The sequence below is a fragment of the Engystomops pustulosus genome, chromosome 2, assembly GCF_040894005.1.
Source record: "Engystomops pustulosus chromosome 2, aEngPut4.maternal, whole genome shotgun sequence".
NCBI classification, from domain to species: Eukaryota; Metazoa; Chordata; class Amphibia; order Anura; family Leptodactylidae; genus Engystomops; species Engystomops pustulosus.
Window position 1 is genome coordinate 197,170,002 of NC_092412.1, and position 125,232 is coordinate 197,295,233.

At 41.9% G+C, this 125,232-nt stretch overlaps 1 protein-coding gene across 12 annotated transcripts; it reads right to left on the bottom strand.

The window, feature by feature from the left end:
• Positions 1-6,174: 6,174 nt before the first annotated feature.
• On the bottom strand, positions 6,175-93,266 carry KDM6A (lysine demethylase 6A). Of its 12 annotated transcripts, none has more exons than XM_072137762.1 (31): positions 93,197-93,266; positions 92,198-92,261; positions 55,227-55,335; positions 52,895-52,944; positions 48,772-48,830; positions 46,875-46,995; positions 38,573-38,627; positions 37,382-37,444; positions 36,554-36,588; positions 32,146-32,239; positions 31,657-31,783; positions 30,781-30,879; positions 30,261-30,480; positions 29,687-29,821; positions 29,123-29,278; positions 28,716-28,817; positions 27,773-27,877; positions 27,266-27,661; positions 25,082-25,857; positions 15,794-15,923; positions 15,610-15,715; positions 15,239-15,444; positions 14,033-14,097; positions 13,635-13,709; positions 13,250-13,398; positions 12,929-13,043; positions 12,294-12,481; positions 11,457-11,598; positions 8,755-8,881; positions 8,423-8,593; positions 6,175-7,189 (listed from the first exon to the last, which is right to left on the bottom strand). In XM_072137762.1, the coding sequence occupies exons 1-31, from the start codon at positions 93,199-93,201 to the stop codon at positions 7,160-7,162; spliced, it is 4,275 nt and encodes a 1,424-aa protein (XP_071993863.1). In that variant the 5' UTR covers positions 93,202-93,266; the 3' UTR covers positions 6,175-7,159. The 12 variants fall into 12 exon arrangements, with proteins under 12 accessions (XP_071993863.1, XP_071993857.1, XP_071993855.1 ...); XM_072137756.1 differs by lacking the exon at positions 93,197-93,266 and adding an exon at positions 92,489-93,115 and having other exon boundaries at positions 27,266-27,658; XM_072137754.1 differs by lacking the exon at positions 93,197-93,266 and adding an exon at positions 92,489-93,115.
• Between the last annotated feature and the right edge of the window lie 31,966 nt (positions 93,267-125,232).

Consider the following 125,232-nt stretch of genomic DNA (forward strand, 5'->3'; position numbering starts at 1 on the left):
ATTTCTTCAATTGGATATTATTAAAAAAAATGTTCCTGTAAGAAGATAATTTCTCAAATGTAGTCATGTTGCCTCTTAGAAACGAGATGGCTTCCCCGGATACGACCACCTCACGTTTTGGCAGCAGTGGCCAGACATGCGCTATTGAGTCCTGCCTGACCACCAGGATTCAGCAATCATTACCACAGGACGGCTGTGGGTCATGCAGTAACTCCTGGACATTTCATAAACAAACCCCCTTTGTGTCTTTGTGTAATTTCTCCAGCAGAGGTGGTCGTATTCAAGGACACAGTCTTGTTTCTAAGTGACTATATCACTAAATTTATGAGAAATTATCTTCACACAGGTAAAAAATTTTTAATGACATCTAATTGAAGAAATGTTTATATATGGGAGATTAATGAAAATTAATGTGACTGCACCGATGAGAATACCCCTTTAAAAATATTTTTGTATATTCATATATTCTTCTCCAGCATTGTTCATCTAATCCATCCACCAGAGTTTGCCATTTCCTTACACTTTTAAAATCCATAGCATGAGAGAATTGCAATTTACCTTTGGTGTACTTTGTTACCATATCCAAAAGACTAGAGGGCAAGTCCATCTCCAGAACTATAAACTTAAGTATAAGCCAACCTGAATACAAGCCGCGTGCCATACTTTTACCACAGAAAACTGGGAAAACCTATTGACTCGAGTATAAGCCTAGGATGGGAAATTCATTGGTCACAGCCTCAACCTAGTATATAGCTATTCATCCCCCTGCCCCAGTATATAGCCTGCCAGCCTTTCACCAGCCCCAGTTTGTCCAGGAGGTGTGAGGATGTGAGCATAGGGAGCTCCACCGTCTGAGATGTCATGCAGGTGTGGAGACTGGAACACGCCCAAGTTTAGCCTGACTGCAAGTGTACAAGTGGCCTGCTAGGATCCCCTCCCAAACCTCCCAAGAAAATCTGTGGGCTCCAAACAGATCCTATTTTCTTCATGAGCGTAGCTCAAATAAAGGAGTTTTAAACATTATATCAGTCTTTAAACTATATTCTTTTTAACAAAACCATGGCATAAAAGCATTGCATGTCCTCATTCCACTGTGAACCTGCACTCCTATTACTTATATCTTATTTCTTGCCTACTTTTTTCCCAAGTTATTTGTGTACCTGTAGTTCTCCTGTAGATCCCCTACTCACTCTTACTTGCATAAGAGGTCCTATTTGCTGCTCTCCGGCGGTCCCAAAATCATAAATAGCTCCCCAGATTCTAAACTAGAGGTAACCAATTTTTCATTGTTTTGAAGAAATGTTTAGGCCCCAAGGCTTGTCCGGTAGATCGAGAGAGCAAAACTTCATAACCTGTACCTTTTGTTGTCGAACATATTTTCTTTTCCGGAGTCCCCGTAGTTTTGTTATCCTGTGAAAGATATTGCCGATGAAGCACCGCTCCCCTCGATTTAATAGGTGGCAACATAGAGAAAGAAGAATGTAAACGCAGACTTCCTTTGTGTGAATAACAGACAGAGAATAATGTTGAAGGCTAGATCCATGAGCGCCCCCAACTGTTTATGAAATCCACTGCTGATGCATTGTCCAAACCTATTTTTAGACCTGCCCAGTGAGGGGATGGCAGGGCAGATATTAGGGCCTTTAGAATCACTAGTAGTTCTCTGCAATTTGTTCTGTCTTCTACCGGATCTTTCCAAGCACCCTAGCATATCTGACCTCCTAACTGAGCTCCACAGCCACTTGCTTCTATGACACACATTTTTGGATTCTTGTGTTTCCATGGTAATCCCTCCTGTAGGTTCTCTTCCAAAAACACCATTTTAGATACTACAGAATCACCTTGGAAATTAATATTTTTTTGTTACAGATTTATTTTTGTCCAACCCCAATGGTTATGTAAAGATGCAATTTCCTGGTCTTAATTGCTACTGCTAGAATTGCTGCCATAAAAAGCCCTAGAATGGTCATCACTCTCCTGATGGTGGGTTGATTGCTCACTTAAATTAGGACAGCCATCCATCTTTTCTTCTGGTATAAAAGAGGTGACAGCTTGAGTCTAGGTGAATTATCCCCCAAAAACTTTGAAGTTGTAGGGTTGAACAATGATTGTTTTAGACTTATTCACCAACCCGAGCAAGAACCTGCTGAGATGAACGCTGTTTTCACAGCCTTTTCTGACCTGCAACCCAAGCAAGTACCTGCTGAAGTGAACGCTCTTTTCACAGCCTCTTCTGACATGTCTAATAGAAAGTCATCAAGGTCACGGCCGGCGTCAGCGCCTGACATACCTGGGCAAATACTGGGGCCCCCTCGCGGCCACATCTCTGTCCCTAGCAGCCCAGCAAGAGGACCTATATGAAAGACCGGAGAGTGGAAGCATGAAGCATGCACATCGTCCATGGGGCTGAGGGCCACCCAGGCTGCATAATCCATGCGGGGAGGGGAGCTGCATATAATTAATTCATGGGGGAGGGGGTGCACAGGCTGTAAATAATTAATCTATGGGGGAATGGGGACTGAATATAATGAATCCATGCCACTACGTGAGTCTACTGCCAAGGGCCTACTGAAACCTGGAGGGGGCCATGATCCAGGTACAGTATGAACCATCCCTGTTTATTTGGAAACTTGGAGTCATTGCTGACTAGGCTTTTATGAGGCTTCTAAGGATCGATTGAACATGAAGACCCTAGACTTTTTATATTCTTCCCATCCTCCTCCTTTTCTACCTCATAGTTTCTGACTTAAGCAAATTTTGAGGGGAACAATAGGGTTTGTTCTAATAAGAGGTTTTGGTATTTTATCAAGAGTGGACCCTGTATCTCACTCTCAATGGATACATCTATTTTTTGAAGGGGCATCTTCCAACATTATTACACATCGCCCTACTAACTGTATTAGTAGTAGAATTAGATCTGAAGACCTGGCAGATCATCTCAGGGTAACTATAGAGGCCTTCCAAGCATAAGGTACGCCCATGAATAAAGCTCCTTTCAGGTCTTAGCCACATCCACAGAGATCTCGCCACATAAGCAGCTACTATGTTTTGTAGAACCGGATTTCCTCAACTTATGAAGAAAACGGTCAGCTTTGTTTATCCATCGGATCTTTCAAAAACTCAGAATCCTCGATGGGTAAAGAGGATTTCTTTGACACTTTAGGTATGGCCACACCAAACTTTGAAGTCTATCACAGGTTTCTACCTCCTTGTCTGATCAGGGATAGATTTCTGTTTTACAGCTCTGGGAATAAACACCTTTTTTCCTCAGGTTTCTTCCATTAACTAATTTATCAAAGACAAATATATTTTTCTGAAGGGGAAACACTCCTTTGGGCTTTTTGCCTAGCCCTTGGAACATTATATAATGAATGGTTCGCTGCTCTCTAGGTTCCACAATTTGCATCTCTGTTCTAACTAATTTAAAGGGGTATTCCCACGAAGATGAGATTCTTAAATATACTCAGGTGAACAAAACACATTCTCTAATTCACTGTTAACAAAAATGCAGCATTACACATATATAATTACAACCCATCTATCAGTCTTGGTGTATACAATTTCAGCTGCCACTAGTCACGACCATGTAACTTCTGACTTTGGGTCGGGGAAGCCATCTTGGATTTCTCTCTCTCCACTCCCTGCATTGTATCCCTGCCCCCTGCAGTGCAGGACAAAGCTCACAGACACTCACTCACTCCCTGCCAGCAAACAACACATCATGAGAAGCTGCAAACTACCGGCAGAAAAGTTATTCAGGGGAGACCGGCACAGAAGATCTCAGTGTGAAAGCACATATGCAGCAGAGCCGACATCGTGTAATAGACATCTAATGGATCACATCATCTCTGATCTGTCTCATCTCTCTTTCTATGTGTCAGATACTAGAAAAATGTTCAGAAGGTAAATGAAAGTGTATATAATCCTGTACCCTGATAAATCACACTGTCAGATTCCACAACAAGAGGGATTATGTGTCTGCTTAGAGAGGCCCTGATCACACCCTTGGATTTTACACTGACCATCAGTGAGTAATAGGAGCTAAAACAGTAATTAAAAATTGAGTAACATTTTAAAGTAAGGGGTTAAAATGATCTAGGGCATTGAGATTTGAGAATTTTCTTTTGTGGGAAAACCCCTTTAAGTAAATGCTCCATACCATCCAATGAGCTCTCTCCATTCTCCCATAACCCCTCAACAACCTGGTCCTTTTTTTTTCTTTTCCATTTTTCACTCCCTTCCTTCAAAAATGTAACTTTTTATTTTTACACGTAAAGAGCTGTGTGACGGATTGTTTTCAGCGTAAAAAAATTGCACTTCACAGTGATAGTATTCAATATTCCACGCAGTGTAGTCGGAAGCGGGAAAAAAATTCCAAATGCAGTGAAAATAGTGAAAAAACTAATTTGCTCTGTTTTCTTCTGGGCTTGGATTTTACGGCTTTCACTGTGCGCCCCAATGACATGTTTACTTTATTCTTTGGGTTGGTACGATTACGGGGATACCAAATGTGTAGGTTTTAAAATGTTTTCATACATTTACAAAAATTAAAACCTCCTGTAATTTTTTTTTTTTAATTTTGCCTTCTAGTGCCAATAACTTTTATACTTTGGTGTACCGAGCTGTGGGTGGTGTCATTTTGTGTGACTTTTGATGAAGTTTTCAATGCTACCATATTTAGGACTCTACGACCTTTTGATCACTTTTCATCGAATTTTTTTTATATTTTTCAAAATGGCAAAAAAAATATGCCATTTTCGACTTTAGCCGCTATTTTCCATTACAGGGTTAAACACAGTGAAAAGCAGCTATTATATTTTGATAGATCAGGCATTTTCGGATGCAGCGATACGTAATGTGTTTATGATTTTTACTGCTTATTTATATTAGTTCTAGGGAAAGAGGTGATTAGAATAGTTATTTTTCAGACGCCCTAGTGTACATTAACCCTAGGTTGTCTGATCAATCCTACAGTATATGGGGATTATCCGCCTCATTCATTACAAATGTGCAAATTGAGAGCTTAACATACCAAAAAAGGTTGATTTCTAAACCCTGGTTCCGTAAGTTGATCAAGTAGTTGGTTTAAGCTGCCAAGAACTTGTACTTGCATTACGCTGCCAAATCTTTTTTAACAGACTTCGGATGTCCTAATACATAAAAAGTTGTTATGGGTTTAATCGGTGGGGGCAGGAGGGTAGCACACAGACAAAATTTGTGTGCATTTAGCCCAAGACTGAAAAGTACTATAAACAAAGGAACAAGTAATTTAGCTAAAATGCTCTGTCTCTGAAAAAAGTTTCTAATGATATCGCACCCAGGTTGAATGAAAATCTAAACTTCTTGATTATCATTATGTTCTATAGTAAGTAAAAAAACATAAAACACTACACAAAATTGCAAAATCAAAGAAATGAAAATGCAGTCATTTTATTTGTGTTGTGTTTCAGGCTGAAAAAAATAAAACCATGTGCTTTTCATCTTGGTGACTGGAAATACAGGATTGTTAGGATATTACAAATGACAGGTGTGAGATGTAGATCAAGAGCGACACATGGAATCACAGAAATCCACTTTAAAACCAGTACTTTATAAAGTCTAGTACCGGGTGAGAAATTTATTACACAATTGTCTCTTTGGAATACACTGCAGCTTAGAAAAATAGGTATAGTTTGTACGAGCTGTGCTCCATCTATCCGCCCATTACTTGCTCTAGCATAAAATTTTGGAATGTCAGAACGTATCGCATTATGAAACGTGCACATAGAAATATCACAATCTTTCATACCAAATAAAACAAAGCTTGCCTGCAACTTAATAGACAAAAATCTCGCTTTAGTAGCAGAACTTAACAAATGTTTTCCGTTTTATTGCATCATTGACCATCGAACATAAAAAAAAAAAAAAACAAATCTGAAGGACACCGCAGATCATCACATACTATATATTTAAAAAAAAATTGAAAGCAATACTTACAGTGTACAACTGTAGACAACTTTCATCTACTAGTGATATAGACCTTATATAAAATGTTTCCCTCCCACACAATAATCAATATTTATTTACATATATACACACACAAGTGTATATATAAATATATATGTAAGTAGATCTGAACATGAATAAAAGACTAAGCACTGTACATTGATTCTGGTAAAATTCAAACAAAAACGCTTTAAACATTAAACAATTTTAATAAAAGTTTCTGTACAATGCTAAGCAGTTATATTTACACATAGAAAATGTAACAGGAGTAGTGTTTCAAATGACAGAACTCCTTAAATTTCAATGGCAGGTAAATCTGGAAAAAAATAACAGCATTCCATTCACAAATATTTTCAAGCAATAAATATGTATTTATAAATAGTGTAAATTTACATCAAGATTAGAAACAAAAATCACAAATCTGAAGTTTATTCCTTAGTCTATGTGCAACCCATTTATCTTTGTGACTTGGCTGTTAGTTGTTTTTTTTATGTTTTTTTTCTTAATATTTTTTTTTTTTTTACTTATTTTCTTTATATGAAACATAAATTGTAACCGTCATGGTTTTTTTTTTTCCTTTCTTCCAAAACAAGACTGAAAAGAGAAACTTAAAGAGGGTTAAGAAACTAAAATAAATTCACCTTTCACATTAAAAAAAAAGGAAAAAACTAGAAAAAAAAAAATCAAATGCTCAATAGACATAAAATATCTAACTACCTTACAAAGACAACCAGCTAAAGTTAGTAATTAATAAAAATTAAACTGAGAAAATGAGGGATGGAAATGAATGCAACGCCCAAAATAAGGTGAAGGAAAAAAAAAAGCAAGAGAACTAAAGTGATTTTCAAGTCAGTAGTCTGTATATTGTTGCCAGTCTTGTCAGATATATACAAAACATGAATTTCTTCTTTATTAACAGCTGGATCAGCATTATTTATAGTAAAGTCCTGGGGTAGGAGCACTTCTCCTGCCCAGTTGGTTGACACTCCGCACTTGGAAGGTTGCATAGACGCAGCTTTCAGCCAGCAGCCTTGTGGAACAGCTACCTAACAAAAAAAATGGAGGGGAGCATGGGGGTAACAAAAATAGATGTAAAGGGGGGGAAACAGTGGTACAGAACTGGGTCGCTTCCTGAATATCAGAAATGTTCTCATTTACTGTCCATTGAAAATTATCAAGAAGATGGTGAAGGCATTGGAGGAGCCTGAAAAGAAAAATTATTTTACAATTTTAGAAACTAAGAAATCACTGCTCAAACTTCCAAAGATTAAAAAAAAAAAGTTCAGAGGATGCTTTGTAAAAATATGATATTTATGACCGTTTCTCAGGTTAGGTTCTCAAACCTAATCCCACATATTTTTGGAGAGATTGTGGTGTTTGGACAAATGCTGTGAGTCCTCTTCACAGCATAAGATTGAGTATATGACATGTGTTCTTGACCCTGCAGCCCAATCCCATTTATTAGAATTGGACTGAGCACTAGCATGGTCATGTGACCAATGGACTCAACATCAGTATAGCTGAGGCAACTGGGACCAATCCTGAGGGCAAATCACCCACCAAGCATAAGAAGTGGTCAGTGTGTTCTGTATAGCCAGTGCTTGACTATCCGCCTCAGGCTGTGAAAAAAAGGCATTGCACAAAAGTCTGGCTTTTATTGTGAGACAAGCTTTTTAGGGGTTTTATTGTCTTGAATGATGCAAAAATAAAAAAAAAAATAAAAAAAAATTACAGGTCATTTTATGGATTACATTTTAAAACAAACCTGTCATCAGTAATGTCATTTTTAGCTGCTGTCAAGGTCTTATAGCCTATGCAATGCTGATTTTAAAAATGCCTATGTCAACTTGGTGGATCATTGAGCAGGCAGGGTGGAGAGGGATGGTGTGGAGGGGGAAAGAATACATGATGAGACACAGGCACCCACAGCCTGCAGCTACCCCTACTGCGGCTGGCAGGGAGCCAGGTAATGTGAAATAAACTTGTATAAACTGCTGAAATGATTCAGAATGTGGACAAATGTATTTTTAAAATCAGCATAGGCAATTGGAACAGCTAAAAAAGGAAACTTTAGGGGACACAAAAGCTCATCTGCATCATTGAAAATACTGTATTCAGTAGGGAAAATTTATAGGGGAACTTCATACGATAACACACATGCATTGTGTCATGATGATCAAGACACCGAGCCGTTATGTAATGCTGGGATATTTTAGCTCTGTCCTTTTGCGAACACATTCGGAATACAGCACAGGCCATAAATACATTTCAGAAAGTGATATATTCAGTAACTTTATAAAACTTTTAGACAAATGTTCACTACTGTAAGTTATTTTCCCTTTTATGTATGGTGCAAACATTTGTATGGTTGTATTCTATTAATATGTATTATAATGCCGGTTGTTCTTCAGTGTAGGCAGATAATAGGTATACTTACTAATGTAAACAAGTCATAGATCTGCATTAGCTCCTCCATTTTGTACTGTTCTAGCACCACAAAGTTTTCCAGGTCTGAACTAGATTTTCGTGCGCAGTCATGGCAATGAACTATGTATGTCTTCCGGGAATTGCTTTCAATCGTAACAAAAAGCAGATTGAAGACTTCCACCTAGAATGCAAAAAATTACATTAAGGTACATACGAATATAACAACTTCACAAGTCCCCTTAAGATGGAGTGACATTTGCCTTTTTTTATTCACACCAGACGTCACATTACAATCCAACTTTCCAATGAGAATAGTGTAACCGTGTATGAATATGGACTAACCTCACAGAGGCTGCAGTAATGTGCAGGTTCCTCCTTTGATCTTCCATGCCACGTAATCTCCTTTCCTGCAGCAACTAGAGCTTCTCTTAGTGCCTGGCATTGCTTCAGTGTCCTCAGTAAGCAATATCTGGAACAAAAAAAAAAAAAAAATGTAGTAGAAAAATAGAACGCTTTTCTTAGATGCAAGTAATTTGTCAAAATATATTAAAGGGAACAGGTCATTTTCACCTATTAATAGATTTCCATAGATGTTGGGAAAAGTAAAAAAACAAACAAAAAAAAAAACAGTATACTTGGCTCACTGCAGTCACAGTGTCATCATCATTATCCCCTCTCTGCTCTTACAAATCTACTTCCTGCTACCTCCTGTAGACATGAGCCGACAATGTGCTGCAAGCAACTCTCTGCATCAGGGAGGGACGAGAAGGAAGCGGGTTGTGAGAACAGTGTGCATATAATTATGATGACTCCTTGATGTAGTTTGAAAGCAGGGACAACGTTTAAAAGGGAGTTGAACAACTAATGGTTATTACCAAAGCAGATTGGGAATTAAAACCTTAAAGGGGTTGTCCACTTTTCAGCAAATAATTGATATGGTTTGTGTAAGGGAAAGCTATACAATTTTCCAGTATACTTTGTTTCAATTCCTCACAGTTTGAGATCTCTGCTTGCTGTAATTCTATAGGAAGCTTTTATGTTTACTTCCAGTGGATAGAAATCCTTCCATGGTCACACAGGTGCAAGGCTCGATTTTTAGCCACTGGAAGTAAACATAGAAAATTCCTATAGAATGACAGAAAGCAGAGATCTTGAAAACTGTAAGGAATTGAAACAAAGTATATTGGAAAATTGTATAACTTTTCTTTAAATAAACCATATCAATTATTTGCTAAAAGTGGACAACCCCTTTAACATGTAACTTAGAGGTCTGTTAGGACTCTTTCACAGAAACACTGCACTTGTTGAGAAAGTTGCGGTCATTCCAAATCTCCACCTTGAAGGGATTTTCCCACAAAAGAAAATTCACACATCTCAATCCCCTAGTGATGTTTACACATATCAAGATCATTTTAACCCCTTACTTTACAATTTTACTCAGTTTTATTGCTGTTTTAGCTCCTATAACTCACTAGGCTGGTAAGTGCAAAATTCCAGGCTGTGGGTGGGGCCTCTCTAAGCAGACACATTGATGTATTATCCATCTAGTTCCGTGGGGTGACAATGTGGTTAGATTATCAGGGTACAAGGTGTATATGTACTTTCATCGGTTTCCTCCCACACTCCAAAAACATACTGGTATGATGATTAGATTGCGAGCCCCATGGGGACAGGGACCAATTTGGCATGCTTTGTGCAGCGCTGCATAATCTGTGTGCGCTATATAAATAAAGAATTATTATTATTATGATTTAATCTGGCTTCTCTGACACATAGTAAGGGGAGACAGATCAGAGATACATGAAATGCCTATTAGTGAAATCTCAGAAGCACAGAAATCACACCAGGACTGATAGAGATAAGTTGGACTTATATTTGTCAAATGCTGTAATTTTGTTAATAACAGTGAATTAGAGGATGTGTTATTTTGTTATCTTGAGTAGATATAAGAAACTTGTCTTCGTGGGAATACCCCTTTAATATTACATTTTTTTTCTGAAACTGAGAGCAAACATACTTTTATATGCAGTTGTCGGGGGGAGGCTGCCTAAACGACAAAGAAAAGAACCAGCACAATAAAATGGACAGCGCAGTGGCTCAGTGGTTAGCACTACACTCGTGCAACGCTGGGGCCCAGGGTTCAAGTTCCATTTAGGTCAACATCTGCAAAGAGTTTGTATGTTCTCTGTGTTTGCGTGGGTTTCCTCCCACACTCCAAAACATACTAGTAGGTTGATTAGATTGTGAGCCCCACATGACCTATTTTGGCCCATAAAATCTATGGTAACGTTTAAAATACATGTTGCATACAATTGTGCACCATATGCTGCCATATACACGTGCAGCATCCAGGGAGACCAGAACCAGAGGAAGGTGCACTATACAGATATGGTACAGATACAGTAACATACATGCACATACAGATAAATAAATAGAAAGTATATATGGATTCATACAGCACAGAAGGCTATATGGAGCAGGCTCATGGGCTCATACATAGCGGGCGTTAGCTATATTATGCTGCTTACTCCCACAAGAGTTAACAACTTAAGTGACCTCAATGCATGGGCACCACCATCTTAAACCCAAAAGTCCCGTAGCAAAAAAATACCAAAAAAAAAAAACTATTATTCCCAGGGGTGAACCATGTAACGGGAAAAAATGTCCACGAGTGTCACAATATCCACTTTGTTAACCATTTTGCAACACATAAAAACATGAAAAGTGATCAAAATGTTGTACAAAAAATGGAAAGGGAAAGATTAGCTTGTCCCACCGAAGAGAAAAAAAAAAAGGGGGATACCCTTACCTCGGATTATGGCGAAACTAACATTTTTTTGTACTATAGGTACCCAAAGAATAAATGGGAAGTGTCATTGGGAATGCACAGCGAAAGCCTAAAAACAAAGTGTAAATGCATTTTTTTCATCAAGGTCAATATTCAGATTACGCCGCCACCTGAAACAACCCACATATGACCTAAAAGGACTAGAGGTGATACCATTAAAGAAATACTTTATTGTGGACAAAAAATGTCAACTTACTTTATCATCTCAAAAAGTTTTGGATCAGAGACTTTAATGTTCCTTGCCATGTTCCATGAGAGATGAACCATTGGTACTATTGATTTCACACATTGCAGTTTGTTCCATTCGTACCGTTCCACAGCAAGTTTATACTGGTGAGCTGGAAAAGGGCACAAAATAAATAAATGACCACTTAAACCTGACATCACATTTTTCACAAATACAGCAACTGGTAGGTTCCTATAGAGTAACTGACAACATTCTTTTAGCTAAAAATTGTTTCCCTAAGATCTTCACAAAATCAGAGTTATAAACTTGCCTGGTATGTTTAGAGCGAGTAAAGGCATAGCCCGATGTCATGTGACCATGGTGACATCATCAAATGTTCTTTAGCCTCTCAACATTAGCAAACTGTACCCCATGCACATATCTGACGACATAAAAAAAATCACAGCATGCCTGTATGGACTTCTACTTCTCTCCATGCAGGCTTCTGTGATTTCATGATATATGCTTAGTGCACAGTTTTCTAGAAGGCTAAAGGACCTGTGATTATGTCACCCTGGTCATATGATATTACTGCTGCATGAAGAGATGGCAAGGGGAAGAGCTGCTGGATTTAACCGGAGCAGGCCACGCTCACCTCGACTCGCTATAGACATGCTTGGACACCCGGTAAAATTATAAAAGTTGGGAATCTGAGGGGGACAATATCTACATAAAAGAAGGGTGTCAGTTACTAGGGCTCCATGGGAACCTGCCACTAGCTGTATTTGTGAAAATGTGGTGACTGGTCCCCTTTAATCACACTTAAAGACATATACATATCTCAAACTTCAGATTACATCTATGTACCTGTAAGAGGCCCAACGTTCCAGGCAATGTTGTTACACCATCCAATAGCTTGAACCCAATGGACTGTACCAGCATTTATCCAGACCAAGTCCCCAGGTCTTTGAATGAACCTGTACACTGGAACATTTGCTTCATATAAGTCTTCAAGGTTCGGCCACCATGATCCCAGCAGATAATTTATATTATTTCTGGAAAAGGAAAAAGAAATAAGAACATAATACTTTGGAATATAGTTTTGTCTAGAATCTGAGGCAGAGTTAACATTATCTAGCAACGTGTTGCAAAACGGATATCCCCGATGCCAATTCAACCCCAATAGCTTGAGTCTGACAGGCTTGTCTTTTAAAGTCGGTTGTGTCTTTTTAAAAATTCTGCAAAAACATCATATTCAGCAACATTCTTCCGACTGATAGTTCTGTATTGTAAAGTATTAACCTAAAACCACCACATACAAAGACTATATACAGAATATATAATTTACACTCAAATTTGTAAATTGCTACTGAAAAATTTACTGCAGACAGTACTAGAAAATACTGACCATAGACTTCCAAGTACAAATAGCTCTAAGGATGCAACAGGACATAATAATTTGAGTATAATAGGCTTTTTCTGGTGTATTTGCTTTCACTTACTTTTCACAAAATTCATTCATCACACACCAGTATGACTCGGGGACCACAAACCATTCACAGTCTCCAGGTCCAATATTTATATTCACTGAACAAAAGTTATTGTTTTCTTGATGACCTAAAAGTAGACAGCCAAAAGTTATAACAAAAACCGATGATGCAGCAAAAAAGCTAATAAAAATGAGAAACTATTCAGTAAATAAAAAAATCATTTATCTCTGTAAATATGGGAGATGCATTCCCTTTAAAAGCAGAAATGCTGTAAACATTCTGATAAACAGATCAGAACATTCCAACAGTGAACAGTGAAACCACAATCCCCACCTGGAGTTCTGCTTCCTGGGACCTTCATGTACAACTGAACAGTGTTCATTCCTAGAATGGTATGACCAACATGACTTAGGAGATTTCCAGCTGACACAACACGTGCAAATGCAGGAAGTTTGGTCAATTCATGAAGCTGTAACTTCCATCTTCAAAGTAAAGAGAAAGAAAGCAATTGCAGTTTTATTACTTCTGTATTACACCCTTCTGTACATTTTTACATTGAAAGGGAAAAAGAAAAGGTTTTTGTTGTATACAGTAATCATTGTGGGACAACAAAATAGTTCCCAATCATTGGCTGCTTACACTCAATACGTGACCATGTATGAAAGAGTGAGGATTTATTACACAGAAGAATCTAGTGCTGAAGCAATTAGGATCTTACTTTTTTTCATCAGATAAGTCAATGTTGGTCCCAAACTTAATTGTCTTAAATGGTCCTTTCCTTTTCCGGCCACAGCTATAGTGGGTAAAAAAAATAAATAAATAAATAAAAGAATAGAAACAGATTATATATATATATATATATATATATATATATATATATATATATATATATACACAGCAAATCCTGTAAATACGAACTTTGATAAAAAGGTGAAGTATGTCCAATTACATTCTGCTAGAAAACTAGTAACTAGTCTGTCTGTAAAATAGGCCAACCTAAAAAGGTTTTTACATCCAGGACTAATTAAATATTCAGGATTGTAAAAATGGCCGAAGATCTTAACAAATGTAAAACATCTTAAAAAATAAAGGATGAATGCACAGTATATTACTCACTTATCTGAAGATGTAGATTCACTATCTGAGTGGTCCTTGTGGTGGGTCTTCTTCTCATTTTCCTCCTAAGGGAATCAAAATGATAAACAATGGGGGAAAAGTGAAGGGTGAAACAAACATTGATTTTTGTGAAGTGAACCCTTTGAGCTCATCCTTTTCTAGTCTATTTTGCTCAATAAATATATCCAGACCCACATTGTTTTTCTTCCCATTCTCACTTCTGTGGTTCCCAGAGGCAACAGAAATAAGAAACTGGGCATCTGATACACAGGCTCATTAGTCATCGGCTATATTTCCCAATATATTTGCACAAAGAAATGGGACATAAATATTTCTGCTGCAAAAAGTTGCATCTGGGTTCATGCCATTCCCCCGCCTTGCTTGACAATGGTGTTGTCTATAGGTGGCTTGATCATAGTCTTAATGTATGTAGACCTGCAAATTATTAATGCTACTATTCTGTAGTAAATGCAGTAAAGATCAAGAGAGCGTTAAAAATGCACTATAAGTGTACACAAAAGATTAAAAAAAAATTTTTTTGACTACTAATTGGCACAATAGGGGACATAGAACCACTGGAATGGAGTAAGGTGATCAAAGTGAACCTGTAAGCAGGTATGTAATTTTTAGGCTCTCTGTAAATCTCGTGCATACAATGTTACTTGAGCACCCGCAGCGCTAATCAGCTACCTGTGCAAGGAACATGACATTGCACATGCGCAAGCTTTGCATAGAGCCGGGTGATGGCCCTCTGCACAGACTGTGGGCAGGATGAGGCAGGAGGCAAAACGAGAGAAATAAAAAAGGACTGCCGAGCTTGAAGCGCAGAGCCCATCCAACTCATCTACTTATTTTTTAAAGCAGGCATTGTAGGATATAAAAAAAAAGCAACACTGGACTCCACTTCACCAGACCGAAGAGTGTTAATGGTCGACCATCACTGATACGAATGGTAGACATTCTTTACATGCTCCTCCAGGCATATTCTAACATTAGCATTTCCAGATCTGCACACTAAAGAGAACCAGCTGAAGAGGAATGTGAACAATGCCCAGAAAGAAGCAAGCACGGAACCATAGGTTATATAACTAAATCTCTACATGATACTTTCTGGGATTTGCACTGATGTAAGATAGGAAAAAAAAAATATTGTAGTGCGAGGTTAATTATGTGTGCATGATAGACCTGCCCATATATGTTACCTACCCTTAGTGATTCCTGGAATGAAGCAGCCTGGTACTGTGCATATTTTGCAATGGTAGTATGTGAGTGACTACTCTCACAGCGCCATATTTTCTTTGTTCCAGTTGGATCCCAGTTCTCATCTGAAGGCTGTAATAACTGCGTCCGCACTTCAACCATATGTTCAGTATTTGCTTCTACCAGTGTCTTAGTAGAAAAGAGACCAAGGTCTAAAATAAAATCACAAAAATAGTGTTAAGACTTTAAACTTTAAAGATTTTTGTTTTACTCTATTTGTCTTATAAGTGTCTTTGTATTTTTACACATATGTCCTCAAAACATCAGATTTTTAAAAAGGTTCAACAATAAAACAATCTAGAAATCTAGTGCAGTACCTAACTTAAGTGCTCCAGCAAGGCCACGGATGACAGTAACAGGATTGTTTGGATTCGTGCAGAACTGATGAAGAGGTGGGAAAAATGCATCTCTCTTATTCTCCAGCTGTAAAATAAAAAATGATGTAAGACCACACCTTACACTAGTAGGCAATGTAGACATTCATGCCAGAGATATACTCACATAGATGCTTGGTGTTGGAGGATTTAATTTATCTGTTGGTAAAGGAGGATAAGGTGGTGGAGGCGGCCGTGGAGGTGGGCACTTGTCCAGTAAAATGCTACTGTTTGATAAACCATTTTTCCCCAAATTCCTAATGGAGAAGAAAGAAAAATCAGTCCAAGTTTAGGCAAAATATACTTAATAATATACTCCCCTCACCTCAGCAGCAGTTACCCCATTTACAAATACATGCTTGACCATGACCTAAGGCATCTCCATTATCTGCATAAGAAGAATTACCAAAGTCTGTGGCCTTTTTCCTAACCAAACAACCCATGTTTACACTGTAGGTGGCAAATATTGCTGCATTTAGCATACAAAAAAAAACAACAACTTTTTTTTGAGTCAATATGAATTCAGCAATGGCATTTTAGTATCTAGTATCTAATGACATTTAAAACCTAAAAAGTACTTTTATGCACAAATAAAACCTTTAGAGGAAAACTTTTGAATTGTCACCTTTCAAGAGCCAGAACTTTTAACAATTTTGGTACAGGCACACCTGGTGTCCTTATAAAAGGAACACCGCCTGCTGTGTGATGCCACTAGCAGCAGAAGCTGATGTCCTGAGCCCTCTACATAAAGGGTGGGGTCTTTGCTCTATCTTGCAGCAAACAACCACCAATAAAACCTGCGATCAGTATTGTCCCAAGACTCCTGCCATTCAGCTGAACTGTCTCCTGGAGCACTAACATTTGTCCAAATAGTGTAATACTACCATCACCATTTTTTAGTATTTTCAGCAAAGGAGAAGTATGATATTTGTATATAGTGCAAATAAAGGAATATTTACACAGGAAAATCATTACAACCAATATATACTATATCCCCCCAGACATCCCGAGAGCGGAAAGCATCCAATTCCATCCTCTACAGATAAAGTGACATCCGTGTTCTGGTTTGGCCAGAAATATTGGAAATATTGCCAGATTGGTGGCTGACCAATACAGTAAATTGATGGAGACAGAAGAATGGTGCAGGACGTTAAGTTCTGCTCTTTGCATATAAAAGGCTCCTACAATACAAGACTGCAGTTCCCAGCTCAGACAGAAAGAGGGGAGAAAAGTCCCACAGAATTCTCCACTTGGGACTTTCAGTAGTAAATATGCCCTGATAATGATAATTTTTAACCCCTTACTTCACAATTGCACTGAGTTTTTTGCTGCCTGCTGTTGCTCCTGTCCCAGCAATAGCTCAGTGTAAGATTGTGCTGTGTGGGCGTGGCCTAGCAGGGCAGTCACATGGTGCAGAGCAGACACTTCCTGCAGCGCTCTGAGCCTCCTGCTAAATATCAGTTTCAGGACAGTGGTGGCGAACCTATGGCACGGGTGTCAGAGGCGGCACTCTGAGCCCTTTCTGTGGGCACCCAGGCCATCACCCCAGAATGAAGTTCAACAGACAGAACTCAAAGAATCTGCCTGCAGAATCTTCTTACAATGATAGATGAATTTGCCCTCTTCCTTTCAACTGCTTTGTTGTCCTTGGGAGGCTGAAGGATTGAAAGTTGTCAATGAACAAGGAGAAATAAATTACTGCTTAAAGGAAACCTACCATTTCAAATGGTCGGTGTAAGCTGTAAACACAGAGCACCAGCTCAGGGTGCTTAGTTTCGTTAGTGTTATAAACCGTGGTATCGCGGTTTTAACACTTTTTAAACTTTATAGCAGAAGCTGCTTCGGCGCTGCGCGCGACCGATACCGCGGTTTATAACACTAACGAAACTAAGCACCGGCACCAGCTCACCCCGAGCTGGTGCTCTGTGTTTACAGCTTACACCGACCATTTGAAATGGTAGGTTTCCTTTAAATTGCTGCGCTGGCACTATGCAATAAATAAGTGGCTTTTGGTGGAAGTTTGGGCACTCGGGCTCTAAAAGGTTCTCCATCACTGTTTTAGGATGATAGTTATTATACATGTCTGCTGGCTTATTTTCATATTTTGTGAGTATAAAATGGTTTTAAAACTCTACCTAAGTGTTACTGTGTTGCACTAATCTAGATCTATCTTCCTCTGTATATCTTTTCAGGAGAAGAATGCATCCAATGTATTGTGATTGTGGATGTCGCAGCATTTCTATAGGAGAAGGTGTGAATGATCTATAGATATCGAAAAGATAAAGAGGAGACAGGGCAAATATTGCTCTTTTTATTATTTAGAGCACAAAAATACTGTAAATATACAGGTGGTCCCCTACTTAAGAACACCCGACTTACATACGATCCCTAGTTACAAACGGACCTCTGGATATTGGTAATAAAATAAAGGTGTCTGTAATGAAGCTTTATTGGAAATTATGGTTCTTATGATACCAAAATGTTGGATTAACATTTTTAAAATGTACAGGCAGTCCTCAGGTTACGTACAAGATAGGTTCTGTAAATTTGATCTTAAGTTGAGTTTGTATGTAAGTCGAAACTGCATATTTTATAATTTAAACTCCAGGCAAATTTTTTTTGGTCTCTGTGACGATTGCATTTTAAAAATGTTGGATTGTCATAAGAACCAGGATTAACAATAAAGCTTAACCCCTTAACGACTTTTCCACATTAATAGCTGTGTGACTGCTTATTTTCTGCATAACAAATTGCACTTCGTAGTGACTGTATTTAATATTCCATGCCGTGTACTGTGAACCGGGAAAAAATTCCAAATGCAGTGAAAATGGTGAAAACACACATTTGCAACGTTTTCTTGTGGGCTTTCTTGTTACAGCTTTCACTGTGCAACCCAAATGACATGTCTACTTTATTCTTTGGGTCACTAAGATTACGTGGATACCAAATTTGTATAGGTTTTATAATGTTCTCATACATTTACAAAAATTAAAACCTGTTCAAAAAATTTTGGGGGGATTTTGCAGTCTTCTGGCGCCAATAACTTTTTCATACTTAGGTTTACGGAGCTGCGGTTGGTGTCATTTCTTGCTACTTTTGATGGGGTTTTCATTACTATAATTTTTAGGATTGTGCGACCTTTTGATCACTTTTTTGGATGCTATTTACCGTTACGCGGTTAAACACAGTGAAAAACCGTTATTACATTTTGATAGATTGGGCAATTTTCGGACCCGGCGATACCTAATGTGTTAAGTTCTCAGCAACTCCTCCTCCCTCTTATGCTCTCAGTGATGATGTAACAGACTTTCTTGCTCTGTTACCATAGTAATGATGTGTAACTGCTATCACCAAAACACTGGCCATACTGGATGCATTGCAACCAACCCACTACAGCCAAACATAATGGTGATCACATGACCTGCCCAGGGGTAGGTGCAGGCCATGTGATGTGGACATGTGACCAGCGGTCATCTGTCCTGTGTCTGCTCTACAACAGACCGTGCGGAGGAAATTAAAGGGCCAGTAGCATTTTAATTCTTCATTACAGTCTATGTACAGTCTATGTCACCAGCATTTTCTGTTAAGGGGAACAAAATTTTAAATAACTAATTACATATTAGCTTATATTTTGCGTACCCATTTGTATATGAATTATGCTGATTCCTGGAATCCCCCTTTAATTGCAGACACCTTTGATAACTGTTAAAGCTGTTTATTGTAGCCCAAGGCTAAAGTACAGTAAATTATCAACTTCCAGAGGTCTGTTTGTAACTAGGGGTCATCTGTAAGTCGGGTGTTAAGTTGGGGGCTGCCTGTTCTCACTTTGCGAAAATCTGTAATCTCCAATTTTGAGGTAGAAGCTTGACTTTTTTTTTTTTTTTTTTTTTTGTGTCTTGTAAAGGTTGGACTTGCCTTAGGTGATGGCTCCCTTCTATACCACAACACCATATACTAAAAGTCAATTTTGTGAAATGCTCTCTGCAGAGCATCTCACCTACACATCACCTCTCCAACATACAAACTGCAGAGCATCTCATCACCCACATATTACCGCCACCACTCCAACATACTGCAGAGCATCTCACCCACACATCAAAGAAGCATTAAGTACTACTGGCACCATGTGGAGGTGGTACAATGTGCTTCACCGTTAGGAGAAGAGAGAGTGTCATTCACAGAAACCAGGAAGGGAGCAGCATCATAGAAGCAGAAGTCTATGCACGGTCCCTGCACACATCTCTCCGCCCCCCCCCCCCAAGACCTGCGCTCCAGGTAACAGGAGATGAGGGAAGGTGATAACTAGATTTAAATAAAGTAATTACACCTCCAGTACCAGTTGCGGGTGTGTTTCAGAGCTATGTCTCGCTCAGTGAACAGAGAAGCAGCTGTGAGCACTCACAGCAGAGGACGGGAGGAACATCCAGTGCTACTCCGAGGAGGCAGAAGATGGAGAAGAGTCTGCCCTATTGAACAGGAGGAACAGGGCAACATTTTGAATTCCATCTATGGAACCTCGTTTGTTGCCTTTATTGATTAAACTTTTCAAGTGGGATGAAATACACGTCCACCGTATATTGTACTAAATAGAGGATGTTTCATGTGCACCCTATTCTAGAGTCGTTCTCATATAGATGTGGAGTGATACACTCAACATGTGACCAATAAATGGATCATCATGAACACACCAAGTCATGTCCCTAATATCTGCAACTGCCCTTTTATGAAAAGCGTCTGTTCTGCAGTATTCTAGGGTCATTTTTTGTTTATCTCCCCTTGTTTTGTGTCTCCTGTATTGGCTTATGACTGACAAGGGACTATAAGTTCAGAAGTATAGCCCCACATAATTATGTATGGGATTAGTAGATCTCATGTGTGGTACAGAGGCACGAAGCATTCGATAACTATGTGTTGCTATCAGTTCGTGCATTTAATAATATGTACAGCTTTCGGTTTAGGAGCACAGTACCTGCAATGATGTCACTGAGTTCCCATCACTCAGATAGGGAGAGGTGTGTTCTCATTTGTCATTTGAAAAATTGGACAGACCAGGAGGGGATTCCCACGCAAGCTCCTCCCATCCTCCTTGATGATGCATTGCTCGGCCTGAACCAATAGACATCGGGAACGACGCGTGGAGGGGGATGAATTAGGGCAGAGCCTCGTCCACAATATATACTGGTGTTTGCTCGCCGCAACTTATAATAATAATTGTTTATTTATATAGAGAACACAGATTACGCAGCGCTGCGCAAAGCATGTCAAACTGGTCCCTGTCCCCATGGGGCTCACAATCTAAACAACCAACCAATATGTTTTGGAGTGTGGAAGGAAGCAGGGGAGCAGCGCTGCACGTCGGGGCCACCGGAGGGTGAGTATATAAGTTTATTATTTTTTTAAATATTTTTTAAGTATATATATTAAGTATTGACTCGTGTATAAGCCGAGGGGACGTTTTTCAGCACATTTTTTGTGCTGAAAAACTCAGCTTATACACGAGTATATACGGCATTTGCTTTGTTGTGCTTGAAATCCCCCTCAATTGTTTACTTTTCACCTACCCTGATGACACCAGGGTGGCTAAATCTCCACACCTCCACATGTTTATGTCCATTTTATCCTACAGAGGTAGAATTTGCCTTATTTCTTTGTTTTATACACATTTTATGGTTTGGTGTATGACACAAGATCTGCACATATGGTAAATGCAGGTACATTATTAATCAGGAAACTGCAAAACTTGTTCTTGAACCTCAATGTGGATATTTGGACTATTGCCAAAAGCAGCCAACAACGTATTATTGCATGTTATGTCAATAAATCCTATTAAGGGTACATGTGATACATTTATCAACCATTTAGCACAGAAATTTGTAAGTCTCTAAATGCCTCCTGTCTTGAAAAATCAAAGACCTTTTTTAGCAAGATCCTGAATGGAAATGAACACTATAGTCCAAATACATTTTACACCATTGACTAATTTGACATGCTTTGTGCAGTGCTGCATAATCTGTGTGCGCTATATAAATAAAGAATTACTATTTATTATTGCCATCTATACAGGTGTGTACGCTGTTTGAGATCAAGGCCACCAGATGGCGCTGTACAGTTCAAGTTCTATACATAAAATGAAAAACTTTTACATTATGGAAATGATTTGGAAATTAGATTTAGAGCCAAAAAAAATCTGTAGAAAAACAGAACTAGCCCCAATAGCTTCCTTCTCATGCAGCGCTCACATCAGTTGTGTATGCTTACTGTATACATTGGGTTTTACATCTTTGTGTAGCTACATAAATTACTAAAAGATATAAGATGTATAACAAAAGATGAACCAGATTTTGTAATCTCATGGGAAGTGTCAGGTATCAGATAGTAACCACCACTTACTCCGGAGAAACAATGATAAATACATTTTTTTTTTCGTTTTTAAAACACTTTTTTTTACTGTTTTTCATGCGTTTGGCTGTTTTGAACCAATTTATCTTAATAGAGAAATTGGTTAAAAGAGGCCAAACGCATGAAAAACTGTTTAAAAAAACATAGCCTAAAAACGCTACACGTGGCATCACCCTAGTGGTGATACAACATGTGGCGTTTTTGGTCAGTTTTTAAGCATGCGTTTCCAGTCAGTATAAAAACACATCCGTTTTTGACCATTTACCATGCGTTTAGCTGCTTACAATCTGTTTATCTGTTAAGATAATTGGGTAAAACAGTCAAAAACACATGCGTATTTAAAATGGACTGAAAACGCATGCTTAATAGCAGACCAAAAACGCCATGTGTGGCATCACCCTAAGGGTGGGGGCACACAAGGCGTTTTGAACCCATTTTTAGGCCGTTTTAAGCAGTCCGTTAAAAACCGCATGCATTTAAACACAAGTGAGTTTTTCAAAACGCATCCTTTATTGAAAACGTATCAGTTTTTGACAGTTTTCCAATTGTCTTCAGATAATTGAGAAAAATGGTCAAAAACGCATGCATTTAACGGTCGGCTTAAAAAAGGGTTCAAAACGCCACATGTGCCACCACCCTTACTGTGCAGTCACACGTTGCATTTAAAACTGCATCGCAATCAGCTTTTAGGCGCAGTTTTGTTAATTTAACAGGTCAAAGACATGTGGGACAGGTATCCCCTTCGAAATCAAATTCACCCGTTTAGTTAATGTCCTTCATGATTGCACCCTTACAATCAAATACTTCTCAACAGTGAGACTCTCCCAGATTTACTCCCCCAAGGACATATGTTGCCTGTGGATTATTAGCCCCCAGGTGCATAACCTTACATTTATCCACATTGAACCTCATTTACCAAGTAGATGACCAAGTCACCCTGCAGCCTATGAACATCCTCCATAGACTGTATTTCACTACACAGCTTGTACTACTACTCCCATCCTCCATAGACTGTATTACACTACACAGTTTGGTGTCATCTGCAAAAATAGACACAGTGCCATTAATTCCTACCTCTATGTAATTAACCCCTTAACGCTCTGCGCCGTAGCTCTACGGCGCAGAGGTATAAGGGATGTATGAAGAGGGCTCACGGGCTGAGTCCTCTTCATACAGAGGTGGGGGTTGTTGCATATTGCAGCAAACCCCCACCGCTAACAACCGCGGTCGGTGCTTGCACCGATCCAACTATTAACCCTTTCAACGACGCTGGCAAAGTCGCCGGCAGCGTGCGGTCCCCCTTTTTCAATTTTTCCACATTTGGAATTTTTTTTTCAGCTTCGCAGTACACGGCATGTTAAAATAAATAACATTACGGAAAAGTAAAATTTGTTACGCACAAAATAAGCCGTCACACAGGTCTGTACACGTAAAAATGAAAAAGTTATGGATTTTTGAAGTTGAAGAGCGAGAAATGAGCCGAAAAACCCTGCGTCCTTAAGGGGTTAATAAATACATTAAATAGTAGTGGGTCAGGCACAGAACCCTGGGGTACACCACTCATAACTGGTGACCATTCTGAGTAGGAATCATTAACCACAACTCTCTGGATACGATCCTTCAGCCAGTTTTCAATCCAATTGCTAATTATTTCTGCCAAACCAATAGCCCTAATTTTACCCATCAGGCGTCTATGAGGGACAGTGTCAAATGCTTTTGCAAAGTCCAAGAACACAATATCCACAGCTGCTCCTCCATCCAGGCACCTGCTCACCTCTTCATAGAAGCAGATAAGGTTAGTCTGACAACTTCTATTCTTAGTAAACCCATGCTGGCTGTCACTTATTATACTATTTGATGTCACATACTCCAGTATGTAATCTTTTACTAACCCTTTCCATATTTTCCCAAAAATCAACATTAAAGCTTATAGCCTGGTAAAGTTCTAGAGCCTTTTTTACGGATTAGCACCACATTCGCCTTTCGCCCTGTACACATAGATTTTATTGAGCTTAGATTGGATCATGTCTACATTCAGCCAGTCTAGTATATTACAGGGTCCATGACACGCACTGGCACCACCCACAAGTTCTTTCTTCTATTGTATAAATGGAGCTAAAAAAGCCATTTAGTATCTCCGCCTTTTCTTGGTCTCCAGTCACCAATGCCCCATTTTCAGAATAAAGGGGTCCAACCTGCTCTGACCCATTTTTCTTCGCATTGATATACTAAATTTCTTGGGATTTATTTTGCCATCTTTGGACACCTCTTTCATTTTGCATTTTGGCGAATTTAAATTCCTTCTTACAGATTTTGGTGAGAAGTAGAAAGACCCAGGATAGATATGAATGTATCCCATTCAACATTAGTATCATCATGTTATCATTTATGACGCTGTCACAACTTTTCATAACAACCACAAGTGAAGGAACCGATAACATCTGAAAACTCTGTTCCCACAGTTCAAACCAGATTTGTGCTCATAATGTAAGAGCCAAAGCTAAAGGTGCCAAAATCTACTAGCCACCTATCCACAATGCTACCAAATAAGCACTAGGCAGAGTTAGTCGTGGAAACACATCACATTTTCTGAAAGATTTTCTTTAACTTGCGGCATCTGCAGCATCACATGATCGATAATTTCAGTTTAGCCCATTCACTTGAGGGCTGGGAAGTTCATGATATTGGTAGCTTATTGAATGCTAGCCCATGAACCTTGTAAACATGGATATCAACTTTGTGACAGGTACCAATACCCACATAGTTATTGGTTCAGTTTCTAAACTATGACAACCATTATTCCATGGCATTTAAAAACTGCATCAAAATCCAGACAACCAGCATTATGTGAAGATGTATTCAATGCAGGATACATATGCAGGTACAAGGGGAGATTTAATAAAGGTAACTATACAAGTCACCCACAGGTTAGTAAGCAGATAAAAAAATTCATGTTAAAGTAGCAAATAACCCTAGACCATATAAGAGACAATAAAACAACAGAAGTATTACTTACCGACATGCCTTTAACACCTCTGTGGAGCTGGGGTATATGGAGACTGACATGGATGGTATGGTCTTAGGACTTGGTTTGTGAGTAACTAAAGGAGGGTCCTTTTTAGTGGGGCTCTGAGAGTCCTCCATTCCCTCTCCATTGACTGTATCCAGTCCACTGTGGGGGCTGTTAAGGCTGATAACACTGTTGGTCATAGTCTGTTCAGTAGATTTTGGAGAAGGTGTTGCTGTGGAAATGGCTGAAGAAGGGGAGGAGGCAACAGAATTCTCAGTTTTTGTATGAACAGCTGGATGTATATTGTTGACTTTGTCACAGGTTCCAGTACCCACATTGTTATTGGCTTTTCCCATCAACAAGGCAGAGAGCTGAGGATTGTCTGAACTAAGTAAACCTGGTGACTTAGAATCTCCATGGCTAGGGCTAGGAACAGTATCTGCCGTCACCTGATGGACATGATTAGGAAGTCCCTCTATACCGGCAGTGCTGTTAGGTGTCCCTTCAGAAAGCCTGCTTGTTTCAGGCACTGATCCATTTCCTGAAGGCTTGCTCTCTTTGGTTAAAATAATGCCTTGTTGTCCACCTGAGGTAGCAGTGTGAGAGGAGAGGTGATTGAGAGCAGCCCCCTGTGTTACTGAATTGCTAGGCATGGTAGGATGTCCAACCTGATTTTGAATACCAGTGCCAGCTGCTTGGAGTTGCTGGGAAGGCCCAGTGGAAGAAAGAGGTCGTTCACCATTAGGACCTGCCAAATGTGAATTCGGACCTTTATGAAGCCCCTAAAAATAAGATGATAAATAAGTTAATAAAATGCAAGACAGGAAGTTATGAAGGCTCTAAAATTAGGTCATGGGTCAGGGCTGCGGAAGCCATGTTGTTATGGAAGCAGTAGTTATCTAGAAGAAAATGCTTGTTTTTGGATTAAATCTTCTCATCAGCCCCACTTACACTACAAACTGCTGGAATAAATAATAATTCATTTCATAAATTTCTATTTTCAACAACAAAATTATTTGCCTTGCCTACCAAACAATCAAAATCTGGGGAGAAAAGCAATACACATAACACTTGCCCCAAAACACAGCAAATCTTCACAGTAATCCAAACACAAAGTTTTATAAAACTGTTCAATAGTACTCAAAATTCTGACAGACATTTTTAAAATCGGAATAGCATAGGCGATTGGAAGCTATCCCCAGCTAAAAATTATATTTGTGGTGACAGGTTCACTTTAAAGGAAACCTACCATCAGGAATCCATTGAGGTATTCCTGATGGTAGAGCAAATTAAAAAAGGCTTGTCGTAGCACATCCGGATTAAAAAAAAAAAACACAATCATTAATTTATCATTCATTAAAAAGTACAAACAGTGTACATGTGGGTGGAGAAAATCTATGCATTTTGGCTTGGAATTCCAGGCATCCCAACGGTATCAACTTAATAAATGATTTTTAAATTCATATTTTGTGATGTTCATCATGTTATTCTTCCCATTTCTACTACCTGTATGTACAAGTGCTTTTTCTTTGTTCCACATAACCAGATATGACGTGTTTGATTAGCAAGGTGTCTGTAGGTATACAAGTAAGTTTTACTTTTATTTTAGTATAGCATGAGGAAGGCTTAGAATATAGCCGAAATGCGTAGGTTTCTGCACCTACATGTACACTGCTGTACTTAAGGATTGTGATTTTTATCCGCATGTGCCAAGACCAACCTTCTTTTAACTGCTCTTCTATGACGCCAGCTACAGATGTGCTTCTGAGGCTTCTGGGGCCTGTGTGCAGAAGTTTTTCCCATGAGTGAGGAGATATTGCTTTTACAAACGCACCGCTAGCGCACAGGGGCAGGCTTAGGCCTTAAAGTATATCCGTTTCCAGTGAAACACATGGTTAACGATTACAGGAGTTTCACTGGAAACGCATGTGTGATCAGGCCAAGACCCACTTTGTGTGCTAGATTTGCGTTTGTAAAAGCAGCGCACCCTCGCTGTATGGTGGAGTATGTATAATAAATGCATTAAATGCCTTATGTACACAATACAGCTAATTCAGAAATAACCTAAAAGGGGAAAACGTTGCTCCTCATCATTTCAACACTTGCAGTGGAGGCTGAAGACGTGGAAGTAGCACATATATTCACAGAAATGTGATCTTTATGCATTGTTTTATTTGCAGATGCACTTACCTGAGTGGAGTTTGACAGTTGGTTTTTCCACGGCTCCTCTGCGCTGCTGGTCAGGTTTGTGCGGTTATGAGGTAGAGCGAGTGCGTTTCGCTGTGGGTAAGGCACATTTCCATTACTTCCACTTCCCGTTATGTGATTATTGCCTAACATAGTGTCTGTACTACCCATCGTCCCTGTGGTATTGCAGGAAACTGGTCCTGCAGGAAAGGGTCCATTAGCCACAGGCTGCACAGGGCAAGCCGGACGGATTCCAGGCTGAGTGACGTTAAGCGCTCTGGTTAGCGCAGCTTGATGTGTCTGACCAGAGACTGAGTTTGTAGGCAGTGATGAGTCCGTTGTTGGCCCATTAGCAATTCCAGTAGGTCGTACCTGTGCAACTCCTGTTTGTCTCATCTGCTGTAATAAAAAAAAAAAAAAAAAATGATGCACAGTCACGAATGTACTAAACTTATTAAGCTGCCTGTATTATTTTTACATTTGATAATAATAATAAGATAAGACACAAACCTGCTGGTGCTGCTGCATTAAGACAAACTGACCCTCCAACTGCTCCAACAAAACTTTTTGTGCAGGACTTAGGTTATTCCTGTTTGCTCGAAGTTGTTCCAATTGCTGGAATGATAAGCAGATAATCCACAGATAAAACTAAACTACAGCAACATACGCACAGAACAAGATACTGAGGGTTGTGTTGCTTAAGCTCAGACTTTCACGAACAACAACTGGATTGGTGCTAGGAGTCACTAATGGCCTATCCTAGTAATACTTTAGAAAGAAAACCCCTCTGAGCAAAGATCTGGAAAAATTGATGCAGCTTTATGAGGCTGATACGAGGAATATTATAATTCATGCCTTTTATTTCATTTAACCTTAGACTAGGTGATAAATATCAGATCAGTTGGGATCCCATATTAACTTAAAGAGTTTGTCCCATCTAAGCCACAGGATAGTGCCTAACTTTCTGATCAGAGGGTCTCATTGATAGGACCCCCACTAATCATGAGAACGGGGGTGATGGAATGGACGGAGACAGAGTATGCTGCAAAAAGATAAATGTGGCAAACCACTTGTTTTGCTTTTCAATCCCAATGAGGCTTAACTGTAACACCAGGCACTTGACTACATGCGACACTGCCCTTAGTAACTTCAATTTCCCCCCAGGATACTTAAGTGCCCCAAATAAACCTTTAAAAGGAAGTCTATTCTCTCCTAACCACTGTAGAATTGCATAGGGTACTACAGTACTGAGTGCTTGATAAAATTGATCTGGAAATACATACACACACATACATACATATATATATATATACACATGTATATATACATACATATACATAATTTTAATTTCAGTCCCATTTAAGTAAATAGGGCTGTGGTGCAATATCAAGCACAGCAAGCCTACAACATGGAGCATTGTTTCCTTCAGATTAAATAAAAATATATATATTACCTGTAACTTCTGTGGGGGCAAAGACCATGAATGTAGTTGTTGTTGTTGTTGAGCTGGGGTATGTGACACTACATGGCCACCACTCCAAGTTTCAGAAGAATTCTATGTAGGGAGTAAAATACACAAAAAAATATGAAAAACACATTCAATAAGAAAATGTGGAAAATGTGCACAAATGCATTTTTTATCAAAGAAAAAAATGAGTAACTGAAAAAAAAAACAAAAAAAAAACTGCACCTGCCAACCACTCCCTACTGAACCAGTGATCTAAAATGTAGGACTATGCAAAAGCATATTAAGTCTTTAAGGCAAACATCCTAATTGTTGTATGTGAAGGTGATGGTTAAAAAATAAAAAAAAAATAAACACAGCATGAGCCACATACATAGTTTTGCCATGTGAAATACCTTTGCAGGACTAGAAGTTCTTTTCCTCTTGGCAGGACTTGACAGTTCATCTACCTGGCTAGAAGGAATCATATGTAGTGGCAAGGACTGCTGTGAAATTGGTGTTTGACTGAGGCCTAGTACAGATTCAGCATTCTGATGATGAGGTTTACAGGCCTAAGAATTATAAGAGAAAATATAGTTCTGTACAGTACGTTTTGTGCCCCCACTGGGAAGTTTTTTACCTTGAAAAACACAAAAAAATGCTGCTCCACATACAAGATGCTGGTTCTGATTAGTGAATACCAGCACCAACCAAAAAAAAAAATAAAAAAAATGACAAGATGTGATTAAAAAAAAAAATCTAATGTAACAGGTGTAATGGGCTCAAAGATGATCCACAAAGGTTCTTAGTTGGTACCCAAAATTGCAGGGGCTTCTCACCTAATCTCTGTGTGTTTGCCTTTGCCTACGTGAACATGTACATAAACCAGTTTATATATATACTCAAGGAAAAGAAACTTGCTAAGTAGCAAAAGTAACTTTTTAAGCTGGGCGTTTGCAGCAAATAACCCAACTTCTCACCTGCTGTGCTGAGTTCATGGCACCCTGCCTGGAGGTAAGCTCTGCGGGGATTGGTAGGCTCCATGCCTCCTCAATACTAGGAAGCAATTTAGTTTTACTCTGTAGACTACCTTGTGGAAGGTTACACAACTGAGCCTAGGAAAAATTATGTAGAGAGGAAATTTAACACAGGCCTAGTTTTTATCACGAGCATGTCCACTACAACTTCCTAGCAAGTCCCGAGTGTCTCCCGACAGTCAACTTTATCACAGATTAGAAATAAAATCGGGTAACCAGAATATAACCTTTGTGACTTCAAATCAAAGTATATGGAAGTTCATTCACGTGAATTAAGAAAGCAACACAAGAGTCAGGAAAAACCTGCCTTGTGGTTTCCACATCTATGGCCATCTAATATACACTGGACAGAAACAATGCACAGTGATATACAAGAGAAGAATGGATGACATGACTGCGTGGATGACGGCATGACACATAACTCAGGAGATTACATTCTAATTTAGTCTTATGGTGTATGGACATGATTTGTCATCTCAAATTAAGCAACAGCTGCCGGGTAGGGTAGCAAGTATACCTGTAAATACTTAATCCGTGCTGCAAGGGCAGAGGTATTACTACAATTTTTGCTCCGTGTAGCATTTAGGTAGCATTTGATGGCATCCTGAGGCTGGTTGCATGATTCATACAATGTGCCTAGGTCCATCCAAGCTGCAGCATGGCCATGATCCAATTGGACAGCACATATATAGGCCTGCAGTGCATCCATAGGCTGGTTCTGCTGCTGATATAGAACTCTGAAAAATAGGGGGTCAACAACTTAAAAATACATACATACATTTCAGATTTATACAATACCATAATGTTATTGCACTGTTCTGATCTTTTTTGAGCTTTGCAACGATGAAGAGTCTATTATTAATTTGCATTATAACAGTCAGCAAAAACTCTGTTTCGACAGGGCTTATACGTCAATTGCATTCATTTTTTTTTGTTTATAGAACAAGAACAGTCAAGAACAAATTAAAGTTGCTATTAGAAACCAAAGGAACATTGTACAAACATTGAAATATGAATAAGAGACAAGTAAAACATACCCTATTGAACACCATGTATCTGCACTGGCCTCCGACTTATCGATGGATTGCCTGTAGGATATAAAGGCATCCTGAACCTTGCCAATACTGGAGTAGCACCTGTCAATGGAAGAAACATATCAAATAATGTCAGCGCAGTGTTAAATACTATATTACCTGAAGCAAGCAAATAAATGGTTTCTATATAAAAGGGTTACTAACTTTTGTTAAAAGTTTATACATAGAGATACAATGAGGGGTGTCTGACCTCTAAGCCTCCAATGAATGTCAAATAACAAGGAACTGAGGTTCACTTTAGGAATCTTTTGCAGCTAACCTGTTATGTGGGAGAACAGCTACACAACTTACTGTACTCCCTTAATGCAGGGAAATGGTAAAGGTGAGATGTGACTCCAAAATATAAAAAAATAACAGTGGGACGATTGCCAGTTTAAAAAGTGAAAAAAAAATTAAAATTGCACTAATAAGAGCTTAAAATAAAAATGATTAAAGGAAACCTATCAGGAATACACTTTAGTATACCTGATGGTAGCTTTCTTTAGGTCTACTAAGCCCTACACGGCCTTTGCCTAATCCAGGCAGCGCTCTTACGCTATGCAGCCCACACATGCGCAGTCATTTTTAAGAGCGCTGCGGTGAGGAGCTGGGAATGGGAGATTTCAGAGGCTACCGCTGCACAGTGCCGCCTTAGCCCCTCCATGCCGCAGTAGCTTCTGAAGTTCACTTGCATAAAAGACAAAGTTTTTAGTTACGGTAAAACTATTATGTAGAGGAAGCAAAGGGCTTAGAAGACAGAGAGGAAACTACCATGAGGAATACCTCCGTATATTCCTGATATTACATTTAATATTGATTGAAAAATATATATTTTATTACCTTCCAAGGAAATACCAGGACTGACCAGAGTTGGGATCTGCCTCTAGTGATCTCTGCAGATACTGAATAGCATAGCTGGCCTTTGTGGCTTTCTCTCCCAACTGATCAACAGTGTGATGCATCCATCCTAGTAATAATAATTTTTTTTTTTTTTTAAAAACAGAAACCATGGATAAAATACAGTGTTTAGAAAACAAGGTGCACTTTTAAGAAGAGTGGGTGCAGGGGCATAGCTACTAGGCAAAAAGCTGTGAACCAGTAACTGCAGGATTAACCCTGTGCGTTGACTTTTTGTCACTGGGCAGTACTATCTGCACATTCCTGAAACAAACCATAAAACCAGCGACCAAGATTGTCAGATCAAACTTTTATGTGAGCAATATCTTTATCAAGTAGAGCTAATGCTGGAGTAAATGGTCTCCCTTTAACTCGTGGTAAAATGCAATCTACAAGTCATCGCAATGTACCTGTACATAATGGTGCACATACCTAACTGCTGTAAAACAGTTGCTTTTACTTGAATAGGAAGGTTTTCTGTCTGCAGAAGTTGCTCATATGCTTCTTTTGCAGAGTGGTACTTTCTCTGTTAATGAAAACAAAAGTAGAAGTTAAATTCCATGATGAATAGCGAAAAAATCTCACTGCTAAGTCTCTATCAAAGTTTGCAACCATAGTTCCTCTTTTCTCCAAATATCTCTCCACTAGGTGTATCTTCTTGTTGGCTAAGATTGTTGCTTTTTTGTTTCTTTAGAAAGATGGATGAAAGCACATAGACTACACAAACAAGCAGGAAAACCACTTAAATGCAAGTACATGAGAATCTATCCTGTGCTTATAGCACATTGTTTTATCAGAAGCAGCAAGTACAAATCCTCATCATCGCCTGCTTGGACTACTGTGATATTGTTCTCTGTGGTCTCCCAGCTAACTCTCTAACGTCTCTTCAATATCCTAAGTCCCTATAGAGCCCTACTAACTAACTGACACCCTACTTTTAGCTAAAAATTGTGCCCCTCAGATTCCCTTATATTCAACTTCATAATTTGACATGGTATCCAAAGATGTCTATAGTGAGCCGAGGTGGGCGCGGTCTGTGACCACGGTGACATCATCACAGGTTCTTTAGCCTTTTAACATTACCAAACACCAAACATACCTCTCACGAAATCACAGCAAATCATTTCACATTTCATTATTTAAAATGTGGTCAGATATGTGCATGGGGACAGTTTGCCAATGTTAACCCCTAGGCGCACCACAACGTTATTCTACGTCCCCGGGGCTACATGCTAAGCGCACCGGGACGTAGTAGAACGACCAGCTTCTGGGACCGGCTCACGAACTAAGCCGGTACCAGAAGCAGCGGCTGTCAGCTGTCTATCACAGCTGACACCGCGCTGTAACACCCGTGATCGGAGCCGAGCAAGCATGACCGCGGCGTGTAAGGGTGTTCCTGCTGTGGATCAGATCCCCGTGCCGCTTAACGGGGGGATCTGATCCTCTTCTGGGCAGCCCTGTGCAGCTGCCATGTGCTCCGGGGCTGCCCGATGTCCCTGCCAGTCAGATCCCTTCCGGGTCTGACTGAAAAATGCCTGAGCATGGTCTGCATGCTCAGACAGTTTACACTGCTCTACAATGAAAAAGTATTGTAGAGAAATGTATTGGACTTGAACCAGCAATCAGAGCATCGCTGGTTCAAGTAAGGATAAGTAAAAACATGTAAAAACACTAAACACTACACATTAGAATAAATAAAAAATAAATACATAAAAATATGAGCCCCTAAAATGAAATTTTTCATAAAAACACTTAAACTATAAAAAAAACACAATCACACAAAGAAACGCCACATATTTGATATTGCCGTGCCCGTAACAATCTGTATAATAAAACAGAATCGTTATTGGACCTGCACGGTAAACGCGGGTGGAAAAACCGCAAAAAACGTTCCGAAAAAAGATAATTTTCAATTAATACCCTTTAAAAAAATGTTCTAAAAAGTGATTTAAAGAAGTTACGCACTGTAAAATAAGACCACTAAAAAGAACAATCCTTCTCGCAAAAAATAAACCCCTAACAAGATTTTTAAGCCAAAAAATAAAAAAGTTATGCATATGAAAGTCAGTGATGCTAAAATTTACATTTTTGCCTAATTACTTTTTATTCAGTAAAATGGGAATTTTTTAAAAAAAACTATATAAATAAAGGTCTTTCCTTAATAGTGGAGACCCATAGAATAAAAATTTATTTTTACAGTACGGTAAACGACCAAAAACAAATACAAAAAAAGTTCCTAAAAATTGATGATTTTCATTTCCTCCACCAACAAAGAGTTAATAAAATCTCACCAATCAGCTATAGATGCCTCAAAATTATGTACCAGAAAAGTGCATCTCATGTAAATATAAGCCTCTATAGGTCCATAATAAAAAAAAAAAAAAAAATTAGAGCCTGTACAATGTGACATCGCAAATCTCATCTGGATGGCGCCTCCTTCCCTTCTATACCCGGCCGTGCGCCCATACAGCAGGTTACCACCACATATGGGGTATCCGTGTACTCGGGAGAGTTTGGGTAACAAACTTTGTGGAGCCTTTTTTCATTTCATCCATTACAAATTTTTAATTTTCCACCCAAAATGAGTGTATTGTCAAAAAATATTACATTTTGTTTTAACCCCTATAAAACACCTAAAGGTATTGCTATCATTTAGGCCTCTCACAGTTAATAAAAAGTTGAGCAGGTCCATCTAAATATTAGTTTTGGGTGCTATGACTATCTGCATCAAAAGTAGAGAATTTAGAACTTTGAAAATAAAGAATTTTTCCAAATTTTTGCCAATTTTTTTTTTTTTTTTTTAAAACTAAACACAAAAGTTTCATCCAAATTTTTAAACTAATTTGAAGTACAATGTGTCACAAGAAAACAATCTCAAAATCCCCTGGATATCTCATAGCGTTCCAAAGCTATAACCACTTATAGTGACACAGGGCAGATTTGAAAAATGGGGCCGCGTCCTTAAGGCCAAAAGAGGCTGAGTCCCGTAGGGGTTAAGGGGCTAAAGACTGTTCCTATTCTTCCATATAATTGCTTGTGTGCTGTAATGTAATATTATATTTGTATATGTCCCCTATGATTAGTAAAGCGCTACGGAATTCAATGGCGCTATATAAATAAAGAATATTATTATAATAATAAAGGATGATGCCACCCTGGTCACATGACATTAGGCCATGCCCCTCAACTCACTCTAAAGTTCCCTAGATACCAGGAAAGTTTAAGTTTTTTTATGGGGATCTAACAAAAACCATTTTTAGCTAAAAGAAGAGGGGTCAGTTTCTAGGCCTCTATAGGAACCTGCCACTATCTGTATTTGTACAAAATGTGGTGACAGATTCCCTTTAACTCAGCTGCCTACTTCATCTTTCTACTCGCTTCTCATATGTCAGTCTCTCCATTGGTCACCCATTGCTCCGCAAATTTTATCCATGACTTACAAAACTGCCCATAACCTGTTCCCTCCATATATTGCTTAATTAATAAGCTACCTACATTAATCGGAGTTTCTCACAAGACCTTCTGCTTCACTCTACTACCATCAGCTCTTCTCACAACTTCTGCCGTGTGCCCCCCCCCCCATACTCAGACTCTCTACTAAAATATGTCAGATTGTCCCCCACCTTTTAAACCTTCAATTTGAAAATTCACCTGTTCAGGATTGCCTACAATACCTGCTCTGCTCCCTCACCTTGTCTCTCCATCTACCCACCCCTATAGATTTTGAGCCCCTGCGGACAGGGTCGTCCTTCCACCCGTTTTCTGATCAGTTTGTTCAGTTAGGCAAATCATGGTGACCAATTCCCTTTTAGTAGTTGTCATATAGGTATAGTCCAATAAACAATTGTCAGGGCTCTCTGTGTGCTAAACAAAGCTAATTTGTAGATTTGTTAAATATGCCCAGATAATGTTCTTATATGCCAAAAGCTTATAGGCATATGAAACCTATATGGTATCTGCTCCACTTCCTTTGCATTTAATAGACTGCTGCAAATTAATAAAGCCAATTACAGCATAGACAGAAAACACCAACCAACAGCCTGTGTCCATAAATGTCTGTTTAGTGTTGTGTGTAGCCTAATCTTTCCACATTTCGGCCATGCTCGGATGGCCCGATGTCATGGGCCACAAATTACAGCAGACTGTTTTGGGCCCTAATGAGGCATTAGCATGTATACCCAAATTTAGGCTTCCATGCAGTTTTTAAAGGCCGAGCCAAGAGAAGATCATAGATGGAAAGTAGTTATAAATGGCCAAACTGCATTTTATCCTACAAGCAGTCCCCGGGTTACATACAAGATAGGGTCCATAGGTTTGTTCTCAAGTTGAATTTGCATGTAAGTCGAAACTGTATATTTTATAATTGTAGTTCTAAACAAATTTTTTTTTGCCCCAGTGACAATTGGAGTTTCAACATTTTTTGCTGTAATGGGACCAAGGATTATCCATAAAGCTTCATTACAGACACCTTACAGCTGATTATTGCAGTCTGGGACTATAGTAAAGCATCCAGAGAGCTTCAGAGGTCACAGTGGGCAGAGGGGTCAGTCTTTAACAATGGGTCGTCTGTAAGTCGGGTGTCCTTAAGTAGGAGAACGCCTGTATTTATAGCCCAACACATCGAATTCCCATACCTCCAGTTTTACTATAGTAATCTTTATTAGTAAATTTGAATAAAAATATGTGGTATACTTGAATTTAAAAAATATTGCAAGGTGTCAATAACAAAATGTGTTCATTATGTCACAATAAAATAAAAACTACATTTAAATCAGAGTATATAATAAAACAAATCTTTATAGGGCAGAAACTGAAAAAATGAAAGATGACACATTCTTACCTGTGTTTCGTACAAGTGAGCAATGTGAAACTGAACTGTTAAAAACAGAAAAAAAAAATATTAAAAAAAGGGGACCAAGCCTTCTGGACAAAGAGGAGAAAGATTAAAAACCCAAAATAAATACATACATACATACATACATACATACAATATACACATGGCACACACATATACAGTACACACAAACCAAACACAAGATGATTAGAATATGGCCAGAAGAGAAGGCGAGGAGTGACATTGACCAGGGGCTCCTGAACAGGGACATGGATTAAAAGGCATTGTCTGGTTTATTACATAAAACGGTAATCTTCATTTGGGGGGGGGGGGAAGGGGTTACTGTGTGTGAAAATGTTCAGAAAATGTCCATGTCCATCAACGTGCTTGCTCCACCTTCCTGGACCTTTTGATTGTATTCAGGTCTCATTATTGTCACAACCCTGCAGACAGAAGGTATCCTTTGATCAAGTTTATCAATCTGCGTCTATCTTTTTCACAAGTTATCCGGTAAATGGGAGAGACCTGCCTCAGTCTCCTTACTGTCTCTCCCCTTTCCTGTACTAGGGCAGTGACAGGATAACTTATGAAGAGAGACGTAGATTGATAAACTCAGTCTCCTAAAGGTCCTGGAAGGTATATTGACCATGGACATTAAGGATCACATGAACCTCCATCTACAGCCATTTTATGGACAGGAATGGCACGAGGTGAAAAGCATTTCTGAATCGGGGGGCATGACTTTACATTTCAAGAATCTATAATGTATTTTAGTAAGCGACTTACAGGAAATCTACCAGTACCTTAAATCAATATTAAACAACACATACTCACCTGTCCTACTCTTTAACTTGATCCCGGCACTTGTCTTCTTTAAGCTTGACACGTCGGGATCACCTGAAAAAAAAGACTTATAAGAACTAGGTTGGAGCACTGGACGCGATGTCCAAGGCTCCGTGACTCTCCAATGCGAAGAGAGGGAGTTATCCATCATGCATGAGGCGCGAATTCATGCCTCTTGCGTGACATCACCACCCTAATATGGGAAAAGGAGCTGGCGAGAGGTGTGAATGTAGAATTCCAGCGCTGTGGCCTGCTTCCAGTCTTTTCAGACAATCCAGCACGCCAAGATTAAAGAATACATGCGACAGGATCAAGATGAAGAGGAGGATAGGGAAGTATGTGTTGTTAAAAGAGAACCTATAACCAGAAGGCACAATTTCACTGGTGATCTGTTATCAGTCAAACTGTGCCTTATGGTGACAGGTTCCCTTTAATTTTGATTTAAGGTACTGGTAGATTTCAAGGAACTTTAAAGGGATTTTCCAACAAAGCAAGTTGGGCCCTATCCATAGGATAAGGCCTAACTTGCTTTTCGTTGGGGTTCTCAGTGATGGCACTTGGCAATCTCCATCCGCTCCATAGAAATGAATGGAAGAGCCTGCTCATGCATGACCAGTCATGTCGGGTTGCAACAGGGGTATAACTGTCTCCGGTTTCTTGTGATCTGTGGGAGTATAAATTGAGGCGTTAACCCAGCTTAATGCATAAATCTTTGGGAGGAATCAGTTAGGCTACATTCATGTAATGGGGGTTGTGAACTGGCTGCACAATTTACAGCCATATCATGGCCCCTATGGAGGTCTATGGTACCCAGTCACAATACGGCGAGGGGTGATAAGCCCTCACTCCCCTTGGCCCTTTGCTGGTCAGGGATCTGGTCCAGGCGATCACAAGGCCGTGAGAATATAACCATAGAGTAAAGAAAGCAGGGTTTTATGAGGAGCGCTCAAGTTGTTGTTCAAATGGATGATTATCAGACTACACATTTAAACCCTGGTCTATCAGGCTAAACAAATCCACAAGATATATCAGGGATACAGTTACAACATAAAGAAGGCGAGAATCTGATCAGTGTACCCACAGCTCCTCAAGTTTTGGTAACGGATCGTTTCAACAACAAACCACATAAGCTCAGCAGAACCAGAAATGTGTCAGATTAAAACCAAAACACATGCTACTTACTTTCTGCTTTGGACAAAGTGCAGGGATTACAGTCAATCAAAGCCAACTGAAAATGCTGCAAAAAGAAACAAAAATTAGATGATTAATTTCTATCAGAAGACATTTCTATCAGTTCCTTCAGGAAAAGACATTTGTGGCAAAGGCGCAATGACTACCTGAAAGATTAATAATTTAGTTCAAGTAACAACGGCTCCATGTCCAAATGTATCTTTACATTGTGCGGCAGAGATAAAAGACAGTAAGGCTGGAAAATAAAAGTCTAAAAGATGCGGGTGTAATATTCTGTAATAATCTGGTGAATGCTCTTTGAAGAAGTGACAAGATTCAAGGAGACGCCTGTACCCTCCTGACAGCCAGGTAATACTCATTGGAGATGGAAATATTTGATAGAGATTTCTTCAATAGCTAACAAGAGGATTCTGATAATCTACAAACCAATCCCATGATCACACCTGTAAAAATTGATTCACCCTTTGTGTATTCATGCACATGACTAGACGGGGCTGCTATGAGGCCGTTACCATGGAAATGTTACTCGGGGAATTTGAAAATGACTAAATATGAAGTAAATAATAGTGGAGAGATAATGGAAGCGCATTATGCAAATGCAGAGTCTGCAGCAAGCAGCACACAATCTAGTCCCAATTACAAAGAGTGACAGAGAAGCATCTCGCTCACATAAAATCAGTCTATTCCAAAACAAGTGACCTAAATAGATCTCCAGAAGGGTGAAAAAAATAACCCATTCAACTCCAATACATTATTAATAAATCAATATTACCTGCTACAAGAAAGACAATGGTACATTTCTACCCCCAAGACTCCATAGGAATAGACTAGTGGTTACTGATAAAGCATAGTAATAGCAATAAAATGCAGAAGACAAAAAGGCAGTAATGCTATACACTATGTTCCCAGGCATATGCTCAATATCTTCATACTACAGAGAAAATAAAGCAATAGGTAGATGTAATGAGACAAACTGAAGACACAATGAGATGGAGAGATCGAGAAGACACTCACCAATGGCGAAGAAATAAGAAAAAAGCCTAGCTAATCTGTGAGCGGCGTCTGCAACAAGCAGCGGCAGCGAGAACATCTGCACCTCATACAAATATTGCGCTAGTGAAGCTGCCGACCGCTGTGTGAGATGGTTATTATGCAGGAGAGGCCACTGCAGTTCAGAGACGACACACAATACCTCAAGGCAGACAGCAGTCTATAGAAATTCTAATTCACAGTAAGAGGATTTACCTAGAAAGCACTGCCCTGAATCTTAAAGAGCAATGGTCTGAAAAATTCATATACAAAGAGACGTGGTTATCATCTGTCTCCACGCTTCCAGAACATTCATGCTCATCATTATTTTTATTTCTATCTTTAGCATTTCAACATTCATTACGTTGCCATAACCACCAAATGGCACCAGCAGCCAGTTATTTTAGAAAACGTTAATATAATTATTCTACCACAAAGTTTATTATAGGGTAAAAAAATATATACCGGTATAGTTTCACCTAAAATCCATGTCATAAGAATCCTTATTAAATAGGCTTATTTCTTGTACCCTGTGAAGGAGCATATTTTGCCCCATTCTTCCTTTAAGGCAGGGGTGCACCGCATGTAGCCCACAGACCCTCAGGTTAAGGCCCAAGCCCTGTTCCCAGTGCAGCAGCAGGGCTGCGATTGTATTGTGTTTTTACCGTGATTTGCGACAAAAATTCAATAGAACATGTGTGCAGTAAGAACACAGTACCACAGGACCTTCCCTGCACAGCCCCGCAGCTCAAGGACCTGTGATATCATCATGTGATCCTCCTGCTTCTTCTGTGCCGAAAGAAAGGACAGAGAACTAGACTTGGGGTGAGGGGCGAGGCTAGTTTAGGAAAGTGGGTGCTAGCTGAAGGCAGAGAGGACTAACTGAGGGCAGGGAGTATTAGACCTCCTGTAACATTTAGGTGGGCTACCTGAGTAAGAAGAAAGACTAGACCTGGTGGGGGCAGTATAATAGATAGTTATATACTTGTACATAGGGGGCAGTATTATAGTAGTTATATTCTTGTACATAGGAGCAGTATTATAGTAGTTATATTCTTGTTCATAGGGGGCGGTATTATAGTAGTTATATTCCTGTACATAGGGGTCGGTATTATAGTAGTTTTATTCTTGTACATAGTGGGCAGTATCATAGTAGTTATATTCTTGTACATAGGGGTCGGTATTATAGTAGTTTTATTCTTGTACATAGTGGGCAGTATCATAGTAGTTATATTCTTGTACATAGGGGTCGGTATTATAGTAGTTTTATTCTTGTACATAGTGGGCGGTATTATAGTAGTTTTATTCTTGTACATAGTGGGCAGTATTATAGTAGTTGTATTCTTGTACATAGTGGGCAGTATTATAGTAGTTATATTCTTGTACATAGGGGGCAGTATTATAGTAGTTATATTCTTGTACATTGGGGGCAGTATTATAGTAGTTATATTGTTGTACATAGGGGGCAGTATTATAGTAGTTATATTCTTGTACATAGGGGGTAGTATTATAGTAGTTATATTCCTGTACATAGGGGTCGGTATTATAGTAGTTTTATTCTTGTACATAGTGGGCAGTATTATAGTAGTTTTATTCTTGTACGTAGTGGGCAGTATTATAGTAGTTATATTCTTGTACATAGGGGGCAGTAGTATAGTAATTATATTCCTGTACATAGGGACAGTATTATAGTAGTTATATTCTTGTACATAGGGGGCAGTATTATAGTAGTTATATTCTTGTACATAGGGGGTAGTATTATAGTAGTTATATTCTTGTACATAGGGGGCAGTATGTACCTGCTACATGAGTTCAGACAATTTTTGTCTTTGTTATGGTCTTGTTTGTGCACTGTATTGTAGTCAGCTGTAGGGTCTGTGTTGCTTATTGTACAAATACAGTATTATGGACTAGTGGTTTCTGGGCAGAATAGTGTGGTTACCTAAAGGGAAGCGGTTTGACAATGTGGCCCTTGGACCGAAAAAAGTTGTGCACCCCTGCCTTAAGGACAATGCTGGCTCCTGGTCTACTTGCTATGAGAACCCAGACAGCCCAACAGGGAACCGAGATATGCAAACAGTAGTTGGTATGAGTGATAATATCAATGCTGACCTATACGGATGACCCTGAAAGGGTTAATAATCACATTTACCCACAAGCTTAGTGGGCTCTATAATTTCCACAATGCAGTGACATTTTTTTTCAATTAAATCTGTTGTACTGCCCCTTTACTAAAGGTACAAGAGGAACAGCAGAAAACAGGGTTCTATGAAAATCATATACATTAAGGAACATCATACATCATGGAGTAGGGAATTCAAGAAATATTCTCAACACATACATACACACATAAATATATAGATCTATACACACAAATTGTCAGTGATACGAGATGGGTAAAGGCATGAAACAATAATCTCATTATACATGGAGCCCTGATGTTTTGGGGCTGGAAAACTCATTTAACCCTTTATTGACAAGTGATGTACTACATTTTGTAGCAAACACCCACCGGTAACATCTGCAGTTGCACTGGAAACGATCAGGGGTGTTAACCCTTTAATTGGCTCTGACAAAGCTTATAATCAGAGAATTTAAATGCCCGCGGCACATGGGCAAGGCCATCTAGGATTAGAACGCCTCCCAGTCATCATTGTTGGCATTGGGGGGGGAGGGGGGGGGCTCTGCTCTTAGCCATCTGTTGCCATGACAGTCTCGGGTTTTCCGAAGACCCGAGGCTGTCTGGTTTTAACCTATTTGTAACAATGTGCGATTTGCACATTGTAATAAGTGAGGAGGAAAATCCCCAATCAGACAATGTAGGTTTAAAGTACCCGAGGGGGTGTGAAAAATAGTTCGGAAAATTATATTTAAAAAACCTAAAAATTCAAATCACTGCCTTTCCCCGGAAGTCATATAAACAAGTAAAAATCAAAACACATTAGGTGTTGTCGCGTCCAAAATAGAATGACAGGTTTTTCACAGCTTTTAATTCCATAACGGAAAATGGCGCCCAAAGTAGAAAATACCACTTTTTTGCCATTTTGAAAAACATTCAGAATTCAAGTGATCAAAAAGCTGTACAGTCCTAACAAGGGTAGCATTATAAACTTCATCGAAAGTCGCAAAGTATGACACCAACCACAGCTCCGTACACCGAAGTATGAAAGGGTTACTAGTGCCAGAAGATGGCAAAATAAAAAAAATTTTGTACACGGGATTTTAACCAGTTAAGGACCAGGACCGTTATCATTTCTGCATCAGATTTTTGAAGGTGGGGAGTAAAAAATAAACTTTATTTTTCCACGTAAAGAGCTGTGTATGGGTTTGTTTTCTGCGTAACAAATTGCACTTCATAGTGATGGTATTTTATATTCTGTGCCGTATACTTGGAAGCGGAAAAAAAATTCTGAATGCAGTGAAAATGGTGAAAAAACACATTTGCGACATTTCTTGTGGGCTTGGATTTTACGGCTTTCACTGAGCGCCCCAAATGACAGGTCTACTTCATTCATTGGGTCAGTACGATCAAGGGGATACCAAATTTGTATAGGTTTAATATTTTCAAACATTTACAAAAATTGAAACCTCCTGTACAAAAAAACCCAAAAAACACTTCAGTTTGCCATCTTCTTACGCTAATAACTTTTTCATACTTTGGTGTACGGAGCTGTGGGTGGTGTAATTTTTTGCAACTTTTGATGACGGTTTCAATGCTTCTATATTTAGGACTGTACAACCTTTCAATCACTTTTTATTGAATTTTTTTATATCTTTCAAAATGGAAAAAATAATGCCTTTTGCGACTTTGGCCTTATTTTCCATTACGGGGTTAAATGCAGTGAAATACAAGTATAATATTTTGGTAGATCGGGCATTTTCAGACGCCTGCAAATTGCACATTGTAATAGATATTCTAGATCATGATGGATCTTTGTGTGACCCGAGGCTGTTATGGCAACGGATCGCCACTCCCCGATGACGTCACGGGGAGCGACGATCAGTGCCAAGATGGCAGCGCCCACACAGAGCCAGCTAGTTAATGCCACCGGCAAAGGGTTAGCAACGGGCGTTTGCTTCATTGTGCAGCAAATGCTAGGTGAGTATGAAGAGGGCTCAGCCCATTAGCCCTCTTCATACTTCCCCATGCGCATAAAGACGTAAGGGTATGTCTTAATGCGCTATAAGGTTAAAATTTGTAAATGAATGAAATTATAAAACCTATACAAATTTGGTATACCCATACTCGTAGCAAACCAAAGAATAAAGTAGACATGTCATTAGGGGCCCACAGAGAAAGCGGTAAAATCTAAGCCCATAAGAATACTGTGCAAATGTGTTTTTTCACCATTTGCATATGGAATTTTTATGCCGCTTCCCAGTACACCGCATTGAATAATGAATACAATCACTATGAAGTGAAATTTGTTACGCAGAAAACTAGCACAGCTCTGTACCTGGAAAAAATAAAAAAAGGTGGGGAGCAAAAAATGAAAAAAAAAAATGAAAAAGGGCTTGTTAAGGGGTTAATAGTGGAAAGGGTGTAATGTGGTGTGGCAGTCTGGTTAAGCCACCTGGTGGTCAGTGACTGACAGATATAAAAGGGAGCAGACAAGTATGGCCGGCTGCCTGAGCACACAATGGAGATTCTTACATTACCCTGAATGACTCCACAGATCTGTTAATAACAATGTGCCGGGGAATAATGACGTCATCCTGTCCAGAGTCTGAGCTTAAGGCGGTGCCTCAGTAAAGAGCAGGGATTAACCAAGAAATATTCTACTTTGTCTTTACTTGTTGTTTATTTTTAAAAAGTTTATTTGTAGACTCCAGCGGAGCACAGAACATGTGATCAATGCGTTTTCTGTATATCTTTATTTGTACATGAGACGAGAATGGAAGCTTGGATCCCATCCCTTCTAGACACCTCTGATACAGGGTAACCTATGACTGCTCTCAGTCCCAGGCTTTCAAGTTTACCTTCTTATACAACATGCAAAGCTTTTTTATTATAGAGAAGTTGTTACCACTGCTGATGTGTGTGCACCGGAAAACATTTGTAGTCTGAGAAGTTGCAGTTCTGGATCATCTATTCTAATCACTGCGATAACCTGAGTTACCTCAGGTGTTTCACCATTTCCATTTCTCAAAGTGTAGTCTCCCATCACCAACTGGCAATAACTTGTCAAAGTATTCATTAAATGGGTTTACCCACAAAGCAAAGTACAGTGGATAGGGCCTAACTTCCTGATCAGTGGTGGTCTCAGTGCCCATAGACACTTTGTCGCTCCTCAGACTAATGGAGCTGACAACCATTCTTCTCCGTTAATCTCTTTGGAGCGGACAGAGATAAGTGAGCACAGCGCTCGGCAATTTCCATCAGCTCCATAGAGATTAATGGAACAGAACGGTCATGTGTGGCCATCTGCTCCTTTAGTCTGAGGAGCGGTGAGGGGCTCTTCATAGGGTTGCACCGATACCAAAATTTTGAGTGTGATACAGAAAAGTATTGCGATAATTGATACCGATACTTTCAAGAAAAGAAAAAAAGTATTATTTGAATGTTTAGGGTACGGTCACATGGGTGTTTACATAGCATTTAGAAATACAATGCAAAAGTGTGGGGAAGGGGCTCAGTCTGATTGCATTTACATTTCCTTTGAAATACATGCGATAAGTAACGGTCACCAGTGATTTACCGGGAGAAGCTTTATGTCAGTCTTTATGGCAGTGTAGAATATGTGCTATAAAGGTTGTCCTGGGAATGGTAATATAAATGGTATAATTTAGGGATCATTTAGTGATTTTTAGGCAGTGTTTTTGAAGTCCGTTTGTCATGCTTTTTTGTGGATATCAAACGGACCCACTGTTTCCTATGGGTCTGTTCAAATGTCCATTTTTTTTTTAACGGATGTGCAGACAGTGAGAAAAAAATTGCAGCATGCATTATTTTGTTTCATATGTGGACCATGTACATCCATAGAAGTCAATAGATCCGCAAAATAATGGACGGCACATGCATGACATCCGTATGCAAAGTAGTCTTTCTCAAATGTTGCTAGGCAACCAACTGGGCGGGGCTAGAAGTAGATTAGAAACCCATCAGCTTTTTTTGCATATTTAAAGAAAAAAATCGTCATCATCATCAATCACCACCAATAATCTCTGAGAAGACCCCTCTCTATATACCAGTGCATGCAAGTTCATAAAAAATACTAATGCCATGCAATACACAGGGAAGACCACCAATTTGACATTCATGACCTATTGCTAGGATAGATAGGAAGCCATTCCTTACTTTATAGTTTGTAGCAGAATTCTCCCAGCAATAAAGTAACAGACTCAAAGATCCAGAACAGATGAAGAGGCCTCTGTAACATCTGCATTCAGATGTTGAGATGGTGGAAGAAACGTCAAAAAAAAAACATGCAATGTTTTGTGATACGCTTTAGATTGTCTAACTACAGTCTAAGGAAATAGACCATGTAGTAAAACCACATATCACAGCAACAAAATTAGTACAGATGACAGAGATTACCTACATATATATATTTTCCCTACCACACATATAGGGCTGTAGAATAACAGAAATGGCACAGTATACAGCACTAAGAAAATAATCTACTAGATTGATTCATAAAATTTCAACACATTAATTCCAACAGATGTGACGGGAGAGAAGACAGGTCCTCTAAACCAATGTGGTTCTTGGATCACATTCTGGAACACCAGAGAATGGTTGTCATTCATCACCGCCTTCCATAATGAGCGGCTTTATTACAATAATGAACTGGAAGTGGAAGCAAAAAGGAAAATCCACTTAAACCACTACCAAGATGAACATATTTTTAATAAAGTATCTGGGAAGTTTTTATTAAAAAAAAGACTACTCCATATATTGCAGCAGCTGACCGACATTCTGAGGATTCTTAAATTATTTTCTGAAAATACTTATGAGCCATAACATGTAATGGCATACAAGCCGCAGCTACTTGGTGTAAGTAGTAATGTGCCACATCTTGGTTGTAGCCTTAATGTATGCAGTTCTGCTGCGTGTATGTGACAACATGCTGAATTCTTGGTGTAGAATAAATCCAGAAACACAATCCTAGTATACTGTATCTAGTATGGCTTGCACAGCATCAAGAGCTGCACATGCTGCCACAGATGTTTAGTGTGATAAAACGGTGTGTGCAAAGACAAATCCGATAAATGCGTACATCTACTCACAGTCCTACTCAATTGAGCAAAACAAAGTGTTTACCTTTAAACTTGACTCATAGTCCGTATTCACTTTGAACATAAGTCCAAGTCGTAAGTGGATTTCCTTGGCGCGACAAAAGCCGGGATCGACGTAAAGCACTTCCTGAAATGCTCTAATTGCCCTAAAATAGAATGAATGATAAAATAGAATGATATTAAAAATGTTATGTCATTTTTCAAGAGACTATTACTGATAGCAGAATCACACAAGGAATATCACACAAGGGTACAAATGTCAAGACACGCACATAGAGGCAGCCTTTAACGCAGGAGTAGGGAACCTATGGCCCCAGATATGGCTCTTTTGTTGGCTGCATATGGCTCTCAGACAGATCTTTAATAAATAGTGATGGCTGGTGTATATCTCTTAGACTGATCACTGTACAACCCAGGCGCCATCGCCTGAGTCTGGGCCAAAGAGAAGAAGAAATGGCTGTAAGGAGCGCTGATGAGGGAATATTATTATTATTTTTTTTTTGCTATGACCACCCATCGACTGGGAGTATGTGCCGGGGCTACCCATCGACTGGGAGTATGTGCCGGGGCTACCCATCGACTGGGAGTATGTGCCGGGGCTACCCATCGACTGGGAGTATGTGCCGGGGCTACCCATCGACTGGGAGTATGTGCCGGGGCTACCCATCGACTGGGAGTATGTGCCGGGGCTACCCATCGACTGGGAGTATGTGCCGGGGCTACCCATCGACTGGGAGTATGTGCCGGGGCTACCCATCGACTGGGAGTATGTGCCGGGGCTACCCATCGACTGGGAGTATGTGCCGGGGCTACCCATCGACTGGGAGTATGTGCCGGGGCTACCCATCGACTGGGAGTATGTGCCGGGGCTACCCATCGACTGGGAGTATGTGCCGGGGCTACCCATCGACTGGGAGTATGTGCCGGGGCTACCCATTTACTTGGAGTATGTGCCGGGGCTACCCATCTACTGGGAGTATGTGCCGGGGCTACCCATCTACTGGGAGTATGTGCCGGGGCTACCCATTTACTTGGGGGCATGTGCCGCGGCTACTTATTCACTTGGGGGCATGTGCCGCGGCTACTTATTCACTTGGGGGTATGTACTGGGGCTACCTATCTTCTGGGGGCATGTGGTGGGTGTCAGGATTTGGAGTAGTGAACCCCCTGGACCACTGTGGACAATGATGTAAGCAGACACCTTGCTGCAGCGGCAGGCGGCAATGATGCAAGGTCGGGGACGGAGCAAGAGATGAGGGCTGGCAGCGAAGGAGCACAATCAGGAAAAGGTCCGGGGTCACAATGGGAGGTCAACACTTGGGAAGGAAACACCGTGGAAAGCTTCCTCATAGGCACAAAGCACTAAGATCCGGCAGGGAATACTTGGAGCCGACTCGTGTGTTCTGGCCAGCCAGGATATGAACCGAAAAGTGGTAAATTGAGTGAAATCAGAAAGGGGTGCCGCCACAGAGAGGGGCACTGGTGTGCCTACGAGCCGAGACATAGATCACAGTGGCACCAGTGACACTGGGACTACCTATCTACTGGGGGGCATGTGCATATGGTACGGGTCTTACGGAATAACATTTTAAAATATGTGGCATTCATGGCTCTCTCAGCCATAAAGGTCCCTGCTTTAACGGCAGTCGCCTTAAAGGGGTTTTCCCACAGAGGCAAGTTAGGCCCTATCCAAGGGTTAGGGCCTAACTTGCTGATTAGTGGGGGTCTCAGTGCTGAGACCCCTGCAGAACGCGAAAACGAGGGGTCCAACCGACCCCTCGTCACTCCTATATGCTTAGTTTTGCAACAGCAAATTCACAAAACAGCAAACTCTGGGTATATTGATAAAGTATCCCATGTTTCCTCTATATACTGCACGCCAAAGCATTTTAGTTGCCATCACGCGACTAGATTATACCTACCAGTGAAATGCATTGTAATGGAAGTAGACCAATCCAAGTCCATAAAGAAAGGCAGCATTCTGAAAAACATGAGTATTATTTTAGGCGTTATGTATCGTCAGTAATAAATGCTTATAGAATAAGAAAACAACTCTGTTATATTTTTATTTTACTTTTATTATTACAACGGGAATAGGCTCCATTGGGGTTTTACACCAATCAATTAAAGGGGTTATGCCACGAAACAATTGACTGCAAAAAGCTGTCAAAGAGGTTAAAATATTTCAAAAATCTATTTGTAAAGGTTACCTGGAAGTAAAAGTACCTTTCTATTTGTTATTATGATGCTTGTTCAGCCTCTATTCTGCTCCACACAGAAGCAGATGTGGGAGGGGCCTAGCCAGGCACATGCACAGCACTGACTGCGGCAGTTATTGCACAGCACTGACTGCGGCAGTTATTGCACAACTTCAGAGTCTCCTTCCACCTGCGGTGCTCAAATAGTCCCTGCATTACTGAACCAATAGAAGTCCAATAGAAATGTGTCATACGCCCCATGTTAAAAGTGCACCAAAAAAAAAAAGTTGGTGCAGTCTGTCAAAGCAGTGCAGGGGGCACCAGATTCATTTAGAACGTGCACTAGAAATCCTGAATCTGGCGCCCCCTGCACATTACACAGGACACTGCACACAGTACACATGTACTATGTATTCTCACAGCAACATGGTCGGTCAGGCTGACATGCATGAATGCATAGATAAATAGGTGACAGCTTCTCACATGTTACTTTAGCTACTTCCCTGCTAGTCAGGAACAGGACAGCAGTGTAACATGGAGGGACAGTGAATGGTGGAGAGTACAGGAGATGCATCAGGAGAGGTCAGAGCTCAGCCTGTTACTTGTGTTATCTCTGCAGCCTCCTGTGTGACCTGACTAATGGTGGAGGGAGGAAAGGGCTGCTACATTGCTATGATCCATGTTAGGGGACTCTCCTCTGGGCAGCAGATAGTCATGTATGTCTGCAGTTACCTTGTATCTGCTGCTGGAAGCAACTGTGGAGCAGTGGAAATCACCTCATTCACTGGTGTAGGCGGCTGAGCTCTCTGCCCCCATGTCTCACTTCCTATTGGCTGCAGTGTGTCAGGTGATCTCTCAGTGTGGAGTGATCTGTAGTGCAGAGCAGCTGGTGGAATGTTTGTGCGCAGACTCGGCCAGATCAGCTGTTGCTCAGGACGGGACACAGCTACCACTAGAGGGCGCCAGCAACCAGGACAAAAGGAGTTCTCAGTAAGGTTGCATATTTTGTAATAAGTGTAAATGGTGAAAGTACTTGTCACAATGCACTGGGCTCAATTACAGCCATTTGCTATGGTGACACAACCCCTTTAAACAGTGCAGAAAAACACTCACCTTCTAAAACCTATGAATATGCATGTACAACTACTACTCAGTAAAGGACGTTTTACTACAGAGGTAAAACACTGCAACCAATACATGGACATTATGCAAACACAGGAGGAGGATAAAGCCATGAGAAACCAGCCAAAAGATATCTTATTTTCCTTGGTACGGATTACAATATGGAAGCGTTGGCGCGATTCACCTGCCTGCATCTTTGTGCTCCTGTACAACTTGTCCCTCCCCCACTGATGTCATCTCACCAGGCTGTGACCTCTGAGAAGAAGCAGGAGGAGCTAAAGGAGCACAAAGGTGGGGGCTAAGCTCTGATGAGTGAGTAACACAAGCAAGCCACATGTTTTCTGAAATGCATCTAAACCAAACCCCTGCCTCTGTGACTACCCCAGAATTTTGTCAGGGTGCAAGTTATAACACAATTATATTGTAATGCCAAGGCTTATAAAAGGCAGATTTGAACTGCAGCAGTAATGGGCTTCTGCAACCTGTCTTTAGTGAAAATGAGGGGCCCTGATGACAGATTCCCTTTAAGGTAATATATAAACTGAGGAGTAGGGTTTATTACAATATCCAATACAATGTGGGGTTTATTACAATATCCATTTACAACTGTGGCTAAGACAGTGGGGAGCAGTTTATCAATGTGTCGCATGGTCCATCAATGTAGAGAATACAACGCTAGTCTTCAGCGGAGACACATTTAGCACTGTGATAAATTCTGGGACAGTGCAAGGTTGGAGAGATAGACTTTCAGACCTTACTTTGGTTCGTCTAAACAGTGCACTGAATGTGGCACAACATCTAATGTTATTTTGGTGGCCAATTTTTTTTTCCCGCTCGCCTTAGGCTCTACTCATTCTATGCTATAGATTGGTAAACTGAAGAGAATCCAGCAAAAATATTATATAACACACACAAATAGAAACTCTAAAGCGGGACTTAAAATCCAGGTGCTAAACAGACTCAACATAAAAAATAAAAAGTGGGCCATGGAGTGAACCCTCCATACAGGGTGACACAGAAGAGGGGAGTGTGAGTGAAGTAATTGGTGTGATTCACACTGTAAATAATCAATACTCGTTATCAAGAGCGGTGATTGCCTTTTCATGTGACAGTCACTGTTCTGTGATTTTACAGACTCGGAAATCTGATTTTCCAGCATTATGTTCTCGAGTACGCGCACTTCACTTGACAATGGTAAATCAAAATGAATTCAACTCTAATCAGTAAATTCCTGGGATATTAGGTACATTTACAAACACTGCGCTGTTCAGCTCATTAAGGCCTATCATTAAAATGATTGCTTTAACCCATTACAGACAAATGCACCAACCCATAAAGACAGCAGAGAATTTCTACTGGACAAGACATTCAAGTTCTAAATGCATAAAGCACGAGAATTACTAAAAAGATCTAAAAAATCTTTTAAAAAATAATCCACCATTTACTCCTTGAATGAAGACACTTTTTTAGGCTTAGGATGAAAATGACTAAAATTTCCTTCTCTTGAAAATTGATTGCAGATGACTGTGCACAAATGGGCTGCAAACAGGGGAAAGTGTGCAGCCCGGAATAGGAGCTGGTCTGTATTTTTTGTCCTGGCCACTGGGCTAGGACATGGTGTGGAGCAGTGATTTTCAACCAGTGTGCCGCGACACATGGCCGGGTGTGCCGGGGGGAAAGTTCCCCAAACTATGGTGCCCTCTGTGTTTTGTTTCCCGGCAATGAGCAGCGATGCGCAGTCACGGCTTCTTACAATGTAGGAGACATGTACTATAACACATGCGCAAGCTTTGAACCTTGTGCGACAAAACAACGTCACCGAGGCCGGCGCATCATCCTGAGAGCGGAGAGACTCTCACATTTGCCCACCACCAAGGTAATCCTCACCAATAATGCCGACTATATGAGCTTTTGCCTGTTGGCAGAATACTCAGCATATGAGCTGGTACTTTTAGTACTCCAGGAGTATACTGCATATAACAATGAGAAATGTAAAATGAGAAATACTATAGTCATGAGGCTGGAGTACTACAAGTACCAGCTCATATGCTAAGTATATGAGCTGGCACTTGTACTCTGGCCTCATGGCCGTAGTACTTCTCATTGTACCCCTTTATTTTGCAGTATATGAGCCACATAATAATCAGCACCATATACTAAAAACAGGGAGAAACTGAGAACTGTTGGGGAAGAGCTTCGTGTGTGTCTTTCCACCATTCCTGCCAGGATATCCCTTTTGTGTTTATCACAGGTTTCACACTGAGTGAGTAAATAAATGTAGAATCTATATTATTAACTATATGTATAATATGACTGTTTTAGTGTCATTTTGTGCTATTTTGGTTGGTGGTGTGCCCCGGGATTTTCTAAGTATAAAAAGTGTGCCGCGGCTCAAAAAAGGTTGAAAATCACTGGTGTGGAGAGCCGATGGCCCTCATTTATGCTTGTGTGCATGAAGCCTAAATCGCGCTGCAGGGAAATACAGGCCCTAGCGGATCTGCAACCATGATACTGTACATACATAAGGAAAAAGCACACCTGATTCTTGCTGATGTCAAAGGCACAAGTAGTAAAACTCTGAAACAATCAGCATAAGTAATGTAATTATTAGTAATAATTCAACCAAGTTTTATGCAGAATAGGTATGCTAAATAAGAGCATATATGTATCTTACCAATAGCTGACTATGCAGTATGGAATACAATGGTTATAAAGCTCTACTCACCTTCCAGTAGTCTGATTGTAAACTGTAGTACCTCTGGTATGCAGATAATGCTGAAGGAATGAACAACAATTACAAACAGGTTTTACAACTATATAACTGCACTAAACAAAATTAAAGGGGTTGTCCGAGAGAAAAAAAAAATTAAAAATTAAAAAGGTGGTCGGAAGGGGCTGCTTAAAAAAAAAATAAAGATCTACCATATATACTCGAGTATAAGCCTAGATTTTCAGCACAAAAAAAATGTGCTGAAACCTCAAACTCTGCTTATACTCGAGTAAAAAAAAATATAGGTTTTACCAGGTTTTTCTGGTAAAATTAGGGGCCTCGGCTTATACTTGGGTCGGCTTATACCCGAGTATATACGGTACTTGCCTTCCGGCGCCAGCAGTGCTGGAATCAGCTTCCGGCCGGCCACACCTATCCGTCCCTATTCACAGCATTGTGTATGGAGGCTGGAAGGTTGTCGGTTCTGGATGGAAGCTGAATCCAGCACTGTTGCGGTGGCCATGTTTGTTTACATGGCGCCCGGACGGAGCAACAGCAGCGCGAGACACCGCAAGGTAAGTAGATCTTTATTTTTTTAAGCAGCCCCCTCCGGCCACGGTGACTGTGGTAATATACTTTTGTTATCTTTCGCCTCCTTCATTCTAAAATTTTTAGTTCGCATCACAAACTGTTACACTTTCTCGAACCCCTCCTCCCCACCCCATTGCCTCAGGGTTGTCAGGGTTAAGCTGAGGAAGCCGGGGGAGGGTAAGAGTGTAACAGCCAGTAAAGCCAAATCACAGACGGGGTAGTGTAGCCCCTAAGGCTCGTTAGCATATTTTCAATAGTTGATTTTAGAAGGAAGGAGACCAAAGATAACAAATAAAATACCACAGTCACAATGCCTGGACCTATGACCAAGTTTCCCTGGTTTAACCTGATGGATTTTGATGGTAGATTTAAACTTTTAAAATGCCAAAAGACCACATCACACGTAAGAAAAATTACATCACTGATCTACATAAGAGGTAGCAATAGTACTGCAGGTGTTTTGAGGCAGCACGGATGACAGACACTGGCGGAGTTGGGCTCTGCTGTTGCTAATTACAAATATTGGTCAGTTCTCAAGTATATTAGGGGGGGGGGGGGGGTCTGGAAATTCATGTACATTTTGTCTTTTTTCACCCTTTCAGAATACAACTTTTTTTTTTTTTTTTTACAGTTTCCACTATATGATGCAGATAACAAAGATATCTTTATTCTCAAGGTCAGTACAACTCTGGAGAAATCACATCTTTATAATTGTTTGTTAAGTTTATTTTTGACTTTTGCATGATAACACACATTTGGTTATCTTTTTCAGATTAAACTTTCTTTTACCGTTTTAATTGCAATCATTTCATTACTAGTAAAGTACCAATGTATTACAGTATTTTTCAGACTAAGGCGCACCTTCAATAAACGGATGCTAAAACGTCTAGGTTCATATAAGGCGCATCAGATTATAAGGCGCACCTGATTATAAGAATGAATGACCAGCAGGTGGCAGACCTGTGCACAGTTCAAGGCTGCTGTTGTCTATAAGTACAGTTCATATATAAGGCGCACTGGACTATAAGGCACACCTTTGATTTCTGAGAAAGCAAAGGATTCTGGTAGGGTCTATTAGCCAAATGATGAAAACAGACCTAAGGGCCTTCATTATGTCTCAGCTGTTCCCTAGTACAGGCAAAATCAAGTAATCGCACTGCAGGGTACAGAAAGAGGCAAGCAAATTACTATCACTGCAGGTTCTAAAGAGTTAACAGCCTGCTCCTTCTTCCGGTAGATGGGTAGGAGATTATTTTCTTTAACATTGTAATCCTGGGGTGAATCCAGCGCTGTCCATTTACATGCTTATAGAATTTAGAATTACGTGAATAAGCAGCGTGGGGGTATCAAGCGGTTGATGAAAAATTCTGCTAAAATGTGAGAGACTGCTTCTCTTATCTTTCTCTTTGCAGTGACAGCTAAATTTTGAATTCCTTCAATGGTATGGAAAACCAAATTTTTGGTTCCTCTGCATCAATTGTGCCTTTACATATTTTTACATTACATTTAGTTTTAACAATTCACAACATGGATCCAACAAACTAGTCAAAATGAAACCAGAAAATATGCAGAAAGATAACACAAAATGAAATCTTGAGAGCACATTTGGTATAGGCATGGTATAGCTCAGTATGAAAGTTAGAAAAGCTAAAAGATAATGTAGACTCAAAAATATAACAGCAGCAGTAGCTCAAACCACTAAGGAGACATCTAAATACAGAGCACAAACAAATCAAGAAATACTTTCTATTCTTACCTTTTGGATAGTCTTCCAACAATAGGTTGAAATGGCCTAACTGACAGAAGAAATCGGACTCTACTTTTCCCTCAGATTTTAGGATCAGGGCTTCATAGCATCGGATAGCCTAAACAAAAGGAAATAAAATATTTTTAAATAAAATCTCACACACAAGCAGTACTATTTACAGGTGACTTATTATCATAAACCAGGGATTTTAAATAATTGTATAGAATGGCTGCCAAATAACAGAGCAGAGTGGTCATACAGGACAGTCCAGCCATCTCTCCCATCTCTCCCATTAATACACACCTGGTTAGACTGTCTGAGCAGGCAGGATTACATGAATTATAGAACAGACAATGCTATGTCTAGCTCCGTTTTACAGCCAGTAGAAAGAAATAGAAACAAATGCTTTAATAATATTGAATCCCAGCAACAAAACGAAATCAGAATATCCAACAATGAGAACGATTTACTAGCCAACTAACTCATACATAAATATATGGCAATTTGCAAAACCACCATCCCCTTGTACCACAAAATGTACCTTTTAAATAGCAAGACTAGCAATTACAAACAGCCCCTTTAGCCTATTTGAAGAGAACCAAACCTTTGAAGATTCTTTTGAATATATAAGAATTAAATACAGCAGGTGATCATATAAGAATGGTCATTTAATTCATTAAAGGGATATTCCGGGAATATGAACGTATGACACAAAATCCCATGATGATATAAATGAATACAACAATACTCAATGTCATTAGTCACAAAACGGAGCTCAAATAGATTTTATGATTTACAAAATGTATGGCCTCTTTAAAGTAGGTGGAGTAATCACTAAGATGGCCGCCACTGGAAACTACAAGTCCCATGATCCTTTAGTTCTCAGTAACTCCTCCTCCCTCTTATGCTCTCAGTGATGATCTAACAGGTTTTCTTGCTCTTTTACCATAGTAATGATGTGCAACTGCCATCAATGCACATTACCACAACACTGGTTATACTGGATGCACTTCAACCAACCGATTACACGACAGGCAGGTGCAGGACATGTGATGTGGACATGTGACCAGCAGCCATCTTCTGTCCTGTGTCTGCTCTGCAATGGACCGTGCAGAGAAAATTCACGGACTGATTAAAGGGCCAGAAGCATTTTAATTCTTCATTACAGTCTGTCACCAACATTTTCAGCTAAGTGGAGCAAAATTTAAAAAAAAAACTAATTACACATTAGCTTATATTTTGAGTGCCCATTTGTATATGAATTATGCTTCTTCCTGGAATATCCCTTTAAGTAGATCAGCTTCTATGTGTCTTATTTCTGCTCTTTCTCCTGTAGTGAGCAGTGTATCTGAAATCCCTTTGAGATCTGTCCAGGAGATGAGAATATCCAGACTCTAAAATGTTAAATCAATAGGAATATTATAAGGTTCCTCATCTCTAAGCTGTCAGTGGATACAGGACAGAAAGTCCTACATAACTCTTTAATGAAGTACATTTAAAAGTTTACTACAGGTAGTCCCCAGGTTATGTACAAGATAGGTCGAATTTGTATGTAATTCGGAACTGTATATTTTATTATTGTAACTCCAGACAATTTTTTTTGGTCTCTGTGACAATTTGATTTTAAAAATGTTGGATTGTCATAAGAACCAGGATTAACAATAAAGCTTAATTGCAGACACCATTAATAACGGTTAGGGCTCATTCAGACGGTCGTCTGTGGGGATGTATATTTGGGCGCATATACGCCCCCATAGATAGCAATGTAGGCACGGCGGCGGTATAGTGCCAGACATGTGGCACCGTTCGGCGCCGTACACCGGGAAAAGATAGAGCATGCTCTATCCTTTGCCAAAGTGTGCGGTCGTGCATCACCGTTTCCTATGGAGGGGCCACCACCTCCTCTCCAGCGCACGTAAGTGAATGTACTCTTAGAGCTGTTTATTGTAGCCTAAGGCTAAAGTACAGTAATTACCAATTACCACAGGTCCGTTTGTAACTAGGGGTTGTCTGTAAGTCGGGTGTTCTTAAGTAGGGGACTGCCTGTATTATCTGCTCTATTTATCAAATTTTGTTGCAAGTTTGCTTTCACACCAAGGGCCTGCTAAGGCTCTAGACACCAGCTATCAAGTACAGTCATTTACAATACACACCTGCAATCACCCATGTGAAACTTCACAGCAGAAATAGGGTGCTGAACTGCAAAATTGAAATTTTGATGCATACAACCTGTAGCATACCAAGCAACTCTCGTTCAAGTCTTAAAAGCATACCACATTCTTGAAAGAATCCCTTTTCATGGCAAGAAAAGCTGCACTGAGGTGGATGGCTCCATGACTGTTGATGAAACAGGATAACTCATTCCTTTAACCCCTTATCACCGACACTAGTTTTCATCTCAATGACCAGACTCGATTTTTCAAATCTGACAAGTCTCACGATAATTGGTTATAACTTCGGAACGCTTTAACATATCCTGGTGATTTTGAGAATGTTTTCTCGTGATACATTGTACTTCATGTTAGTTATAAAATTTAAGTGATAAGTTTTGCATTTCGTTCTGAAAAAAAGTGAAAATTTGGCAAAAGTTTGTAAAAATTCTTCATTTTCCAAGTTTGAAATGTTCTGCTTTCCAGACAAGATGTAAAACTACCCAAAAAGTTTGATAATTAACATTTACAGAATGTCTGCTTTATGTTGGGATGATATTTTATGCTTCCGGTCATTTTTCTAGGATGTTATGAGGTGCAGAACTTTAGGTGCGATTTTTCTTATTTTCATGAAAATTGGCAAAACTCACATTTTGAGGGACCACTCAGCTTTTAAGTGACTTTGAGAGGCCTAAATAATAGTAAAACCCCATAAATGACCCCACTATAGAAAGTTCACCCCTCAACGTATGTAAAACAACTTCTATTAAGTCTATTAACCCTTTAAGTGTTTCACATGGGTTAAAAAATATGGACCTGCGATTTAGAAACTATAGAATTTTTTTGGAAAATACATTCATTTAGGCCAACACTGAAATTTTCAGAATAAATTAAATGATGAAACGCACTGCAACACTTGATGCCCAATTCCGCCCGAGTGTACTGATACCCCATATGTGGTGGTAAACTGCTGTACGGGCGCACGGCCAAGTATAGAATGAATGGAGGCGCCGTTCACTGCAGATTTGTATTGTCACATTGTACGACCTATAAATTTTTATTTTTTTTGGTAATACAAACATATGAGGGCTTATTTTTATGGGATGAGATACAATGTATAGATAATTTATTTTGGGAGTCTAAAGCTTATTCTTGAGATTTTATTAACTATTTCAAGGAGGACACAAACAAAATCATCAATTTTTATTTTGGATTGTTAGCATTTTTTTCCCCCGCTCACCGTAACGTAAAAATAATATTTTATCTTTATTCTCTGGTTCACTACGATTGCGGTGATACCTCATTTATATAGTTTTTCTTATTTTTGCTTAATTTTCCTGAGCAAAACCAATATTGGAGAAAATCGCATTGTTTTTACTATTGACAACTTTTCAGGGCCATAACTTCTGTATTTTTCTGTTGTCAGATCTGGTTGAGGGCTTATTTTTTGCGAAAACAGTTGTTCTTTTCAGTCGTATCATATTAGGGAACGTAACTTTTTTTGATCACTTTTTAGAACATTTTTTGTGATGGTGTTTGATGAAAAACTGTATATTATGGGAAGTTTTCAGAGTTTTTTTTTTTTGCATAGTTCACCGAGCGGGTTCAATATTGATTTAGATTTATTGTACAGATTAATACGGACGCGGTAATACCAAATATTTACGTGTTTTTGTGTTTTATTTACTGTATTTGCATTTTATGTGTTACTGGGGAGATTATGGGACTTTTATTTTATTTATTTATTTAATTATATTATAAAAAGATTTAAATTTTTTTTTTTTTTCCTTTTTTACATTTTCTACTTCTTGGCTTGAATAAGCGATCATCCAATCGCTTATTCAAGCCTTTACACTGCAATACACTTGTATTGCAGTGTATAGTGTAAGTAACTGAGCATGCTGCGCATGCTCAATTACTTACAGCCGGGTCCTGCCAGGAAGGCAGGACCCGGCGAGAAGAGGAGCCGACAGCCTCGGGTCACTCGTCGGGACCCGGGGCAGCGGCAGGAGGGATCGGATCCCCCGGTAAGCACACCGGGGGGGGGGGAGGGGGGGTGTCCGATCCACGGGGGACATGCTTGACCGCGGCGTATAAGGGGTTAAACACCCGGGATCAGAGGTTTTCCGATCCCGGGTGTTAGTGCCGGGTCTGGGCTGTGATATCACCGGCACTATAATAACCCGGTGTCCCGAAAACTTCTTCTGACGCGCCGCCGTAGAAAGGCGTACGCGTCAGAAGAAGTACCCTTAATGACCGCCGTAAAAACCCGATAGGGCGGTCATTAAGGGGTTAAACCTCCTTGTTTATAAGGGCAGGGATGCACTGAAACATTTTAAAAAGGTGTGGGGAAGGTGGTGCGAATCACAGTTGCCTTCTTTACCAATCAGGTGAATGCTATGGGACACTCTGGACCTGCTACTGAGGAATAACGGGAAGGGTATGGGATAGGGTGTTAAACCAAATATTTGCTGTTTTTTTCTTGTGATGTACGCACTTGTTAAATATCATTGGATTTTACCCATGTATTGCTGTACCTAAGGCTACATTCACACTGTTCACCCCCGCCCCTCTCCATAGGAATATATGGTGCACGGTGGCGTATTCCGCAGAAGGATAAAACATACATTTGTATGAATATTGCCTAATACTGGTTGTTGTTAACTTTGATTGCTAACAGTCTGCTTGTGCACAGACGCTGAACCATGATATCTTGTTTCATACTCAATATGAATAAAACTAGGTAAATTGCACACCCCTCCCTTGTATGGAGGAGTTTGCAGTTTAAAGCAAGCCATTCATCGGGAATGTGATTTTTAGCTGGTGACCGATTCCAATAGCCTATTCCATGCCGATTTTTAAAAAGGTCGGGTCCCGGTACATGGAGAGGGATCGCGGGTGATTTACTGCTGATCGACGCCGGCAAAGGTGCCGGCGGCTTCAAAAAGACGGCGGCGTGCGGGCGCCGCCATCTTTCCGTGGATTGTCGCTCCCCGTGACGTCATCCATGGTAGCTTCGGGTCTCAAGAGGACCCAAAGCTACTTCGGGTTAACCCATGCATTACAATGTGCTATTAGCACATTGTAATGTATGAGTAGTTAAAGTACCCTAGGGAGTCTGAAAAATAGTAAAAATAAAAAAGTTAAAATAAAAAAATTATAATAAAAAAACCTAAAAATTCAAATCACCCCCCTTTCCCTAGAACTGATATAAATATAAATAAACAGTAAAAATCACATTAGGTATCGCCGCGTCCGAAAATGCCTGATCAAAATATGATAAAGTTTTTTCACTACGTTTAACCCCGTAACGGAAAATTGGGCCCAAAGTCGAAAATGGCACTTTTTTGCCATTTAAAAAAAAAAATTTTAATTCTATAAAAAGGTCGTACAGTCCTAAAAATGATAACATTGTAAACGTCATCAAAATCCGCAAAACCCGGCACCACCCACAGCCCCATACACCAAAGTATATATATTATATATATTAGCGCCAGAAGATGGCAAAATCCCCCCAAAAAATTTTGTACAGGAGGTTTTAATTTTTTAAATGTATGAAAACATAAAACCTATACAAATTTGGTATCCCCGTAATCGTACCGACCCAAAGAATAAAGTAGACATGTAATTTGCAGCGCACAGTGAAATCCGTAAAATCCAAGCCCACAAGAATACGGCACAAATGCGTTTTTTTTTTTTACCAATTTCACTGCATTTGGATTTTTTTTCCCGCTTCCCAGTACACGGCATGGAACATTAAATACCACAATTTTGAAGTGTAATTTGTTACGCAGAAAATAAGCCATCACACAGCTCTGTACATGGAAAAATAAAAAAGTTACAGATTTTTGAATGTGGAGAGTGAAAAATTAAACCGCAAAAACGAAAAAGGGCTGCGGTGGGAAGGGGTTAATTCATATTACCTGGCTCCCTGCCACCTGCGTGCAGTGAGTCCCCTGGGAGAGGGTAGCTGCAGCCTTTTTGTTCCCATGTCAGTCTCCTCTACTCCACATTCGTGCATGCTGCTCCCTCACCCATCCCCTCTTCCTGTCATGTGCACTGAGCAGTCAGGGAATGGAGAAAGGTGGGGATTAGGAGAGTGAGAATGCAAGAGGAGACACTGGTACATGCAGGCTACAGATGCCCATGCCCTGGGACTCACCACACCCTGCTGGCTGGTAGGCAGGTATTGTGAATTAAACTTTAAAGTATTGAAAGGATTTAGAATGCTGACAAAGGCATTTCAATCAGCCTAGCATAGGTTATTAGAACCAGTTACCAGCTTAAAATGACATTGCTGTTGACAGGTTCCCTTTAAAGGCGTTTTCCCACGAAGGCAAGCTAGGCGATATCCGTCAGCTCCATAGAGTTTAATGGAGCAGAGCGGTCATGTGCGGCCAACTGCACAGTTAGTCTGAGGAGAGGCGAGTTGGGGGGGGAGGGGGGGGGCACTCTGAACTCTCGTTCTCGCCATCTGGGGAGGTCTCAGCACTGAGACCCCCCCAACGATCAGCAAGTTAGGTGCTATCCTGTCATTGCTTGCCCATCTGGCGTCCAACATAAAATACAAAAATAAATCAACATGTAGACTATGGTAGAAATAAGGGGTACCTGTTCTTACTAACTGATGGAGAACACGTCCTGTAGTTCCATTCAATACTACTGTAGTGTTGGAAATTGCCAGCTCAGTGCTCTGCTATCTTCTGCACTCTCTATGGTGTGGTCTTACACATGGTAGGACACTTACAGCTCCATCAATAAAAATGTGGTCCCCATGTGGGAATGGGAGATATTTATCAAAAGTGTTGCAAAGCAAGACCGTGCATAGTTAGTCTTTTCTGCGGCGCCAGATTTATCAGTAGTTTTCTGATAATCCAGAAAACTACTATATCCGTCCTTCGTTGGAAACCATGCCCCTTTTTGTACTAGTTGGAACAAATATTGCCTCTGGTTATCCCACAATTTATTTTTTCAGGAAAAGTACCCTACTACCTGAAGAGTTCTAAATATTTGCTATACTATGGACACATTTTATATCAATAAGCTAAAAATCCATTCCTAGGGTTGATTTTTTTATATTTTATTGTATACATCATTACATCATCAGATACATCAAACAGCAAGCAGAAATCGAGAAAAATGTGAGTAATTGATTTTGGATTGGAGACAGAGGTCGCACTAACATTTTTTTATACTACACTCACCATTTTTGAGGACTAGTAAAAAATTTTCAGTAATACAAAATAACTTCTAGGCATATATAGTGTTAAAAGACATTACAGGCGGTCCCCTACTTAAGGACACCCGACTTACAGACAACCCATAGTTACAGACAGACCCCTCTGACCTCTAGTAAAGCATTCAGAGAGCTTCACCATAGTCCCAGACTGCAGTGATCAGCTGTAGAGTGTCTGTAATGAAGATTTATTGATAATCCTTGGTCCCATTGGAGCAAAAAATGTTTAAACTCCAATTGTCCCTGGGCCCAAAAACTTTTTTGTCTGGATCTACAATTATAAAGTATACAGTTTCGACTTACATACAAATTCAACTTAAGAACAAACCTCCAGACCCTTTCTTGTACGTAACCCGGGGACTGCCTGTATTTATACAAGAAAATCATTACAGCCTGTGTGGTCCGAGCTAAAATAGCAAATTGATAGCGGACCAGACTATGGCTTCTGCCTCCAGCCACCCAGATCAGACTATGACCGAAGCCACTGAATTTGTATAGAATTTTTTTTTTCTATTTTTAAAATAATTATTCGTAATACATTTTTACTGTAATTTTTCCACATGGGCATATATAAGTGATCTGTATATTAGAAAATAAGGGTAAAAATATATAAAATTTGTTCATTGTTATAACTGATCTGTATACAGACATGTAGAGGATGCACATTGCATGCTCCTCACCCCCTGTGCTGTATTTGAGGAGGCTGTGACAGGGAACTGTCACAGCGGGAATAAGCTGTCAGTGTGTAATAGCCTGGTCCTGTACTGATGGGTCTGTGTGCAGGAGCGCACACTGCCACTGGGATATGAAAAGCTTCTCACTGTTCAAGCCCATAGCAACTGTGAAAGAGCATGTGACAATAAGTGACAAATCCACATGGGACTATTTTGAAGAGTAAACCTGCCTGTAGAAGAAGTAGAAGTTCTACAATTTTAAATCAAAGTCAATTTACTGAAAGTGGACAGCCACTTTAACCTCTTCAAAAAGGATTTTTTGTGCGCCTTATAATCCGAAAAATATGGTATCTAATTTCCAACTCTTCGGCTGCGTTGAGGTTTTTAAAGTCCTAACAATTAGTGGAGTTCCATCTCTCAATTATTATGTTTTCAGCTGTTACGGTTAACACCTGCTTTTGTTGTTAAAACACACATTTTAAAGTTGGCAAATCTTTACGCACAAGTCATTAACTGCTTCCGGACTGCCCACTGTAGATGGTGGGCAGTCCAAGTGCCTTAAAGGGGTTGTCCGAGTTTTTGAAAAAAAAGCTAAAAGTGGCCGGGACAGGGCTGCTTAAAAAAAAATAAAGATGTACTTACCTCCCGGTGCCCTCCCGTATCCAGCGCTGCTGTCACTCCGGTCCGGGCGCCATGTAAACAAACATGGCCGCCGGAGCAGCGCTGGACTCAGTTCCGTCCGGACCCGACAACCTTCCGGCCCCCATACACAATGCTGTGTATAGGGACGGATAGGGGTACCCGGCCACGGGCGGCCGGAAGCTGAATCCAGCGCTGCTCCGGCGGCCATGTTTGTTTACATGGCGCCCGGACCGGAGTGACAGCAGCGCTGGATACGGGAGGGCACCGGGAGGTAAGTACATATTTATTTTTTTTAAGCAGCCCTGTCCCGGCCACTTTTAGCTTTTTTTCAAAAACGCGGACAACCCCTTTAAGGCCGCACTATGGGAGGTTGCCTGAGCTATCAGGCAGCTGAGTGACAGGTCTCCTCACAGCAGGGGACCCTGGAGAGAAGCCATATTTACAATACCTAATTGAGTGATGTGCAGAGAAGAGAGGCAGCTGCTTGACCGCTGCCTTTGTGTATCCAAGCGATCACATGACTGAGCACATGACCTCCGTACTGCTGCTAGGTCTGTGTACTTTCCAGATTCCAGTGAAAATGCAAAACAAAGAAAACACATTGAATATACAAAGTTCCCAAATGTCTATCCTGACCTTTGAAGGACAGAACATTAAAAAAATCCCAAAATGAATAAATCCCTACAGTTGCTAAATTTGAGAAGATTTTTTTTTTCAAGTTGACTGCATTATAATTATTTTGTACAGTGTACGCTGTCTGAAATGCACAGTTTTACAGTTTTTCACCACTGTTCCCAACTAGTATGACAAAGGGCAGTGGCTTTTTTTAGAAAACTGTTCCGTTTGACTGGAGAGTCTATAAGCTACGCATCAGATACACATATCTGGTACAGAAGATAATCTTATTTTGCACATCTTTACACATATTAAATGATCAGGAGACAGTCAGACTGGTGGTGGGGGGGTGGATTAATTTTAAAAGTGCATCATAGCAGCCATCCGTTTTTCATGTATAGTATCTGTTTTTACCACCAATGATTTCTATACAAGACAAAGGACATCTTATACTTTTTAATAGAATAATAATAAAAAAAAAAAGTGGTGGTGTATTCAGCGATACATTGAAAGCATTGTGCCATTATCAAGTCCATGATTCCTTGCTCCACTCTAATGATTCTTATTCTAAAGTTTATGGGCAATACCAAGGCTACATGCACACTGAGGTATGCCTGCACGGCTTTGGCTAAGCGGGAATACGTCAACCGCGATGGAGAGGAGGAGTGACCGCTCACCTCTCCATAGCCATCCAAGGTGCACAGCTCCATGTCCTATCTTTTCCACATGTACGGTGCCGCACATGCCAAGGCTGTATGGCTGCAAGCTTGCAGTTGTACATACGCCTGTGGCCTAACATAAGCGTTATAAAACGCTCCCAGATGTACTATATTCTATCTAGTCCACCACCCTCTATTAGAGGATAGATAGCATTCATAAGTACCCATGTAACATTGGTTAATAGTGCATAAAAACAAAGATTTCCTTTAAATCACTCAAACATATCTTGAGAATGCTGGAGCTACACTGATGCAGAAGCATATCATGTTAAATCCCTGATTAGAGAAGTTTTGCTGAAAGATCTAATTATTAAATGATAATGAGGCTCTGTCGCTCCTGTGGTCGCTTCTCCTTTTTACCCAATAATGCACTGCTTTAGAGAACGCTGTATTCACTGTGTTGTCCCTGATAGGCAGAAGCAGTACTGTAAGTGTGTGGCTTCTGTGCTATTTCTACCAATTCTTTATGATCATTGCAGCATCCAACAACTCTTGAGTGTCAGGCAAGACTGCATCAGCCCTTTCTCTTAACCCCTTCCCGACATTTGACGTAATAGTACTGCATCGCGGGAGGTGCGTTCCCGCAAAATGCAGTACTATTACGTCAAGCTTCTGGCCCCGGCTCCTAAACGGAGCCGGGGCCAGAAGCTGCGGGTGTCGGCTATATGTTATAGCTGACACCCGCCTCTAACACCCGCGATCGGAGATTTCTCCGATCGCGGGTGTTAACCCCTAACACGCCACGCCAAAGTTACTTAAATGTGAATCGGACCCCCCCCCCCGCGGCGCTTACCGGGGGGGTCCGCTCCTCCGATCGCAGCCCCGGGACTGCCGGTGCCCGGGGCTGCGCGATCCTCCTCTCGGTGCCGGGTCCCTGCCTCCTGGCAGGACCCGGCTGTAAGACACTGGGCATGCGCAGCATGCTCAGTGTCTTACATTACACAGTGAAATACATCTGTATTGCACTGTGTAACCTGTAAAAAAGCTTGAACAAGTGATCAGAAGATCACTTGTTCAAGCTAAGATGTCAGTAAATGTAAAAACAGTAAAAATAAATAAAGGTTTTTTACAGTAAAAATAAATAATAAAAGAAAGTGAAAGTCCCCCAAACACCACATTTCCCTTTACACAAGTAATAAAGTATAAAAAACACTAAATCACGAAAAAACCCCACTTAATTGGTATCGCCGCGTCCGTAACAATCTGTACAATAAATCCTAATCATAATTGGACCCGCTCGGTGAACCTGGTAAAAAAAAAAAAAAAAAAAAAACTTGCCAAAAATTAAAACTTTTTATCAAATTGCTTTACAAAAAATGTTCTAAAAAGTGATCCGAAAAAGTTACAAGCACCAAAATGATACCAATAAAAAGAGCAACTTGTCACGCAAAAAATAAGCTTACAACCAGCTCCGTAAACCAAAAAATACTATAATTATGCTGCTATAAAAATGGCAATACTAAAACAAATGCAATTTTTTTCTATTCTAGTTTTCCTTCAATAAAATTGGACAAATAAAAATAAAACTATATAAATGAGGTATCACCATAATCGTAGTGATCCGTAGAATAAAGATAATATATTATTGTTATGCTACAGTGAACAACCCCCCAAAAAAATGCTAAAAATCCAAAACAAGAATTGATGATTTTATTTTCCTCCACACGTAAAAAGTTAATAAAATTTCTTCAATAAGCTAAAAACCCACTAAAATTAAGTTTTTTTTACAGTGGGCATCTCGTCTCACAAAAAATAAGCCCTTATTTGTCTAAATTGCTTAAAAAATAAATAAAGATTGTATAGCCTATTCCCAACGAGCGTTGTTATAGAACGGTGCGGCGGGTAGCGACTTTCCAACACCGATCAGGGTAAGACGGCGGCTGTTCCTGACAGCCGTCCATCCTGCCCCAGAAGGGTTACGTCCCCCCCACACACCCCCAGTTTATTATCGCTGCTACTGGCTCATCAATTCAGACGAGCCGATAGCAGCGAATTTACTTATGACGTCAGTAATACCGGTCACCATGTCTATAGACACGGTGATCGGGGCAGGGTGGCGGCTGTTCCTGACAGCCACCAATTTTGCCTTGCGGTCCAGAGGGGTTTTGTTGCCCCCCTCTGTCCATGTTTGCCACTATTTGCTGGTCGATTTGGTCCAGCCAAAAGCAGCAATATTCGTCACAATGGGCATCGCTAGGGTGAATAAAAGCAACACTTGGTGATAATTTCCCTACGAAAAACGAAGATATGGTACAAAAGCGCTGGCCGTGCACATTGTACAGATTATGGTGTACAATTCTTACGTGCTGTTCCAATGTGCATGTCCTGCCGTATCATTTCTCCGTTTTCAAGAGGAAGATATTAGGAAACTAATATTGGGACAAGAAGGACGGGGCCCCAGTACCTCTGGTTTAGATGTTCCTGTGTTTTGCCAGGACAGCATTTTCCCGGTGAATTCTGCTGCTTCTAATGGTAGGACTCAATAAAGAGTCTGTTCCAAAAGAGGAGTTAGGATGGACACTACATACTACTAAGAGACCTGCGACAACTCCAGAGTGACAAAAGTTTAGTTGGTCCCTTGGTATATTCTACCTCCTTATACACTAGACATTCACAATTCACGCCCAACCTATTGTGAATTAATTTCGGTAAAATGAATAATTGTAACAACTGTTATGTCCCGTTGCTCCCTATACCCCTCCATTATTTCATAAGGGGCGCCACATAACGGGCACTGAACTTTCCAGAAATAATTGCAATTTCCATCTTGGACTCCGTTGCACATCATATTTGGAAACCACCTATATGTTCAAAATGCTCATTTCACCACGTGTATTACACTACACCACATATTACACCTTGCTATATTCCCCAAGGGGTGTACATTCAACAATTAGGGTCACTTTTCGGGTTTTCCTCTGTTTTGGTACCACTACGGCTCTCCAAATGTATCCTGACACATGTGAAGGATTTCTTACAAATTTGGCCTCTAAAAGACAAACATCCCTCTTTTCCTCTACTGTGCGCCCATAAAGCATTTTATATGCACATGTGGGTACTTCTACACTCGGGAGAAATAGTTTTACACCTTTTTTGGGGTTATTTAATATATTATCCCTTGTGGCTTACATAAATTAGGGGTAAAGTGACATTTATAGGAAAATTTTCACCTTTTTAATGATTCGGGCCTAATTGGATCATTCACCTGTAGGGGCAAATACATATATTACACATTGCAAAATTCTCTAAGGGGTGTGCATTCAAAGATTAGGGTCACTTTTCGGATTCTTATCTGTTTTATACCACTAGGGTTCTCCAAATGCATGTCAAACATTTCTGTCAAATTTGGCTTCTAAAAGGCAAACATTCCCCTTTCCTTTTACTGTGCGCCCATACAACATTTTATATACACATGTGGGGTACTTCTACACTCGAGAGAAATAGGTTTACACATTTTGAGGGGTTATTACATTTTTTTATCCCTTGTGGCTATATAAAATTAGGAGTAAAATGACCTTTATAAGAAAATGTTCACCTTTTATCTATTTAAGTCCTAATTAAATCAAACACCTTTACGGACAAATACACATATTACACCTTGCTAAATTCTCTAAGGGGTGTGCTTTCCAAAATGGTGATACTTGTTGGGGTTCCGCTCTGTTTTGGTACCACTACGGCTCTCTAAATGCATCCTGACACATGTAAAGGATGTCTGTCAAATTTGGCTTCTAAAAGGCCAACGCCCCTCTTTCCCTTCTGAGCTTCACTGCGTACCCATACAACATTTTATTTGCATGTGTGGGGCAATTTTATACTCGGGAGAAATGCTAGTACACATTTTTTGGGGTTGTTTCATCTTTAATGCCTTATGGGATACAAAAATTAGCCATAAAAGTGACTTTTTTGGGAAAATGTTCACCTTTTTCCTTTTAGGGACCTAATTGAAGCAAACACCTGTAGGGGAAAATACACATATTACACCTTGCTAAATTCTCCAAAGGGTGCACTTTCCAAAGTGGTGACACTTGTTGGGGTTCCCCTCTGTTTTGGTACCACTAGGGCTCTCCAAATGCATCCTGACACATGTAAAGGATGATTGTCAAATCTGGCTTCTAAAAGGCCAAAGCCCCACTTTCCCTTCTGAGCCCTACTGTGCACCCATACAACACTTTATATGCAAAAGTGGTGCAGTTCTGTGCTTAGGAGAAATAGTTTTACACATTTATGGGGGTTGTTTCATCTTTTATCCCTTGTGGCTTACAAAAATTTGGGGTAAAAGTGACTTTTTTGAGAAAATTTTCACCTTTTTTTCCCTTTTGGGGCCTAATTGAATCAAACACCTATTGGGGAAAATACACAAATTACACGTTGCTAAACTCTCCAAGGGGTGTACTTTCCAAAATGGTGTCTCATGTTGGGGCTTTCCTCTGTTTTGGTACCACTATGGCTCTCCAAATGCATCCTGACACATGTAAACTTTTTCAGCCATATTTGCCCTGCAAAAACGAAACAACGCTTTTTCCCTTCCAGGTGCCCCCCTGTGCCCGTACAGCAGGGTACAGTGACAAAATGGGTATTGGCATACTCAAGAGGAATTGCCCTCAACATTGTAAAATGCATTTTCCTTTTTAACCCATTGTGAAGGTGCAAATTTTAGTGTTAAATGAATCTATAGTAAGATAAAATTACATTTCTCTAATTTCACTTTCATTTATCTTTCACGCTCATGAAACGCTCATAGGGTTAACAAAATTCCCAAAGGTTGTTTTGAATATTTTGAGGGGTGTAGTTTCTAAAATGGTGTCATTTGTGGGGGTTTTCTGTCATGTAGGCCTTATAAAATCACTTCTAACTAAATTGACCCTCCAAAAGTAGGTTTTGATGATTTTCGTAAAAATCTGAAAAATTGCACCTAAAGTTATAAGCCTCCTAACATCCAAAATAAAGGAAAATATGTTTGAAAAATGATGCCAAGTTAAAGCAGACATATGGAAAATGTTAGTTATCAAGTTATTTTAGTGCTATGACCAACTTTCCAAAAAGTAGAAAATTTTGAATTTGGAAAACATTGTTTTTTTCAAAATTTTTGCCAAATTTCCATTTATTTCATAAATAAATACTAAATATATTTATTAAATTTCTCAACCAGCATGAAGTACAATGTGTCACGAAAAAACAATCTCAAAATCAACTGGATATGTTAAAGCGTTCCAAAGTTATAACCACTTAAATAGACACATGTCAGATTTTAAAAAATGGTCCGTGTCAGGAAGGTGAAAAGTGGCTTCAGCGTTAAGGGGTTAAAGAGTGGAGCGCTGCAGCACAATCTGCTTATAAAAAACATCACATCAATGGCAGCATAGGGCATAGTAAGCTAGGAAACATCAACGGATTGGAAAGTATTAAAAACATCCTCAAAAGGTGCATGTAACCTGCCCATACAGCGTCTGCCAGCAATTTGTCATGGCGAAGAATGTCGAAAGACTCCAGTTAATGCAACTCAGCCTTAAGCATAACCTTACTCTTCCGCTAAAAGAATTGAGCAGACAATAAGTCTAATTATTTTTTATCAAACAATATTATGGAAGGTAAAAAAAAAAAAAAAAAAACACCACACCGTGACCATATATAATGTACATCTAGAAGAGAAATATGTGGTAGTCAAAAATTTACATAAGGCTACTAGCAGTTTTATAAATGTTTGTAACATGACAATTTATATTGTTCTACAATACAAAACGTGCTATCCATTGAAAACACACTCAAATACTGTATTACGATCAATACTTGTGATAAAAAAACATAAAACCATCTTTACTGCAAACAACAATACACCAAAGTTGACGGGTGTACACCTAAGGTGAGCAAAAGTTCTCGGTAGGAGGGTTAATGATGCAGATGGTGAAGAGTTAATAGAAACAAATTATTTGTCTTTAATTTCATCCACGGTTCAAACGAGGTCACAGCTAAGAGTCAACCATTATTGTTATGCACACGTTTTACATAAAATTATATAAATATTTTGTACAAAAAGGTAGATAGACACACACAGCAAGTAAAATAACTGATGCTCTCTACGTAACTATAGTCATTCTAAAGCAGGTGACAGTAACAACCCATCTGATGGGATGTGCCAAAAAATGGAATGAAAAAGTCAGCTTGTAAAAAAAAAAAAAAAAATTACACCAAAGTATGAAAAAGTTGTTAGCCCCAGAGTAGGGCAAAATGATGATGGCCAGAGCAGCCGGTTGTGCACGCACGGGTTACCACATTCATGTCTATGGAGCTGACGGAGATGGTCTAATTTTACTGTAATTTTTCTCTGCATGAGGATATTGAAATGTTTCAGTAGCTCTTCTGAGATCCACAAGTTGCAGAACAGTGGTGAGGATATATGTGCCAGTAAAATTACTTTAAATCAGATAAATAACTGTGGAAAATTAAATTGTATGTTCACAAATGCCGGAAGTATCACAGGCAAAATGGGCGAGCTTGAGGCTCTGATATTAGAGGAACAGTAAAATATTGTTGGTGTAACAGAGACATGGCTTGATGCATCGCATGCTTGGGGTGTTAATATTCAAGGTTTTACACTCTTTCGGAAAGACAGGACAAATAGGAGGGGAGGTGGTGTATGTCTGTATGTCAGAAGAGACTTAAAAGCGGTTGTGAATGAGTCAGTGGTCTCAGAGTGTGAGGAGGCTGAAACTTTGTGGGTTGAAATTCAAAGCCAAGAGAAAAAATTATTTTTGGTGTAATTCATAGACCCCCTTAACAATCTGAGGAAATAGAGGGTCACCTATATAAACAGATGGAGCGGGCTGCACAGGAGGGGACCGTAGTGATAATGGGGGACTTTAACTTTCCACATATAAATTGGGGTCAGGGCTCATCTTCATCTGTGAAGGGGAGACATTTTATCAACATTCTTCAGGATAATTTTATGGTGCAGCTTGTAGAAGATCCCACAAGAGGTGACGCATTGTTGGACCTTGTGATTTCTAACAATGAGGAGATTGTCCAAAATGTTAGTATCCGGGAACCCCTTGGGAACAGCGATCATAATATAATTATTTTCCTCTTAAACTTTAAAAAGCAGAAACAGGTGGGAAAATCGAAAACTCTGAATTTTAGGAGGGCTAATTTCCAAAAATTCAGGGCTGCAATACAGGATATAGACTGGGATCAGATTCTGTCAAATGATGATACTAATGTTAAATGGGAGAAATTCAAATCTATCCTGGGTTTTTATACTTCTAAATTTATTCCAATAGGTAACAAGTATAGACGGGCTAGATTACACCCCTCGTGGGCTTACAGCTACAGTTAGAAGGGCAATTAATGAGAAAAAGAGGGCATTTAAAAAATATAAATCTGACGGGTCACCAGAGGCTTTCAATACTTACAAAAAACTTACCAAAATCTGTAAAAAGGAAATCAAATCAGCCAAAATACAAAACAAATCCCAAGAAATTTTTTAGGTATATCAATGCAAAAAAAGAATGATTCAGAACAGGTTGGACCCCTTTATTCTGAAAATGGGGCATCGGTGACTGGAGACCAGGAGAAGGCGGAGTTACTTAATAGGTTTTTTAGCTCCGTTTATACAATAGAAGAGAGAACGTCTGACTTGGGTGGTGCTAGTGCGTGTCATGGACCCTGTAATATACTAGACTGGCTGAATGTAAACATTATCCAATCTAAGCTAAATAAAATCAATGTGTACAAAGCTCCTGGACCAGATGGGTTACACCCATCTCAGTTCTGTTATTGCTGTACCACTGTCTAAAATCTTCAGGGATTCCGTAATGTCTGGTGTGGTGCCAAGTGACTGGCGCAAGGCAAATGTGATGCCAATATATAAAAAGGGCTCTAGAACTTCGCCAGGCAATTACAGGCCTGTAAGCTTAACTTCCATTGTGGGGAAAGTATTGGAAGGGTTAGTAAAAGACTACATACTGGAGTATGTGACATCAAATAGTATAATAAGTGACAGCCAGCATGGGTTTACTAAGAATAGAAGTTGTCAGACTAACCTTATCTGCTTCTATGAAGAGGTGAGCAGACGCCTGGATGGAGGAGCAGCTGTGGATATTGTGTTCTTGGACTTTGCAAAGGCATTTGACACTGTCCCTCATAGACGCCTGATAGGTAAAATTAGGGCTATTGGTTTGGCAGAAATCATTTGCAATTGGATTTGCAACTGGCTGAAGGATCGTATCCAGAGAGTTGTGGTCAATGATTCCTACTCAGAATGGTCACCAGTTATGAGTGGTGTACCCCAGGGTTCTGTGCTTGGCCCACTACTATTTAATACATTTATTAATGATATAGAGGTAGGAATTAGTAGCACTGTGTCTATTTTTGCAGATGACACCAAACCGTGTAGTGTAATACAGTCTATGGAGGATGTTCATAGGCTGCAGGGTGACTTGGACAAACTGAATGTTTGGTCATCCACTTGGCAAATGAGGTTTAATATGGATAAACGTAAGGTTATGCACCTGGGGGCCAATAATCCAAAGGCAAAATATGTCCTTGGGGGAGTAAATCTGGGAGAGTCCCTTGTTGAGAAGGACCTGGGGGTACTAGTAGATCATAAATTGAATAACAGCATGCAATGTCAATCAGCTGCCTCTAAAGCTAGTAGGATCTTGTCATGTATCAAAAGTGGTATGGACTCTCGTGATAGGGATGTAATATTACCACTATACAAGGCACTGGTTCGGCCACACCTGGAATATGCTTTTTTCAACCGTATAAACTATGAATTTTAAAATAATTCTGCAGTTTAATCCCGTGAGTCAGAATGCAACACCCCTTTCTTTTTTGTCCACTGGTAAAGCTACACCACAGAAAAGGTTATGAATGGTACGTGGAGGAGGTGTATTTACAAAAAGACAAGAGCATGGGGGCGTTGCAGCCTGACCTTCAACTCAGGAATACCCAGCCGACTCAATTTACAGGATTACACTGCAGAGTGAGGGGGAGCAGTAATTCACAGGAGCCGCTGCCTCATTTCATCATGCAGAGCAACTCACTACAGTAAATGAGGAAGAGCTTTTGGTTTCGGGATTTACCTGCCCAACAATGATTTAAGAAAATATTCCTGCAGAGGTTTATACCGATTCCTGTAGAAAGGTCAGTAGGACAACAGTATCAAGCTTTCAAAACCAAAACTGGGTGCAAGCCCCAGCAATACCCTACTCGCAGATGGTTGAGTAGAAATTTCAAAAAATGTAAAAAAATAAAAAAAGTGTTTATTCACCCAGAGTAGGAGACACTTTTACCCAGGGTGAATAAATACTTTTATCACAAGGAGTGCTGCCCTGCCACCATTTTTTGGAATTGTTTTCACTACTAGATGTCCCTCAGAGTTATCAAGCTTCCCATTAGGTGCAGAAGCAAGCATCTACAAGGCTTCTGTAGACATGAAACCTTTTATCATATACCAAATCAGCCAGAGGTCGGGATAATGCCTGAAGAGGGAGTTTTACTCCATTAAATTTCCCTACGCTTCTATACAGAGTTGGAAAGAGCTCTACTTAGCTAATTAAGGCCGCCTTGTAGGCATGTGGAGCCTTCTAGCCATTGATGCCCCTACGGGATTCTGGAAAAATATGCCAATTTTCCAGGATGGGAGAAGAATAACCAAGCCTCTTAGCTACCTTGTAAGCCATGCACAGGCTTTTCTCTGTAGTGAGGGTTAATGAGGATGGCAGCATACAGCAGAACTGCTGGTGTGGCACCCAAAATCTCCTCCCTGACAGGAATTAAAAAGGAGACTGAGAAAACGGTTGTTAAAACGGGTCGGTCTGGTGAATGTTGGAGGTGAATGTTTCCAAGTAATGCACAACACAGCAACCCGCCCTAATTTTGCTGTCGGGTCAAAGTCTCACCCCTTGCTTGTCTATGGCTCTGGACAGTATAGGCTGTTTTAGAGGAGAGTGTCCTCATACAATCACCTGCACTCAAGGACTGGATGCAAGTGCTCTACACTAGTGTAAGTAGTTGCAACCATTGGGGCTAGGTGGATAAACGACTGGGTAAAAACAGGGACAGGGGGAAAGTGCACAAGTCCACTGAGTAGTCACATGGAAATACACACAGGCTGCTTCTAATTTATAATAAATGCAGCAGAAACCAGGTATTTTTGGTTACTGTAGAAGATCACTGTATGAGGGAATAATATATATTTTTATTGGTACATTTGAATTGTGGAAACATACACTGTGTCCAGGTACATCTTGGGCTACTTTAACATGAGCGTTTATGGAAGCTGTATGGTAGCAGTACAAATGGCAGCTAGCATATGGCCTCCACAGAAGTGCATTGGGAACAGCAGGATGAGCACACGTGTCATTGTTCCGGGAAAAAGATCGAAAAAGGAAGGGGTGAAAGGCGCTCACCCCTCCAGCCGAACATATGCCAGGACCCGAATACGTTTTTTGAAAGCAGCCTTGGGTTGCGTTAACATTGTACATTTCATTGAACTCAAACACATAGCAAACTCAACAGGCCAAAACACATGCATTGTGAAAAAAGTATCATGGATTACAAAGGCAAAACAATCATTGACAAACATTTTACCATTGTGGATTTTGTCAGAAAGGCATTCGTCCCTTCTCAGTTTTCTATGATGTAGTTAGTAAAATCTGTGGTTCGAGATTAATGCTCATTAAATTATGTAACGGCCGACAAAGACGCAGACTTCATCTTAACCCTTTAAGAACCCAGGGTTTTTTGCTCATTTTCGTTCTCCACCTTCAAAAATCCAAAACCTTTACATTTTTCAGTGTACAGAGCTGTGTGAGGGCATATTTTCTGCATAACAAATTTCACTTCTCCGTGGCGTTATTTAGTCAAAAAAATTCAAAATGTTGCGAAATTGCCAAAAAACCTGCATTGGCGTTGCTTTCTTGTGGGCTCAGTTATTACAACTTTCACTCTGCACTTCAAATAATACCTTTGCTTTACTCTTCGGTTCGGTACAATCAGGGTGATACCAAATGTATATAACTTGTATTGTGTTAGTACATTTTCAAAGATTGCGCACAGGAAAATAAAAAAAATCTTCTGACAACTTTTTCATACTTTGGTGTACGGCGCTATGCGAGGTTTGCCAAATGAGCCGACTGTTTCATTGCTACCATTTTGAGGACTGTGCAACCTTTTGATTACTTTTAATTACATTTTATGTGATGTGATTTTGAGATGCGGCTATACACAACGTATTTGTGATTTTTTACTGTTTATTACATTTTATATCTGTTCTAGAGAAAGCGGGGCAATTTGAGTTTTTATATTTTTAAACTTTTTTTTTTTTACTTTTTTTAGACCCTCTAGGGTACATTAACCCTAGAAGGTCTAATCATTCCTATCAAATACTGCAATACAGGCAGTCCCCGGGCTACATACAAGATAGGGTCTGTAGGTTTGTTCTTAAATTGAATTTGTATGTAAGCCAGAACTGTATATTTTATCATTGTAATCCCAGCCAGAACTTTTTTGGTCTCTGTGACAATTGGATTTTAAAAATGTTGGGTTGTCATAAGAATCAATATTAACACTAAAGCTTCATTACAGACACCTGTGATAACTGTTACAGCTGTTTATTGTAGCCTAGGACTAAAGTACAATAAATTACCAATATCCAGAGGTCCGTTTGTAACTAGTAGTCGTATGCAAGTCGAGTGTTCTTAAGTAGGGGACCGCCTGTACTGCTGTATTGCAGTATAGGGCGTTTTTACACAGCATTTATTACAATGAGCCTGTGGCACATTGTAATGAAACTGTAAAAACAAGACAGCCTCGGGTCCGACAAAAAACCTGAAGCTTTCATGGCAACCGGTTGCCACACCCCCATGATGCCCGGGGAAGCGACGATCATAAGAAAAATGGCGGCGTTCACGCACCCCATCTTTTGAATGACACTGGCAGCATCGGAAGGGTTAATATCCATGATTGCTGTTCCCAGATTAAGTTTGGGGGAGCGGCGATTGCAACCCACATGCCGCCGTCTTTTACTGGCCACTTGCAGTATCAGAAGCAAATCCTACCTCTGTACGCAGCGGCTCAGTCCGTGAGCCCATTTCACATAGCCCCAACACAGAGCGTGAAGAAGTTGAAGATTATCTCCAAAGACCTCACCCAATAATAATAGTCTTTATCTATATATACACAAGTCATATAACTAGAAATCTCATACTCTTCCGCTACTTAATATATTCCTCAGTAATATTTCAGGATAAACCGAATTTACTGGTAAACTTAATGTGACCTTCTCTGAACTTCAGAATGTCCGTGTTTTATTACTTTTTGCTGAACTTACTGTTCTCTAACAAGGAGCTTAAAGGATACCTACCACAAGGTAGGTGGTAGAGTGTCCTAATTAGGCTGCTTGTTCCATCTAGAGGATGGGAAGACTGTTATACAAATTTTCTGGCATTTTAATAACAAAATATTAATTTTATAAAACAGCCAGAGGCATTCAGGCTGTTGGCGCACCCGTCACGCCCCCGCATCAAGCCGCCTCCTGCTGCCAGCCGAGGAACTAGGAGAGAACACACGCCATGGTCTCTCCACAGAAGGAGGCTTGCAGCGGGCGGGCGTGCATAAATTCTAACCGGCTGAAGCAGAGAGGCGCTCGGGCACAGTCAGCCTGAGCACCTCTGGCTGTTTTACAAAGTTAATATTTAGTTATTGAAAATACCAGAAAACTTGTAAAACAGACCCCCCCCCCCACCCATCTAATTAGGATACTCTAACACCAGTAATCTGTAGGTAGCTGCTCTTTAACAGGAAAAGGTTTAAGGTTCAGCCCCATTTTTTGGATTCTGACTTGCGTCGCATTATATGGTTCTAGCTTTTGAACACTTACTTATCAAAGCGTTTCTGTGATTGTGTTTTCCCCCATACAAGTTGTGTGGAGGAAAAAAAGTTATGAGTTTTTTGAAAAATTTGCCATTTTTGAAATCATTGCATTTTCAGGCAGATAGATTTACCACCTAAATAAGTTGCTGAATAACATTTCCCATTTGTCTTCTTTACATTTTCATAATTTTTGAATTATCTGAATAATTTATTTTGATGTCACGCGGCCTACAAACGGAATATCACTTTTCCAGATTTTCAGAATTGACTTTTTTGGGGATGAATACAGTTTTGAATGAAATTTTACATATTTAACATCAAAAACCCCATATATAATTAACTCATTTACAAATCCTCACTCCTCAAGCTATCAGAAAAAGCTTTTAGGAAGATTGTTAACCCCTTGAGATCTTCATAGTAATTGGATTCAAATGGAGGTGACATTTAAAATGGTCAAATTTTGACAGTTCATTTAGCCCTTAAATTTATACATTTCCAAAAGATAAAAAGAGAAAACCCACCATACAATTTGTTCTGCAATTTATCCCGAGTATGGAGACCGCCCACATGTGGCCGTTACTTGTTTTATGGGGGCACAGCGAGGCACAGCGCCCTGCAGCTGTCAGGATTTTAGTTTCCTCACTGGCTCCTTTTGTAGGTTATAAAATCTTTGCTTTCTCATTATTGGGCCCATGTGACAGCATTTTTTTTTGCAGGATGAGATGTTTTTTCCCAGTGTTACCATTTTGGGGTTGGTATCTCCTATAGTTAATTTAGGAAGGTTTTTTTGAGGGCAGGAGTAGAAAAGCATCAGTTCTGTACTGGATTTTTAACATTTTTTTTTGGTGTTATCTTTATTCTATGGGACGATAAGATTACAGGGATACCATACATTAATATTTTTTCTTACGGTTTACAAACTTTGTCAAAAAAAAAAAAAACCTAATGTGGGGGAAAAAAATTATCATGTTTGCATTGCCGTCTTCCAAGTGGCATAACATTGTTACTTTTTTGGCTACGGAGCTGGTTGTTGGCTTGTTTTTTGCGGAACATGAACTTTGCACCAATATTCTGGAGTACATGTGTTTTTTGATCCTTTTTATAGCATTTTTTTAAGGGATTAAATAGGTAAAAATCATAATTTTTGGAAGGTTTATAATTTTTTTTTTTTGTTTTTTTTTTAATGGTGTTCATTGTGCGGGTTCAATAATTATTTACTATTATTCTACGGGTTATTAAGGATGTGGTGATACTATATGTGGGGTTTGTGTTTAGGTCTTTATATGTTATGGGCATTTTTATTGATTTCTTACAATTTTTTTTACTGAATGACTAATTTTTTTTTATTTAACTTTTTTACTATTTCCACCATGGGACATGAACAAGCAATCATCTGATTGCTTGTTCATGATAATACTCTGCAATACTGATGTATTGCAGGATATTAGCAGTGTCAGCCTATGCACATGCGCAGGGGGTGGGGGGCATCATGGGGGAAAGACCCCCCCCCCCAAAGGCAGGTTAAATGCCGCGGTCGCGTTGACCGCGGCATTTAACGCTTTAAACACCGCAGTCGGAGCACACTCCAACCGTGGGTGTTACACTGGGGTGTCGGCTATCAGTCACACCCGGCACCCCGTGTTTCCCGATAGCGGTTCGGCTCAGATCTTGAGCTGAACCGGCATCAGCTCAGCATCTGATATATAAAGAGCTTAAACAGTCATCCTACATGATGCTGTTCACATTTTGACATGATGACACCAAGACAGCTAAAAATTTATCAACAGTGCCTAACCAGGATGCTCTCAGGCAGAAGTGGTCACTGAGCATAGAGTGTCACAAAGTTCCAGCAAAAGGTTGTAACAGAGATACGTAGAGACTGAAGAGTCACAGAAAGACATAGAAGTGGGCGTCCTTTGGCCACATACTATATTCACAACTTAATTTTGAACAATCCCCGAAGACCCAGATGAAGAACACCACACAACTACAGGCATATTCAAGCGAAACAAGAGGCAGAAAGTGACATGTCAGACCATTTCACACGGTTAACATCAACGTGGCCTGTGTTCAACCTGCTAGGATGACCACTTTACCAGGAAAACATATCTAGCATGGTTCAAGGATCATCTATGCTGGTTGAGGGACCAGTGGGCCTCACTGCAGTTCACTTACCGTATATACTAGAGCAGTGGTGGCGAACCTATGGCACGGGTGCCAGAGGTGGCACTCGGAGCCCTTTCTGTGGGCACCCGGGCCATTGCCCCAGCACACCAGACAGGACTCAAAGAATCTTCGTGCAGTTCCAAACAACTTAAAAGATGCTGCTTTCAGTCATATTTTGATACTAACTTCACTACTTGGGACTGTAGGAAGAGGAAGTATGAGTATGAGAGGGACGAATTATTTTTGGAGGACCTCCTGTTGGCCCCACAATTTTCACTGTGTACAGAGGGAGAATGGAAAGAAGCTAAAATGATGAAAATTTTCCATCTTTCTACTGTGTTGCTGTCCTCAGGAGGCCAATATGATTGAAAGTTGAAAGCAATAAGTTACTGCTTTAATTTTTGGTTGGCACCTCGAGATAAATAAAGGGGGTTTTGGTTTGCAGTTTGGGCACTCGGCCACTAAAAGGTTCGCCATCACTGTACTAGAGTATAAGCCGATCCAAGTATAAGCCGAGACCCCTAATTTTACCACCAAAAACTGGGAAAACCTATTGACTCGAGTATAAGCAGAGGGTGTGGAATACAGGCAGCCAGTCCGCCCCCTGTAGTATACAGCCAGCCCGCTGTATGCCAAGCACATAAAAAAAATAATAATAATAAATTATTAACTTAATACTCATCCCCGATGCTCGGCTCCTCTTCTCTTTACTGCTGGCGGGCGCACACAATAATGACGTCATCAGTGGCGACAGTGCCGCATCATAGAGTGCAGGGGCCGGAAAACCACATAGACGCGACTGCCAGCTAGAGAAGAAGGAAGAGGAGCCGCCGGGACGAGCCGCGCCAACGATCCAGACGCCGGAGGGTGAGTATTAAGTGGGTTTTTTTTTTATTGACTCGTGTATAAGCAGAGGTGAGACTTGGCTTATACACGAGTATATACGGTATTAACAGCCATCATTTTTGTTCAGCTTGAATTTAATTTAGAGACAAAGAGTATGGCGAATCAGGCAATTACCCCTCAGATTACCTTAGTGCTGCAATGGCTGCCTCCCCTCCATGTGCTGACAAACCATGGAGTCAGAGAAAAAGTTAACAAAATATGGATTCATGGGATGGGAGGAGCTGCTGCTCCCTACTCACAGAAGAGGAGGTCATGTAACAGTGAATGCAGCAGAGCTGGATGTGTATGCAGATGTCTCCTGCACTGAATAGTGAGGTACAAGATCTCCCCGTTTCCTATCAGTACCTCCATCCCAGTCTGATTCTACAGAACTTTGTGTGTGTATTAACCCTGCTCACAAAGCACAGTCTATAGACTTCATGTAACTTCAATTAACTTGGTTTATTTTACTTATGTCATTACTCCTGTTATTATTATGGAAGCTGCCAGGCTGTCACCATATACATCCTGTACGTGCAGTGTTCAGTGGATTTACTTGTGGGAAAGTAAATAAATTTAATACTAAAATTACTTAGAGAGAACACAAGGCATCATGGGATCTGTGGGCAAGCTAACTGGCCTCAGCCTGAGGGCATAGACTGACAGATATTAGTTTCTACCCACTTCACCTCTGGTAAGAAAGATTTTTGTCAAATACTTTCAGAACAGAAAATGCCATAAATTTTGAAAGAAAAGGGTGAGCAGCGCAAAGTAGGCATCGCTCTGTTTGTTTTCAAAGAGGGAATCACATAATTTTAAAAAAATCACTATAGCTTTACGCTTACGCTTTAAACCGGCATATACAGGTATCCTCCAACACAGAAATAGTAACCTATTGTGCGTGTACAATTAGCTGATGACCAAAGTTCTGTCGATAGGTTTCAAGTCAAATCACTTAAGAAAACGGCATATTTTGAAAACTTTTTACAAAATATTCAGCTTTGGCAGGTATGTTGAATACACCAAACAATGGGGGATATTTACTATGGTAAAGCATGTGTAGATGTCCGACCTATTAGCTGGCGGCACCAGAAAAAATTATTTTCCACCTGCCCTGAATCTGCTACGAAAAGGAGCGTGGCTTTGGCAGAGTGCAAACGCCGACACAATATGTGCCGTAGCCATTATTGGGTGCATATATTAAATATGTATCTCCTTTCGGAAAGCAAGTGCAGAGACTGATACGTTACGTAAATGCCCCCCTCAAAGTTGGCAGATTTTACTTTCTATTTTTACATAATTGGCTTCTTTTTGTGAGCATTTTTACGTGAACATAAAATGGGTTGTTTCACCAAGTTCTAGTTCCTGGGAAAATGCTGATTATGGCCACAGCCTAGGACACTACAGGGAAAGTATTACCGTTACCATAAACTAGCACGAATCTACAATAACAGGAGAAGCTCCTACATCTGTATATTTTCTAACATGTCAATTTACCCATACTAGGACTTATGTACAGGGGTTTCTTAATGAGAATATAAATTTAATATCAGAAAAGCAACAAGACACACAGCTCCACTTGATAACCGGATCTGGTTTTATAGCCATACAGTATAGATACAACAAAAACTTTTAGCCACTTTGTCACAGCCCATCCAGCAGAAGTTACAAAGCTTTTGTCAGGCTTCAGAAAATACAGTACTTGTAATTTCAGAGGCAGACTTTCCTTTGTTTCAACTTCTTCACACTGCATTACCTCATTCTTCTTCAGATTTTTTTTGTCTTTTACTCTCAATACCGCAGCACAAATATCGGCACAGAAAGCACAATGTGCAATATTCTTATATTCTGGTTTTAAATATTTCAGAAAATATTGTCACAAATGCTACATAAAGCTGTTATTGTTCATCTTACAACACTTTGTTAAACATAACATTTTTGTAACAATTTACAAAACAAATGAAATAAAAGTAGTAAAAATACAGTCATCTGTGTGTATTCATAATGTTGTAAACATACAATAGAGCAGTGTAGTTACCCAGACTCAGCAGACAATTGATTGCATTAGAAAAAACTGGGAAAATAGAAAAACTACAAAAACATTCTCAAATTCATACAAATAGATTTAAAAGGGGTTACCCAGGCAATTAGGAGTATCCATTAGTGGCCATAATAAAACATGTGCCTCCCCAGCAGCAATTGGGGGGGGGGGGGGGGGATCTTATTCACTTTTACTTACCACATTACTATTTCAGAAAGCATGATCTATATGTATCCATTAATCAAGCGCACAATCACAGAGTCTGGATTTTACCAAACAAATAAAAACAAATTGGATAACAATTTCTTATATTTGTCAAATGAGCCAATGGGTCATAAAATCTCATTTCTCTGTGGAAGACTTTCTATACTTCAATGCATTCAGCCAAAGCCTTGTACTCTAATGACATCTACAATCAGTTCGACTGATGGTAGATGTCCAGCATGACACATTTGTTTCTTTAGTTTTTCATGAAAAGAAATAGCTAAAAAAAGTATTTAAGGAGGTGCTCAGGCTGTATTAAGCATGATATCAAAGAAGGTCCTCACATCACTTTACCAGAAAACTATGTTGAGGTGGGGGGTGCTCTCTGCCCAGGGCATCAACAGGGTAGACAACATGCATTAGGCACACTACACTGAATAAATTAATATCTGTGTAAAGCAGTGGTTGCCCAGGGACCAGCAGCAAGCATACATTTTTTTCAGGGACCGGCGGGCGTTGGTAAGTGGTCTGGTATCTAGCCAAAAATGTATGGCTTATATTGTCTGAAGAAGCCCGTGAGCCCTCTCCATGCAGCGCGACACGACCGCCGCGAATACACGGCGGGCGGTCGTGAACTGGTTAATTTATTGGTTGGACATTTCATAAACCTGATACTGTAAAGATGCCAGAGGGGTCTTCTAAGAGTTAAGTTACCTATGAATTGGAATTCTTTACCTGGTATTTTGACAGTACAGGCAGGAATGCTCAGCTAATACTGTAAACCTGCTACTATCTCAATACTCAATCTCAAGACCTCAATACTTTCATACTCAAAACGGTTCAATACTGAGATTTTCATTTTCGCTACTGAATGACGGGTGCTGTTGTATAGACCCCTAAAAGCTGTCTGAAGAGGACACCTCAGGGGAGACATTGGGCAGGGAAACCTTTGTACAGATGCGTCAGGCAGAGCAGGGACCACATCAGGGAAATACCATCTGTCCATATGGGGTTTATTTGCCGAGATGGGGATTTGAACTCACAACCTCCACACTATCTGCCATAGGATACAGCGCCTCTAACTACTAGAGGCGTGTTTACGAACCAATAGGACGGGTGCAAAAGGTGGCACTCTGTGCCCTTTCTGTTGGTACCCAGGTCATTGCCCAAGCACAGAGTTCACCACACAGGACTTGAGGCTACCTTCTGCAGTCCAAGGTAGTCCAGGATGCATCACACTCAGTACTATTTTAAAGCAATATATACTTGGCTGCCTTGGACTACAGGAATAGCAGAAAGGTGTGGACAAAAAGTTACGATCATATTCAGAATTTCTGCTTTTTTTCTACTGTATTAGTGATCTCAGGGTGGCGATACGATTGAAAGCTGTAACAGACCAGTGAGCATTAAGTTACTTAAAATACCATGTTGGCACTTTGCGATAAATAAATGGGTTTTTGTTGTAATTTGGGAACTCAGACTCTAAAATATTTGTCATCACTGCACTAGACTATGGACTTGTTTGTTGTTAAGGATTTTTTCTGACTAGAGCAAAACTCAATGTACTGGTACATAGAGATGTATCTTCTCAGAGGTATCTCTGTATATCAATACATTATCTGTTTGGTTTTTTTTACATATAATACAGTTAAATGGAATAAAAATGTACAAGACAAAATAAATTATAAATTTTATATTAACATTACCAAGACAACCTTCATCTTGATCGTTGCATTTGTTTAATTGGAAATGCACATGCGATTTAGCCCTCCAACCATTTGAATTTTCATGAAAGCATAGTATCCTTATTGTCATACTTCTCTGGGTATCGGTATCGTACTCAAAATTCTGGTATCACTGCAAACCTAGTCTATATAACACCACCATAATGCTACAAGTAGTGGGATACACTTGATGTAGCTGTGTTATTATACTCCATGACCAAAACAATGACTGAAGACTAACGGGATCTGATAGAAAGGGGGACATTGGTGGCCTCCCACCGCATTGATTCCTTTCCAACCCATCTACGCCATAAACACTTGTGATTTTCCACATCCTCTGCCTCTGAAAAAAAAAAAGGCGTGGTTTTCATAGTGTGGAAACTGACAATTAGTATCTATCGTTTCCATTTTTGGGTGCTGAAAAACAGCAAAGTGTAGACCAAAAGGAAAATGGTCTGGCAGAACAGAAACTGGCGCTCGGGACAGAAATATGAAATATGTACCTCATTACCAACAGCTAGTTGAAAACTAGGCCAGCAGAGGCAAGAACACTTTATATAAATGTCCCCCATTGTCCTTTTAATGGCTTCTAGTAGAATCCATTTGCACAACTTCTGTTTGGATAGGATCTGCAGTGCTATTTTATTTTCAAGTAACTGAGACACTAACAGAAATGCTGCAACCAAACTCAAACAGAAGCCTTAGATCGGCGCTCCCTGTGATGTCATCGTGTGTGTGTGTGTGTGGGGGGACCCATTCATTACAATGTGCGATTTGCTGTAGTATGGCAGTATACGGTAGCATCAGACAACTTAGGGTTAAAGTACCCTTGGGGGTCTGAAAAATAGAAAAAAATTTAAAAAAACTTCAAAAAAATTATATTAAAAACCAAAAAATTTAAATCACCCCCTTTCCCTAAAAGTCATAAAATGCCGGATCAAAATATAACAGATTTCCACTGTGATTAACCCTGTAAAGAAAATTAGAACCCAAGTCGAAAATGGTACTTTGACATTTTGAAAAAAAATAAATAAAAAATATATATAAGTGATTAAATGGTTGAGTCCTAAAAATGGTAGCAATGGTAATCAAAAGTGGCAAAAATAAACACCACCTACAGCTCTGTACACCAAAGTATAAAAAAGTTATTAACGCCAGAAGATAGGAAACAAAAATAAAAATTTGTACACAAGGTTTTAATATTTGTAAATGTATGAAAACATAAAACCTGTACAAATATGTTATCCCCGTGATCGCACTGAACCATAGAATAAAGTAGACATGTCATTTGGGGCGTACAGTGAAAGCAGTAAAATCCAAGCCCAAAAGAATACGCTACAAATGCGTTTTTCACCATTTTCACTGCATTTGGAATTTTTTGCCCTCTTTCTAGTACAAGGCCTGGAATATTCAATACCATCACTATGAAGTGAAAGTTGTTACGCAGAAAACAAGCCCTCACACAGCTCTTTACCTGTAAAAACAAAAAGGTTATAGATTTTTGAATGTGAAGAGTGAAAAATGGACACGAAAAAAAAAAAAAAAAAAGGGGGCCAGGTCAGTAAAAGGTTAAAGGCCATTTTAATCCATGCACATTGTTATTTTCATGACAGAAGGGAATAAGGAGGAAAGCGCCCCCGCCACCTCCAGGATGGTGGACTTCTTGGACACGCTACCTCCGTGACTAACAGTCATGGTATGTTCACTCTGCTCTTCAGGAGCTCTGTATTTCAGAGGGGTTATAACTGCGGGCTGACCTTTTCAACTAGGGATCTAAAGTTGTCCCTTGCAATCACATTTAGTGAATTTCAGAAATTGTGCAGTCATTATAAGATCTATGGAACCCTTTCACAGAGTTGTCCATAGTAAAGTACTTCATCGATGCATTAACATTACACTTTATTTTACAAGATAAACGCACAAAACTGAAAAAGTCTTTGATATCCGACAGAAAAACAGAATAACCTCTACAATGATGACACCACTAAGAATTGTAGGATCAGTCCTCACCTTCCATCACCAGATAAGCTATAGGTCCAAAGACTATAGTAGACACCATTAAACAACAGGTAGTGCAGTAGTTCACAGCTACGGATGGCTGTCACTAACTTGACATGCAAGGTCAAAGGGATAGTCCATGATAAAAAGACTAATATATATATATCTAAGTTTTCACATTGCTGCAGTGGGATTTGTTTACCTGTCTGGGAAGAGGCAATACAGCATTGGCACATGGCCACTGCCGCCCCTCGCTTAAAATCACCTTCCATGTGATGACACAAGGCAATGCATAAACCAAGAACGCAAACAAATAGCAGGCAGAAATTTAGAGAGAGTAGATAAATATTCATTTCTGTTAGGACAACTCTTACTGGTACACTCAATGCTATAAACCTAATACATTGGCACTCGCTGCATTACAAAATAAGATCTATGAGAGAATGTTGACAATGATACAAAACAAGTGCCCACAACCATGTAAAAAAAAATTGTATGTCCTAGAAGTAATATCAGTTGCAAATCATATAAACAGCAGCAACCCAACAAATGACCTTCCAGGGACTGGCATTACCCATGTCTAGTGCCCAGTAACTGCAGCGTTTTGGGGTATCATCCTCCTACCAGCAGAAAGATTCCCCAATGCTGCATTGAGATAAATGATACAAACAGCAGCACTGAATGATCTCTTATGGCTGACAAACCAAGTGTTGTCCTCATGACTTCACAGTGGCATTAAACTCCCCAATACTTCCCTGCAGGGGCTATACAGCCAGCTTGGACTATTTAACCCTTACTGATCATTATTTGGACGAGCAAGTGAAGTACTAGTATTTTAAAAGGGTCCTGCAGGTGTCTTCAGGGGCTACACACAGCTATGTGCAGTCTTGTGGCTGTCACCCCCTGTAGCTTGTGTCCTCTCCTGCAGCCCTGTACAGTTGTGTGGCTGTCACCCCCTGTAACATGTGTCCTCTCCTTCAGCCCTGTACAGTTGTGTGGCTGTCACCCCATGTAACTTGTGTCCTCTCCTTCAGCCCTGTACAGTTGTGCCCTCCCCTGCTGCCATGTACAGTTGTGTGGCTGTCACCCCCTGTAATGTGTCCTCTCCTGCAGCCTGTACAGTTGTGTGGCTGTCAACCCCTGTTACATGTGTCCTCTCCTGCAGCCTGTACAGTTGTGTGGCTGTCACCCCCTGTAACATGTGTCCTCTCCTGCAGCCCTGTACAGTTGTGTGGCTGTCACCCCCTGTAACATGTGTCCTCTCCTGCAGCCCTGTACAGTTGTGTGGCTGTCACCCCCTGTAACATGTGTCCTCTCCTGCAGCCCTGTACAGTTGTGTGGCTGTCACCCCCTGTAACATGTGTCCTCTCCTGTAGCCCTGTACAGTTGTGTGGCTGTCACCCCCTGTTACATGTGTCCTCTCTTGCAGCCCTGTACAGTTGTGTGGCTGTCACCCCCTTTAGCTTGTGTCCTCTCCTGCAGCCCTGTACAGTTGTGTGGCTGCCCCCCCCTTTAGCTTGTGTCCTCTCCTGCAGCCCTGTACAGTTGTGTGGCTGTCACCCCCTGTAACATGCGTCCTCCCCTGCAGCCCTGTACAATTGTGTGGCTGTCACCCCATGTAACATGTGTCCTCTCTGCAGCCCTGTACAGTTGTGTGGCTGTCACCCCCTGTAGCTTGTGTCCTCTCCTGCTGCCCTGTACAGTTGTGTGGCTGTCACCCCCTGTAGCTTGTGTCCTCTCCTGCTGCCCTGTACAGTTGTGTGGCTGTCACCCCCTGTAGCTTGTGTCCTCTCCTGCTGCCCTGTACAGTTGTGTGGCTGTCACCCCCTGTAGCTTGTGTCCTCTCCTGCTGCCCTGTACAGTTGTGTGGCTGTCACCCCCTGTTACATGTGTCCTCTCCTGCTGCCCTGTACAGTTGTGTGGCTGTCACCCCCTGTAACATGTGTCCTCTCCTGCAGCCCTGTACAGTTGTGTGGCTGTCACCCCATGTAACATGCGTCCTCCCCTGCAGCCCTGTACAGTTGTGTGGCTGTCACCCCCTGTTACATGTGTCCTCTCCTGCTGCCCTGTACAGTTGTGTGGCTGTCACCCCCTGTTACATGTGTCCTCTCCTGCTGCCCTGTACAGTTGTGTGGCTGTCACCCCCTGTAGCTTGTGTCCTCTCCTGCTACCCTGTACAGTTGTGTGGCTGTCACCCCCTGTAACACGTGTCCTCTCCTGTAGCCCTGTACAGTTGTGTGGCTGTCACCCCCTGTAACATGTGTCCTCCCCTGCAGCCCTGTACAGTTGTGTGGCTGTCACCCCCTGTAATGTGTCCTCTCCTGCAGCCCTGTACAGTTGTGTGGCTGTCACCCCCTGTAATGTGTCCTCTCCTGCAGCCCTGTACAGTTGTGTGGCTGTCACCCCCTGTTACATGTGTCCTCTCCTGCAGCCCTGTACAGTTGTGTGGCTGTCACCCCCTATAACATGTGTCCTCTCCTGCAGCCCTGTACAGTTGTGTGGCTGTCACCGCCTTTAGCTTGTGTCCTCTCCTGCAGCCCTGTACAGTTGTGTGGCTGTCACCCCCTATAACATGTGTCCTCGCCTGTAGCCCTGTACAGTTGTGTGGCTGTCACCCCCTGTAATGTGTCCTCCCCTGCAGCCCTGTACAATCGTGTGGCTGTCACCCCATGTAACATGTGTCCTCTCTGCAGCCCTGTACAGTTGTGTGGCTGTCACCCCCTGTAGCTTGTGTCGTCTCCTGCTGCCCTGTACAGTTGTGTGGCTGTCACCCCCTGTAGCTTGTGTCCTCTCCTGCTGCCCTGTACAGTTGTGTGGCTGTCACCCCCTGTTACATGTGTCCTCTCCTGCTGCCCTGTACAGTTGTGTGGCTGTCACCCCCTGTAATGTATCCTCTCCTGCTGCCCTGTACAGTTGTGTCCTCACCTGCTGCCCTGTACAGTTGTGTGGCTGTCACCCCCTGTAATGTGTCCTCCCCTGCAGCCCTGTACAATCGTGTGGCTGTCACCCCATGTAACATGTGTCCTCTCTGCAGCCCTGTACAGTTGTGTGGCTGTCACCCCCTGTAGCTTGTGTCGTCTCCTGCTGCCCTGTACAGTTGTGTGGCTGTCACCCCCTGTAGCTTGTGTCCTCTCCTGCTGCCCTGTACAGTTGTGTGGCTGTCACCCCCTGTTACATGTGTCCTCACCTGCTGCCCTGTACAGTTGTGTGGCTGTCACCCCCTGTAATGTATCCTCTCCTGCTGCCCTGTACAGTTGTGTCCTCACCTGCTGCCCTGTACAGTTGTGTGGCTGTCACCCCCTGTAATGTGTCCTCTCCTGCTGCCCTGTACAGTTGTGTGGCTGTCACCCCCTGTAACACGTGTCCTCTCCTGCAGCCCTGTACAGTTGTGTGGCTGTCACCCCCTGTAACACGTGTCCTCTCCTGCTGCCTTGTACAGTTGTGTGGCTGTCACCCCCTGTAACACGTGTCCTCTCCTGCTGCCCTGTACAGTTGTGTGGCTGTCACCCCCTGTAACACGTGTCCTCTCCTGCTGCCTTGTACAGTTGTGTGGCTGTCACCCCCTGCAGCCCTGTACAGTTGTGTGGCTGTCACCCCCTGTAACATGTGTCCTCTCCTGCTGCCCTGTACAGTTGTGTGGCTGTCACCCCCTGCAGCCCTGTACAGTTGTGTGGCTGTCACCCCCTGTAACATGTGTCCTCTCCTGCTGCCCTGTACAGTTGTGTGGCTGCCACCCCCTGCAGCCCTGTACAGTTGTGTGGCTGCCACCCCCTGCAGCCCTGTACAGTTGTGTGGCTGTCACCCCCTGTAATGTGTCCTCCCCTGCAGCCCTGTACAGTTGTGTGGCTGTCACCCCCTGTAATGTGTCCTCTCCTGCTGCCCTGCACAGTTGTGTGGCTGTCACCCCTGTAGCTTGTGTCCTCTCCTGCTGCCCTGTACAGTTGTGTGGCTGTCACCCCATGTAACTTGTGTCCTCTCCTGCAGCCCTGTACAGTTGTGTGGCTGTCACCCCCTGTAACTTGTGTCCTCTCCTGCAGCCCTGTACAGTTGTGTGGCTGTCACCCCCTGTAACATGTGTCCTCCCCTGCAGCCCTGTACAGTCTTGTGGCTGTCACCCCCTGTAACATGTGTCCTCTCCTGCAGCCCTGTACAGTTGTGTCCTCTCCTGCTGCCCTGTACAGTTGTGTGGCTGTCACCCCCTTTAGCTTGTGTCCTCTCCTGCAGCCCTGTACAGTTGTGTGGCTGTCACCCCTGTAGCTTGTGTCCTCTCCTGCTGCCCTGTACAGTTGTGTGGCTGTCACCCCATGTAACATGTGTCCTCTCCTGCTGCCCTGTACAGTTGTGTGGCTGTCACCCCCTTTAGCTTGTGTCCTCTCCTGCTGCCCTGTACAGTTGTGTGGCTGTCACCCCTGTAGCTTGTGTCCTCTCCTGCAGCCTGTACAGTTGTGTGGCTGTCACCCCATGTAACATGTGTCCTCTCCTGCTGCCCTGTACAGTTGTGTGGCTGTCACCCCCTGTAACATGTGTCCTCTCCTGCTGCCCTGTACAGTTGTGTCCTCTCCTGCAGCCATGCAGTGACAGCTCCTCCAGGACAGGCAGGAGCTTTGTTCCCAGCACAGCTACAGGTTGATGGAGAGGATGGCAGATGTCTCCCCAGTACACAGCGCTGAGCACTAGATTGTTGGTGACTCCTTTCTCTCCCCTCCCCTCTTCTCTCTTCCCTGTCCCGCCATCTTGGGCCGGGAGGAGCAGCCATTACTTAAAAACTAAATGACAGAGGAGGAGGAGGATGTACAACAGGGCGAAAAGCCGCGGATAACTTTCCGTGCGTGAATAAGAATGGCGGCCCCTGGCCCCCCGCCGCCCTGGCAGAGCAGCCCGATGCTGCGCTCAGCCCCCAGTTACCCCCAGGCCCGGGGCTCCGCGCTGTATTGTTTATCTGCTGCTCCCCACAGGCCGGGCGGAGAACAAAACGCAGCCAGGCCCCGCACTAGCCCTGACAAAGGCACTTGTGGAAAGTGTCCGCTCACACGGGGGACTCTCATCGTCTTACCTTAGAAAGCAAGGCCTTCGTTCTGGCGCCATCTTCATGAAGCCTCAGAAATCCATAGAGTCGGCTGCAGGCGGAGCAGGACGGCGGCACATCCCGGAGCACGGGGGGGAAAGCAACAAAAATGACAATAAACACCCAGAAACTTGTGACAGGAGGAGGCGACAAAACAGAGCCCCCGCCACACGGGCCGGGGCAGCAGAAAGCGGGGGGCACGGGGGAGGGAGGGAAGGGGCACACGGGGTGCAGGGGAGCCACACGGGGAAGGGACAACAAGCCATCAAGGCCGCCAACCTGTCGAGCCCGGCCAGGGCTTCTCGCTCGTCCGCTGTCAGGTTAGGGAAGTCCTCCTCGCTCTCGCTCGCTTTTCCCGCCGCCATTTTCTTTTCCTCATCACCGAGGGAGGCAGCAGCAGCAGAGAGCACAGCTGCGGCGGAGAGCGACACTCCGCACGATTTCATGGAAACGCAGCGTCACTGGCAGTCACACGGCGAGCAGCGGGAGAGGAGCCGCACTCCAGCCACCCCCTCCTCCTCCGCCTCCTCCTCCAGCGGAGACCACACAACGTGCGTGTCAATGATGCGGGTGTGTGTGCCCGGCCGTGTAAACACACCGCCTTATTGTGGCTCTAGCTCCACATCCCCCCGGAGCCAGCAGTGACTAGAGCCCGCGGGGCGCCTCATGCTGGAGACCTCTCATCACTAAGGTCTTGTTTACACTGTGCTTTCTGTGTAGTTTTACATAGTGCGTCCGGCCACACTGGCCGCCGGGTCCCCGGAGTTATTGGCACAAACTTGTGGCAATGGTGTCAGTCAGCCCGCAGCACACACGCACTTCTCTCGCTCAGCCGCGCGCACGCACACTCGCTCGCCGTACCCGTCGCCACCGCCGCTCTTCTCTGTCTCCGCCCACTTTCTCCTCTTGCCAAAAGCCACGCCTCACCCCGCCTGACGCAGCCATTGGCGTCCCGGCGCTGGTGGCACGTGACCTTTGTTGACTTACGTCATCCCCCCCTCCTTCGCTCCCGCTGAGGTCCCCGGGACTCAGGCAACTTCTTCGGTTTTTCTTCCTCTAATTAGGACCCTGCTGGGTTTTTTTTTACTTTGAGGCGTGATCATGACGTCTTCGCTATCTATTGGACCAAGGTGCTGTCTGTCTATAGAAGGACCAATGGAAAGCATACAAAGGCAGCAGGCTAGGTTGTGAGCGGTAAAGCATGTGGGAGGGTATCCCTGCTGTCAATTGATAGTGCACAGGCTTAGAGGAGGGCTTACAATGGAGGACAACCCTTTAAATATAGTGTTGACAGTATTTCTGTGGACCCTCTAAATAAAGTGAACATATAAATGTGCTTAAGATGACTTGTGGCCTAATCACCTATATTCTCTGACCCCTATGAGTACAAAGTGAATGGGATGTCAGTGCCTGAATAAGTGACAACCTATGGAGCTATTTCTCTCCCAGGAAAACAAAGGATCAGACAGATTAAACTCCATCCCATCTGATCCTTGTAGCCTCATAGTGGGACATTCTAGATCTATTATATTGTCTGCAGATCAGCCTGATCCACTGCCAGTAATGTGTGTGGGCAGCTGGAATCCTCCCAATGTGGAATAGAATGCTATAATGCAACTATAAAGAGGTAAATAAAATATATATATATGTATAAAATCCTGAAATAAAACATAAGGTGTCTGTTTCCTATTGTGTACAGACAATTCTTAATAAAAAAAATAATAACCTTTATTTGAATAACATTGTCATATGGAACAATAGGGATGAGGTCCCTGCTTGCAAGAGCTTACAGTCTTTGAGGATGAGGGGGTGACACAAGAGAATAAAAGCTCTTTTAATGGTCCAGACATCAGCCGCCATCTTATATACAAGGTCCAGGGTTAATGGGACTGCTGAGAAACTGTAGCTTGGTATCTGGTGTTTGCCAGATAACAGATTGGAGGGGATCACAGGATGAGTTAGCGAAGAGAGAGTTAAAGTTGCATGCAATTAGGGAGTGTGATAGGCCTGCCTAAAGAGATGGGTTTTAATATCATGTTTGAAGCTGTGGAGGTTGGGTATGATAACAATGGGTAGAGCATACCAGAAAATTTGTGCAGCTCTGCAGAAGTCCTGGAGATGTGAGTAGAAGGTTTGAAGGTCACTGGCAGGTCAAAGCACGGGCTGGCCGAGAGACCAGTGCAGAGACTGACGTAGACTGGAGGTATCTGTTTAGCGTCTGGCCTGAAAGACAAGCCTGGCTGCTGCATTTAGAATGGATTAGTAAGTTAGTAAGGGGTTACAGTAGTCTAGATGAGAGTGAATCAGAGCAACAATTAGAAACATTTTAGAGGTTTCAGTTGTAAGAAATGGTCATATTCTAGCAATATTTTTAAGGTGCATGATACAAGAGCCAGCAAATACGATGCAAAGGAGAGGTCAGAGTCCAACACAACCCCAAGACAGCACGCTTGTTGCCTCAGGGTTATGGTGACATCACAGATTGAAATTGAGAGGTCAGGGTCATTTTGGTTGGCAGACGGTGGAAAGACAATTTTGGAAAGATTACGTTTCGAGAACAGAGAGGACATGATGCTGAGTATCATTATCATAAAGATGATACTGTAAACCAAATTGGTGTTTTGTCCATTGGGGGCAGTAAAGAAGGGGAAAAAAGAGGACTTAGGCTGCATTCACACACATGTATGGGGGACGTATATGCGGCCGACGTATATATACGGCTGATATACATCCCCCATACACTTCTATGGGCTCATGGCATCGTATGGGAGCGGTAAGGTGCAGCACATGTGCGGCTCTGTACCGCTCCATAGCCTGGTAAAAGATAGGACATGTCCTATCTTTTCCCGTATTACGGCGCTGTGGCCCATACGTTCCTATGAAGAGGGGCGGGGGTGAGCTGCGCTCACCTTCTCCTCTCCCCTCGCGCTGCCGTGTGCCTGCCTTAGCCTGAGGAACCCCGACACTGAGAGGAAGAAGAGAAGAGAGACCCAGAGAAGGGGACACTTAAAGTGCAGTAAGAGAGGAAGAAAAGCAAGAGATTACAGTATCCTTCCAATGGAGTGAAACATCCTGAAGAGGAGCTGTTGGTCCACTGTATCATACTTTGCTGAGAGATCCAGAATAACGAGGAGAGAATAGTGCCCTTTGGATTTATCAGTGAGGAGATCATTGGAGACTTGAGAAAGATCAGTTTCTTAGTGCATAGTACAAAAACCAGAGTGTAGGGGATCAAGGATGGAGTCAGTTGAGAGATAGCATGTTAGTTGAGAATAGACCAGGCGTTCCAGGAGTTTTGGGATGAAAGAGAGATTAGAGACTGGTCGGTAGTTAACAGCACTGGATGGGTCCCAGGAAACTTTCTTTAGTAATGGGGATACAAGTGCATGTTTGAAAGAAGTGGTAACGACACCAGAAGAGAGAGAGAGAGATTGAAGATTTTAGTGAGGTTAGTGTTAAAAGTGATTTTTTTTTTATAGAATAGCGGTTTTATTTTACAACATGAGCAAAACAAAACATACATATATAAATTAGACATCTACTGAATCATAATATCTTGCAAAATAAAGATAACTGTCAGGCTCCAGGGGTAGTGGACCACCGTGGACGATGACGTAAGCAGACACCTGGGACCGGAATCTAAGTGGCACCTGGTTTTTACCAGAGCCTGCCGCAAAGCAGGTTGGACTTGCTGCGACAAGGTACCACCAGGTCGTTCCACAGGCGCGACTTTGTCCGCGGTGGAAGCCGAGGCGAGGTAGAAGGACAGTAGGCAGGATTGTAGTTGGGGACAGGCAGGAGGTCAAGACAGGCGGCAAAGGTTCAGGGTCAGAGGCAGAGCAGCAGAGGAGCGTAAACCGAAACAGGTCCAGGAAATCACAATAATCGCAGAGGTCATGGGAATAAGCTTTTTCTATGGCTGTAAGGCACAAAGATCCGGCAGGGTGTGCCGGGAGAGGCTGGCTCTTTAAACCTTCTGAAGCCGGCACGGGGGCACATGGAGATGCAATAACATCTTACTTTTGCCTTATGGTAAACATTGCAAATTTTTTGATTAAATAATACACTCCAACATATGTGGGTTTTTTCCAGCCTCTGCTTAATGAGTTAATAGAATTCAATTAATAATTAATATGCACCCCAAATGGACACTATCAAAAATGCATCCATCCAAACAAGTCTGCAACCAACGACATATGGAAAAATAAAAAAGTTGTGGCTTTTAAGTCCCAAAGGCCAGAGTCCTGAAGGGTTTAAACATTACCAGGGCCTTTCCTTCTGTTTTTATACAAGTGGAAAAACACTTTAATATTTAGTATTCATCATATTATTGTATGCAGTATGCAATTTGCTTTATAAACTGTGCTATGAATACCTGACTACCGCATAGATACAATTTTGGTAGAAGGCAATTCTTGTGACATTCTGTTTTCCTATATTTGAACTGAAAAAGAGATAAATCTGTGGCAAACAACGACAGATGTCTAGTTCAAGGGTTTTATGTGACAAACAACAAGTTACAATAAACTGAAATAAAAATAAAAAGCATATTCAATTCAAAGCAAAATATTCCACTATAATCTTCCTGCTTAACAATGAGAGTGCACCAGCATGTATTTATTTGTCAAGGTCACTTCTGTAAGTAAATCAGGGAAATAATGCAGAATTCTGTTGATGCACTATAACTCAATGATACAAGCAGAAAACAAATGCCGACCTTCATGGAAGAGAATGGAAACAATTTAAATATGCTTCGGTTTTTCATTAATGGTTTTGTATCTCAGAATTCAAATTTTTATAACCAGACATTTTTTTTATTTGTACAGTTGCGACTATCTTTAAATTATGTTTTTAACCCATCCAAGTTTTGTTTCTTTTCCTAAAATGTCCTAGTTAACTTCAGGAAAGTTGCCCATACACATAAGATATTGATTAGCCACTTTGCAGCAGTCAATGGGGTGGCAGGGACTCCTGAGTCATAGATGAGTATGATGCTGGAGTGTCTTGCTCCCTGCAGAGTGGGACACATTTATCATGCCTTGTACTCCAGTTTTTTACCAGAAATGAATCACTTCTGACTCCCTATCTCTGGTTCTGTAATACCTAGAACCATGATTGTGAACCATGCAATCTGAAAGATGAGATCCATATCTATTACTAGCTTCCGGCATTTACCGGGATAGTAAATAACTGCTCTTAGCTACAACAAAATAGAATAGGTTAAAAAAAATATTTAATATGTATCTATACACTCTCATTCCAGCGACTGTCTGTCTCTGACGCTCTCATTTCAGGCATTGTACATCTCTGACACTCTCATTCCAGCGACTGTCTGTCCCTGACACTCTCATTCCAGCGACTGTCTGCCCCTGACACTCATTCCAGCGCTTGTCTATCTTTGACACTTTCTTTCCAGTGACTGTTTCTGTCTCTAACACTCACTTTGTCTATGGGGAAATTTATCAAAAGTGTCTGAGAGCAGAACTGCTCTAGTTGCCCATGGCAACCAATCAGAGCTCAAGTTTCATTTTCCCACAGCTGTTTATAAAATTACAACTGACCTCTCATTGATTTCCATGGGTAATTGGAACAGTTTTACATTTCTGATAAATCTCCCCCTATCTCTGTATCTCTACCCGTCTTACATCACACATAAGTGTCTTATACTCATTTCCTATAGTAACCAATCACAGCTTACAGCTCATATTAATGACCTATGGCAGAACAGCAACCAATCACAGCTCAGCTTCCAACTGCCACAGCAGCTGCAGTAGACAATGGCTCATGTATATGGTGGTTGATAAGTGGATTTTGGAAAGCGTGGGGTGAAAATTTCGGCTCAAAACCAAGTCTATGACGTTCCCTGAGTCACACAGAGCGGCTGTGCAAAATTTGGTGATTGTAAACGGGACAGTACAGATTCCTTTAGTGGACATACATACATATACACACATACAGCCAGCTTTATACAGTATATTAGATATGACAAAAGCCGATGCTATAGAAGCAAAAATAGCAGCATCAGAAGTAACACTTCCCCCTTCAGCATCTAAAGGTGACTCATGGCAATTAATGACTTTGTATGTACCGTGTCACGGGTGCTCCCGCGATCCCTGTCACGGATCGCGGGCGCATCCGTGCTCCTTCATGTGCCCCCGCTGCTGCCCGGTGTCACTTACCACTCCCGGCTCCTGCACTTCCTCGGACTGCCGTGCGCGCGCGTTCCCGCCTCCTAGGGCGCGCGCGCGGCTCCTGCTGAATATTTAAAGGGCCAGCGCACCGCTAATTGGTGCACTGGCTGAACACCTCACCTTTAAGAATCCTGCCTCTTCCTGTGTTCCTTGCCGGATCTTTGTGCCTCATAGCCTTAGAGAAAGCTTCCAAGCGGAAGCTTCCAAGCGAAAGCTTCCTGCATTCCCGTGTATTCCTGTGTATTCCTGTGTGTTCCCGCTCCTGTGTCCTGTGTTGCCGTGTTACCTGAGTTCCTCCTTTTTGCTGTGTGCCTGTGTTCCCGTTCCCACCTGCCTGGACCTCCTGTTGCTGACCCCGGACTTGGACCTGACATTGCATCTCTGCCGCCTGCCCTGACCTTGTGCCTGGACCTGTCTACGAGATTGTCATCCGCTAAGATACCTCGACCTCGGCTGCCACCGTGGGCTAGTCACACCTGGGAACGACCTAGTGGTATCCTGCCGCAGCAAGTCCAACCCGCTTTGCGGCGGGCTCTGGTGAATACCAGGTGCCGCTAGGCTCCGGGTCCGGGTGTTTGCTAGTGACATCTCCCGCGGTGGTCCAGAGGATCCACTGATCCTAACAGTAAGATCCGGCCATGGATCCCACCGAGGCTCCTTCTCCCAGTCAGCCTGATCTCGCCACCATCGTGATCCACCAGTCCCGGCAGATTGCAGCACAGCGGAATGAGCTAGAGCAAGTCACCGCCATGCTACAACAACTATTTCCTACCCAACATCAGAAACAATCTCCTGAAGCGGCCGCTGCGACCCCAGCTACCCCGGCTTATCTTCCTGCTGCTGAACCCAGGCTACGCCTCTCTTTGCCCGGCAAGTATGATGGAGATCCCAAGATGTGCAGGGGCTTCATAACCCAGTGCTCCTTGCACATAGAACTCATGCCGTCGCAATTTGCCACAGAGCGGTCCAAGGTGGCATTTGTCCTCAGCCTTCTTTCCGGGAAAGCCCTGGCCTGGGCTACTCCGCTTTGGGACAGAGATGACCCGGTTGTGTCTAGCCTCACTGCGTTTCTGTCAGAGTTCCAGCACGAGTCTTCGAGGAACCAGCACGAGCCTCCTCTGCGGAGTCTGCATTGTTGAACTTGCGTCAGACAACTCATCGGTGGGAGAGTACGCAGTTCAATTCCGAACCCTGGCTTCTGAACTTGCTTGGAACGATGCGGCCCTCATCGCTACATTTAAGAAAGGGCTCTCTGCGCAGGTCAAGGACGCACTGGCAGCTCGGGATCTTCCATCTACTCTGAGTGACCTCATCACCTTGGCCACTCGAATTGATGTTCGGTTTAAGGAGCGAGCTGAGGAACTACGCTCCGAGTATCCCCGTGTCTGGCCACCAGCAGCAGAAGAAGCCTTCACGAAATTAAAAACTGCTTTTTCTTCCGCTTCAGTCCTTACCCGACCGGATACTGAAAAGCCGTTCCTGGTGGAGGTTGATGCCTCCTCCGTGGGTGCTGGGGCAGTCCTTACCCAGAAGGGTCCCAGGGGACGAACACTCACTTGTGGTTTCTTCTCCAAAACCTTCTCCTCAGTGGAGAGAAATTATTCCATTGGAGATCGGGAGCTTCTAGCCATCAAGCTGGCTTTGGAACAGTGGCGTCATCTGCTGGAGGGAGCCTGATTTCCAGTCAGCATTTTCACGGACCACAAAAACCTTCAGTACCTTCAGACGGCTCAGCGTTTGAATCCACGTCAAGCCCGGTGGTCCCTCTTCTTTTCTCGCTTTGACTTCCGAATCCATTTTCGCCCTGCAGAGAAAAACATCAAGGCTGACGCCTTGTCCCGTGCTTCTGATGTTATGGGGGAGGACTCTGCTCCGAGGCATATTGTTCCTCCAGAGAGACTTGTGCTTGCCGCGCTGGTGGACCTCCGGCAGCTGCCTCCCGGCAAGACTTATGTGCGACCTGGTCTCCGAAAGAGGATTCTGACCTGGGGACATTCTTCTCGTGTGGCTGGGCACCCTGGGGTGCAGCGCTCTGTGGCCTAAATTTCCCGATTCTACTGGTGGCCTGATTTGGTCAAGGACGTTCGGGATTTTGTGGGTTCCTGTGCCTCTTGTGCCCGCAACAAGCCTTCACGACTTAAACCTGCTGGTCTTCTGTTGCCATTACCCGTGCCTACCAGCCCATGGTCTCATGTGGCTATGGACTTTGTTACGGATCTACCGCCATCTTCTGGCAACACCGTTATCTGGGTGGTGACTGACCGCTTTTTGAAGATGTCTCACTTTGTCCCTCTACCAGGTTTGCCTTCTGCTCCACGTCTCGCCAGCCTCTTCTTCCAGCATATTTTCCGGCTTCATGGTCTCCCTCAGCACATCGTCTCGGATCGAGGAGTTCAGTTTGTGTCCAAATTCTGGAGATTTTTGTGCAACCAGTTGCAGGTGAACTTGGACTTCTCTTCTGCCTATCACCCACAGACTAACGGCCAAGTGGAGAGGGTGAATCAGACTTTAGGTTGCTATCTCCGCCACTTCGTCTCTGCCCGTCAGGACGACTGGGCATCTCTTCTACCATGGGCGGAGTTCTCTTACAATTCCCTGAACTCCACTTCTGCCGGTTCTGCTCCCTTTTTTATTAACTACGGACTGCATCCTCGGCCTCCTCTTCCGTTACCTACGTCTGCAGATGTTCCTGCTGTGGAGGACCTGGTACGTGATCTGAAAGCCATCTGGGAGCAAGTCCACACCTCATTGCTCCGAGCTACAGCCCAGACCAAGCGTCAAGCAGACAAAAGACGCTGACCATTCCCTGTTTTAGCTCCTGGTGACAAGGTCTGGCTGTCCGCCAAGTATGTTCGGCTGAAGATCCCGAGCTATAAATTGGGACCTCGGTTCTTGGGTCCATTTGAAATTCTCGGCCGCATCAACCCGGTGGCTTACAAGTTGCGTCTGCCTCCCAGCATGCGCATTCCTAATTCTTTCCACGTTTCTCTCATTAAGCCAGTCATCTTCAACCGCTTCAACCGACAAATTACTCCTCCTCCAGTACCACAAGCTGATTCCACCGATGTCTTCGAGGTGAAAGAGATCCTGGATACTAAGACTGTGAGAGGTAGGCGGTTGTTTCTGGTAGACTGGAAAGGATTTGGTCCTGAGGAGAGATCCTGGTAGCCAGAGGATAACATCCTGGACAAGAGCCTGCTCCAACGTTTTCTCAGGCCCAAGAAGAGAGGGAGGCTGAAGGGGGGGGTACTGTACCGGCGCATCCGTGCTCCTTCATGTGCCCCCGCTGCTGCCCGGTGTCACTTACCTCTCCCGGCTCCTGCACTTCCTCGGACTGCCGTGCGCGCGCTTTCCCGCCTCCTAGGGCGCGCGCGCGGCTCCTGCCGAAAATTTAAAGGGCCAGCGCACCGCTAATTGGTGCACTGGCTGAACACCTCACCTTTAAGAATCCTGCCTCTTCCTGTGTTCCTTGCCAGATCTTTGTGCCTCATAGCCTTAGAGAAAGCTTCCAAGCGAGTATTCCTGCGTTCCCGTGTATTCCTGTGTATTCCTGTGTGTTTCCGCTCCTGTGTACTGTGTTGCCGTGTTACCTGAGTTCCTCCGTGTTTCTGTGTGCCTGTGTTCCCGTTCCCACCTGCCTGGACCTCCTGTTGCTGACCCCGGACTTGGACATGACTTTGCATCTCTGCCGCCTGCCCGGACCTTGTGCCTGGACCTGTCTACGAGATTGTCATCCGCTAAGGTACCTCGACCTCGGCTGCCACCGTGGGCTAGTCACACCTGGGAACGACCTAGTGGTATCCTGCCGCAGCAAGTCCAACCCGCTTTACGGCGGGCTCTGGTGAATACCAGGTGCCGCTAGGCTCCGGTTCCGGGTGTTGGCTAGTTACATCTCCCGCGGTGGTCCAGAGGATCCACTGATCCTAACATACCATACATTTTATGAATACCCTTCATTTTATGAATTCATTCTCCATATTTACTGCTCTATAGCAAACACAAGAGCCATTTTCATCAAGGGGTATTAATGGAATTTTGATATTATTTTCAATGTATAAAAAAATCTGAATAAAAGTCTAATTTATATTTAAGTAAGTGTACATCCAGGTTAGCGGGTAATTCCCGCTCCTGAGACGTACATATAACAGCTGGTAAAGCAATAGCCGTCTGTTTAACACTATAGGCGCCATGGTCAAACACGACTTTATAGGGTCTATAGGGCTTCTAGACATGCCCCCCACAATCGTCTAGACCCTCCCCTACCGAGTTCGGGGTGGGGGGGACGCTGATTGTGCACCCTTGAGAACACAATGACATATCCTATCACTGTACTTGTAAACTTATGCATCTGCATAGGCTGTCTGCTGTAATACGCTACCATACATCTGAAAAAAACTTAACCCGGGTTATACCCAAGTACCCAAAAATAAAATCTGGACTCAACTTTCCGCCGCTCGACGCAGGTCCTCTGCTTGATTCCAGTGCTCTGGCATTGTCTCTGGCTCCATGCTCGCTGCCGGTGCACACACAAGACATCAGCCGCTCACTGACACAAGCGGCTACATCTGCGGAGCACACACAAGATGAGGCGGGAAGAGAGCTGGAGCACTGGAAGAAAAAAAAAGGACTTGCTGGGGGCATTGGAAAGGTGAGTGTTAAGATTGGTACACAAAAGACAGGGGATAGTGAGCCCTGAGCTTGCCCCAACCTCTGTCCCTTCCTATAGCCCCCCCACGCTAAACCGTGGGGCGACTACTTGAAGACTTCGAGATACGCTGGAATAAGTGTGGGAAGGAAAACACAAACAGACTGACAACATAAAACACAAAAGAATGGTAAACAAGCCTGAATCACAACGAGAGGGTACGTCAATAGCAAAATCAGTAAGCAAAGAGTCAAAGTCAAAAACTAGCCGAGGTAACAACAATACAGATAAAGATACTGAGCAATACAACCTAGAGCAGCGAGTGGGGAGAGGGATTTTCAAACACTGGCACAGGTGACTAGTGAAGCTGCAATTTATGCAGCCAGAACTCCACCTCCAGAACCTGATAGGTGCTGGACAGCATCTGGGAATTAACCCCTCATGGTGCAGAACAACCAGGCACCAAGCAGAGGTTCAAAGTCCCAGCCACTCCTAGACAGCGCGAGATCTTAGCAGCCGCTGCCCAGGACGAGAGGTGGAGTTTGCGCGGATACGCGCCGGGGTTCGGAGAACGCTGCTGGTACCACCAGAAGAACCAGAAGTCCCAGCAATCTCCCTAGCGAACCTGACAGTACCCCCCCCCTGACGGGGGGCCTTCGGACCCCTAGATCTTAAAGATGGCTTCTGAGGGTAGGTCTGATGAAATAACCTGAGTAACCGTGGAGCATGAACATCTCTAGCCGGAACCCAAGTCCTATCCTGAGGACCAAAACCTTTCCAATGGACCAGGTACTGCAGGGAGTTACCTACCCATCTGGAATTCACCACCTTTTCCACCTCAAATTCCAGATTCCCCTCCACAATAGATGGAGAAGGAGGGTCAGAAAGAGGCAAAACAGGCTCAACATAGCGCTTCAGAAGACTCTTATGGAAGGTGTTATGGACCCGCCACCCTGCTGGAAGTGTAATCTTGAAGGAAACCGGGTTAACAATATGCGTAACAACAAACGGACCCACAAACCTGGGCGCAAACTTCAAAGAGGGGACCTTCAATTTAAGGTTTTTTGTTGATAACCACACTTTATCCCCCACCACAAACGTATCAGATTTAGTGCGCCTTCTTTCAGTTTGTTGGACCATAGAATTTTGTGCCCTCTGAATATTCTCCCGAACTTGTGACCAGAGCGAGCGCAACTTGGATGTAATAGCTTCCGCTCGAGGAATATTAGAGACAGGCACAGATGAAAAAGAGAAACGTGGATGAAAACCATAATTGCAGAAAAACGGAGATACCTGTGTGGACGAACTACAGTGGTTATTAATAGCAAATTCTGCCAACGGAAGGAATTTCACCCACTGGTCCTGACTGTCCGAGACAAAGAGTCGCAGATATTGAATCATCTCCTGATTCATTCTCTCAGACTGACCATTAGACTCAGGGTGAAACGCCGACGAGAACGACAAATTAACTTCCAGTCTAGAACAAAATGCTCGCCAAAATTTGGAAACAAATTGTACGCCCCTATCTGACACAATATCATCTGGTATACCATGGAGGCGTACAATATTCTGTATAAACAATTCAGCCAATTCTTCAGCTGAAGGCAACTTTTTTAATGGAACAAAGTGTCCCATTTTAGAGAAACGGTCCACTACCACCCAAACCACTGAACAGCCTTGAGATGCTGGCAGATCAGTGACGAAGTCCATAGACACTTTAGACCATGGCCTGGTGGGAACTGGAAGCGGAAGAAGAGGCCCCTCAGGACGTCTCCTGGGAGTCTTTCCTCGCGCACAGACCTGACAGGCTTGGACAAATGCGTGCACATCCTTAGTCATGTGAGGCCACCAGTAACTTCTCTTTAAGAGATCCAAGGTACTCCGCATTCCCGGATGACCAGCCAATACTGAGCAATGCGTCTCCTCCAACACTCTCAAACGACAAGAAGGAGGAACAAATAATTTGCCTTCCGGAAGGTCTTTAGGTGCAGATCTTTGTCCTGCTAAAATTTGAGAGGAGAGGTGGGAGGAGACAGCTGCCAGCTCAACCCCTGGAGACAAAATACTACTGTCAGCAGCCTCTGGAAGCTCAGGAGTCCCGAAGCTACGGGACAAGGCATCAGCCTTCACATTTTTTGACCCAGGTCGGTAGGTGACCACAAAATTAAAGCGAGAGAAAAACAAGGCCCACCTAGCCTGACGTGAGTTCAAGCGCTTAGCAGTATCCAAATATACTAAGTTCTTATGATCCGTGAGCACAGTTATCGGATGAAGAGCTTCCTCCAAAAAGTGTCGCCAGACTTCAAATGCCCACTTAATGGCAAGGAGCTCTCGATTACCAATATCATAATTCCTCTCACAAGAAGAAAATTTTCTAGAGAAATATGCACAGGGCCTAAGTCTGGTGAGAGTGGAAGACCCCTGAGACAACACTGCACCTACTCCTACCTCGGAGGCATCAACCTCCACAACAAACGGTAGAGAGAGGTCAGGTTGAACCAAAACCGGGGCTGACGAGAATGCCGCTTTTAGAGTTTCAAACGCCGAGTAAGCGGCAGGGGACCAATTGTTCGGATCAGCACCCTTACGGGTCAGATCCGTGAGAGGTTTGGCGATCACGGAAAAGCTCTTTATAAAGTTCCGATAATAGTTAGCGAAACCTAAAAAACGTTGTAAGGCCTTAAGATTGGTAGGCCGAACCCAGTCCGTGAGCGCCTGAACCTTACTCGGATCCATCTGTACATCAGAGGGAGTCACAACATAACCTAAGAAGGAAACCTTCTGGACGCAAAAAACACACTTTTCCAGCTTAGCGAAGAGGTGGTTTTTGCGCAACCTGGTAAGTACTTGGCGGAGATGTTGCTGGTGAGAAACCATATCAGGAGAGAAAATCAAAATATCGTCTAGATATATTACCATAAACACACCGATGTAATCATGAAAGATGGAGTTCATAAACCCTTGAAAAACCGCTGGGGCATTACTCAAACCAAAGGGCATAACCAGGTATTCAAAGTGCCCCAAAGGTGTATTAAATGCGGTTTTCCACTCATCCCCTTCTCGGATCCGAATCAGGTTATAAGCCCCTCTGAGATCTAATTTAGAGAAAACTTGGGCCCCAGAAACCTGATTTAGGAGATCCGGGATCAAGGGGAGAGGACCTGAGTTTTTTACCGTTATCTTATTTAATTCTCGATAATCAATACACGGCCGTAGACCACCATCTTTTTTCTCAGCAAAAAAGAACCCGGCCCCAGTGGGCGACTCAGAGGGACGGATATGTCCGATTGCCAAACTCTCATCAATATAACTCTTCAGTGACTCCCGTTCTGGTACTGACAGGTTATATATACGACCCTTTGGCAATCTAGCATCAGGAACAAGGTCAATTTTACAATCAAACTCCCTGTGAGGAGGAAGGACTTGGGACAAGGGTTTTGAAAACACATCTGAGAAGCGTTGAAGGGAGATTGTCAGCGCCGCGTGGATCCCCAATAACTACTATGCAGTAGTAATGATGAAAATCTTGAGTTTTTATTTAAAAAGATTAAGTTAAAATAGCAACGCGTTTCGGCCCTGAACAAGGGCCTTCGTCAGGCATATTTGTGGTGTAGTACACACTTTCTTTATATAGAGATGGAAATGAATAAGCCCGGGAAGGGCTGAACCAATGGGAAGCAATAAGGGTACACAATCTACCCCCTTATTGCTTCCCATTGGTTCAGCCCTTCCCGGGCTTATTCATTTCCATCTCTATATAAAGAAAGTGTGTACTACACCACAAATATGCCTGACGAAGGCCCTTGTTCAGGGCCGAAACGCGTTGCTATTTTAACTTAATCTTTTTAAATAAAAACTCAAGATTTTCATCATTACTACTGCATAGTAGTTATTGGGGATCCACGCGGCGCTGACAATCTCCCTTCAACGCTTCTCCGGGATAACTTCACAGTATCATTCTGCCAATCCGCCTACTGGAACGGACACTGCAGACCAGAAGGGACTACTAGCTGCCGATGCATGGTATCCTCCAAAGCGCATTATCTGATGCCCCCAGGTGAGCAGCCATTTTCTCACTGCATGTAATTAACCCATTCACGACTACTTCACGAGGTCAGCGCACCTCTTTCCCTCTTCCCTCCAGTATCAGTCCGAAAACACATCTGAGTAATCAGAGAGAAAACCTGGAAGACTCTGATCTTCCGCTACTACTGTACATAATGAAACTTTGGACAGGTGATCCTTACAGTGAGGACCCCAATGAACCAGCTCCAGAGTTTCCCAATTAATTACCGGATTATGGATCCGGAGCCAGGGTAGACCAAGAATGACATTTTCAGACAAGTTTTCCATAACTAGGAAAGAACACCACTCTTCATGCATAGCTCCTACCATAAGCTTTATCTGCGGGGTTCGGAATTTGATCAACCCTGCCTGTAGAGGGGTCAAATCCGCACCCGACATCTGGATAGGAGTGGACAATGGAATCAATGACATGCAAAACTGAGAGACAAACTTATAATCGATTAAATTAGACGCAGCACCTGAATCCAAAAAGGCGCGACCAGAGCAGGAAACAGACTGAAACTTAACTGTACAAGGTAAATACATTCTAGACACAATTGGGAGTACCTGAGCTCCTAAGCAGTCCCCCCGACTACTGCTTAGGAGCGGAAGTTTTCCTGCTGCTGCCTCTTGGAACAGGTGTTGACCAGATGATCAGGACTTCCACAGTAGAAACAAAGATGACGTCTCAGTCGATGTTGCTTCCGCTGTGCAGGAGAGATGCTATCCAGCTCCATGGATTCCAATTCTGGACTACCTGGAGACAGACTGGCCGCTGGCTGACAGTCAGAGGACACCCGAGGTAATCGCCTGGATCTTAGGCGACGATCAACTCGGATGACCAGAGTCATAGCATCATCTAATGTCTGAGGCTCGGCATAAGCTAAGACTAAGTCCTGTACTCGGTCTGACAGTCCGGACATAAATTGGTCTTTTAGGGCGCAGTCATTCCATTGCGAGTCAGTCACATACTGTCTGAACTGGGCACAATAATCTTCTGCTGTCCGTTTTCCCTGACACAGAGATCTATGGTGGGAAACTGCAAGTGCTCGGCGGTCAGGTTCGTCATAAATCTGGCCTAAAGCAGAAAAAAAAGCGTCAAGAGAAGAACGGGATGGAGAGTCAGGTGGGAGAGAAAAGGCCCAATTTTGCGGATCCCCACGCAGCAGGGAAATTACCACGCCCACCCTTTGAATCTCTGTGCCCGATGAACGAGGACGTAAGGAAAAATAAAGTTTACAGCCCTCCCGAAATGAAAAAAATTTCTTACGGTCACCAAAAAACACGTCAGGGAGAGGAACCTTAGGTTCAGGTGTGGGTGGCAGTGGATCCTGCGGTGATGTCTGCTGCGGAACCTGCATAGATTCCTGAATTTGGAGACGGGAGGCTAGATCCTGAACAAACTGAGTTAGGGTCTGGACCTGAGTGACCACAGCTGACAAAGGCTCCATGGGAGGAGAGAATGTAGCAGGTCGGATACAGGATGCAGACCTATGTGTGGCCAGTGTTTCTGTTAAGATTGGTACACAAAAGACAGGGGATAGTGAGCCCTGAGCTTGCCCCAACCTCTGTCCCTTCCTATAGCCCCCCCACGCTAAACCGTGGGGCGACTACTTGAAGACTTCGAGATACGCTGGAATAAGTGTGGGAAGGAAAACACAAACAGACTGACAACATAAAACACAAAAGAATGGTAAACAAGCCGGAATCACAACGAGAGGGTACGTCAATAGCAAAATCAGTAAGCAAAGAGTCAAAGTCAAAAACTAGCCGAGGTAACAACAATACAGATAAAGATACTGAGCAATACAACCTAGAGCAGCGAGTGGAGAAAGGGATTTTCAAACACTGGCACAGGTGACTAGTGAAGCTGCAATTTATGCAGCCAGAACTCCACCTCCAGAACCTGATAGGTGCTGGACAGCATCTGGGAATTAACCCCTCATGGTGCAGAACAACCAGGCACCAAGCAGAGGTTCAAAGTCCCAGCCACTCCTAGACAGCGCGAGATCTTAGCAGCCGCTGCCCAGGACGAGAGGTGGAGTTTGCGCGGATACGCGCCGGGGTTCGGAGAACGCTGCTGGTACCACCAGAAGAACCAGAAGTCCCAGCAATCTCCCTAGCGAACCTGACAGTGAGTATATAGTTAATTTCTTTTTTACTGGCTGGGCATACTCGGGGCATGGGCTGGCAGACTATATACTAGGGGAAGGGGCTGGCAGGCTATATACTAGGGGGCATGGGCTGGCTATATACTAGGGGGCATGGGCTGGGTGGCTATATACTGGGGGCATGGGCTGGCTAGCTATATACTAGAGCAGAGGTCCCCAAACTTTTTACATAGGGGGCCGTTCCCTGGTCTCTCAGACCATTGGAGGGCCGGACTAAAGTAAAAAAAAAATAAGAAATATCTCTGTACACTGCACATATCTTATTTTAATAATAATATTTAATAATATTTTAGTAATATGCCCCATAGTCAGTAATATGCTCTCCGCCAGTAGTCAATAATATGTCCCCTCATTATAAGTATGTCCCCTCAGTATAAACATGCCCCCTCATCATTAACATGCCCCACTCATTTATGTCTCCCTTATAATAAACATGTCCCCCTCATGGTATAATGTCCCCTCATGCATGCCCCCCCTCATGGTATAATGTCCCCTCATGCATGCCCCCCCCCTCATGGTATAATGTCCCCTCCTGCATGCCCCCCCTCATGGTATAATGTCCCCTCATGCATGCCCCCCTCATGGTATAATGTCCCCTCCTGCATGCCCCCCCTCATGGTATAATGTCCCCTCATGCATGCCCCCTCATGGTATAATGTCCCCTCATGCATGCCCCCCTCATGGTATAATGTCCCTTCATGCATGCCCCCCTCATGGTATAATGTCCCCTCATGCATGCCCCCCCCCCCTCATGGTATAATGTCCCCTGATGCATGCCCCCTTCATGGTATAATGTCCCCTCATGCATGCCCCCCCCTCATGGTATAATGTCCCCTCATGCATGCCCCCCTCATGGTATAATGTCCCCTCATGCATGCCCCCCCTCATGGTATAATGTCCCCTCATGCATGCCCCCCTTATGGTATAATGTCCCCTCATGCATGCCCCCCCCCCTGGTATAATGTCCCCTCATGCATGCCCCCCTCATGGTATAATGTCCCCTCATGCATGCCCCCCCTCATGGTATAATGTCCCCTCATGCATGCCCCCCTCATGGTATATTGTCCCCTCATGCATGCCCCCCTCATGGTATAATGTCCCCTCATGCATGCTCCCCTCATGATATAATGCCCCCCTCATGGTATAATGTCGCCTCATCGTAACCAGGGTCCCCACAATCCATTAAAATGGCCAGCAGCACTATTAAAAAAATCTCATATATACCTGGGTCCAGTGTGTTACTTCAGCAGCCACTCTTCTCCTCTCTCCGCATCCGACTGACCCGTCAGCTCCAGAAGAGCAGGGAGAGAGGGCGACCTTTTTTGGCAGTGATTGACATTGCAAGGAACCAATGTGTCCACACGCTGTCAATTGGGCCTCCTCACAGCACCCGGGTTCGCAGAGGCTAGGTAACAAATGACAGCAACGCTGCTCTGTCTGTGACCATGATGGAGCAGGGGTGCTGCGGCGGAGCCGGATAGAAAGGGTCGTGGGCCGTAGTTTGAGGACTAGAGGGAATGGGCTGGCTATATACTAAGGCAGTGGTGGCGAACCTATGGCACGGGTGCCAGAGGTGGCACTCATAGCCCTCTCTGTGGGCACCCAGGTCCTCAGCATAGAGTTTATAATACAGGACCCATGGCTTCCTCCTGCAATCCCAGGCCGCAGAGGACATTGTGCACTCAGTACTATTTTAAAGCAACCCATCCTTGGCTGCCTGGGACTGCAGGAGAAGTGAGAAGATGTGGACTGGGCTGGATTATAATTTGAGCTTCTGCCATGGGCCCTGCATTCATCCTGTACAGGGGACCATGGATGGACACTACAAAAATCAAAATTTCTCCTCTTTCTACTGTATTGATGTCCTCAGGTTGCCAATAGATTGAAAACTTTGACTAAGCAGTAAGCAATAAGTTATTGCTTAAATTGCCATGTTGGCACTTTGAAATAAATAAGTGGGTTTTTGTTGTCGTTTGGGCACTCGCTCTCTAAAAGGTTCGCCATCACTGTACTAGGGGGTAGGGGGCTGGCTAGCTAAATACTGGCTGAAGGCTGTGACCAATGCATTTTCCATAATAGGCTTCGAGTCAATAAGTTTCCCAAGTTTTTTGTGTTAATATTAGGTACCTCGTCTTATACTTGGGTCAGCTTATACTGCACTTGGGTCAGCCGTGCTGGATAAAATTCCCATTTGGTCCGGATCCAAGGTACAGGATAACAAGAGAGGGTCAAAAAATAAAAAATGTATATATCCGCACCGGCAACTGTTAAAAGTTAGAAAGTTCTTCCAATTTTTATTAGCATCTTGTTAAAAGTGACATCACAAAAAAAGGGGGGGAGGGGGAGTCTGGTAACGCGTTTCGGACAAAAAATGTCCTTAATCATACCTATCGACAAGGAAATCTGAAATGATTTATACAATGGAGAAAGATGCCACCGGAAGCCAGGAGGTGAGCGTAACGGGGGTGTGTACAAGAATGAGCATGCTGCAGATCATGTGATACTATGTGGGCATGGCCTAATCACATGATCCGGGAGGGGAAGAATGGGGAACAATGCGTGAGTGACATGATTATAGAAAATGGGACAATGGGGCAGATTTACTTACCCGGTTCGTTCGCGATCCAGCGGCGCGTTCTCTGCGCTGGATTCGGGTCCGGACAGGATTCATCAAGGTAGTTCCTCCGCGCTGTTGCGCTGAAAAGCATCTGAACATGCTGGAGTTCACCGGCTCAGGCTGAGTGAAGGTAAGCGCGTCCCAAGCGACACATTTTTTTTTTTAAATGCGGCGGTTTTTGCGAATCCGTCTGGTTTTCGCTCGGCCACGCCCCCCGATTTCCGTCGCGTGCATGCCGGTGCCGATGCGCCACAATCCGATCGCGTGCGATAAAATCCCAGGGCAAATCGGCGAAAATCGGAAATATTCGGGTAACACGTCGGGAAAACGCGAATCGGGCCCTTAGTAAATGACCCCCAATATGTTTAGCAAGAAAAATACAATGCAGTGTAATGGTACAAAAAATGTGCAAAAAAATCAATATACAAACATAAGATCGTTTCTATAATTTAAACCTTTAGGGAAACGTGTATCCAACTGCATAATCCAATATGCTTCCCGCATATGGAGTTTTTTCTTGTGATCCCCTCCACGGTTATTTGCAGAGATCTGTTCTATTGCTGTAACAGTCATGTGTTTGAAGGAGCCCTTATGTACGTCCCGAAAATGTTTGGATGCACCGGAGACATTGCGAGTGCTAGTAATGTTATTTGGGTTTGCTCCGGTGATGTGTTCCGCTATGCGGTTTTTGAGTTTTCTGGTGGTGCAACCGGTATATTGCAATTTACATTGTGTGCACGTGATTATGTACACTAAATAGGTAGTTTCACAGTTGAGATGCTTACGTATAGGGTAAATTTGGCCGTAGAAAGGGATGTAAAAGTGGAAGTCTTATGTAAATATTTACAGAGATTACATCTGTTACGACCACAGCATACGCTTCCTTTGTAACTTAGCCAGGTTTGTTTGTGTTGGTGGACAGTAAAGAAATTAGGGGAAAGTATGCTACCTAAGGTGGGTGCTCTAGTAGAGACACAACGAAAGCCTTTCTTTAGTAGACTGTCCAATGTGTTGTCCTGGTATAGAATAGGTAAATATTTTTTCACGATATTCGTGATTTCACAAAATTGGGGACTGAACTGTGTGGAAAAAAACGGTATGTAAACAGATTTAGGTTGCGGACTTTGTCACAGAGATAGTGTGAACGATTTTTGCCGTCAGTTATATTACGGGCTCTGCGACATAATTTTGGACTGTAGCCTCTTTTGCATAATCTGTCTGAAATGACATTACATTCTGTAGTATAAATTTCAGGGGTGGATGAGGCTCTTTTGGCTCTGATGTATTCTCCAATAGGTAAGTTTTTTATGGTATGATGGGGATGACAACTCTTAGGGATGTATTTCCTGATGTCGGTTTGCGGTATTTTATATTTCATGCCGTGTACTGGTTAGTGGGAGAAAATTCCAGATGCTGTGAAATTGACAAGAAAACTATTGAACAAAAAAAAAATTCTTCATTGCATTTTCTGACACTAATAACCTAGCCTAGCCTAAGACCCCTTAGGGACCGACGTAAAAACCCGCATGGGTGGCCACTAAGGGGTTAATGTAACCAGATGTTTTTCAAGGCATTAGCGAACAACCTTCAATCTCACATTATTGCAAAACATATACAGGAAAATTTAATTGACAAGAAATGTACAAAATAAGCAGAACTACACTGGGACGGGCAAATTAATCTAACTATGCTTTGAATGCTCGAAAATTAAAAATCAAAAGAAAAACAATTATGCTGCAACAGTTTTATTCAAGCCAAACATTTTCTTTTTACTCCTTTCACATGAATATAATCTCTAAATGTGCCGAACACACAGACGGTTTTGATTAACTGTTGATTCTCTTGCCAAGTTCTAACTTCCCTTGGGCAAACTTCCAGTGGTCCTTTAACTTAGATTTTTAATAGGACATCTTTCTTTATACAATTCCACAAAGTGCTGGCCTTTAGAGGGGTGGAAGACAAACAATGAAAAATAGAAGAAGATTACAAAAAAAAAGAGCTTTGTGTTTTACATTTGGTTTTGTAAGCATCAGCAAATTACATTGTACAGACAAACTGACAATAAAACAAAAAGCAAAAAGAATTGAGTGTGTTGAGAGGAAGTGAATTATAATCCATTATAGGTCAACGCCACATGTATTGAATAATGTTAAATTCAGGCCACTCCACCTGATTGACTCCTTTTGGACCTGCACCCGCTGACTTTAGGTCCAAAGTCTGCAGCGATGTCAGAGACACCCAGAGACCCTAGGGTAGTGATGGCGAACCTTTTATGAACCACTGGCCTATGGAGGTCAACGCTGGCCTATGGAGCGAGCAGGGCGGTCCAGGGAAGAGGCAGCTCCTCGTACCGCCTCCTCATGAATACACTGGACAGCTTTGAGAGCGGTCCAGTGTTTACATTGTACTCCGCCGCAGTGTTAGATAGCGTTATCGGAGGTTTCCGGTAACGCTATCATTCTAACACTGCGGCGTTTGTTTTAGCACTTGGAGCTGTTTACTTTAGAATTTCTTGGTGACAGGTCCTCTTTAAAGCAGAGTGCCCAGAGGAGTGGACACAGGAGTAGTAAGTGGTGGGTCCGATCCTGATCCTGGCTCAGTTCTGCTCCAGGTCCTGATGCTGCCGCATACATCCAGCAAAAGAGCAGAACAGCACATGGAGGAGAGAAGAAGCTGCAGTGTGGTGGAGGGAGGAGAAGAAGAGCCCCCAAAAAAAGAGGATTTTTTTTTTGTCTGCTCCGTGATCTCCAGAATTATTAGTTTTATGCGGACAGGAGCAGATCGTATATTGTGCACAGGCACAATATATTGAAGAGAGAGATGGTGTAATAGGAATCAGGCATCTGCTGTTTTACATCATTAGCATAGTCAATGGCCATTAAAGGGGTTGTCCAGTCATAAACATTACCTTTCATAATTTAATGTTATTAAAACATATGGGCCATTTTCTAGATATCAAATACATTTACATCCCCATGACTTGCTTTGTTTATTCTGCCATCTCCCTGGTGCCGACATGTAGGCTTACCAATGTGTCGCGCATGCGTGCTCTTGTGCGTGAGGCTGCTTGTTCTCAACGCATGCCGCACACATCAGAGAAAGCGGGCGCCGTGTCTATTCACAGACATGTGCATGCGCCATTCTCTGCTCCTCAATAGAGGCATGCCCCTTTCTCCATTCCAGGGCCAATTGCTGTGGATGCGAACTGGCAGCTTGGCAGAAGAGAAGGATGATGGGGCTTGAAGTCTTTTGGATATGTGAGGCGGCCATCTTGGTGAACAGACCACAGCATCTGAGAGGAAGCTTTCACTTAAATTAAAGGAAAACATAGCTTAATATGTCATCTGCATGGAGACCGGGGGTGCAATTATGTATCTGTGACAGCCAGGATCCCTCTGAACACAAGGAGCTTGCAGGTCAACCAGAGTGCGTTTTTGCCCTATACTTCAATTTTAGTCATTTTCCAATTTATAGTATAAGAAATCTAATGGCTGCATTCTCAAACCAATATATAGCAAAAACAAGGGAATGTAATGGAAAAAAGTAAAAAATAGTTTATAAAGCAAGCAAATGCCCAAACGCCCTTCATAGTTACAATCAATGAGTGAGGTCTTAAGTGGATAGACTTATCATGGTTTCTATCCACATAAGCTTTGTGATGTACGGATGTACTTGTTTTAAATGTTTTTAACTCTACCCATGTGGTATCGTGGGCATTTGATTGCTTAATAAAGTTTGTTGTACTTTTTGCCAATCTATACTTCTCTTATTTTTGCTAGTTTGGGACTTGTATGTTGCCCATTTTGCTATTATCCTGATAATTTTGCTGTACAGACCTTTTTCTTTGTTTATTTGTGTGCATTTTTAACTCCTTAACCCCTTAAGGACGCAGCCATTTTACAGCTTAAGGCTCAGTCCCATATTTTGGATTCTGACCTGCGACTCTTTATATGGTTATAACTTTTGAACACTGTTACTTATCAAAGTGATTCTGAGAGTTTTTTCCCCACATGTTGTACTTCATTTTAGTGGTAAATTTTGTCTGATAAGTTTTGCGTTTATTTACAAAAAAAAGAAAAAAATGATGAATTTTTAGAAAAATTTGACATTTTTGTAATTCGAAATCACCGCGTTTTCAGGCAGATCGATTTACCACCTAAATAAATTGCCGAATAACATTTCCCATATGTCTACTTTACTTTTTTTATAATTTTTGAAATGTCTGGATAATTTATTTTGACGTTACGCGGCTTACAAATCGAATAGCGATTTTCCGTATTTTCAGAATTGACTATTTTGGGGATAAATACTGTTTGAAATTCAATTTTACATATTTAGCATTAATACCACCCTATATAACCAACCCATTTTCAAATCTGCACCCCTCAAGCTATCAGAAACAGCATTTACGAAGATTGTTAACCCCTTGAGATCTTCATAGTAATTGAATCAAAATGGCAGTGAAATTTAGAATGGTCAAATTTTGTCGATTAGCCCTAAAATTTACACATTTCCAAAAGATAAAAAGAGAAAACCCACCAAAAAATTTGTTCTACAATTTCTCCTGAGTGCAGCGACCCCCCACATGTGGACATTACTTGTGTTATGGGGGCACAGCGAGGCGCAGAAGGGAAGGAGCCCTGCAGCTGCCAGGATTTTAGTTTTCTCGTTGCCCCATTTTGAAGGCTATAAAATTTTCGCTTTCCCGTTATTTGGGCCATGTGACGGCATTTTTTTGCGGGATGAGATGCTTTTTCCAGTGTTACCATTTTGGGTTGGTATTACCTATTGTTGAAAATTTAGGAACGTTTTTAGAGGTCATGAGTAGAAAAGCATCAATTCTGTACTGGATTTTTTACTTTTTCTTATGTTTTACTAAATTTGCCAAATAAAACCCTAATGTGGGGAAAAATCTATCATTTTTGCATCGCCGTCTTCCAAGTGGCATAACATTGTTACGTTTTTGGCTACAGTGCTGGTTGATGGCTTGTTTTTTGCGGGACATTTTGTACTTTGCAACAGTAACATTCTGGAGTACATATGTTTTGTTGATCACTTTTTATTGCATTTTTAGAGGGATATAATAGGTAAAAATCATAATTTTTGGCGGGTTTTTAACGTTATTTTTACGGCGTTCATCGTACGGGTTCAATAGTTATTTAGTTTTATTCTATGGATTGTTACGGACGCGGTGATACTATATATGTGGGTTTTGTGTTATAATTTAGACTTTATTGAGCGTTATATGTCTCTTTATATGTTTTGGTGCTTATGGGCATTTTTAGCGATTTATAAAGTTATTTTTTATTGAAAAACATTTTTTTTTTACATTTTTTACTTGATCCACAATGGGACATGAACAAGCAATCATCTGATTGCTTTTTCATGATAATACTCTGCAATACTGATGTATTGCAGGGTATTAGCAGGGTCAGCCTATGCAAATGCATAGGCTGACACTTTGCCTTTAAGATGACGTCACAGACGCCATCTTAAAGGCACTGCCTTCAGGCTTCTCTGGGGTCCCGATCGGACCCCAGAGGTGCCATATCAGCGATCGGCGCCCTCGAAAACGGCGGCGGGGGCGCCGATCGAGGGGTAAAGACCCCCGGAAGGCATGTTAAATGCCGCGGCCGCGTTGACCGCGGCATTTAACGGGTTAAACTCCCGCGATCTGAGCCCACTCCGACCGCGGGTGTTAGCCGGGGAAGTCAGCAGTAGATCAGATTCCCGCGACCCCCGATGCGCAGTAGCTGTACTGCGCTGCACGCTATTCGCGGGACTCAGCGCGGTACAGCTACGGCGCAGAGCGCTAAGGGGTTAATTTTCACCCTAAAATGTTCATAAAATGAGAAACACATCTCAGATTTTGTTGTGCAGTTTCTATCGAGACTGGTAATACCCCAAATGTGGATGTAAACTACTTTATGTGCGCATAACAGAGCACAGAAGGCAAGGAGCGCCATCATGCTTTTAGAGGGCAAATTTTACAGAAACACATTTCAGGCACTATGTAGCATTTTCTCAGCCTATAACATACCAGAATAAGAGAAACCCCTAAAAAGTGACTCCATTTGAAAACTAAACCACTCAAGGAGTATAGTAACACTGTTTTAGGGGGGGGCTATACCCCATTGATTACATTTTATCAACTTTCTTAGCTGTAGTGCAAAAAAAAAAAAAAAACTATTCTCATTCTGATTTTTTACTTTTATTTTTTGTTTATACATTGTATAACATAGATATTGTGTTATTTATGTTCTATGGATCACTATGATTATGGTGATATCCCATTTATATACCTTTTTATGTTTGACTAATTTTGCAGAGTAAAAAATCATCTGAAGAAAAAAAATCACTTGCTTTAGCATCGTCATCTTCTAAGACGCGTAACATTTGGATTTTTTTTATTGATTGAACTGTATTAGGGCTTATTTTTTTGTGGAATAAGTTGTACTTTTTATTGGATCCATTGTACATGAGACACTTTGATCACTTTTTATTGCTTTTCTGTTTGGTTGGATACGCAAAAATCCGAATTTTTAGCAGGTTTTTTATTAATTTTTTAATTTTATGTACTTCTTGTTAAGTACACGGCAATACCATATATGTGCAGATGGTGTGGCAATTTTCACTTTTTTGTTATACGTGGTAGCTTTATAATATATATCCACAATGCAAGAAAAAAGATGTGTGTCAAATGGGGCAACGAATATTGAGAATAAACTTTATTTGAAAAAATATATACACATCTGACACAAAATAGACATCTAAAAACATTTAAAAGTAGTGCTTAAGTACCAAGAACAGACAACCGGTTGAATTGGCTATGTAAGGCCAACCAACCTCACACTCTCTCAAAACCGATATAAACATCCACCCCTCCTGGTGGAAAAAAGTAAACATATACAGCACTCAGTGTCAGCCATGGATGGTACAAATCAAAATAAGCAAAGACAATTAATCTGCCTGACAATTGCTAGGGTCAATAACCTGCATAATACATTACGGGTTCCAACACGGCTGATGGTGAGATACTCCCTCACAGGCAATGCGGTACGTCTAAGGGGGGTAGGAGGTGGATATAGAGAAGGTGGAGGGCATCCCACGCGTATCGTCCTTTCTCGAGGACTTCCTCAGGGGTAAGTCCTGACCTATTATTTTACATTACTATTTGTGCATATACCTCTGCTTTGATGTAAATTTTATGTAAAAATGTATGTTTTCATGCTTTTTTTTAATAATTTGTGTCACAAAGTTGCATGATGGTGGTACATGCTGTCAATTTTTAATCAAGACAAATGCAATCCCCAGGTTTTCTGGTTTCAAAAAAATGGGGCTCATTTACTAAGGGTCCGAATCGCGCACTTTCGTTGGGTTTCCCGACGATTTGCTCTGAATTGCCCCAGGATTTTGCCGCACACAATCGGATTTTGGCGCATCGGCGCCGGCTTTCACCAACAGAAATCAGGGGGAGTGGCCGTCTGACAACCCGACGGATTTGGAAAAACCGCGGAATTAAAAAAATTATTTTTGTCGCAAGATCAGCACAAGGTGAACTCCGGCGGTCCTCAGCGCAGCAGCGACACCTGCTGGACATCGGGCGTACGGACAGACCTTAGTGAATCCCGACAGAACCCGAATAATCAGTTTAATCACTATATTTTGCAGGGCATGACTCTTTAATAGTTGAATTTATAGCTGAAAAGTTGATTTTGTGTTATTTCAGTTTTAGTGATTTTATGATGATTCTTTCATGTGAACATATGACTATGAGTTATCTATAAACTCTACAAATGTACATCTATTACATCTAGGGGGTGCTAAGCAAATTATTTTTAGTTTGGTGCAAATTTTTTGGAATCAATTAAATTTTTCTGCATTTTTTAATAACATTTTACACTTTATGAATAAAAATACATGAAGGTGAATACGTATATAAACTTCTTCATGCAATTTTAAAAATTGGGCAAGTATCTGATTTCAGAAAATATATTGTTTGTTGAGGTATAGTACAATTCTTTATGTTGTAATTTTGGTTTTATTTGTATACGTCAAAATTGTAAAAATTGCTCTGGCCAATAATTCCCAGAAACTCTAGACAGGGAAAGGGTAAAAAAATTAAAACATTGCTTGTTTTAGCCAATCTGTAAAAGGAAAGTAAAAAAGTTGAAAACACTTATTAAAAACACTTTTTAATAAAAACAACTAATTAAATAAAGTTAAAGCTCCCAAGTACAAACATTCCCTATACATACCGGAATGAATACATGCCAAAAATGTAAATTTTTCATAAAATCCCTTCACAAAAATGTTCTGAAAAGTGATAAAAAAAAGTTATGTGCGCCAAAATGGTACCTCTGAAAAGGACAACTCAACACATAAAAAAATAAGCCGTAAACCAGCTCTGTCAACCAAAAAATATTATAGTTATGTCTTCGAAAAGCTGGTGATACAAAAACAAATGAGATTTTCTCTATATGTTTCCTTAAGTAAAATTGTAAAAATATATAAAAAAACTATATAAATGAGCTATCATCGTAATCGTATAGAACAAAGATAATATGTTATTTTCATGGTACGGTGTACGGCCCAAAACAATTACAAGACGAAAGGAAACCAAAATTGACAATTTTCTTTTCCTCCATACATTCAAGAGTTAATAAAATCAATAAGCTAATGACCCACTAAAATGGAGTATTTCTAATATGCATCTAATGTCGCAGACGTTAATGTCAGGGTTCGGGATGAGTGGACCCTCTGGACCACCGCGGGAGGTGGTACTAGCCGACATCTGGGACCGGAATCTAAGTGGCACCTGGTCTTCACCGGAGCCTGCCACAAAGCAGGATGGTCTTGCTGCGGCCTGGTACCACCAGGTCGTTCCACAGGTGCAACTATCCCACAGTGCCAGCCAAGGTCGAGGTACCTTAGCAGGAAACATTTTCGTGGTCAGGTCCAGACACAGGGCCAGGGCAGGCGGCAGAGATGCAAGATCAAGTCCAATCCGGGGTCAGCAACGGGAGGTCCAAGCAGAGGGGAACGGGAACACAGGAAAGCAGGACAAGGGAACTCAGGAGCAGGAGCACTCAGGAGCAGAAACCCAGGATACACAGGAACACACAGGAACGCTGGACATGGGAACTCAGGAGCAGGAACACACAGGAGAAAGAACGCAGGATACGCAGGAACGCTGGACATGGAACTCAGGAGCAGGAACACACAGGAGAAAGAACGCAGGATACGCAGGAACGCTGGACATGGAACTCAGGAGCAGGAACACACAGGAGAAAGAACGCAGGATACGCAGGAACGCTGGACATGGGAACTCAGGAGCAGGAACACACAGGAGAAAGAACGCAGGATACGCAGGAACGCTGGACATGGAACTCAGGAGCAGGAACACACAGGAGAAAGAACGCAGGATACGCAGGAACGCTGGACATGGGAACTCAGGAGCAGGAACACACAGGAGAAAGAACGCAGGATACGCAGGAACGCTGGACATGGAACTCAGGAGCAGGAACACACAGGAGAAAGAACGCAGGATACGCAGGAACGCTGGACATGGAACTCAGGAGCAGGAACACACAGGAGAAAGAACGCAGGATACGCAGGAACGCTGGACATGGAACTCAGGAGCAGGAACACACAGGAGAAAGAACGCAGGATACGCAGGAACGCTGGACATGGAACTCAGGAGCAGGAACACACAGGAGAAAGAACGCAGGATACGCAGGAACGCTGGACATGGGAACTCAGGAGCAGGAACACACAGGAGAAAGAACGCAGGATACGCAGGACATGGGAACTCAGGAGCAGGAACACACAGGATCAAGATTGCAGGATATTTGCATATCTGTGTATGGCAAAGAGACTGTAGGTGCATATTTATGTGTGTACAGTATGGTGACTGTAGGAACATATCTATGTGTGTGCAGTATAGTGACTGTAGGTGTATATTTATGTGTGCAGTATAGTGACTGTAGGTACATATTTATGTGTGGAGTATAGTGACTGTAGGTACATATTTATGTGTGTGCAGTATAGTGACTGTAGGTGCATATTTATGTGTGCAGTATAGAGACTGTAGGTACATATTTATGTGTGTACAGTATGGTGACTGTAGGAACATATCTATGTGTGTACTGTATAGTGATAGGTACATATTTATGTGTGCAGTATAGTGACTGTAGGTACATATTTATGTGTGCAGTATAGTGACTGTAGGTACATATTTATGTGTGTGCAGTATAGTGACTGTAGGTGTATATTTATGTGTGCAGTATAGTGACTGTAGGTACATATTTATGTGTGGAGTATAGTGACTGTAGGTACATATTTATGTGTGTGCAGTATAGTGACTGTAGGTGCATATTTATGTGTGCAGTATAGAGACTGTAGGTACATATTTATGTGTGTGCAGTATAGTGACTGTAGGTGTATTTTATGTGTGCAGTATAGTGACTGTAGGTACATATTTATGTGTGGAGTATAGTGACTGTATGTACATATTTATGTGTGTGCAGTATAGTGACTGTAGGTACATATTTATGTGTGGAGTATAGTGACTGTAGGTACATATTTATGTGTGTGCAGTATAGTGACTGTAGGTGCATATTTATGTGTGCAGTATAGTGATAGGTACATATCTATGTGTGTACTGTATAGTCATAGGTGCATATTTATGTGTGCAGACTGTAGGTACATATTTATGTGTGCAGTATAGTGACAGTAGGTACATATTTATGTGTGCAGTATAGTGACGGTAGGTACATATTTATGTGTGGAGTATAGTGACTGTAGGTACATATTTATGTGTGCAGTATAGTGACGGTAGGTACATATTTATGTGTGGAGTATAGTGACTGTAGGTAGATGTTTATGTGTGCAGTATAGTGACTGTAGGTGCATATTTATGTGTGTACTGTATAGTGATAGGTACATATTTATGTGTGCAGTATAGTGACTGTAGGTACATATTTATGTGTGTGCAGTATAGTGACTGTAGGTACATATTTATGTGTGTGCAGTATAGTGACTGTAGGTAGATGTTTATGTGTGCAGTATAGTGACTGTAGGTACATATTAATGCGTGTGCAGTATAGTGACAGTAGGTACATATTTATGTGTGTGCAGTATAGTGACGGTAGGTACATATTTATGTGTGGAGTATAGTGACTGTAGGTACATATTTATGTGTGTGCAGCATAGTGACAGTAGGTACATATTTATGTGTGCAGTATAGTGACTGTAGGTACATATTTATGTGTGTGCAGTATAGTGACAGTAGGTACATATTTATGTGTGTGCAGTATAGTGACGGTAGGTACATATTTATGTGTGGAGTATAGTGACTGTAGGTACATATTTATGTGTGTGCAGTATAGTGACAGTAGGTACATATTTATGTGTGCAGTATAGTGACTGTAGGTACATATTTATGTGTGTGCAGTATAGTGACTGTAGGTAGATGTTTATGTGTGCAGTATAGTGACTGTAGGTACATATTAATGCGTGTGCAGTATAGTGACTGTAGGTACATATTAATGCGTGTGCAGTATAGTGACAGTAGGTACATATTTATGTGTGTGCAGTATAGTGACGGTAGGTACATATTTATGTGTGGAGTATAGTGACTGTAGGTACATATTTATGTGTGTGCAGTATAGTGACAGTAGGTACATATTTATGTGTGCAGTATAGTGACTCTAGGTACATATTTATGTGTGTGCAGTATAGTGACTGTAGGTAGATGTTTATGTGTGCAGTATAGTGACTGTAGGTACATATTTATGTGTGCAGTATAGTGACTGTAGGTACATATTTATGTGTGTGCAGTATAGTGACTGTAGGTACATATTAATGCGTGCAGTATAGTGACTGTAGGTACATATTGATGTGTGTGGTATAGTGACTGTAGGTACATATTAATGCGTGCAGTATAGTGACTGTAGGTACATATTGATGTGTGTGGTATAGTGACTGTAGGTACATATGAGTGTTTACTATATAAAAAAAATGGTGTTTAATTGATTAGGTTCCTTTCTCATGATTAGTAATGCAGGGTGGCGTCATTACAGTTTTTACCTGTAAGGATAGAAAACTGTTTGGGTCTGCCATGGTTTTCCACAGCAGAGTTTATATCTTTAGGGTGAAGAGGGTGCATTTTTTGTCTTTTATGCCACCAGAATACCTGAGTGAAGTTGGCCCCCCCACCTTGTTCAAATCAAACAAAATTGGTGTCAAATGTTTGTGCTACGTTTGTGCAGCAGAAATTTTCGTTTGTGGCGCTATCGTTTTTAAGATATGAATGAAAGTTTCCAGAGGTCATCAGAGGTCAACCAGCCCCCCCACATTGCTCAAACCAAACCAAACTGGTGCCAAACAATTCTGCTACTTTTGTGCTGCTCAAGTTTTTGTTCGTGCTGCTTTTGTTTTGAATAAATGAACAAAAAATTAAAGGTCAAAAGTTCAAGTAGCCCCCCCACTTTAACCGAATCAAACAAAACTGGTGTCAAATGTTAGTGCTACATTTGTGCAGCAGAAATTTTCGTTTGTGCCGCTATCATTTTTAATATATTCATACTTTTTTCAAGAGGTCATCAGAGTTCATTTCTTCCAAAGTACAATGTGTTTGTTAGCTCCCCCTGGTGATCAAACCAGGGAAATGTCACTAGGTTTGTTTTTTACCAATTCATCCTAAACACCTTTAACCTATGTAAACACCTGTACATACCTTAAAAATAATAGCGTCACAAACGAAAATTTTTGCTGCCCAAACCAGCACAAACGTAGCACTAATGTTTGACACCAGTTTTGTTTGATTCGGTTAAAATGGGGGGGCTGCTTGAGCTTTTGACCTTTCATTTTTTGTTCATTTATTCAAAACAAAAGCAGCACAAACAAAAATTTGAGCAGCACAAACTTAGCAGAATTGTTCGGCACCAGTTTGGTTTGGGCAATGTGGGGGGGCTGATTGACCTCTGATAACTTTCATTCATATCTTAAAAACGATAGCGGCACAAACGAAAATTTCTGCTGCACAAACCAGCACAAACGTAGCACAAACGTTTGGCACCAATTTTGTTTGATTCGAACAAGGTGGGAGGGCCAACTTCACTCAGGTCACAAGAATACCTTGTCACCCTCCTGTCTTGGGAATACATAAACACTTCACGTATTTCCTATAACAATATCTTTTATACTGCAAGCAGGAATTAATGTATAAGCAGTTGCGTAACAACCGCCGTAGCAGCCATAGCGGTTGCTACGGGGCCCGGGATGGACGGCGGAGAATTTATCAGTGAGTGCCGTTATCCCAGGCCCTCTCT

Coding starts and splice junctions, on each gene's coding strand:
- KDM6A (XM_072137754.1), bottom strand. CDS start 92,655: ATGAAATCGTGCGGAGTGTCGCTCTCCGCCGCAGCTGTGCTCTCTGCT. Junction 30,481..30,780: donor GATACATGGTGTTCAATAGG/GTATGTTTTACT, acceptor CCTATTTTTCAG/AGTTCTATATCAGCAGCAGA. Junction 28,818..29,122: donor GAACTTCTAGTCCTGCAAAG/GTATTTCACATG, acceptor CTCCCTACATAG/AATTCTTCTGAAACTTGGAG.